General features: G+C 42.7%; 1 protein-coding gene across 1 annotated transcript; it reads left to right on the top strand.

Annotated features, from left to right (window-relative positions):
• The first annotated feature begins 10759 nt into the window (after positions 1–10759).
• On the top strand, positions 10760–119540 carry LOC119855918 (E3 ubiquitin-protein ligase Topors-like). Its single transcript, XM_043515135.1, has 3 exons — positions 10760–11319; positions 116754–116804; positions 118787–119540. The coding sequence occupies exons 1-3, from the start codon at positions 11317–11319 to the stop codon at positions 119528–119530; spliced, it is 798 nt and encodes a 265-aa protein (XP_043371070.1). The 5' UTR covers positions 10760–11316; the 3' UTR covers positions 119531–119540.
• Positions 119541–121896: the final 2356 nt, after the last annotated feature.

The raw sequence follows: 121896 nt of genomic DNA on the forward strand, positions 1-121896 counted from the left end.
TGTGATAGAGTGCAGGGAGTTAACAGGTGAGCCTGCACTCTGACACCCATTAGTTTCCCCAAGAAAGCTGACTGGGATAATTTAAAGGTCTGTATCTAAACAAGCCAGTAGCTGCATGAGCTAATTAGCCCATCAACTCAAGACCAATAAAGAGGCACAGGAAGGAAGTGCCAAAGGGGGGGAAGATGGCTAGCTGAGGTTCAGGTCCTGAGGAGAGGGCTGACTGCATGGGGGGTATTGTAAATAGTATTGTTACACAGGACTGTGGCAGGAACTCTAATAAATAGCACAGTGGATACACAGCCAATGCAGTGTGAGCTGGTTCATGTGGGATTAAAAGGAAGGAGTGGACTGTGATGGGTGAGACCCTTTGGGAAGCCACCTGATGTGCTGAGATACCACTGAGTCTACCTGTTCTGCCAGCATAGGCCCCCTTTAACCTGTCTTGCTGAGCCAGGCTGTTAAAACTTCCTCTAACACACACAGGCAGGGCCACACCTAGCTGCAAATCAGCTCTGGGAAGACTCAGTTTAAGGGACTTGCTCCTGCACTCAGATGTCCACCTCCCTTGGAGTACAGACACAAAGGTATATTTTGAAATTTGCCCCCTCCCCCAATGTGGATAGAGGTGTGCACACTTCCCCCGACCAGTTAGAAATTACAGAAACTGGGTTTAATAATAAACAAAAATTTTATTAACTATAAAAGGCAGATTTTAAGTGGTAAAAGGGGTAAGAAATAGAACATAGCAGATTACTAAGCAAATGAAATCAAACACGCAAACTAAGCTGAAGAAATTGGTTACAAATAGTATTTCTAGATCAGGGATCAGCAACCTTTGGCAGGGAATCCTGGGAAATCCACTGGCGGGCCGGGCCGGTTTGTTTACCTGCAGCGTCCACAGGTTCGGCCGATCGCAGCTCCCCCTGGCTGTGGTTCGCCATTCTAGGCCAAGGGGGGGTGTGGGAAGTGGCATGGGCTGAAGGACGTGCTGGCCGCCGCTTCCCAAAGCCCTTATTGGTCTGGAACGGCAAACTGATCCCTGCCCTAGATATTGTTGCAGGCAGTTTGCAAAGTTTCTGTGGTTCAGAGTTCCAGTTATATTCCTTTTCAGACTGGACCCCCGTCTCAGTCTGGACTCCCCTCTTGCCTTCCCTTTTGCAATCTTTCTTCTTGGACAGGCCATGGAGAGGAGGAGTCCTGTTTGCCCTCCTCCCCACCCTTAAATAGGATTTACATAAAGCGGGAATCCTTTGTCAGCATCCATGAGTCAGTGGCAGTATGGAGTGTCCACAGGAAGGCCAAGCTTTTCACAGTCCATTGTCCTTGCTGATTGGCCATTCGCCCTGTCTGGCTTTTCCATTTGTTGTACCTAAAGTGTTAGCAGTGGGCATCACCCAAAGTAGCATTGTTGAAATACAGATACATAATCAATATTTCTAATTTCAGATACAGAAATAATACAGGCATACACATTGGATAACCACATTAAATAAATCATAACCTTTCCAATGATACCGCACATGAGCCATCTTGCATAAAGCGTATCTCAGTTATGTCACATTCATAACATAAGCATATTTCATGAAGAATAAGGAATGACACGTCACAAGTACCACACCCTGCTTCACATGACCTCAAGGGCAACAGACCTGGGCTTATTTATGATGTAAGTATGGAGTAGGTTCCAAAGCAGAAGGCCTCTTATAGACAATGCTCTGCTGATAGACCCCCTCTATTTTAAATCCACTTCAAGTGCCTGTGCTGATCGCAACTGTGGAAGCGTGGCCCGGGGCAGAGGTGGCTCCTCAAACAGGAAGGTCCTAAGCCACTTGCGGTTTTATAGGTCGATGCGCATTAAATGCCACCTGCACACTAATAGATGGCCAGTGTGGATACCAGAGAAGTGGTGCCTCTGATCATCCTAAGATGCACATCTTAATATTCTGTACAAGCCAAAGTCTTCGGGTTGTCCACTCTGGGGCCCTACTCCACATTGACACCCAAAATAACCCACGTGGATTGCTTTACAAAAGTGGATGTTGTTATTGCACTTTACAGATGAGAAACTGAGGCACAGAAGTGTTGAGTGGCTTGCTAAAGGTCACTGTATCTGCACAGGGGATCTATCAGACTCCCTACTCTGGACCTTGGTCAAGGAGTCCTTTGCTTGTACCTGTGAAGGCTCCAATCCTGTACATCTGGCACACTCAAAACATGAGTTGACTGACAGTATGGGGTACTGCACAATCTGGCCCCACCAGCACTTCTGGGTTTTGAGTCTCATGATTATATTACTTTCTTCCTCAACAATTCATTCTTTCAGCAGACATGAACATAGTAAAAATGGTGAGAGCTTGTTTTGGTTTTTGCTAGCTTATTTTATGATTTTTTTTTAATTACATGTATACCGAGAATTCAAGGGGAAGAAGTCTCGTGGATAGGGAAGGGGGGTAGAAATCAGGAATTTTGAGTTCTATTTTAATCTTTGCTATTGGCATGTTTTGTGAACATGGGTCAATCATTCTAATCTCTGTACCTGAATTTATGCATTGGTACAAGTGGTATAAAATAATACCTACAACAGAGGGATGCTATGAAGCTTAACTAATCTCTGCAAAGTAGTTTTAGATCCTTGGAGCTGTATAATTACAAAAAAAACCAATTTGACATTACAGCCTTGAGAGAGTCTATACACAGGATCTATCCAAACTTATGGAAAATAAGTATGTAAAATATGATGCATTTGGTTTTGTTTACTCAAGACAAATACCAGCACTGGGGACCCATTATAATTAAAGGGTTTAGAAAAAACGGCATCAGCTTTCTTAGGAATACTGAAAGGAGAAAATATTGGAAAAGCAATAATAAAAATGTAAAGAGACGCATGGTTCTGTCACTCTAAACATACCAGGCATTTTGCACTTAGCCACTGACCTTGGAAGAGTAACATTTTCACCTACTCAGATACACCAGAGCCACTCTTAGGTGAGACAGAACAAAACTCAGATACCCAGATGCTTCTTTAGTTTGTTAGAAATATTTATCAATGTAAGATATTGGGTTAGGGGTTATATTCAAGTAGTGTGGTGTATCTAAGCGGCCCTTGGCTCAGCTGAAGTGGGTGAAGGAAAAATGGCTTTAAGAAATCTTTAGGTGGAGCTGATGGTGGGGCTAAAAGCATACTGTAGTATACTGAAAGGATTTCCCATTAAAAGGGTGATTATACTTCATGTACTGTAAGTTTGTTCTCCTTTAAAAAAGCAAAGGTTATGTTAATATGATAAACATCAGGATGGCGATGTAGGATGTTCTGTACAGTGCTTTTCAGACATGGGGAAGATAAATGTTTGTGGACGTACCAATTCCATTTCTCCCAGATCTAATAGTGTTTGAAGACAAACTTTTATGATATGGAAAAATCTTATGGCACCTTAGCATGCTTGCTTCAGTGTGTGTATGTCTACTGAAGTGTCAAAACTACCAGATGGCTGGGAACATACAGTTAAAGTAATCAGAAAACTGACAAGACAAGTGATCTCAATTTAACCAAAACAAGCAAGCCAGACTGGTTAATCAAAACTAAAGGATTCCTACATCCAAAGGAGGGACAAGCTGTCCTGTGAAGTTCTCTGTGTCATATTTTGCTACATTGGCAAAGAAATAACATTTTAAAAGGTGTGAGGCCTAGAACCTCTTGTGTTTATGCCAGTCAGATTTTTCTGCCTAATGTAGCGGGGGCATGGGAATTGATAAGAAACTGAATTTGAGGGTTGGGGGGAGGGAAATCACAGGTTGCTACAGGACTGGTGGCAATCATGATTGCTTTGAGAAAAGGAGTACTTGTGGCACCTTAGAAACTAACAAATTTATTTGAGCATAAGCTTTCGTGAGCTACAGCTCACTTCATCGGATGCATTCCAGTGAAGTGAGTTGTAGCTCACGAAAGCTTATGCTCAAATAAATTTGTTAGTCTCTAAGGTGCCACAAGTACTCCTTTTCTTTTTCCGAATACAGACTAACACGGCTGCTACTCTGAAATCTATGATTGCTTTGGGTATTTTTTTTTTTTTTAGCGGGTGAGCGGAGAATGATGGCTATAATCAGATTTTGCTAGCAGAAATTAATTCTAGGTGGAAAGCAAGAAACTTATAGTAATTCAATTCCATGGCATGGTTATTACTGGTTGAATTATTTTGTTGCTGCCATCTAGTGATTATAGGCTAAAGTAACAGAATGGAGAATGCAGACATATCACTTTAACTGAGGCAACCTTGTTCACAAATTCAATTTTTATCAAGTTTGAAACTGCCTTCTGATTAACAAATAGGTGGAACATATAGGCAATAAGGGTGATAACTGTTATACTTACTCAGATCTATGGATAAAACAAATCTAATAAAAAAACAGGACTAACTATAAATACAGTATAGTCTCAATCCATACTTCACATGATTTGTACAAACAAGTAGCAGTCTGCCCATTTTTCAGCAGCATTGCAACAGCAAAGACAGTGCCACAGTAAAGTCTTGTATCACTAAGACTTCATTACTATTTTAAAATATACCTACAGAAAACATACCACCATGTTATCTCTTAAAATTATCAAAGTGAATCAAAGCACATTTGGGGATGCATTATCCTCACTGCTTTTGTTTTGCTTGTTCACTTGCTTAATTGCAAAAAGTCTCATTGTCAATACAGCTCCCTCAGTGCAAATTACCAAGGTCCCACTTAAACCAACAACTGAAAAATAAGTGGACAGCTCTTGACGAATACAGAAGTGGATAGACTTTGGACTCTGAGGATCACATTTAACCCTATTGGGGTCCAAGAAGGAAGGAAGCAGTGACCTTTTGCCCCTTATGCACTGTACAGATACTCTTATGGAACTGTCCTATCAAATTTAATACAAAATGGTAAGTTTTCCATAGGTTTGGCACCATCCTATAGAATGTAATAGAGAATTTTATCCCTGTGCAGAGCTCCATAGATGTTTCAAATAGCTATAGAAAAGATATAATTTCTTAAACTTGATAGACTTTTTTAGAGTAATTTCACGGAGCTTAGTTTCATCCCTGTTAAGTTTCATAGGACATTTCCAGAAGACACGTTATAGTGTTCTCCTAGTTCAACCATCTTATTAAAGGCTTTGTATTCAGAGGCTCCCCAAATATCTATTTTGTATAAAGTCCATTTTTTGTACCAAGACCTTCATAAGGTCAGACTTTTCCTCTGATCTGAAAGGGGCAGAGTCACGTGGGAAGAGTGAACTTGAAGCCTTCTTACTGGGCAACTGACACAGAAAGAAAAATGAACGTTTTAACAGTAAGTGCTGGCAATGCTGTCTTTTTGCTACTGTGGAGGAGTCAGACCTTCTTGCCCCATCCTTTTGGAATGAGGGGTGTGTGTGTGTGTGTGTGTGTGTGTGTGTGTGTGTGTGTGTGTGTGTGTGTGTGTGTGTGTGTGTGTGTGTGTGTGTGTGTGTGTGTGTTGGATTCCACAGGGCTAAAGAACCCAGTGAGGAGGGGGAACTGAAGCAAGAATGTATCACAATGCTGGAGTGGTAAAGAACCCTCCAGCCGAACTAAAAGCTCCAATCTTTCTAGGCTAACAAATGTCCACAAAAAAAAAAAAAAGGAAGTCCATAAACCTTCAGCCAGGCTTTCCCAGTTGAGTTCTTCCTTGAGGATCTTCTGCCTTCTGCGGGGTACAACAATGTGTGCTAAACTGTAGATGAGATCATGCTATCCCTCTTCTGTGAGCTCCAGCCTTGGGGTCCCAGACCAAGCAGTCCTTTGCTCTGCCAGCAGAATATCCTCCTCCCACGTCTCCATCCTTCCAGGGCCATTTCTCATGCTCTTTCCCTCTTCAGTGTACTCCAAGAAACCCTCCAGATGCCAGCCCCAGCTCTGCCTGCCTGATGGCTCAGTCTACATAAACTTTCCCCTTCTGGGGGTTCCTCAGCTTTCGATCTAGAAACTTCTTCCCAGTCCCTCCCCTGTGCAGCCTTCTTCTAAAACCCCTTTTATATGCATCTTTCATTTTAATTAAATGGAAGATAAGTATCTAAGTGTCCTAAGCAGTTTTTGAAATCTCAGTGATTATGCAATTAGTATTTATTTGACTCATAGCAGTTAAGTAAGAACTAATATAGCAGAAAATATTCTTAGGACAGACAAACTAAAAAGCTAGTATAATTTAATTAAAAATAACATCCAGATGACAACACATTTTACTAGAGTTGGCTGAAAATTTTCCATCAAAATGTTTGAGGAAAAAAGGCTTTTTGACAAAAATGGGAACACTTCCAGTTTAATTGAAATACTTCAGGTTTTTTGGCTAAACAATTTTTGTTCTCCCAGGCTTTGCTTGCCAAAATGTTTGGGGGATTTTTGGTTTTTTGTTGTTTTTTTTTCTGATGACACCCTAGAAAAACACTTTTTTTGGACAAAATATTGTCATTTTCATTGAAATTTTTAATGGGCAAAAAAGGCCCAACCAGTTCTAATTTTTAAATATAGTTCAGTGTAAAAGACTACAATTGTATGTCATATGAAAGCTAGTATGATTTCATTCAAAGTCATTTGTTGTATGTGACAGTTGTTTGTGTAATTCAGTTCAAATAAGTATGCAGTTTTATGTAATAAACAGTGTTGTATTTAAAATAGGTCATGTTTAGGGGGGGCGCAGTTGGTTTGGTTTTGGTTTTTACTGATTAACAAAAAAACAAACCTCAGCTACAAAGGTCTACAAATGTGGTGTTGTTTTGTGAAGTCACTCCAGTTCTTAACGGACAAATGTTTCTATCCCAGAAACTGCCAACTAACTGGAACTAACCAGGTTGTTGATGGGAGGTCAAGGACTGAATAGTTCACGGAGGGTGAACAATTCTCTCCCCTCTGAGAGGTGGACCCTCCGGATTAGAACTGAGGTACACTGGTGGGAAAGGTTTGCCTTGCTACAGCCTGTGCTCTACCTTTTCTAGGGTTTGACAATACCTGAAATGAACATTTTCAGTCTGACCCCTCTCACATCCATTAAAATCTCTTCTTTAGTACCCTAATCAGAAAGGGGAAACTCGTACCTTGCCAGCCAGATTGGCTTTAAGACTGCTTTAAGGCAGCCTTAGAGGGACTGAGGACCTACCCCATTATTTCTGATATATTCAAACAAGAATGTACAAAAAGGCCAGACTTGTCCATTTTGATGATCTTAACACTGCAGCTTTTTCCCTGGTATTCACCAGCAGATGGCAAACGCGCATAACATATTAGTGCAAAAGATGCTATGTGGTCCACTGAAAACCCTCCTTCTCCAAAAACACTTGAAGTGTGGGACTGTAAATCTCTGTTTCATAGTTTCCTTGCTGAAAAGCGGTGCTTTTCTGAACAGTAAATTACAATATATTCCCTCACGTGTTAATACTCCAATTGGTATTGCTTCCTCCAGTGGGCAGATGGATGCTGCAGGCAGGGGAATTAAAGGACTCAAACTCCCTGAGGAGAACCTGAGCTGCGCCCATAGAAACTAGGAGCGGATGTGGGGAGAGTTTCATCACGAAAGCAAGAGTATCCCAGGGAATGTGGGAGATTTAATGACTCTGGGTGTAGCATTAACTGAGGTGAAGCTATGCATTCAAGGAGTGGGTAAACCAGTGCTTAATTTGTGCCAGGGTTTACAAGGCCTAAGTCCCGGCACGTCGGGGCTTACCGTGTCCGCTAGGAAAGTAAAAAAAAAAATTGTTTGAACTCTGGCACCTCTTACATTACAAATTAAGCACTGGGGCAAACCTCACCAGAGGGGTGAGTACGCATGCAGTGGTCCCAGTTCAGGGAGACTATGTGTTTGCAATGCTGCTGCAGTATAACATGTAAAATAGCATTAAATGTATAACTGACCGAGCACGCTCAGGTTTGCTGAGTGGCCTCCACTCCCAGGCTCCATCCTCTTGCATCTGCTCCTCTCCTTTCACACCCCTGCCTGCACTCCTGCTGGGCTCTCAACTGTGCTGGCCCAGCTCTCAGGCAGCCTGTTACCTGACCTTCCTGCTGTAGCCAGCTCCAAGGCTGCTGCTCTGCCTCACACACAGAGCTCTGGCCCTCAACCTGATCCCCTCTCACCCAGGACAGCACTTTCCTTTGCCAATTCTCTAAGCACCAAGGAACCCTCTATTAGGTGAAGGCAAAACAGGCTCCCTGCCTCTCTCCTTCCCAGAACGACCTATGGCTTAGTCCTTCCCCTTCAGCTCAGTCTAGGGGATTGGCTACCTAGTCATGCACCCAGCAGCACCTTCATTACACTGTGAGGCAGGTTCTCTGGCCTACCCCAACCTCTTTGTGCCATTCCTGGGTGCAGAATTTCCCTGTGGGCACAGGGGGTTAGGGAGGTGTGTGCCTGTAGCAGCAAGGAGAGGAGGTGTGCACTTTTACTCTGGCACTCTATTTTCCATATATATTAGGTACTGGTGTGGCCACCATTACCCTCCCCCCACCTCTGTGAAGTAGGGTGCTCTCCCCATTTTACACAGGGGGAACTGAGGTATAGAAAGACCAGGTAACCTGCCCAAGGTTGCACAAAATGTCTGTTGTAGAGAAGGGTCTCCTGAGTCCAGAGCTTCTGCTCCAACCCCTGGATCGTGCATCTTTGCAGGTCATTGACAGCTGGTGCAACTGAGGGTAACAAGCTGCACTAACCTGTGCCAGGGCTAGGACAGCAAATCGGGGACTGCTCTGCTGTGCTCATAAAATTTGGCCCTCTGATAATTTCCTCAGCTTCAGACACCTCAAGCCCTGGAAGTTTTGCAGGTATCTCATAGTACAAAAGTGAGTGCCAGAGTGCACTCAGGTCAGGCAGCTTTAGAAGCTGTGCTCGTGTACCCAGAAGGAAAGAAGAAAAAATTGCGTTCTTTTTCTATGACCTTCTCGGGCTGAAGGGAGAGATGCAGTGATGAGAGGGGATGCCCACGAGATACACACTATTACAATACAATAAAATATTATTGTGTTCTCATCCCTGTATACTATCTGGCCAATATATGCAAAAATTTATGCTCTGCACTGCAGTCCATCATGTAAGAGTCTTCTCTGGACAAAAAAAGTCCAGTGGTTCTAAAGCTCCTATTCTGGAATCCCAGGAGTCTTATCAAACGCTACAACTCCAGCTGAACAAACCAAACAGACAAGACAATATCAAATATAGATTGTGTCGTTTATAGACTAAGGTATGAATATAACTGCAGTACCAATGTACAATAACTGATCCGTGGTGGTGATGGGGAGTTCAAGTAAAATAGCATGATAAAAATAGCAGTATGATCTATCCAATTTTCTTATAAAGGCATTTTTAACTATCTCCACAGTTGGATAGTCCTCCGGCTCTCTATTGCTGGGAATTTTCCAGACAGATGTCCCATAAGAAGAAAAAAGATTACTCAATGAAACAAACCACTAAACCTCATCTCTGAAATAGAACCTTTTGGCCTATCTTGTAAGGCAAGGGACTGCAGGTAAAAGAGCTCTACAGTTCACATTGTTAAGGCACTGGCGTGGGACTCGGGTGATCCGGCATCACTTCCACTCTCTGTCAGAGACTTCCTGATTCACCTTGGCCAAGTCATTTAGGTCCAGATCCTCAAAGGTGTTTAAGATTTCAATGGAAGTTAGGAGACTACACACCTCTGAGGAGCTGGGCCTTCATCACTCAGTTCCCTATTCTGTAAAATCAGGATCATAATATTTCTCTTCCTCACAAGAGGTTTTTGAGGGTAAATTCCTAAGTGTGAGGCCCTTAGATTTCATTTGCTTGTGCAAAAATCTTATGTACTCAAGTGGTTTTGGGTGGATGCTCGGATAAGACCTCCTTATGAAAATTTGGAACCAAAAAAAAAAAATCCAAGAAAAATAAATGTTTTATAACTGCAGCAGTGACCCATTTAGTATGATGTATCACTCATGGAAGGCAGTTTAGCGTAGTGGTTAGAGCACTAGATTAAGATGTAGGAGACCTGGTGTAAGCCACTGGCTCCAGGGTCCTGGAAAGACTACTGTGAGGCTCGGAGTCGTTTCAGGCCCTCCTTCAGAGCACAGCCTTATTCTTCAAACATAAGACTCAAAGTAACACCAAAACAAAGCTATTCTGTGGACCTAAGCAGGCTGCAGAGGCCCAGAGGCTTTGGCTTGCAACAGAAGCCTACCTGCATCCTACTATGCTCGCTTGGGTGAGCTCTTTCTGCCCTTTATAGGAATTATCTGACCCCTTCACAACAGTGTCTGATACTCTCTTCTCTCACGAGCCTACGTCTGTTCTAAAAAAGGCTATGTCTGGCTGACCATTGGTCCTTAAAGGGAAATACTCCCTCAGTACACTTAGCTTATATTCCTGGCTCTGCCATTGGCCTGCTGGGTGACCTTGGGCAAGTCACTTCACTGCTCCATGCCTCAGTTTCCCCATCAGTAAAATGGGGATAATGATAGCGACCTAATTTGTAAAGTGCTTTGAAATCTATTGAAGAAAAAACACAGTATGGGAGCTAGGTATTATTAATAATGATGAACGTTCTAGAATATTAAAGGTTCTTACCTAGCTGTAGAGGGGCAGTTGCCTCACTTTGACAGAGGAGGGGTTAAAGCAGGCTGGAGGGAACCTGTGCAGAACCCAGCCAATCAGAGAAAGGCAAAAAGGCCGCTAGTCAGGGCCAGGCTGGGCCCTATATAAAGGCTGCAAAGCAGAAGAGACAGGAGTCTCTCCCTGACAAGCAAGGGAGGAGAATGGGCTTCCAGGGATAGCATCTTTGATAGAGCAGCGCTGGGCAGGCTCAGGGGAGCGGAGGGAAAGCTCCAGCCTGATACCTGCCAGGCTGAGTCCCCTGAAAGAAAGGGCCGAGAAGGTGCAAGGGCCAAAGGGAAGTGGCCCTGGGAGCACGAGCTGTAGAGGGGAGAGAAGGAGGGCAAGTCATAGCTGCCGCCAGAAGGTCCCTGGGCCAGGACCGAGAGTAGGGTCCCCTCCTCCCACTTACACTTCACCTGGCTGTGGAGGAGCATGGCCTGATACAGACTGTGGCTTGCCCCTGAGGCAAGGGGCTAGACTCCGGGGCTGCAGTTGGCCATGAGGGCAGGTGCAGACTGAGGACTGTGGATACCCCTGGAAGTGGAGCGCAGCCAGAGGGCTGGGTCCAGAAGAGGATGCCACAAGTCAGGAAGCAACACGGGTCCCAGACAGCACAGCAGAGCAGACAACGGGTGAAACACCACCGGCAGAGGGCACTCCACAGCTGGACAGAGCTAATTCCTGGAGCAACCAGCAGGAGGCGCCGCGATGGTGAGTCTGCAACCTGTTATGCTAGCCCTGAGTGTATTAACTCTCCTAGACAATTTACTGATGGATTAAAACTTCCAAACCTGTTGTTGTTGATCCAAAAGGAATTTTAAAGCTTAATTCTATACACAGACAATTGCAGATTGCACCCTTTTTCTTCAAAGGGCTATGTTGCAATTTTCACAGAAGGTAAATTAGGAAATTTTACATATAGTTCATGTATAACCTATGGGTCCCACACTGTGGATGTAGTGTTGCCTACACATGATACAACTAAGGCATACTTAAGGGAATTGCAGAAATGTCCTGTGGTTGTGGAGAAGTCCCAAAGGCCTTTTCTGGAAATTCTGTGACAGTAGGGTGCTGAATGAGGCCTAGGTTTAATCGTATTTGTCAGTGCTGTTTGACTCCACTAAGCTCTCCATGTTCATCCTGGAGTCATTTCTACTCTGATGCCTTATGTTACAATATACACTAACTCTTAAACCATTGACACTTTCCAGAGTTACAGTTGAACGCTTACAAACGTACATGCACATCTATATGTACAGATTAGTGCTTAGTAAATTAATAAGCAAATTATTTTAAAATATAGCAACATTTTTTTTCTCATCTGCATGCAGCTGATGGGCAGTTCAAATTCATTTGTGGAGAATTTGATAACGTTTCTGTTCCATCTATATAACAAAGGGTCCAGCAGAGCCATGAAAACACAGTTGTCTTATTGATTCCTCTATTGGCCATTTGTTGTGCTTATGACTTCAGATTTTACAGCCTCACAGCATTGCTTGCATTGCATTGTAACTCGGTGCCAGTTGTTACATAACTTCAGAGCTGTGAGCAATAGGAGTAATGTTATGCACTGAAACGTATCCGGCTATCTGTATTGCTGATAATACAAGTTGAATAATATAAATCCCAATAGAATGAAGTTAGGAAGTTGACTGTGAAATCTGGCCAAGTAAGAGTAAAGATTTGATATCCTGCCTTATATCCTGTTTTCCCTTTTGGCAAATTCTGATCATTTGAGATATAAAGAGAATGCAAAACAGATTGCATGCTGCATGCAGAATACTCTGCTCCTCTTTGAAGGCTTGCTAAATGTGTATGCTCCGGCTGTCCTGAGTTTGTTGTCTGAATCACTAAATGGAACAAAGAAACCCTATGGTGAGAAGAATCCTTTCCTTGTTCCCTAGTAGATGCTCTTAGAACAAAGCAAGACTAATTGTGAGTAAACTTTGCACCATGGTACCAGCACAAGCAGAGAGTTCACTGTTCTCTTAAGTAGGTGGCATGTTATGAAATTCATTAAATGCTCTGTAGCCCTCAGTGATACCATTCATAAAATACCATTCAAGTCAAATTCTTTTCTTTATCTGTCATCTGAAAGGCTTAAAACCATTCTGGAAAATCTGCTGCAAGAACTGCAGTGGAAAATCTGTTGCTGAATACAATAATTGCTTTTAGGTAAAGGATCCCAGTGAATGAATTTCCAGCATATTATTACTGTGCATTTTGACCTTTTCACTGAATACTCAAAAAGCCTAATATTGTTTCTCTTTGTGCCTTTTCTATAGGTGAAAAGGTAGTTCAGTTTGCATGGCCCATTCAGTCCTGGTCTCTCTGGGGAGACTGCCAAAAAGAGTGCCAATTAATGATAAACTTTGGCAGTTAATTTCACATAGATCAACAGAAAGCCATTAGATGATAACAGCTTTCATTCTCCAGTGGGCTGGGCTGGACTCCAACTGGCACCGCTGAAGTGAAATGGCCTTTTTAAAATGCTACTTTGAATCTGTTCACCAGAATTGTTTTAGCCATATTGGACTTCATTTTCCACAGTTGTACTTAATTATTGCCACATATGTTTGTATCCGAGTTTGCATGTGTAAGTCTGCATTTGCACATACAGAGGCCTACTTAGGTGTGAAGCTGCTGAATCTGCACATCCAAATATGGGGGGATTGTTTTGGTTAACAATCGAGACAATAATGCTATGAATTAATAGTTTGGACATTGTGGGTTTAACAACTTTATCAGAAGGAATGTCAAAAATAACATTGTGGGCTCAATCCTTTGAACCTCTGCATACAGAACTCCCACAGACATCAGTGGGAGATAATCGTGAACCATCTTGGATTATACATTAGGGCTAGAATCGGGGGTCTCAGGAGTTATGAGCTCTTATATCTTGAGCTATGGTGCCAAGGTTTTCTAAGTGGGGCTATCCCAGACTCCTATCTTCTGCAGAATCTGTAACCCACTCACTAACACATAGAGGAACTGACCTTTGATTTAAGTTTTTAATCTGAAGACCAGGCACATCACCATGAAGATATTGTGGAGATCTGCAGAGATGCTTAAGGTGGCTCCTTTTGTGTGTGTGTGTGTGTGTGTGTGTGTGTGTGTGTGTGTGTGTGTGTGTGTGTGTGTGTGTGTGTGTGTGTGTGTAGAGGCATTATCTGTAGGACCCTTCCCTTTGAAACTGTTATACCAATAAAATAAAAACCAGCAGGATCTTATTAAAGGGGAAAAGGCAAAATGCCACATTTATTGTGAATACAGAAAGAATCATATTAAGCAGTTAGTTATAGCTATAACATTCCATTCAATCTCATATTTATACACACACACACACACACAGAGGTTCTGCAAGGTTGTTAACATAGTTACCAGCCTTAGAGTTGCTCATGCCAAGCCACTGGCCAGGTGGCCTGGACATGAGGAGGGACAGGGCCTTGTCAGATGCTCATCTGATGCTCCTGGAAGTTGGTTTGCAGAATCAGACCCCAAAGTTCTCACTTTCTAGAGTCCATTTTTATAGGAATTTCTTCCTATGCCAGTCTATGGGAATTGCTTCATCATGCTATTGCTGAATCAGTCAGCAGATGACACATTCCTGATGGCTCCGTGCTGCCGGATATTATCTTGTTCTTAGGTTCTCCCATCCTTGAGTCTGTTGGGTGGATTCCAGTCTTCCCTCTGGGGGTCCTCTGGTTATTTCCACTTGACGCCTTCTTCAGCCCATGGACACTGGATTCTTAGGCTGGCACCTCCCTGATCATTAAGTTATTATCCACACCAAGCATCCATCCACGTACATCCTCTATCTCTATTTTAATCACAATTGTTAACAAAGCGAGAAGAATACAACAAAAGGGCAGGGAGTCTCTGGGTGCTGTTTCTGTTGGTACAGAGTATTGCTTTGAGTCTCTCTCTGTGTGAATAGTTGTTGTTACAAAGAATTGCTTTGAGAACAGACTGTCTTAGAATGTACTAACACAATTAGTAGCTTGCAAGTTTCACACACAGAGGGAGAGAAACAGTACCAAAAACCAAGAGACCTCTTAATTAGTAATACCCTGGAATTTAAACTATGGGGAATCAAACTCATTTGTGATTTTAATACAGAAGTACTTTAATATGATCCAACAAAATGAGCCACTTTCCTTAGTTCTTGTGGTAGGAAATAGCCTGCATGTGTTGGTCTTCAGGGCATGCTGCAGGGTAGATCCCTATAGGACGGCTGCTGAAGAAGTAAGTATTCACAGGGGGAATGGGAGTTTTAGATTATTTTCCACTGCCTGGCCAGTTAGTTCAAGTTTTCAGAGAGAGCTCAGCTAGTTGGGGGCTGAGCACTTGAAAATCTGGCCTGTAGTGACATTATATGTTCTGGAGTTGCTGTTTGTTTCAACATATTAATTTGCTGTATGTTGAGGTATATGTCAGGGAACTAGAGTGTTCAGATAGGCTTCCTGGTCATTTTACAAATCAAAATAAATAAATAAATATCACTCTTCATTTGTTTGTATGTGCAGCAAACTACTTTTGTAGTTCTCATTCAGTTCACACCTTTAGTGTCATTTGGGTTCCGTTTTTCGGGGGTTGTAGAAACTTCCAAAAACGTTGGTTTTCAATTTTAAAATATAAATGGGTTTCATGACTTTATCCAGCACTTTAAGAAGTGGGCTTGCAGGATATAAATGTACTCAAGTGAAGAGCACTGCATAGTACTTGGCTGAGATATTTCTGATATTGCATATCCCACTGTCTTACCAGTCCACTGCTTTTCTTGTTGGGTTGCATTATGGGCAGAGACAGGATAAATTAATCTGAAGATGGATTTGTCAATCGGACTACACCTTTCCTGTTATGTACATGATGCTTGCAGGAACTGGGGGGTCAGAAAGTGAGCTGGGGCTGCCAGAGGCAGTCAGGGTGAAGCTGCAGTGCAGGAAGGATGAGAGAAGCCAGGCGTTGGGCTCAGAGCCACACAAGCTGTGTGCCAAACTGTTTCCTGCAGAACAGCATTGTCATGCCTGTCGCAGGACCAAACTATTAGTTAGTATGGAAAATAATGTCAGAGCAATATTGCTTCCCCAAAGAGCAAATTGCCCATATTATAGCCTTGATTCAGGAAACATTTACGTGTCGTATGTTGAGTGGAACTGAAGAAAGATGGTCAGGTTTCAAAAAGGACATACTTTCATGTTGCACCAGGGGTTCAGGAAAGCATGCCATGGCTAGGCGGCTACCACTGAAACAGTAGTTTCAACAGCATGTAACACTGGCTTCTCAGGGTGTTTAATAAAAATCTCTCTCCTACAACTCTCCCTGCCTTCCAATGAAATATATGAAATGCTAAACTTTAAACTAGGGTTGCCAACTTTCTACCCCCACAAAACTGAACACCCTTGCCCCACCCCTAACCCCGCCCCTCCTCCAAGGCCCAACCCCTTCTCTGAGGCCCTGCCCCCTGCTCATTCCATCCCCCCTCCCTCTGTCACTCACTCTCCCCACCCTCACTCACTCATTTTCACCGGGCTGGTGCAGGGGGTTAGGTTACAGGAGGGGGCGAGGGCTCTGGCTGGGTGTGTGGGCTCCGGGGTGGGGCCGGGGATGAGTAGTTCAGGGTGTAGGAGGGGGCTCCAGGCTGAGCAGTGGGTTAGGATGAGGGAGTGAGTGAGGGTTCTGGCTAGGGATGTGGGCTTTGGGGTGAGGCTCAGGATGAGGGGTTTGGGGTGCAGGATAGGGCTCCAGGCTGGGGGGTGGAGCCAAGGGGTTCAGAGAATGGGAGGGGGCTTCGGGCTGAGACAGGAGGTTGGGGTGTGGGCTCTGGCTGGGGGTGAAGGCTCTGGTGTGGGGATGGGGCTGAGGGATTTGGGTTGCAGGAGGGGGCTCCAGGCTGGGGTAGGGGTGTGAGGTCTCTGGCTGGGTGTGCAGTCTCTGGGGATAAGGGGTTTGGGGTCCGTGAGGGTCCTCCGGGCTGGGACTGAGGGGTTCGTAGGGTGGGAGGGGGATCAGGGCAGGGCCAAGGGGGTGCAGCATGGCAGGAGGTCAGGGGTGCAGGTTCTGGGCGGTGCTCACCTCGGGCAGCTCCTGGAAGCAGTGACATGTCCCCCCTCTGGCTCCTGCATGGAGGTGTGGCCAGGCAGCTCTGCATGCTGCCCTGTCCGCAGGCACCGCCCCTCAGATCCCATTGACTGCGGTTCCTGGCCAATGGGATCTGCGGAGGTGGCACTTGGGGCGGGGACAGCGCACAGAGCCCCCAACTGCCCCTATGCCTAGTAGCTGGAGGGGGGACGTGCTGCTGCTTCCAGGAGCCGGGCGTAGCCAGGGGAGGCAGGGAGCCTGCCTTAGCCCCGCTGCGCCACTGACCGGACTTATAATGTCCCAATCAGCAGTGCCACCAGGTCCCTTTTTGACCCGGCATTGCGGTCGAAAACTGGACACTTGGCAACCCTACTTTAAACGCACACTACTTAAGGGCTATCCTGAATCAGGGCCTGTACACTTTAGATGGTGTGAAAGCTGGTGCAAAGCTCCTAATAACCTGTAACAAAGAGCCACCATGATTCCATAGCTGGGACCATTCCATAGTTGGGATTATCAAAGCACCAAAACTTCTGGAAATTTGTAGTAGAGAAACCCAAAACCTTATATCATAGACACAAAAATACTAATAACAGACTCAAACAGAGGCTCCAGATTCACTCACTAAATAAATTAAAAAAAAAAAAGTCTTTAAGTTTTTTCCTTAGGGTCAAATAAACCCAACAGTAAATCTCTGAGGGACTGTGATAAAAGGATACGTTATAAGGTTTAATTTTAAGATTTTTGTTTATTTCATCTGGTTTTAAATAACTGTCTAGACAATATAAAATGAAGCCATGCTCAGCAATAATGAGAGACAGAGCTAACTGAATGGCAAGTGTTTATTTCCTTACCACCAAATTTCTGTCCTCCTTTAAGGTGCATGATCAGGCAGGAAAACCTTAAGTAAATGGGAGCTTTGCCATGAGAGCAGAATCAGGGTCCTATGCATCCCAGTGATTACTAATTACATTTCTAAAATTATTAGAAGGTCCCAGAAGGGTCTCTGATGATAACTACAAATCAAGAGGCTGACCTTCTGGGATGAATAAGTAAGGCATTAGAGGAGACCTAGGTGAAATAGTTTCCAAGAAACTTTTTTCTGGAGAAAAATGCAGATTTGGCAACACTGAACCATTTCATGAATTCATGTCGATTTTTGCTAAATACTTTCATCCAGAAACAAAGCTCAGAAAAATTCCCCAAAAAGTATGTTTGCTTCGATGTTTGAGTAGGCAATGACTTTTTGATTAGAAATTGCTTTTAATTTTATTTTTTAAAAATCAAAACCTTTAAAAATGGATGGCATCAAAATGAAACATTTCGTTCTGGGTCACACGCAATGTTTGGTACCACCACTAATGATTTTTTTTTTGGTTCACCAAAAATTTAAAAGAAATTCAATCCAAAACAATTATTTTAATTACCAGTGAACCAAATAGCCCTTATTTTGCCAGCGCTATTCCAGAGTTCAAGTTAGCTAGCAAGTTACCTACTTTCTGTACAATTGTTAATCCTCCATTGTGGTCATCATTAGTGTATTTCAAAATTCAGGTGGAAGATACTTCCCAATGTCATTGAACTTTACAAATGTTTATTATTTACCCCAGGGCACAGCCACCGTTTTCACTTGTTGAAGGCAACTGTTAAAGACATTTACACTCCAATGAGTAGGTGTCAGTTTTCCTAAGCCCCTGTATTAACCAAAGCCTTAAAGAAAATCTTTCAACCTCAAAATGACAAATGTAGAATTTGAAACTTAATGTGGTTTTGTAATAAAAAGAAGGGGAATAGTTTAAGGATCATATTTTCATAAAGTTGAGGCTATACTACACAACTGATAACGGCATTTATACATCCGTGCTGCTGGAGGGTCTTCAGAGACATAACCAGTACTGCAAAAAGAAAAGGAGGACTTTGGCACCTTAGAGACTAACAAATTTATTTGAGCATAAGCTACACTGGATGAAGTGAGCTGTAGACTCGCTCTTTCTTTTTGCCAAGTGACTTCAAAAAATCCTCTGGGGAAAACCACCCACCTTGTCATGAGAACATAGTGATGTTGCCAGTCTGTATTTGTATTTACTTGAGCTGCCAGTTTGGTCAATGACAAGCAGAATTACTAACTTTGAAATGCATCCGATGAAGTGAGCTCTAGCTCACGAAAGCTTATGCTCTAATAAATTTGTTAGTCTCTAAGGTGCCACAAGTACTCCTTTTCTTTTCACTTTGAACCTGATCCAAAGCCTATTCAAGTCAATGGAAAGACTCTGAGTGATTTCAGTGGGCATTGGACTGGCCCCTCGGTCACCAGTACAGAACGACCATGTGACTTGCCATGCATGAAGAGCTATATGATTCCATTCAGTTATTGTCCCCTAGAGCTGTGCTGTTTTAGTTACCTTCAAAGCTGGAACTACTTCTAACAGCATTGTTCTTTTGGTACAAGTATGGTGGCATTGTACTTTTACAAAGATAAAACTTTCACTCATTTCTTAAAGTGGCAAGTCAGTTATATTATTTACATCCAGGTTCTAAAGGGTTCTAAGCCCCTGTTCAGGAAAGTAGTTAATCACACAATTTTAAGCCCATGCTTAAATCCTGTTGAATCTCAATGGGACGTAAGCACATGCTCTCATGCTTTGCTGAATACAAATGGAGTTGAGCACATGTTTAAATACTTTGCTGAACTGGGACCTAAGTGAATACCCCAGCTATTTAGTGTTTGCTGTTAGGATACTTTGATCTGCTAGGATACCTAGGACCTTGACTTTAAAAAAAAACAATCTTGAGCCATACAGTTTATAACAAAGGCACTTGAGACAATTCATATATTCAAATGAAAACAGCAAGCACAACATCTATTCAGATTTTCCAAGTCTGCATTGTGGCTTTGACAAGTTATGCCAAAAGAATGTGTTGTAAACATGAAGACATCTGGTCTTATGTTCCAATGATATTTAATATGATGGAGTTATATAGTCACAAATACTGGTCACATATGAAAAACAGGAAAATATTTACATTATTTTGTAATAATTTAATAAAATGAGTATGTGCGTGTGATGGGGGTATTAGTGGTTTGGAAAAAGGGAGGGGAAGTAAAATGTGATATGATCAAACTGGATAATGGATTTTATGACCTCTTTGCCTGTGGCAATTGAGTTAGTAATACTTTAGGTCTGGATACAAGCCATTGTTCTGTAATACATTTGGGTTATTACAACCTCTTTCTGTGCTTACAGAAATAAATTGGGACATCATACTGGGAAACGCATGAACATATGCCTATTTGAAAATTAGAATAGATCCAAAAAATTTTATTTTATTATCATCAGTGTTTTAACAAATATCCATCATGTAAAACCCTTTATTTGGTTTTCATCTGTCCTAATGGAACACTGGAGTATTGTTTTTGTTTTACAAAACTATGTAAAATTATACAGGATATCTTTAATTTCTATCATTTCAATAATTTCACTAGTGTGATTCCCAGTCATCTTAGAATCATGACAGATCAGCTAATTGAGAAGGGAACTTGAGTCAGGTTAGTGGCTCCTTTCTCTATAAAAGACTGGCTAAAGTTGTGCAACCTATTTTATGTGGTGTTTGTTACAATTAAGGCCTTATTATGATAATTGGCCTGACGTATTTACCCTACTCAGTGAAATGTGAGTGGAAGTCCTTAAAGTGTCACCATAACCTATGTTGATGGGAAAAGGTGCAACAGACAGACAAAAAAATTAGTACAAACAAGAAGGTCCACTGATATAACTTAAGAATGGTGTTAAGATCATGCTTGGTAAACAAGAGGAGTGTGGAACTGGAAATCAATAGATCAAAATTGGTGTGTCAGAAATTAGGCCTAAGTGATGGACAAAATAATGAACGGATTGGATATTCAACCCATCACTCCCTTTTGGGGTCCTTGAAAAGAGACTTTGGATGGACGGATGCAAATTCTGATTGAGTGAAAGAGAAGGGGGAAAAGCGAGCTTCAACATCATGGCCACCACCCCCACTGTCTCCTGGGACCCTGGACCTTCTTCATCCTAATCCTTAGAGATGTCCTGACCAGACAGGGCCGGAGAAAGGGAGACAGATGACTTCACTGCCTCCACCGACTCCAGGTAAATCCTGAATACCATCTGGGATGTGAGGCTGTCTCTCCCCCCTTCCCCATCTTATTTCCTTTCTTTCCTATCCCTCTCCTTTTGCCTTATATTTAATTAGTCTGACTTAGCTGGCCAAGACTGTATATTTTGCAACACTGCCATGAGCCTGGGACTCCAGAAACTGCTCAAAGCAATGCTCTGAACAGCCTGATGCTGGTACAAGGTCGCCAGGTCTCAGAATGACTAATACAATTATGTGCCTTCCTTCCCCCCCCCCCCCCACACCAGCAGTGAGGTTATAAGTGAGAGTCAACATCAGAAGCAGAAGCTGCATTTCCTGTGTTTGTGGTTCTTTCCTTTCTCCTCTTGTGTCTGTTTCTCTTGTTTGGTCTGCTAGGAGACAGGATTAGACTTTACCAACACCAGCAATAACAGCTCCAGCTCATCTCAATTAACTTATCTTTTTGTCCCAAAGGACAGTTATTAATATCTAAGGCTTTGTCTACACTACGCAGCTTTGAATGACAGGGCCATGTCACTAAAAGTCGGCCGTGTAAACACTGTTTGTTTATCAGCACTTTTGCAGACAACATACTTCCACCCCCTATAAGCGGGGTTTGTGTTGGGCGGGGGGCGGGGTTTAAGCACCTGTGAATGACAAAAGTTTTGTTATTCATTTGGCAGTGTGGACGAAGCTTAAGAGACTGTCAAACAAGGGGGTGGAGGTTTCCTTCTGGAGATTCTCTACAGCTAAAAGGATGTTGGTAAATGAAAGCCTTACTGAATTGTCTACATTTCAAATGCTTACCTGTTTTGCCTTTGTCTTTTACTGGATCTTTGCTAAAAGGTTAAAAAAGCAGTTTTAGTGGTGTGTTTGCCATGGTACTAAGTAGGCTGAGGTCTCTGTACATCAAACCCTGATTCATGTTTAAAAGTATTTAGTGTTGGACAGTTTCAGGCTCATGTTAACACCTTTTAATGCTTTGGGCCAATATATTCCATCTGAATTAATACAGCAGCCCCAATCTAGCAAAGCACATGCTTAAACTTAAGTCTATGCTTAAATGCATGCTGGATCGGGGACTTAAAGAGGAACTTCGACTTGGGGACAAGCTTCTAAAAAAAGAGAGCATCTAGACCAAAAGCAATTTCTGCAATATCAGTAATGAGATATGGAGGGTTCTACAACGAAGTGATTGTGGGGTCAAAGTTGGACTAGATCAGTAAGCAACCAAAAGATGATACCATTTTGTTGCGCAATTTATTAGTGCGGTCAACACCACAAAATCCACCAAACTGTCATTCCTGTTGGCCACCTCTGCAGAGATGACAAAGACAGAAGAGGCACAAAGTTGTGAATTAGCCTTTTTTCTATAAAAGTCGTTTGTACTTGAAGCACATTAAGGGAGCTTAGAGTACTGCTGATGTATGCACTATACCTGGTTTTGGCTAAATTGAAAAGCTCAGTCTCCACTCTGATACCTCTTATGTGGGGTCTTTTTCTGCTGCCTCATTTGTACAGATATCCAATCAGAAGCCCTCTGGGTGGTGTCTGCTGGCTCCTTGGACTCCTTTGCAGAGCAACAGGCTCTGGCCACTGTTCTCTGCTCCATGTCCCCATTTGCTTCCCTGGTTTGGAACCTTTGACCTGCACTCCCATTCTTGTTTTATCTTTTTGTCTCAAGTAATCATTTTGTTTTCCAATCTTGGTGCCCCACCCTCACCTGAGGGGGTAGGCATTTAGTTTGGTGGGATCCCCCTGAAATTCATAAAGGCTGTTACCTCTCATATGGGCCCTTTTTCTGGTCTCTCTTGTGTGCAGGTATCCAAACAAAGTTTCTCTGGGTGATGGCCACTGACCTTTTGGACTTCAAAATGGAGCTGTGAGCACTATCCAGGGCTCTCTGCTCAGAGTCCCTATCCAGTGCCCTCATTTTAAACCATTGACCTGCTCTCTTGTTCCTGTTTTCTTTTCTTAATGTTTTGTCGCACGTAACCAGTTAATTTCTGGAATCTGCGGTCCCTCCCTCAATTGAGGGAGTGGGCCTTTTGTCCTGTCTAAGTGTAGGTTCCCCCCTCGCAGAATTCAGATCAACTGCCATCTTTCCTGTGGGGCCTTTTTCCAGCTCCTTCTCCCTACGCACATCCAGGCAAAGTTCCTCTGGCTGGAGTCCACTGACTCCTTGCTTGGACTCTCTCAGAGCAGTGGGACTGTTTGAGAATCTGTGCTTGGTGTCCCTCTGTCAGGGCCAGGTTGTGGGTGGCCCGTGGGACTGGGGTGTGCTGCTCATAACAGGGCCAAAGAGTTGAACATCAGTCCAGGGCCAGGCCAGGTTAAAACCACCGTCAGAGTCCATTGCCAAATTGAGAGCATGAGGCAAGAATTAGGGTCAGGTGAGGCAGGGATATTGCACTAGGGTCAGCAATGGTCCTAAGATGAAGACATTAAACCAAGATTTGGGTTGGGATCTGGACTGAGGCCAAGAGTCTGGGATCCAGGTGAGTCACAGTGAGGAGTGGTGCGGCAGAGTCTAAGGCAGAAGCACACCAGAGGTCTGTGGTGCTCAGACAACTCCCAGAAATGGCTTCCTGGTTTATGTGGTGAGTGGGGCTTGGTGGGGTGCGAGTGGGGGGTGTCAGGGTGCAGCTAGTTGGGGCTCATGGGGTGGGGGTCCAGCTGTGGGGGGCTCCTGATGCAGGGGATGATGTTTGGTGGGGTGGAGGTTTGGTGAACTCGGGGGGCAGGGTTCTGAGTGCAGGGGGCTCTTGATGCAGAGGGGGTTCAGTGGGAGTGTTCCAGGTGTCCATGTGGGGGGAGGGGTCCCAGGGAGCTGCTCCCCCTGTCTGCCCAACCCCCTCTGGCTGAGCCTCACTCTCACCCCCCTGCGGCCAGACCCCCCCCTCCCCAATGGTGAAGAGCTTCCTGTAGCTGGGGGAAGTTTCTGGGGCTTGACCTGACCCAGCCCTGGCTGCTCAGTGCAGGGAAGGGGAACTCTGTCTCCATCCTCCTCTCCCCCCCTACAGCTGGGACTAATGTCCCTGGGCATCCCCAGGCATCTGAACTGCTGAGGAGGGGTGAGTGAGCACTGCTGCAGCTTTTCTTTATTTCCCCACAGAAACCATTTTCTGCAAGGAAGCAAAGGGAATCCGTGGGGGTGTTTTTCTGCTGTGTCGTAGTTGTGCAGAATTTCCCCAGGCGTAGCTGAGCCTTTTGCTAGGGTTCGCCTACCATCCCAGGATTTAAATAGGCTGTCTCTTCTCATCTGCACTGAAAGTTTGACTTAACAAAGCAGGTCACTTGACTTGATGCTTTCTGTGTTTCCTTTACTGTTAGCTCAGGTATTTCTACTTGGTTCACAGCTGTTCCCTGATGGCCATCTTTTCCTGCAGCTGCAGTGTAGTCACCACCTTGTATCTCACATTGTTTTATAGGATCATAGGAGGAGTTTAGGGTGAGACTGCTGTGTGAATATGAATCCCCTTGAAGGGACTGTGGCTCATTGCTGAAAGCTGGATGTGCTGATTGCAGCCTCTCTGTAATCCACGTTAACTGAAAGTTTGTTTATCTGGCTGGCTGGGATTCTATGTGAGCTCAGCTCCTACCTGATCCCCTTACTTCTTGCTGCAGCTGACAATACCACTAGCTACCAACGCATTGTAAGGAATGTAAAAAACAAAACTCTCTTCTCTTCTTTATGGATTCAATGAGGTCATATAAGCACTGCAGAGAAAACACAGAACCCTACAATTGGTTCTTGGCTGAAAAGAGCCTTCCAGATCGCCTGCAAGGAGACACAAGTATACTTCAAAATAAAATGTTACTTGAAGCAGAGGGAAAAAAACCCCTAAGAATTAAAAAGTAATGAGCCACTCAGTGGTGGTGTGATCCTACATTGGGGTCTTCACTATGGCAGCTAGTCCCATTGCATTCAGTCTCCTTTATATCTGGATAGATAATGGTTATCTTGCTGAATAATCTCCAATCCTGCAGAGTAGCAGTTGGTATTTTGCAAGCTAAAAGTTGTATAAGACTGAGGTATGCCGCTCCTGTGTAGGCATTAGAAACGGTGAACTCTCTCTGCCTTCTTACATATGTAAGCTTAATATTCATCACAACAGTAATGTAGCTCTCTTGTGCTATCATTTCCTCATCACCCCTCGCCATGTAATCTGTGACCACGCTTCCATTTTTTTTCCCTTCAGAAGACACCCTTCCACCTACGGTCCATGCCACTTTCAGCTGGGGCCCAAATAATTAATCCCTATTTTAAGAGTCCAGGGGTCTTGGGGAAAGAGCTTTGGGGATGTAACTGATTACTAACAGGGAAATTTTCAAAAATATCAAAGTGATTTAGGCATACTCCCCCCAATTAAAAGTCCATGTGATTTGTGATCCAAAGTCATTTAGGTGCTTTTGAAAATCCACCCTAAGTCATCACTCTCCATACTACCCCTTGGAGAATGACATTGGGGGTGGTTTGAAACATTCTGTGGTAGAGATGTCTGGGAGTAAGAGGAGGCAGGCAAAGAGGCAGTTAGAGTAAAGCTTGGCGAATAATGAATTTTTCAGTTTGCTAGCAATTCTGAAAATCTTTCCCATCCTTCCTGTATTAAAAATAAACCTTTGAAAGAGAGAGATTCTTAGAGCTTGAATACACAGATACTTGGTGTGCATAAAATCTACAGCCCACTAACTTGCTACATATTAACTGACTGTTTGGACCCTGGTGCTACACTGGAGTACATCAAAGTGCACGGTGGGATTTTTAGTGTAGTAGAAGGGTCCACTCAGCCAGTTATTGGGTGGCAGGCTAGTGCACTGTAGATGTAGAAAGAGAATATATACCAGGAGTCAGAGACATAATTTAAAAAGAGAGGAAACTCTCGTAGCCAGGAGGCTAGACAACTCAGTTTTCCTTTGTGTCTGTCACTAGCTGACCATCTCTGAGAGCTTCAAAGTCTTGAACACAAGTGCCTGGCTGGATGGCTGACTATGCAGTCTGCCAAGGAACCAGATGCTGCCACTGATCTCTTGGGATTGCCATCAAACACAGGGCAGTGGAGGGGAAGTTTTATGGTGCACACAATTGCCTACCATTTGTTTACCGTGTCCCCTATAACTGCTTTCTCTCTTTATTCATGCTACACAGTTATAAAAACACTTTACAATTAAACACTGTAACATGATGTAGAAAAACAACCTCAAAATGTGTTCTGAAAACAAATCAAATGGCTTTTAAAATGAGCTCCTACTTTCAGGTACCCTTATGAAATTACTACTGTGTTTTTGGCTATCAGTAGTGTTGCATTTGTTTATAATGGTCATATAGTGTTTATATTTGTATAGGTGTTTTTTTCCAGAATCCTTATGAGTCTTGTCAGGAAAGAGCAGTGCTAGTTTATTTACAAGGAGCCTGGGGTCAGTTACAGGTACTTTAATTGTCTGAAATGGAATAGGCCTATTAAACATAATTTGGATTTTATTTAATACAATTCATGCCCAGTGGTACTGTTGGTGTTATTAGCAAGCTTGAAATTTGCTAATGAAGACCCAACTAGGCAGTGGTGCTGGAACAATTTTAATAGTGGGAGTGCTGAATGCGGAAGCCATGTATTTGGGTTGTTATCACTACTTAAAGCCAGGGGGTGCAGCAGCACCCCTAGTTCCAGCACGTATGCCACTAGGTGCCCCAAGAAGGTCTGCGAAGGTTGTGTCCCTGCGTTTGATAAGCTGTCATGAACTTCAATGACAGCTAAACTAGGCTCAATTATAGATTGGGTTGTTTGTATATGACACATGGTACAGTAACCAAAGAAATCAGTGTGATGTAAGTGGGGTGTTAATCTTTGCAACTCTGACCCAGGTCATGTGACTGGGGCTAGTTAAGTTTTAGTTTCTTGCCAGGACTCCTGGATATCAGATCTTTCCTGCAACACAGTTCTGGAAAATGGTATAAAATATGCTTCTCTCCAAGCAAATATAAAATAAACATTACAAAGCGACGCCAATTAATTAAAATAGGGATTCACCTTAGCCCCTGACATTAATGAATGATTTACTTTTGGGGCATCGCATGCAGCAAAGCCATCAAAATCAACATTGTGAGGGAACCATTTTGGGGGGGTTATTTTAAAAGAAAAGCTCATTTTAGAACTGAGCAGGTAATTTGATGAACATCACTATTCTTATGGATTTAACCCTCTTTTATGTTGACAAATTATGATTTCTTCTGCATTCAAATGTATTTTCTAAATAGTTTGTGCAAACACATTTTAGCCTACAGGCTGTTCAAACTCAGTTAACTTTGACAACGGTTATTTGCGGGATCCTATAAACCACATGGTATTGCTTCTGCTTCCTGACTGGATGACTGAAATCTTTAAACAAGAGACTATGAAAAATGCATAAATACTCCTGTTGGTGCGAGGAATCAGGTAGCCATATGGGCATGTCCCAGCATTTGAGAGGATATTGGTGAACAGAGAGTAAAAAGATGCACAAGCATGGCTGGATGGAACAGCCGTTCAGGCTGTGAATCAATATTCCTGTTCACTGTGTCTGGAGTAGAGCGGGTTGGCATTTTTCAACACTAAATGTTATCTCACTGGAAAATGGCCCTCTTTCAAAAATTTTTGCTCAGATTGTCAACATTATTGACATTTTCCATTTTTAATGAAATTTTCCATGATATTTATTTACCGACATGTTTATCAATTTTTATAGAAATGTTTCATTTAACAACCCCCCTTTCATACTGAACATTTTTAACCATTTTAAGAAAAAAATGCTAACCAATATTGCAGAAAATTTCACAAAACCCAGAAAAATGGGTCTATACGGAACCCTAAGGATGGAAACAACTTCAAAATTTGGGATATTTCCCAACCAGCTCTCATCTGAAGTATTCAGTGAGCCCTAGCTCTTTTATAATTTCAGCTTTCACTCTGTGGCCTTTCACCCCTTCTCATTTACGGGAATCCGTTTTGGAAAATGCTTTGCAGCTCACATTTAATGCTGTTGTTCCTAAACCAAGGGCATGACGAATGAACATCTGACCTTCTCAAGCCACTTGGGAAAACCTAAAATGGACAACTCTTAAACACTTCTGGCAGGGCGGCACGCTTTCATTGTCCACCCTGACATCAAGTCCAAATGCCAAGCATATCTAGGCGAAGGTGGCACCTTGCCCAGCATCCCATATGGCAGAACATTTGCTTCCCAAGCTATTGCCCACCAGCATCTGCAGGAATAGTATAATTTCTTTAAGAAGGAGTGCTGGGAAAGCTGGGAGAAAGGGCTTGGAATCTCAGCCACATGCTTTAAATAATTAGACTTGCTGGCTGTGACAGTGTTGCTTAGACATCTACACTTCCTGTGGAAAGTGCCACCTGCTTTCATCTCAGGCTCTCCACAGCATGGGGGGATAGTGTTATGTCAGGGGCATGATAGATAACTTGCTACTGCTCAGAGTTGTGGGGTGTGGGGGAGGGGAAAGAGCACAAGAAATGGTTCTCAGTGCTACAGTGCAAGTGGTTTAACAGGGCTAAGTGACTAGATGGAATTTTCAGCCTGCCTGCTGCTGAATTACTATAGTATAGATGGTCACTAAAGGCCTGATCCATTGCCCATTGAAGTCAATGAGAGTCTCTGTATTGATTTTTAATGGGCATTGCATCAAGCCCTAATTTTTCAAGCCCAGTTTATGGTAGGCAGGGATCCGTATACATGCACAAATACAAAAATGTGTTCAGTTGCCAGCCTAGATTTATAAATGTATTTACAGCTGACAAATAGGTATTAAGATCCCTATCTTCCCATGCAACGATAGTCATTGTAGAAATGGCAGTGAGCATATTTCAGACTCTTTTTGAATAGAGGGTTAAACCCACTGAAAAATTGGTGCTCACGATGAGCAAGGACCCTTCCATACAGATTCAGTGTTTGTATTCAGAAAGCTGATGACATATTTGATATCCGCTCCAGTTTTGCAGTAGAAAGTGTATGAAACTAATAAGGGAAAAGAATGCCAGTAGCCAAGAGGCACTCTACTGTCAGGCTGACCCCTGGGATGGGGGAATGTCAATTCCTATCGGCTATAGCAAAGCAGAGTTCCACTTTTAGGCTAGTAATGAGAGCAGCATAGCTATTCAAATGATCCTGGTGAAAAGGAGAAAAGTGGGCAGAGATGATCAGTTCAGTAGCACTAGAAGAAGTAGTAGCAAAAGCATAAGTGCAATCAGTTTGTGATAGCAGGTACTATAGAGTGCTCTTGGCTTTCTGTGATGGCTCTTGCATGTGTTGCTGTGGATGAGAAGCTGGACGGGATTTTTTTTTTTCTGAAAATATGTTCATCATTGCTTGTAGTACAAGAACACAGGGGACTTAACAGATACCTAGTGTTTTCCTGTTTTGTAGTGGAAGAGCAACTCATTGCTAACCAGTACTCAGGCTGCTGACAGCAGTTCCGGGCCCCAGGGCAGGACAGTCAATGGGCCCCCTAGAAAGGAATGGTTGAGTTTTACGATACTACTTTTTGTCCTATTGATAACACATCACGACCCACTATATGTAAGTTGTGGCATTGCTTGATATAGTTAACGTTTTTTTTTCTTCCAGTTTAGGCACTAGTATTAAACAAATTGTGAGACTAAATATAAGATGTAGAATTTGTTGTTTCTGAATTATATATTTAAATACATTATGGAATGAAATTGGAGAGAATCCTGCGCAGAGCAACAAAAATGCTGGGGCACATGACTTATGAGGAGAGGCTGAGGGAACTGGGCTTGTTTGGTCTGCAGAAGAGAAGAGTGAGGGGGGATTTGATAGCAGCCTTCAGCTAAGTGAAGGGAGGTTCCAAAGGGGATGAACTTCGGCTGTTCTCAGAGGTAACAGATGACAGAACAAGGAGCAATGGTCTCAAGTTGCAGTGGGGGAGGTCTAGATTGGATATTAGGAAACACTATTTCTACTAAGAGGGTGGTGAAGCACTGGAATGGGTTACCGAGGGGGGAATCTCCATCCTTAGAGGTTTTTAAGGCCCGGCTTGATAAAGCTCTGGCTGGGATAATTTAGTTGGTGTTGGTCCTGCTTTGAGCAAGAGATTGGACTAGATGACCTCCTGAGGTCTCTTCCAATCCTAATCTTCTATGATTCTATGAAATAGGAGGTGAGCTTGGCAAACAAAGACCTGCAGGCAAGTGGTGTCCCGTGAAGTTCTGCCAAGGTACTAGACTGCCCCTTTTACAGTAGCCAGGCCTGCTTTTTAAGGTTTCCACTGACAAAGGCTGATGGCCGAGTAGCACTCATGCAATATTCAGGAAGGCATCTTTGGCTATGAGGTTTTCATGCAGTTCAGTATATCACTATCAATAAGATTAGTCTCTGTCCAAAGATACAAAGCCCCACATTCAGCACATGCATACAAATGACTTTTCCTCCCAAGATCAGATAAAGTCCAATATTTTTCTTAGCAATGAAAATGTGTATTGTATGTTTTATTTCCAATTCCTCTTCCACAGCATATGCACTGTATGAGATCCTTCATATCCCAGAAAGAATTAATTTCATACCAGGTAGTTGAAGGCTGCTATCAAATTCCCCCCTCACTCTTCTCTTCTGCAGACCAAACAAGCCCAGTTCCCTCAGCCTCTCCTCATAAGTCATGTGCCCCAGCCCCCGATCACATCCTTTCTGTAGTGGGGGGCCCAAATCTGGATGCAGTACTCCAGATGTGACCTCACCAGTGCCAAATAGAGGGGAATAATCACTTCCCTGAATCTGCTGGCAATGCTCCTACTAATGCAGCCCATATGCCATTAGCCTTCTTGGCAAAAAGGGCACACGCTGTACAGTGAATGTACTGAGAGATTCTCATTCACTGTAATCCCCAGGTCCTTTTCTGCAGAACTGCTGCTTAGCCAGTTGGTCCCCAGCTTGTAACAGTGCATGGGATTCTTCTGTCTTAAGTGTAGGACTCTGCCCTTGACCTTGTTGAACCTCATCAGATTTCTTTTGGCCCAATCCTCCAATTTGTCTAGGTCACTCTGGACCCTATCCCTACCCTCCAGCATATCTACCTCTCCCCACAGCTTAGTGTCATCCGTGAACTTGCTGAGGATGAAATCTATCCCATCATCCAGATCATTAATAAAGATGTTGAACAAAACCGGCCCCAGGATTGACCCCTTGCGCACTCTGCTTGATACCGGCTGCCAACTAGACATCAAGCTGTTGATCACTACCCATTGAGCCTGACAATCAAGCAAGCTTTCTGTCCACCTTATAGTCCATTAATCCAATCCATACTTTTTTAACTTGCTGGCAAGAATACTGTGGGATACTCTATCAAAAGCTTTGCTAAAGTCAAGATATACCACATCCACTGCTTTTCCCCATATCCACAGAGTCAGTTATCTCATCATAGAAGGCAACCAGGTTGCTCAGGCATGACTTGCCCTTTGTGAATCCATGTTGACTGTTCCTGATCACCGTCCTCTCCTCCAAGTGCTTCAAAATGGTTCCCTTTAGGACCTGCTCCATGATTTTTCCGGGGACTGAGGTGAGGCTGACTGGTCTGTAGTTCCCCAGGTTCTCCTTCTTCCCTTTTTTAAAGATGGGCACTATATTTGCCGTTTTCCAATCGTCTAGGACCTCCTATGATCACAATGAGTTTTCAAAGATAATGGCCAATGGCTCTGCAATCACATCAGCCAATTCCCTCAGCATCCTTGGATGCATTAGATCCGGAACCATGGACTTGTGCATGTCCAACTTTTCTAAATAGTCCTTAACCTGTTCTTTCACCACTGAGGGCTGCTCACCTCCTCCCCATATTGTGTTGCCGAGGACAGCAGTGTGGGAGCTGACCTTGTCTGTGAAGACCAAGGCAAAAAAAGCATTGAGTACTTCAGCGTTTTCCACATCATCTGTCACTAGGTTGCCTCCCCCATTCAGTAAGGGTCCCACACTTTTCCTGACTACCTTTTTGTTGCTAACATACCTGTAGAAACCCTCCTTGTTACCCTTCACATCTCTTGCTAGCTGCAACTCCAGTTGTGCTTTGGCTTCCTGATTACATCCCTGTATGCTCAAGCAATATCTTTATACTCCTCCCTAGCCATCTGTCCAAGTCTTGTAAGCTTCCTTTTTGTGTTTAAGCTCACCGAAGATTTCACTATTAAGCCAAGCTGGCCACCTGCCATATTTGCTATTCTTTCTGCACATCGGGATGGTTTGTTTCTGTGTCTTCAATAAGGCTTCTTTAAAATACAGCCAGCTCTCCTGGACTCCTTTCCCCCTCAGATTAGCCTCCCAGGAGATCCTGCCCATCAGTTCCCTAAGGGAGTCAAAGTCTGCTTTTCTGAAGTCCAGGGTCCGTATTTTGCTACTCTCCTTTCTTCCTTTTGTGAGGATCCTGAACTATTTGTCTATGCAAAGGCAACCCCAATGGCCCACCTCTATGGCATAAGGATACAGCTTCAGCCACAGATCACATAGTCCTAACACTAACAAAACATGCAAATGATTTCAAAGCAGCAGCATATCTACAACGGATAACAAGAGAACACTTTTTATAAAAACTTACGTGCTTCTGTCCTGAAGCCTGTGTGTCTAGCAGGCATATATAGGCATACAATGGGTCATTAACGATTTCATACATGCACATTTTGTGGGCACAGTTTAGAAAGCTTCTTTAAAAGTATGATGCTCTGGGTGAGATTCTCAGAGGTGTATCATGGAACTCACAACCCAGGGACAGTGGGGAATAAGGTGGCTCTGTGACTTTTGCTTTCTCCTGATCCTGGGTTGATCTGCAGACCAAGTTATAATTTATACAGCCCAGGAGGACTGCCTAAGTTACACGAGGCTGTCTTTGGTCTACAATGCTGGCCAGAATCTCAGCAATGCTACATGCTGTGGCTATGCCCCTGACATACCTCTCCCACTCCCTGCATGCCCTCTATACCAGGCTTCCAAAGTAGTCCTACAGTGTCCTGTAGGGAGGAATTCTCTCCCAGCCAGATCCTGGGCTTTTAGTGCCCCTTATTGCTACGTTAGGTCTTTTTATCCAGAATATTGAGGCCAGACCAGGGTGAGAGAGAGAGTGTGTGTGTGTGTATACAGAAATTTATATGTAGGTCTGCCAGTTTTTCTGTTGTACAGAAACTTGACCTTTTAGGGATTTACAACTTGATTCTAAAAATTACCACAAGCCATACATGCTCTCAGTCCATGAATAACCGGGGGTTTTAATCCCAAATTTACTTTTGATTTAAGATGGTCATTTTATCAGAGGTAAAAAGGTTTTGTGATAAAAAGCACTTTTTTGAGTCTCATAAAATTCATCAACTGCGGTTGAGTGCAACATCAAAGTGTGCAGGCTACTGGTTACTAATGTTCTATGCTGTATTGTTTTCTGACTAGATCCACTCTCATTGATACAACTGATAAGTTACTATGGTTTATTGGGTCAGTAATGCACAGGCTATGAGAATGTCTCATAAAATTCCCTTGAGAGCTTTCTCCTTTTCTTTCTTCCTGAGATTTACAAGAACAGGAAATTTAAACCCTAATAATTATATTTTGGAAATATTATCAGTCTGATTTGAGTGATAAAAAGCAGGAAATTCAGACTCCAGTTTCATTCCATTAACTCACCCCCTTGTGCCTAATTAATGCAGCATATACAAGGCCTGAGATGATGCACGGCAAATGGGCAACCCAGAAGCTTCCTTCTCTTGTGTGACTGCAAAGGGACTGCTCACAGCAGTCCCTGCACTTCAAAGAGCAGAGCAGGTGCTTGCTCCTGTTTCCCTCGAGGAGTAGGCATGGACATGGCCCTGTCACCCACCATTCTTCCACTCTGTGGAAAAGGACAATGTGGTGGGGCAGATTATCCCCAAGACCAGTCACGAAGGGGTTAAAAAGCTCTGTGTGGTCACAGTCAACCCCAATCTGTTGCACCTGTGAAGCTTGTCAGGTCTGGGAGCAGGTCTTTAAAACAGAGGACACTCCTGCTTTTACACTGGTACTCTGAACTGTGCATAGCTAGGGTTCCCAGATCAGGGCCTGGGTTACTCATTGAGGCACAGCTTGATAGGACTGCTAGCGTGAGCCCTCTGATCGAAGAAGATGGGCTGGTTTGTTTTTTTTTGTTGAGATCCCTAGACTGAATTCTTGGGCCTTCACCCAGGCTGTGGGAGCGGAGACTTACTGTGGAGTCTGGAACACTTTTCCTCCTTTGTGTAAGGGAAAGACGTGGCCCCTTGTGGGGCTGGCAACTATTTTCCTTTTCTTTAAACTGTTTTATTTATCCCCCCTCCTTGCCCAATCCAAGGAGTGGGTGGATTTGCTAAGAGTACAGCTGGAGGGATATGCCCCATTCTCTGGGACTAGACCATAGTGCTGCTGTTAGGGAATGATGTAGGAAGTAAGTGAAGTGCCTGCCTTCACCCTGAGTGGGTGATCTTGAGACATTATCTTTGGCAGGCTAGTTCACTGGTGGTGCAATCTGCTCCATCCTAATGCTCAGATGGCACAAGGCTAAGTCTCTGGGGCATGTTTTCCTTTGCTGGGTTGTGGCTTGAAAGACAAATGTTGTCCATGTGATTGTGCACTGATCTAAAATAAAACTCCAGAGCCAGTGATGTGTAGGGAGGGTACTTTGAATCTAAATCTCAATTTAGATTCCGGTTCCTATTTGAGTGATGGGCACATGTCAGACCTTGTTGCTGTTTGAAATCCTCCTGCAAATATTTCCATTTCAGGCCTGTCTCTAAAAAACAGGACTGGAAGGAGGGGGAAACAGTTTTGACTCTTTAGACACCCTAAGGATGAAGAAGGCGGATGAGGGAAGAGGGAAAAGGCTATTCTTGTAGTAGCTTAAAAAGCCTAGTTTTGGCACCGCCACTTATGTACAACTTGCATGGATGTCAGAGGGAATCCTGCATATGGAGCAGCTGTGGAATTAAAAAACTTTGAATACTAATTAATAGGTGAGGCTTGTACTACCACCCACTATTAAGGTTGTCTGAAACTTTCCATTTTAAGACCCTGTTTTCAGTTCCATATAACTTTTTGCTAAACTTGAACTGTTTGGACTAAAATTTTCCATGCTGGGTGTCTGTCTCAAGCCAAACCTTTTTGGAAAACTTCAGACAAAACAGTTCAGTTGTTTCTGAGAATGAGAGGGAAATACATGGTCTTGACCATCTTAAAAAATTCTGGTGGCCTTGTTTGGAATAGTTCGAGAACCCCTATACTTTAGAGCATCATCTTGAAATTTGGCAGGCAGGTGACCTTTGTGCCAACAATGTGCCTTTTGCCATCTCCATGAATATCTGCCCAAATTCAGCCGCATTCTAAGTCTTTGAAAAATTGCAGTTCGCAGATGCCCAATAGAAAGCTAATCGAGCTTCACAGTTAACTTGTCTAAAAATTGCATCTGCACAGAGCAGGATTTTTCCTGCAATTGCAGCTGTGGGTTATGCTGGGTCTGGGTACCTGAACTGAGACTATGGAGTTCTGTGCTCTCAATAACCTCTCACTTTGCTGGGCCCAGGCAGCATGGCAGAAGAAGCTGCCTGATTGGAATGCGGTAGAGACAAGAGTTGGACCTCTAGAGCTGAGCGAAGAGACTGCAACAAGGAGACAAGGCCTGGGAGTTGGGCAGAGTGAAGACTATGCTTTGAAGATATAAAGTACTATGTAATGTGAAGCCATCTGAAAAATCAGGTCATAGGTGTCTCAAACTGGACACCTCAAATTAGTGGACACTTTTCACCTTGGTCTCTGTGCCTCAGTTTCCCATGTGTAAAATGGTGCTAATATCACCCCTGACCTCATAGGAGTGCTGTGAACACTTAGTGGCTGTGAAGCACTCAGATGCTATAGTGATGAGCACCACAGAAAAGCCCAGGAGGAAACTAAGCATTCTGCTTTCAGAGCATGGTTTGAAAGCTGTGCAGTAAACAAGGCGCGGCGCTACACACTGAATTATGAGGAGAAACTAAAATATTGAATAACGGCTCATTAAGGAAGCACTGATCATTCTGTGCAGTGAAGAAGGCTGGGTCCTGTGGAAAAAAATGTCATGTAATTAAAGACTGTATTATAAAGTGACCTTAATTCTGGCATTTCCTAACTTCTTGGTACTTGACTTTGCAACCTTATTATTCTTTTAATGTAGTTTTTTTGTGTGTTTGTCATGTAATAATACCTATCTTTCTTCTAGAGAGTGCAAAGTTCTTTTTAAAAAGTCAGTATTATCAAATCCATCTTATAAATGGGGAAACTGAGGCACATTGACTTGTCCAATGTGCTCAGTCAGGACTAGAACTCATGTCTCCACTGTCCCCATCCAGGGCTCCAGCCACATTGCCTTGAGTGGTGTACACTTCCCCCTGGAGAGTGGGATTTAAGTAATATTATATTAGTGTTGAAGGCGTAAAAGAGAAAGATAAGCCTATATATTATAAGCCCATATAATATATATTATCAGACATATATGTTTGCTATACCCTGTTCATAGACAGCGTATCCATGTAAAAATATGACCCCATGCCCCCACACTACTGCTAAGGATGTTGAACTGTAATGTGGTAAGGTGGAGAAATTCAGTTCATCCAAATACAAGCTGAGAGAGCTTTAGGGCTTGGGTATTTTTAGAGATACTGAGCACCACAATAGCTAAAGTCTATGGGAAATTCAAGTGCTCAGCATCTCTGAAAATTAGGCCTTTGGCATTTGAATCATGGGGTAAATGTTGCCCCATTGTTGCCCTTTGTTACACTCATTGGGGTGGCACAGATCTAACAGAGGGTAAGAGTTGCTCTGAAATATTTCCTCACTTCGTAAACATCTGGATGAGAACACTGCACATGTAACGTGTTCTTTTGAAGCAGTTCCATTTTCCCCCCTCACTTTATCCTTCTTCCATGTCTGTTTCAACATGTAAACTTCTCTGAAGTTTTCTGAGACAGCACCAAATTCAGAGAGGGAGGGCATCAACACTGTATAATTTACTTAATGAGAGAGCATGCCTCTTTCTGCTACCTTTTCATTAAGTCATATGAAAAAGCTGGAATTGCAGGGTGTAGGTGGGATCAAAATAGGATGAAAGTAATGACACATGATAGGCTATGGATTATAGTGTGCTACATGTGTGTCTTGGATTTATAGAGCCCTTGGTTTCTCTTATAATACAATGCAGGCAAGGTGTATGTGCCCCATTTCACCTGAACTATTAATGCAATAGGCTTCAGAACTAGGACCGCACATGAGATACTGAGTCTCTGCAACGTGAAACTATAACCCAGAAAATAGAGATAATTTTCCTTGCAGTTTATGCACTGGCACCACACACTTCTTTTGCAATAAGGCCTGGTTCAGCAAAGCTCTCAAGCAGATGAGCAGTTCCATTGACTTCAATGGGACAGCTCACATGCTGGCAATAAACAATGTGCTTAAGTGCTTTGCTGGATCGGGGCCTAAATTGGCTTTGGTTTTGGATGCTTCTGCCCAACCACCTGTGAAGAAAATCTTCACAGAACATGCAGCTGGGGATTGTAAACTGTCTTGTCAAAACTGAGATTGCGAGAGCCCCCCTGTAGATTGTGTTCAGGGTTACCGTCAGACTGCCAGTTCTGCTATCTTTGCACTTGCCAGTTGCCTTTATTTTAACCCTGTCATTCTTCTCTGTGCCATGGCCAGAGGGCAAGTGTTGAATGCTGCCCTGTGAGTCCCTCTTCCCAAGGCAAATTATTTTTGGATCACTTTTGTTGGTCGTCACTTTACTTTCTTTTCTCTTGCCGGTCACAATCGCTGTCTGGGTTGCTTCACAAATATAAAAGACAAGATCCCTGCCCCAGGCATCTTCTAATCCAACTCCAATGCAAATGACACATTGGAGGAGGAATTATGCTGCTGCTAAATCACCTGCTTGGTTTTCTTCCTCTTTACCTGTATCACAAGACTGTGTCCCAGGTCAGGAGGAAGGAATGGGGTGGGGAAGTTAATGACGGGGCAAAGATGCCCCTGGTCTGAAGGGAGGAGGAAGGCAAGTTGTGTTGAGTAGGATATGGTTTTGAGCTCAATGATTATAGCTCCTATTTTAAAATAGAAATAAAAAACATTTAAACATTTAAACACAGGTTTCAGAGTAACAGCCGTGTTAGTCTGTATCTGCAAAAAGAAAAGGAGGACTTGTGGCACCTTGGAGACTAACATTTATTTGAGCATAAGCTTTCGTGAGTTACAGCTGACTTCATTGGATGCATTTAGTCTCTATCAAGCATTCTTACAACTACAATACCCACGTGCTGAAGTGAAGAAACAGATCGACAGAGCCAGAAGAATACCCAGAAGTTATCTACTACAGGACAGGCCCAACAAAGAAAATAACAGAATGCCACTAGCCATCACCTTCAGCCCCCAACTAAAACCTCTCCAACACATCAAGGATCTACAACCTATCCTGAAGGACCACCCGTCATTCTCACAGATCTTGGGAGACAGGCCAGTCCTTGCTTACAGACAGTCCCCCAACCTGAAGCAAATACTCACCAGCAACCAAACACCACACAACAGAAGCACTAACCCAGGAACCTATCCTTGCAACAAAGTCCATTGCCAACTGTGTCCACAGATCTATTCAAGGGACACCATCATAGGGCCTAATCACATCAGCCACACTATCAGAGGCTCGTTCACCTGCGCATCTACCAATGTGATATATGCCATCATGTGCCAGCAATGCCCCTCTGCCATGTACATTGGTCAAACTGGGCAGTCTCTACGTAAAAGAATAAATGGACACAAATCAGAAATCAAGAATTATAACATTCAAAAACCAGTCGGAGAACACTTCAATCTCTCTGGTCACTCGATTACAGACCTAAAAGTGGCAATTTTTCAACAAAAAAACTTCAAAAACAGACTCCAACGAGAGATTGCTGAATTGGAATTTAATTTGCAAACTGGATACAATTAACTTAGGCTTGAATAAAGACTGGGAGTGGATGGGTCATTACACAAAGTAAAACTATTTCCCCATGTTTATTCCCCCCCTTCCTTCCCCCCCCCCGCCCCCGCTGTTCCTCAGATGTTCTTGTCGCCTGCTGGAAATGGCCCACCTTGATTATCACTACAAAAGGTCCCCCCCCCCCCCCGCTCTTCTGCTGGTAATACCTCACCTTACCTGATCACTCTCGTTACAGTGTGTATGGTAACACCCATTGTTTCATGTTCTCTGTATATATAAATCTCCCCACTGTATTTTCCACTGAATGCATCCGATGAAGTGAGCTGTAGCTCATGAAAGCTTATGCTCAAATAAATTTGTGACTCTCTAAGGTGCCACAAGTACTGCTTTTCATTTAAACACAATAACTTTCACTGAACTAACAAGACACATGCCAAACCCACAACCCATTTGGCCCTGATTCAGATAGGTATGTGAGCATGTGCCGAACTTTAAGCCTGTTTGTAGCCCCGTTGACTTCAGTGGGATTACTCATGGTCTGAGCATATGCTGAGCATATGCACAGGTACTTTCTTGAACTGGGGCTTTCATAATTTGGCTTTTATGGTGTACCTCTTCTCCCTGCACTTGGCTCTGGTCCTGCAGTTGGAATCACTGGGCTGATCCTTGAATGACTGCCTTCCAAAAACAGGTGCTGACAGTTTTCCCGCTCCTTTACATTTTTAATGTTTTATTTTGGGAAATAAAAGTAGAAACAATTACAGCTGAGAGGAGGGAATGGTGAGTAAGTGCACGGGGCACTAGTACTGCTGTCACCCGGATTATTCCTGTATAAAATTCTTTTTCTTCACAATGTTCTCCCCTTCAAAGATTTGTGGAAGCGACCCTTTAATAGAATAAATATTCTACTATACACCAGATCAAAATATGCAGATGCTTTTAAAGTTAATATCTCATACATAATTTACCTATTAAAGGATTAAACATCCCATGTCCCCTTGCAGATGTATAGAGTCCTAACCCACTGTAGTTCCTCTGTATGGAGAAGCAAGGCTACAGATAGCTAACACAAGTGACACAATTACCCTGCATACAAATGTAGTAGCATGGAGGGAGCTTGGAGAGGGAACAGATCTGTAGCCAGAAGATCTGCAACTAGCACATCATTTAGGACCTCAGAAATGCTAAGGCAGTGCTGGTTGCTCTGGGTTAGTAAGTACTGAAAATGCTTATTTGGGCAGTAGAGGCTGGAATACTCTGTGTCCTTGAAAAACTTGAATCCAAAGCTCTTGAATAAATAAAAACTCCTGATGAGAAGTTCTCTTTCCTAGCAGGCATAGCAAGTACATTAGAGGGTACTGTTAGGTCAAAGAACCCCTCACAGTGGTCTCTCTGGACCAGGATACTTTAGCATTCTCCTTGAAATTTTTTTCACATGTTGACATGTGAACCAGCAAAAGGGCAGGCTTTCAGGTGTATACCACAAACGTTTAGAACACACCCTACTGAAATTTGCAAAAAGAAAGGTGTAAATTTGTAAGACGCTTCTTTTTTCCTTTCCTGTGCAGTTTACAAGTCCACACATTGATGCTGATGTCAACATACATTACTACACATGGAGGCTACAACCAGCAGAAAGGTAAAGTAAGGAGGTAAATATTCTTTCATCAAAGGCTGCAATTCTTTTAGGATTTTCTATGAACAACCCTCTATTACAGATGTTAGTGTCTATAACGTGCCATATTGACAGCCCTGGATAGCCAAGTCCTTTGCTTAGCCACAAGTACAGTATGAGTAATGGCATGCAAGTTGCCCCTCATTGTCCCAGCAGTGTCTCATCCATGTGTTGGAGGGGTTAGGATATACCAGAGTGTAGTCTCCATGTCCATTCAGTCCTTGGCCTTTCAGACTGCCAACTGCTGCCATGCAGAATGATGCTGCCCATGTTTTCCCCATATGTACTTAAATGTTTTCAAAAGAAAAATAAGCTGCACACATTATTAGCAGTGAAATAGGTAGCAGAACATATAAGCATCCCCAAGAATGAAGGTGAAGAGAATCAAACATTTTCTTCATAGTGTTTGTTGGATATTCATAGTGTGTGTTGTGTATTCAGCTTTCTGCTTTCTGAGTTATCCCAAAGCAACTAGTGTATAGGATAGGTCAGATTTCTAACTGATTAGATACTTTTTATGGCCCCCATATCTGAGTGCTGATCCTGTTAAACTGTATGTAGGTTATACGGATTCCATCTCTACTGCAGACTTCCTAACACATGTAAATAATGTTCTAAAGCTAGGATCCTTAATGCCATACTTAGTCTTTTAAGTAGGTGGACTGATTTCCCCCCCCCCCCCAAAAAAAAACTGCTGAACACCCAGAAATATACTGACTTCAGTGGAGATTCCTCAGTGCTCAGCACTTTTGAAAAGCGGGTTACTTATTTCAGAGTCTGAATAAGTAATTAAAAGCCTGTTCTAAGCAAACATTTTGTTTAAAAAATCTTAGCCACAGAGACAAGCAGATTTCCTGAACTTCAACTCCTTCTGAATTAATGGCTCTGTTGAATCCTTCATTTAAACAGACGTCACTCAGTCATATGTCAAATCATCAAGAATTTTTCTTTTGCCCTCTCCCTCCCTTCCTCCCCTCCCCTCTTTCTCCAGATAGGTCTGCTCTGGTTTTTGGTAACTTGGTTTGCATTTCACAGATTGTTTCCTCATTTGTAGATCTTGTGGATGGTGGTCAGGTATTAGTCACAAGTGAATGAAATCTAAATCCAGATGCCTCTAACTTTATATCATGAAATAATTGCATCTTCTCAGGAATCTAATAAAACTTGTGCTTAAAGTCAGACTGAACAAAACTTTCCCAAAATGCAAATTTTAACTGCTCATCAAAAATAATGGAATTATTTTATAAGGAGTCAGGTTTACTGAGAATATGGTCACTTGTTTCTCTGTAAGTTTCATAAGCAGTGATTCTTCAGTGATCCCTTAGTGACTTCAGTGGAAGTTAGGAGCCTAAATACCTTTGAGGATCTGGGCCTCAGTGCTGAGGGTGTTTACAAGGGCTCTGCATTATTCTGTTTGCAAGCATCAAAAGCACTGAGTGATCATGCAGCATCACAATGGTGAATCACAGAAAGTGCTTGATCCAAACCCATTTGAAGCTAATGGAAAAACTTCAGTTGACTTCAGTAGAACATACAAATTGTCATATTGAACCACCCTAGCAGTTCGTCTCAAAACCTGTCCTCGACTGTGGTCAGTAGCAGATGCTTTCGAGGAAGAAAACCTGTATTGGGCAGTTACGGGCTAATCTGCCCCCATGAAAAGTTTCCTCCTAACCCTATGGTCCGTAATTGGCTTGCGTTCTGAAACTTGAGCTTCCAAAACCCTTGGGGTTTTTTTTAATTTATTTCAAGTTATAACTTTGGATTTTATTTGTTATCCGTATAAATGTTTTGAATCCTGCTAAGCCTTTGGATTCAATGAATAAGTGTTGGATCGGACCCTAAAGTTTGGATGTTTTTTTCTGAACTTTTACCCTAATCTCATCAGATTCATACAGACTAACCCTGGCAACTGAGCAGAGTCCCAGTGAAATCAGTAGGGCTCTGCAAGGGTACAGGAGTCTGCCTGCGCAGATCATGTGGCACAGCCGGGTCCTACCGGAACTTCCAGGCGCACAGAATTGGAACAGAGAGCCTTGTGAAAACCAGAAAGGGAAAGTGGCCAATCATCTTTTACAGTCAAGTTCAAAAGATAAACAAACTGCAAGAGATGGAGAAAAAAAGAAATCAGACTATTCTAAAAGTTTAGCTTTTAATAAGCTCAGGTGGTGTTACCAGTACCACCAAGGATTTCTTTTTTAAATAAGTATTTGTTAACAACATTATTTTGCAAAAAGAAAAGGAGTACTTGTGGCACCTTAGTGACTAACAAATTTATTTGAGCATAAGGTTTCGTGAGCTACAGCTCACTTCATCGGATGCATCACGAAAGCTTATGCTCAAATAAATTTGTTAGTCTCTAAGGTGCCACAAGTACTCCTTTTCTTTTTGCGAATACAGACTAACATGGCTGCTACTCTGAAACCTAACATTATTTTGCTTGTGCTAATGATAAAAATCATTTGTGTCAATAGCAGAACTGATCCAATCATGAAGATATTAACTTATTCCTGGGTAATTTATTTGCAAAATAAATTATTCATTGTATATTATTTATCAGAGGTGTAGCCATGTTAGTCTGTATCCACAAAAACAATGAGGAGTCCGGTGGCACCTTAAAGACTAACAGATTTATTTGGGCATAAGCTTTTCTGGGTAAAAAACTCACTTCTTCAGATGTATGGAGTGAAAATTACAGATACAGGCATAAATATATGTTGGCACATGAAGAGAAGGGAGTTACCTTACAAGTGGAGAACCAGTGTTGAAGGCCAATTTTGTCAGGGTGGATGTGGTCCATTCCCAATAATTGATTTTCCCTCTCTTGGTATTGACACCTCGTCATCAATTATGGAGGAAAAAATAGCAAATTACAGCAATAAATTATGCACAGCCCTAATCAGCAGTAGTGTCTCACTAGAATCTATTACTTTGGGCGTAAATCATTACCTCCTGAAGCCAATGAAAAAGCTCTCATTGGCTTCAATGAGTATTGAATCAGGCCCTATCTAATCTCGATAGTCATGGTGATTACTTGAACCAAGTCACATGAATGTTCTTTTTCTATTTTATCCAAAGCACTTCATATGTTAACAGAACCAATCTTGACTCAGCCAAGTTCAGTGGTATAAAGATGGTGTTATCTAGAAAATCAGACATGCCCGCAAAGGGTTAACTGCTGAATGGCTGACTTAAATAAGATATTATTAGGGGCAAATTTTGAGTGATGGTATCAGGGACAATAGTTCTGGGAAGACTTGTGTCCATTTGACAGCAGCCTTTAACTACCTGAAGGGGGGGTTCCAAAGAGGATGGAGCTCGGCTGTTCTCAGTGGTACTAGATGACAGAACCAGGAGTAATGGTCTCAAGTTGCAGTGGGGGAGGTTTAGGTTGGAAACACTATTAGGAAACACTATTTCACTAGGAGGTGGTGAAGCACTGGAATGGGTTACCTAGGGAGGTTGTGGAATCTCCATCCTTTGGTTTTTAAGGCCTGGCTGGGATGATTTAGTTGGGGATTGGTCCTGCTCTGAGCAGGGGGATGGACTAGATGACCTCCTGAAGTCTCTTCCAACCCTAATCATCTATGATTTCTAAAGCAATTAAACTAAAGGAGGAGAAGGAGGGAAGCAAAACAGGAGAGGGCTACTCCTACTCTCTGAAGGCCCCTGAATCAGCTTTTTGGAATTCTTCAGATCCACTAACTTCATGGCTTTAGCTATTACCAACAATTGTACTTCCAAACAACAAGGGGTGTGTAGTTTTCATGTGCACGCGCTACAGCTAGTAAGACTCAGCAAACTTTTTTGTGCTGAACTTTTCCATGTTATTCAGACAAAGATCCTCTTTGCACAAAAATACATGAAATATCAGAGAACACTGGTCTGCTTGTCTTAGAAACCATGAGCTCTTCTATTTTCAATAAGTCCTGATGTATTTCTTTGGAAGGAAGCAGCAATTGTATTGTTAATAGACAATGAACTTCCTGTTGAGGATTAAATAGTGATAGTGTACCCTTATGATAAAATCCTGGCCCCACTGAAGTCAGTGGCAAAATTCTCATTAACTTCAAAGGGGCCAGGATGCCACCCTTAGAATCAGAGTACATTATGCTGAGTTGGCACACTAATGAGAAATCCTATCCCATAAACCCACTGATGATAAACTGTGGCCTGATCCTCAGGTGGTGTAGAACGGAATCTCTCTCTTGAAATCAACAGAGCTATTCTAGCTGAGCATGTAGCCCCATATTGTGCTGATTTGGACCCAAAACTTGTTATGTTTAAAACGATTTATTTTACTACCATTGTCTAATCTGGTGATGGCTCTGGTTAGCATCTGATAGAGTAGGCCTCATTAAAATGTAAACTGACTGTACTATGGTTTTTGAATGTGTTTCAAGTAATTAGCATGCACATGGCAGCAAGGAATTTGGCCTAGACCACAGTGAATGTTTACTCTATAATGGTGCCTACGGTAAAAAGTTAGTGACGGACCTACGTTGCCTGGCATAGAAAAATAGTTCTTAGTCTTTTGGAACTTTTAAATGTTGGCTCCACAGCAGTGCTTTGTTCACAGGTTGTCAAAATAAAGGGAATTGAGGACTGGGAACTGGCTCCAGTATTCAGTGCTGAAGTGAAGGGGAGGCTTTCCATTGAATTCAATTGGCATTGGATCACACTCTTTCACAGCTACATATAATAAGCAAGAATCAAAGTATGTATGAGCCAGGTTTGTGGTATGATCTAGTCACGTCTGTGGTGGGTTTTTTGGGGAGGGGCCGGGGGGGGGGGGGTGTTTCCTGGCAATATGTCTGAACCATTCACCACAACAAACAGGCAAGATCGTTTACATAACAGTTCCAACCAGGGTGGTGAAATTCTTTCCTAAGGGTTGCTCATAAAGCATCCTGTGGCCAATATGATTAAAGGGCTTCAGGTCTAGACCTGAAAAGATACCACATGCCTGTTTTGAAGGTATATGACTTGTTGGACCTGTTTGGAAGTCTGAGACAGACTTTAAAACATTTTCCTCTACCAAGTAACGGGTTTTAGAAGCTTATATTACCTTTTAAAAATCAACAATAAGCAACTCTATATGTCCTTTTGGGCAGACCCATGCCAAGGAGCATGGGGATCTCTTGCTTACGTTTAGGTCTCTTTGCCCTCCAGAGTCCAAACAACGAAAAGATCCAAGTTTCTCTTTGTCAGGGATTTTTTATCTCTGTCAGCTCAGAATCCAAGCTGATGGGATGAGTTCATGTGCAGGTTCCCCCTTTCTGGAAGGAGTGAAGAAAGTAATCAACAAAGTCTCTGTCCTTTGATGCTACACAGTGCTTCATTTGCCTTCAGTGGACCTTCTTGTGTGCAGGTCGAACACGTTACCTTAATTAATGCTGCTTTTCCTATTTGAGGTACATATTTTCAGAGGTTCACAATGCAAACACTCAGTATAACTTTCTACCATGTGATACAGATATTATAAGTAGAATTAATACATGCATCCTACAAGCATTCCATGAAGTCTGAAGACATTCTCATAACACTAATACCTATTTTAACCATACTAACCCATAGGTGAGCCAGCTTGGTTCCCAGTTATGCATTTGTCAGTGTTCAGTGAGGCCCCAGGCCTTGGCATAAGCTGGCACCTGATCTGCCAGTGTCACAGTGCATACCTTCAGACTCTCCATCCAGTGAAATCTCCTTGATAACGTGTCTGCCAGCTAAATTTGAACCACTCCGCATTACTTTTTACAAGTGAAAGGAAATGCCAAGCTCTGGTAAAAATGGCAAAGGTGTGTATAGTTGGCACGCACACTTGGGAGCTCAGCACAGACCTCTGTTATAGCCTGTTCCTGAATGGCACAATCTTTGAGAGTACAGCACAATTTATGATGATCTTAACTGTTCACTTCAAAGCAAGGACATGATTAGATTTGGTAAATGATGTCATAGGATACACTCTTGTCTGAGCAAATTTAGTTGTTTTTTGGGTTTGGCTAATTACTTTTAGGATTTATCTGGTTCTCTTCATCCACAGCTCTCAAAGCATTTTACATGGTGAGTAAGGTGTATTCTTCACATTTTATAAATAGGGAATTTCTTTTCTGAGCTACCTTGTTTCCTAGTTTTCTCATCCTCCACATTCACCCAGAGATCAGGAATCATTCCAATAGCAATAGAGCAGAGTTTATACCAAAGAAGTAAGTTCCAGTTGCTACACTTGTTTTGGTTTATGGGAGTAGTTATTTCTAGTTCAAATATTTATACAGAGCCCCTGTAATGGAAAGCCCTGTGCTGGCAGGTCATAGCAATCATAATGGCACCCAACAGATACAGGGTTAAAACAAAAATGCTGTTGACAAAAATTAAAATCATAGCCCTGTGGAATGCCACTCACTAATTCTTCATTGTGACGTTACTGAGAGACTCCAGGTTCAATTCAAATTCCTGGCTTATAGTATTGTGCATTATGGAGAAAAACACACTCATATTTCCAGAAAACTTGAAAGGAAAAAGAACAATGGGAATTAATCAGCATTAGAGAAATATGATGGTGACCTGTTCAATGCTTATGGCTTCGGGGGCGGGTGTGTGTGTGTGGCAGGGAGCCCTTCAGGTTGTGTTCATCTTGCTAATGTGCTTCATTCATCTTTCCTTTAATTCCTTAAAAGGACATCATGAAGGGAATGTATAATCTGTACAGGGCAATAAACAATTTTAGTTTATTTTTGCGTCACAGCTCACCTTTCAAACTGGCATAAAACTCTGCAACATCTCCCAGAGTATTAGATGACAGACCTCTCTAGTGGTTAGAAATCTCTGAGTATGGAAATACAAACTCCATTTTTTTCCACCTTGGTCAGGGCCTCTATTCAACAAAGTACACATTTTAAAGAGAAATTTGACTTGGACTGTAATCTCCTCTGGGCAGGGCCTGTGTCTTTGTTTGTACAGCACCTGACACAGCAGGGCTGAAGTCACAAGGTACCACAATAATCTCATTTTCTAAGACTTGCCCAAATTGCCCTCTGCTATGCTGCATAAAAGCTTGTTGATTTGATTCAAGAAATATGTAAATGGCACAGTACTTCTCGGTGACACTTAGGACATTCTGAACCAGGCATGACATGCCCTACCCCAGAGCTTGGTTTGGATGAAATACCCTTTTGTCAGTCTGGGACAGACTTCTCCATTTGATGGGTCCACCAATTAAAGAGATATTACCTTAACAGGAAGAAAAGGAGTACTTGTGGCACCTTAGAGACTAACAAATTTATTTGAGCATAAGCTTTCGTGAGCTACAGCTCACTTCATCGGATGCATTTGGTGGAAAAAACAGAGGAGAGATTTATATACACACACACACAGAGAACATGAAACAATGGGTTTATCATACACACTGTAAGGAGAGTGATCACTTAAGATAAGCCATCACCAGCAGCGGGGGGGGGGTGGGTGGGGGGGAAGGAGGAAAACCTTTCATGGTGACAAGCAAGGTAGGCTAATTCCAGCAGTTAACAAGAATATTAGAGGAACAGTGGGAGGTGGGGTGGGGGGGAGAAATACCATGGGGAAATAGTTTTACTTTGTGTAATCACTCATCCATTCCCAGTCTCTATTCAAGCCTAAGTTAATTGTATCCAGTTTGCAAATTAATTCCAATTCAGCAGTCTCTCGTTGGAGTCTGTTTTTGAAGCTTTTTTGTTGAAGGATAGCCACTCTTAGGTCTGTGATCGAGTGACCAGAGAGATTGAAGTGTTCTCCAACCCATCGCAGTGCCGCTGATTTGAAGGTATACATTGTCACCAAATGTGAAATAGTTATGGGTGAGGACAAAGTCACAAAGTTCAGCCACCAGGTTAGCCGTGACAGTATCGGGGATACTGTTCCTGGCGGCTTGTAGTCCATCTTTGTGTGGAATGTTGGTGTAGAGGGCTTCTACATCCATAGTGGCTAGGATGGTGTTTTTAGGAAGATCACCAATGGACTGTAGTTTCCTCAGGAAGTCACCTGGTGGCTGAACTTTGTGACTTTGTCCTCACCCATAACTATTTCACATTTGGTAACAATGTATACCTTCAAATCAGCGGCACTGCGATGGGTACCCGCATGGCCCCACAGTATGCCAACATTTTTATGGCTGACTTAAAACAATGCTTCCTCAGCTCTCGTCCCCTATTGCCCCTACTCTACTTGCGCTACATTGATGACATCTTCATCATCTGGACCCATGGAAAAGAAGCTCTTGAGGAATTCCACCATGATTTCAACAATTTCCATCCCACCATCAACCTCAGCCTGGACCAGTCCACACAAGAGATCCACTTCCTGGACACTACGGTGCTAATAAGGGATGGTCACATAAACACCACCCTATATCGGAAACCTACTGACCACTATTCCTACCTACATGCCTCTAGCTTTCATCCAGATCATACCACTCGATCCATTGTCTACAGCCAAGCGCTACGATATAACCGCATTTGCTCCAACCCCTCAGACAGAGACAAACACCTACAAGATCTCTATCATGCATTCCTACAACTACAATACCCACCTGCTGAAGTGAAGAAACAGATTGACAGAGCCAGAAGAGTACCCAGAAGTCACCTACTACAGGACAGGCCCAACAAAGAAAACAACAGAACGCCACTAGCCATCACCTTCAGCCCCCAACTAAAACCTCTCCAACGCATCATCAAGGATCTACAACCTATCCTGAAGGACGACCCATCACTCTCACAGATCTTGGGAGACAGACCAGTCCTTGCTTACAGACAGCCCCCCAATCTGAAGCAAATACTCACCAGCAACCACACAACAGAACCACTAACCCAGGAACCTATCCTTGCAACAAAGCCCATTGCCAACTCTGTCCACATATCTATTCAGGGGATACCATCATAGGGCCTAATCACATCAGCCACACTATCAGAGGCTCGTTCACCTGCGCATTTACCAATGTGATATATGCCATCATGTGCCAGCAATGCCCCTCTGCCATGTACATTGGCCAAACTGGACAGTCTCTACGTAAAAGAATGAATGGGCACAAATCAGACGTCAAGAATTATAACATTCAAAAACCAGTTGGAGAACACTTCAATCTCTCTGGTCACTCGATCACAGACCTAAGAGTGGCTATCCTTCAACAAAAAAGCTTCAAAAACAGACTCCAATGAGAGACTGCTGAATTGGAATTAATTTGCAAACTGGATACAATTAACTTAGGCTTGAATAGAGACTGGGAATGGATGAGTGATTACACAAAGTAAAACTATTTCCCCATGGTATTTCTCCCCCCACCCCACCCCACCCCCCACTGTTCCTCTGATATTCTTGTTAACTGCTGGAATTAGCTTACCTTGCTTGTCACCATGAAAGGTTTTCCTCCTTTTCCCCCCCCCTGCTGCTGGTGATGGCTTATCTTAAGTGATCACTCTCCTTACAGTGTGTATGATAAACCCATTGTTTCATGTTCTCTGTGTGTGTGTGTATATAAATCTCTCCTCTGTTTTTTCCACCAAATGCATCCGATGAAGTGAGCTGTAGCTCATGAAAGCTTATGCTCAAATAAATTTGTTAGTCTCTAAGGTGCCACAAGTACTCCTTTTCTTTTTGCGAATACAGACTAACATGGCTGCTACTCTGAAACCTACCTTAACAGGGTACCTGTGTGAATGTGACAGTCAGGATGAATGGAGGAACTAAACCCAATATTTGGTGAAAGGTACAAAAGGCACACACTTTAGCCAGAAAGAAAACTAAAGACAGGAAGACCAAGGCAACTGAAAAATAAACTGGTAAAAGTCTGACACTACTATACTAACAGCTGGGAATTTAAAGGAAGTGAACAGAACACCCACTTTTCTGGACCATGTTTTAAAAAAAGAGATAGGAGCCTTTCCCTCTGCATTGCCTTCCTGATACTTCATAAGAGGTAAGGAAAGGAGGACTTGTGGCACCTTAGAGACTAACAAATTTATTTGAGCATAAGCTTTCGTGAGCTACAGCTCACTTCATTGGATGCATTCAGTGGAAAATACAGTGGGGAGATTTATATACACAGAGAACATGAAACAATGGGTGTTACCATACACACTGTAACCAGAGTGATCACTTAAGGTGAACTATTATCAGCAGGAGAGCGAGGGAGAAAAAACCGTTTGTAGTGATAAGCAAGGCGGGCCATTTCCAGCAGCTGACAAGAACGTCTGAGGAACAGTGGGGGTGCGGGGGAATAAACATGGGGAAATAGTTTTACTTTGTGTAATGACCCATCCACTACCAGTCTCTATTCAAGCCTAAATTAATTGTATCCAGTTTGCAAATTAATTCCAATTCAGCAGTCTCTCATTGGAGTCTGTTTTTGAAGTTTTTTTGTTGAAGAATTGCCACTTTTAGGTCTGTAATCGAGTGACCAAAGAGACTGGTTTTTGAACGTTATAATTCTTGATGTCTGATTTGTGTCCATTTATTCTTTTACGTAGAGACTGTCCAGTTTGGCCAATGTACATGGCAGAAGGGCATTGCTGGCATATGATGGCATATATCACATTGGTAGATGTGCAGGTGAACGAGCCTCTGATAGTGTGGCTGATGTGATTAGGCCCTATGATGGTGTCCCTTGAATAGATCTGTGGACACAGTTGGCAATGGACTTTGTTGCAAGGATAGGTTCCTGGGTTAGTGCTTCTGTTGTGTGGTCTGTGGTTGCTGGTGAGTATTTGCTTCAGGTTGGGGGACTGTCTGTAAGCAAGGACTGGCCTGTCTCCCAAGATCTGTGAGAATGACGGGGGGTCCTTCAGGATAGGTTGTAGATCCTTGATGTGTTGGAGAGGTTTTAGTTGGGGGCTGAAGGTGATGGCTAGTGGCGTTCTGTTGTTTTCTTTGTTAGGCCTGTCTACAACCAAACTCTACGATACAACCGCATTTGCTCCAACCCCTCAGACAGAGACAAACACCTACAAGATCTCTATCAAGCATTCTTACAACTACAATACCCATCTGCTGAAGTGAAAAAACAGATTGACAGAGCCAGAAGAGTACCCAGAAGTTACCTACTACAGGACAGGCCTAACAAAGAAAATAACAGAACGTCACTAGCCATCACCTTCAGCCCCCAACTAAAACTTCTCCAATGCATCATCAAGGATATACAACTTATTCTGAAGGATGACCCATCACTCTCACAGATCTCTAACAGGGACACACACAGGGCATGGATGACATCTTAATTCTTATTTCCTTGTGCGCCCACATTCACCTTGGCTCTTAATTGCCCTGTGCCTTACTTTCCCTATCTGTGAAATGGGGCTAACAAGTTACCTGTCTGCCAGAGATGTCATTTGTGAAGTGCTTTGATATCCTCGGATAAAATGCACCACAGATTAAAGGACAAAGTAGTTTTTGATCAGTTTTACTGTGGCATGCAAAAATGCTGCAAGTTATTTCCACGATGCCTTGTGTAACTTAACTGACCCTTGAGAGAAATGAAAACCAGGGTTCTTTTTTTTTTTTTTTTTTTTTTTTTAAAAAAAAGGCCAGTAAGCAAGTCAATCGTCCTGCTAGGTTTGTAGCTTTTTTAAAAAACTTTTCAGACAAAATATGACAACAAGAGCTGTTTGCATGGCATTTCTGAGTCTGGAGCACCTGGTTTTCATTTGGAAATAACATGAGAAGCTCTGATTCTGTATTTAGTTTCAAATGAAATCCATGTGGCAGTAACTCAGAGCTGTGCTTGGCTGGGCCCCGGGTACTGTGAGCATCTCTAATTAAATTTAGGAAACCATTGCCTTCCCCCCATGAAAGTTCAAAGTATTAACACGAATAAAAAGTTGGCTTGAAATGAGGACAAGGGTCCCCTCATCTAGCCTGTCTTGGGGCATCCAGATAAAATGATATACCTTTGGCTGCTACTAAACGACAGATCAAGCTGGAATCAGATACATGAAACGGGAAGTAAAGACTCAAGAGGAATATGAGAGAGGGCTGCTGAGTAGGGGAGGGAAGAGAGGAACTGCTGGGGATGCAAAAGAAAACACATCTGAAATTTACAAGAAGAAAGTTTATTTTGTTGCTGATACGCAATCAATAGCATTAGATCAAGTTGTTCAAGAATGTGCACCATCATTTATATGCTTCGGAGTAGGAATAAGGGGGCCTAAAGATACAGATCGGCACCACTAGGATTTATAAAGCTTTTAAGTAGTTTAGGTGCCTCACTCCCATTGAAAGCTAATGGCAGTTAGGTGGCTAACTCATTAAGGCATTTTAGGCCCCTAAATATCTTTTTTAATGTGGCCTTTAGTCTTAGCCTCCCCCACAACACACCATTTCCTAACTGACACTTTTATTATCGGAGAATAAATCCAGAAGTTCAGATATTCAGAAAGGCTGAACTCAGATTTGTTTTCTGTTGATGACTTCTCATATTGTTATATTTATAGAACTGTAACTCTTCATTTTTTAAAGAATGTGCTGGGGAATAGGAGGATAACTGGTTTTAAGTGAAGGTGAAAAAAACCCAAATTTTAAAATTATCTTGGCTATCCCTGACTTGTACCTCTGATTCCATTGTTTTATCATCCAAAGAGCTCATCACTCAAAGTATTTTAGTTGCTTGGACCAAAAAGATGACACTGTAGTGAGTATTCAGACAACTCGGGTGTGGGAGTGGTGTTACACTGGAGAAGGATTAGAGAGAACGTGAGATCTAGAAATATGAGCATGGTTCTAGCCATAAATCTACTTCTGACTCTGTGGCTAGGCTGACCTGAATGCTCAGACACAGTACCGATCACCCAAATTAACTCTGCAGTGAAGACACACATGGTGTGTGAGACCTTTGCCAACTCATTTTATCTCTCCTTATCACAATAATCCCACCCCCAAAAGTTCAAAAATCATGACTCAGACTCCAAAATATTGTGAGACTGGCCCCAAAATCATGAGATCTTTTTAAACAAATATTGCCTTCTGGGTTTTGGTTTCTCTGTTCAACACCTTCTGCTCATCCTCAGTGTATGCTGGTGGTGACAGATGGTGACAAATAAGTGTGCCCATCCCTCCCAAATGTATTAAGTAGGGTGATTTATTTTTACCCCTGCTGCAGAAGCTACCAGCTTCTATCCAAAACCCAACAATTCTAAATAATTGGATGTCCCAGCCCAGCCCCACATCTGTCCAGCTTCCATATCTGTACTCGGTTCTTCCCCACTGCCCGTGTTACCTCTGCTCTTCCTGCAGCTCCAGGGGTACTTCACCCCCCTTTCCCAGGCCTGCTGTTTCAGGAATGGAGAAGGGAAGAGTGGAAGACAGGCTGAACCATTGTTCGCAGAAGGGGAGCAGGGCAGCAGAGCTGCATCTTTCTGCTCTCATCCCTCCTCACCCCCCAAAGCCTTCTCTCAGCTCCTGACAAAAGGTAGGAGAGCTCTTCTGCTTTTCCTCCTGCAGCAGCTCTGGTTGACTACCATTCCCTAGGAGGCAGGGAAGTGGGGAAGGCAGCCAATTGGATGGAGTTCTCTCCTCCCTGTTCCTCCATTGGCCGGGCTGACATTCACAAGCAGACTCAAGATTTTGAATCCAGCCCGGCCCAAATCCCATCACTGGCATTGGGGCTGGACTGTCACCCTGTGATATGCCCTGAGTGAGGAATGGCCCATAGCTGCACGGCCTCAACACCAAATTTAAAAAATTGCGACTCAGTCATGATTCCTCCCCTGCTCTACACTTGCTCTGCCCTTCCTTGTCTCATGGAACAACTCACTCCCACTTGGGTGCACAGCTGGCTACTCTGGCTGGTGAATGGGGGTGCACCCAGGGCTCCTCTTACTGGCCACCTCTTTCTGCTCCCTCCCTGCATGCCTAGTAACAAGCCCATCAGGGGAGCAGCCTGTGCTTTTCCCTCTGCTACTGGCATTTTAAGATGAGTGGGGTTGAGTAGAGCTATAAAGCAGATCTTACTCTCCTTTGCTTCCCTGCATACCAGTGCAAGAGCTTTGACAATCCAGCTTTTCACAATTAAACGCAAGCAACTGTGATGGGGAAAACCCTTGTTACGGAACAATCCCAGAGCAGACTATGGAGTGTAGGTTGTAAGCTGTTTGGGGAAGAAAGAATGTCTTGCTGTATGTTTTAGAAAGTGCCTTCTAAACTGTGGGTGTTCTGGTACTACAGCTGATGATGATGGTAGTGGCCGATGTCCTTGTGATTCCCTGTTACAGTGTCCATGTCTTGCTTGGAGGGCTCACTGAGAAAGCAGCACATACGCTGTCATAAATATAAAGGGAAGGCTAACCACGTTTAAATGCCTCCTGGCCAGAGGAAAAAACCCTTTCAAGGGTTAAGAAGCTAGGATAACCTCGCTGGCACCTGACCAAAATGACCAATGAGGAGACAAGATACTTTCCCCGCCCCCCTCCAGCTTTGACAAAGGGTTCTCTCAGTCTGTGTGTTGCTTTTGCTGGGACCAGAGCAAGAATGCAGGTCAGAACTCCTGTAAAGGGCTAATAAGCAATTTAGTTAGATATAAAGAAAAGGAGTACCCGTGGCACCTTAGAGACTAACAAATTTATTAGAGCATAAGCTTTCGTGAGCTACAGCTCACTTCATCGGATGCATTTGGTGGAAAAAGCAGAGGAGAGATTTATATACACACACACACAGAGAACATGAAACAATGGGTTTATCATACACACTGTAAGGAGAGTGATCACTTAAGATAAGCCATCACCAGCAGCAGGGGCGGGGGAAAGGAGGAAAACCTTTCATGGTCACAAGCAAGGTAGGCTAATTCCAGCAGTTAACAAAAATATCAGAGGAACAGTGGGGGGTGGGGTGGGAGGGAGAAATACCATGGGGGAAAGCCCGTTGCCAACTCTGTCCACATATCTATTCAGGAGATACCATCATAGGGCCTAATCACATCAGCCACACTATCAGAGGCTCGTTCATCTGCGCATCTACCAATGTGATATATGCCATCATGTGCCAGCAATGCCCCTCTGCCATGTACATTGGCCAAACTGGACAGTCTCTACGTAAAAGAATGAATGGACACAAATCAGACGTCAAGAATTATAACATTCAAAAACCAGTTGGAGAACACTTCAATCTCTGGTCACTCGATCACAGACCTAAGAGTGGCTATACTTCAACAAAAAAGCTTCAAAAACAGACTCCAACGAGAGACTGCTGAATTGGAATTAATTTGCAAACTGGATACAATTAACTTAGGCTTGAATAGAGACTGGGAATGGATGAGTCATTACACAAAGTAAAACTATTTCCCCATGGTATTTCTCCCCCCCACCCCTACCCCCCACTGTTCCTCTGATATTCTTGTTAACTGCTGGAATTAGCCTACCTTGCTTGTCACCATGAAAGGTTTTCCTCCTTTCCCCCCCCCTGCTGCTGGTGATGGCTTATCTTAAGTGATCACTCTCCTTACAGTGTGTATGATAAACCCATTGTTTCATGTTCTGTGTGTGTGTGTATATAAATCTCTCCTCTGTTTTTTCCACCAAATGCATCTGATGAAGTGAGCTGTATCTCACGAAAGCTTATGCTCTAATAAATTTGTTAGTCTCTAAGGTGCCACGGGTACTCCTTTTCTTTTTGCGAATACAGACTAACATGGCTGCTACTCTGAAACCTGTCATTAGTTAGATATGCATTAGATTCTGTTTTGTTTAAATGTCTGATAAAATAATTTGTGCTGAATGGAATGTGTATTCCTGCTTTTGTGTCTTTTTGTAACTTAAGGTTTAGCCTAGAGGGATTCTCTATGTTTTGAATCTGATTACCCTGTAAGGTATTTACCATCCTGATTTTACAGAGGTGATTCTTTTTCTTCAATTAAAATTCTTCTTTTAAGAATCTGATTACTTTTTCATTGTTCTTAAGATCCAAGGGTTTGGGTCTGTGTTCACCTATGCAAATTGGTGAGAATTTTTATCAAGTCTTCCCCAGGAAAGGGGGTGTAGGGTTTGGGAGGATTTTGGGGAGAAAGACGTTTCCAAGTGGGCTCTTTCCCGGTTATATATTTGTTAGGCACTTGGTGGTGGCAGCAATAAAGTCCAGGGGCAAAGGGCAAAATAGTTTGTACCTTGGGGAAGTTTTAACCTAAGCTGGTAAAAATAAGCTTAGGGGGCTTTTCATACAGGTCCCCACATCTGTACCCTAGAGTTCACAGTGGGAAAGGAACCTTGACATATGCTCTACCAGGTTCAAAACTCAGCAGTAAGTCTTACTCATTTCAGACATGCTGACCCTATACAGTGAATGTTGGAAACTTTAGAGGGCCTCCCGGCTAAACAGCAAATCAGTTCTTACAAGATTTGTACATCATGGGCCTAAAGCAAAGCCCATTGAAGTCAGTGGAAGCCTTGCCACTGAAGTCAATGGGCTTTGGGTCAATCCTCTTATGTAAAATATTTTCCATGGTTTTGGTCTTTTACACTTTGAGTTCTTTTTGATCTTCATTGCTCAGCAAACCCTTTAATCCACAAAATAATCCTTCCATAAAGCCATCCATCCTCCATAAGAATAATGACTTTGGGCTCGAAAGCTTATTGTTTACTCTCCCTCCTTATACAAGCAAACACTCACCCAGAAAACCCATCAAGTGCTCTCCCTTGAGGGGAGCACTCTAATAAATGACAAAGAAAAGGCCACTATACTAAAGAATAAGCCTATTTGAAGACCATACAAATAATTAACATCAATGAGAAGTTTTACTAGGATCTGAAAAGACACCCGAAAGAGAGAGCATGCTTCAACTGTTTTTAACCTGTATTCACTAACATTGTGGATTGATGCATTTTAAAAGCAAATATTCATAGTTTGTTTTGTTTGTTTAACATGGGAACCATAAAGTAGAACAGGATTTGATTTTCCTGCATGGTGTCAGTCTTGACAAATTACACGGATGGTTTGAAACCTGCTTGCAGTCAAATGTAGAAATTTCCATTCTGCTATAGCTGTCAGAGTAAAAGTGGTGTTGACAGGTTAGAGGTGAAAGTCTTCTGTGGAATGATTCTGTTGTGTAAAGTTTCATTATCTCACTATACATTAGATTGGCATACTGAGAGTTTGAATGATCTGTACAGTATCTTTCTCAGCAGAAGGCTCTAAAATTCAAACTTAAACTATAACTGCTTCTATTTAAGAGCTGCACACAGAGACCCTTTTTTGTTGTTGTTTGTTTCAGCCAGTGAAATCCTTGGGACAACCATAAAGCTTTCTGTGTGTATATATAGGTGCCCATATTCAAGTGCTGGGACTCACTGTCAGAGGCCCTTTGAGGAAAAACATTTTGAAAGGAAAAAAGAGAGTGACATTTCAACAAAGCTGTAGTTTTAGAGACATTCCCAAGCGCTCACATTGCAAAGTGGTTTGTTTTTGTGGAAGTAACTTAGTTATTTTCCTTTCATGCAAAGACATTCCAGATCTCTGCAATGGGGAGCATTTTGCTTTCCTTAACTCCCACCTCTGATACCGTGAAATGCTCTTTATGGCCCTCTTCTGAACTGAAAAGGTTTGCTCCTTATATTTTAGTTCCTTTACTCCTCTTCCTTCAGTACCAGCTTATCCAGATCTGCGTCCCAGCCTGAAGCCCCAATTCAGCAATGAGCTCTGCCTGGGTGGAGCCCCATAGAATTCACTAGGACCCTGTGCAGATGCATGAGACCACCCACCTAGAGCTTGTTGCATGACTGGGCTAAGATTGCAAGAGGCAGCTTTGGGAACTCCCCAGCTGAGCTGAGCAATAATGGTTTTTTTTCATTCACTGGCAAATCTGAAAAACCAACAGTTTTTGTTTGGTGTCCAACTGCAGGGCCAGGGGAGGATTCAAAAATTTTTCAGTCAGTCAAAAAGTTGAAAATCTTTTAGTTTCAACTGCATATTTTTTCTTTTTAATTGCATGCATTTTTACAAAAGCAAAATTTCACAAAATGCCAGTGGGACAAGGAGGCGCTCCCTTATAAACTTTAGCCCAGTGGTTAGGATAGTCTCCTGGTATGTAGGAGACCCAGTTTCAGTTCTCTTTTCTCCATGCCCTCCCACCCTCAATCTGATGTGGAGAAGGGATTTGAACTTGGGAACTAGTGCAGAAGAATGTCCCAGCCACTAGGCTATGGGGTATTTTGGGATGGGTCTTTCTCAGTCTCTTGAAGCTGTCCCACTATGTATGAATAATTAGTCACTGAAGCAGGGACTTGAACTTTGGTCTCCCACATGAGTACCCTAACCACCAGGCTACAGGGTCATTCTCATTCTCCTTGCCTGGCCCCATGACTATTCATTGTCCTCATGAATGACTATGAATTGCCACTGTGAATGAAAGGGGTGACATGATCCAAGTGACGGGCTAGGAAAATGATCTTCACAGCAGCATTCTGAATGGATGTGAGCAGGCAAGATTGCATTTGTCAAGGCCAGGGAGAAGGATGTTGCAGTAATTGAGAGCTTGGATAAGAGCTTTAGTTGTGTGGATAGGAAAGGCCGAATCTTAGGTAAATTATGCAGAAGGAATCAGCTAGATTTAGATGCAGCCTGGATGCAAGGACCTACAGAGAAGGTTCAGTCAAAAATGACATCCAGGTTATGGGCCTGAGTGACAGGCAGGATGGTGGTGTTGTCTACAGTGATTGAAAAAGGAGTAGTGGGAAGGGTTTGGTGGGAATGGAGGGTTTGGAGATTAAGAACTCCTGGTATTTTTAGACATGTTTAGCTTGAGCTGACAGCAAGACATTGACAAGCAGATGTCAGAGGGACAGTCTGATGCTACCTTGTAAACTGGAGTAATAGTAATAGGATGAAATTTAATAGTGAGAAGTGTAAGGTTATGCATTTAGGGATTAATAACAAGAATTTTAGCTATAAGTTGGGGACGCATCAATTAGAAGTAACGGAAGAGGAGAAGGACCTTGGAGTATTGGTTGATCATAGGATGACTATGAGCTGCCAATGTGATATGGCTGTGAAAAAAGCTAATGCGGTTTTGGGATGATTCAGGAGAGGCATTTCCAGTAGGGATAAGGAGGTTTTAGTACCATTATACAAGGCACTGGTGAGACCTCACCTAGAATACTGTGTGCAGTTCTGGTCTCCCATGTTTAAAAAGGATGAATTCAAACTGGAGCAGGTACAGAGAAGGGCTACTAGGATGATCCGAGGAATGGAAAACTTGTCTTATGAAAGGAGACTTAAGGAGCTTGGCTTGTTTAGCCTAACTAAAAGAAGGTTGAGGGGAGATATGATTGCTCTCTATAAATATATCAGAGGGATAAATACAAGAGAGGGAGAGGAATTATTTCAGCTCAGCACTAATGTGGACACAAGAACAAATGGGTATAAACTGGCCACCAGGAAGTTTAGACTTGAAATCAGACGAAGGTTTTTAACCATCAGAGGAGTGAAGTTTTGGAATAGCCTTCCAAGGGAAGCAGTGGGGGCAAAAGATCTATCTGGCTTTAAGATTCTACTCGATACGTTTATGGAGGAGATGGTATGATGGGATAATGGGATTTTGGTAATTAATTGATCTTTAAATATTCAGGGTAAATAGGCCAAATCCCCTGAGATGGGATATTAGATGGATGGGATCTGAGTTACTATAGAAAATTCTTTCCTGGGTATCTGGCTGGTGAATCTTGCCCATATGCTCAGGGTTTAGCTGATTGCCATATTTGGGGTCGGGAAGGAATTTTCCTCCAGGGCAGATTGGAGAGGCCCTGGAGGTTTTTCGCCTTCCTCTGTAGCATGGGGCATGGTTGACTTGAGGGAGGCTTCTCTGCTCCTTGAAGTCTTTGAACCATGATTTAAGGACTTCAATAGCTCAGACATGGGTGAGGTTGTTCATAGGAGTGGGTGGGTGAGATTCTGTGGCCTGCGCTGTGCAGGAGGTCGGACTAGATGATCAGAATGGTCCCTTCTGACCTTAGTATCTATGAATCTATGCTTTAGTTTGGACAGAAGGAGATTGCTCTCGAGCATAGAGGCTGAGCTGAGAGTCGTCAGCACAGAAACATTAATTGAATTTGTGTCTGTGGATGGGATTGCCCAGAGATGAGGTGCAGAAGGAGCAGAGAAGGAGATGAAGGACAGAGCCCTGTGGAACCCCCATAGAGTGCTGGAGGCTGGATGAGGAGGGTCCTTCAAAGGATCCTCTGAAAGAATGATGAAAGATGTATGAGAAGAACCAGGAGAAGACAGAATCACGGAATAACCAAACAACGTTTATGCTCCTCCAATCCTGGGCCAGGTCCCTGGCAGAAGTGAGCAGCCTGAAGGTTGCTACAACTTCCTGTCGCTGCCAATAGCCAAGAGATCTCCAGCCACACACCCTTTGTCCCAGTCACATCCCATATGCTGGCAACAAGGAAGGACATTGCTAAAGGAGCCTCTATACAAGCCACCAAAGTATCACCCCAATAGGGCTATGCTGGCTGGCTGTAGGGCCAATTTGCATCACGGGAGTGGCACAGAGTGTCCCCTACATATCCAAGGATAAGGGCCAAATGCTCCATGTCCACTCCACTTAAAATGTAGGGGTCTGGGCTGATATGCCTAGAAGTTACCGATCTTCTATCCTGATCTTCTGTTATGGGATCATTATTTATGTCCATTGACTCCACATTAATCTGTGATGCTGGGGGTAGGTGAAAGTTACACCTAATTATAAAACACACGGGAATGTTGGTGACCTGAAATCTCTGCGGGAACAATCTGCACTTACCAGCTGTAGTGCCCTTGGCATGTGAACAAGAGAGAGGCCTGTAGCACTGTACCATGCTGATACATTCCCCCCCACTCACCGAGTTATATACCAGAGGCAAAACAAAGAAGGTACCGCAGGTATTCTTGTATCTAAATGCAACTTCTTGGAAAGCTGAGTGGCTGGACAAATCTGGCTGTGTTCCAGAAGGGGCCTCACAATGCAGCCAATGTGTTCTCTTCCAGGAAAGCTGGAAACTGGCCCTGAATGCGCTGCTGTTCCCTCCGTCTCTGTGACATCAGGCTGACATTTATAGCATTCTGCTGCAATGAACTTGGCGCTCAGTTGTGTGCTTTTGATGGGATGTGGGGAAAAATAAAATGAGGGGAAATCGTAGCAGCTAGTCCAATTTACCCTTTTCATCTTGAGGGTGGGAAATGGCTGGCTGGATGCAGTGACCTGCAGCCTCATTCTTTCATAAGGTGCATTGTTAACTCTGGGGATTATCGTAAAATAATTATTTTACAAAGGGCTAGATTGTATATATAGGCATAGCTCTGAGCAAAAGCAGGAGGGGCCTCTCAGAGTCACAACTCCCTCCTTGCTCTGAGGAGTAATTTGCTGATGGTCTATACCAAGTGACCTTACAATGCTTCCTACATTGGTTCAGATGTGCAGGTCAACAAGTTGAGGGTGGAACCAAGGAACCAATCCCTTCCGCTCTCCACCCACATGTACAGTGCCTGCTTACTCAGGCCCAGGTAATCAACACAGGAGTGTAAAGTGGGTTATCATTACTCCCCATCCCTACTCTGTGCAGGTAAGTCACAGTCTAACCCTAACTATAGTCAAGGCCCAACCTCATTCATGGTGAGTAGTAGCTTATTCCAATGGTAGACTGAATGAAATAAATTCAGATTTCATTGGTTTCAGTAAGTTTACTCGTGGTGTAAGATATTACTCATTATGAGTAAGGTTGGCAGACTTACGGGTAAATTAATATATATATTTTTTTCCCACTGGGATGGAGTCAGGACTCCTAAATTTTATTCCTGTCTCATTGAGTAACCCTGGGCATGTTACTTGATCTTTCTCACAGCCTTACTTTTTCCACCTGTAAAATGTAGAGCTGATCTTTGAAAATTTTGAAATTTTCTAAAACTTGACAGAAAATGCAGAGGCATCTGCAACAATTTTCTGGAAATGTCCACTTCCAACTAGTTTAAACAAGAACAAATACTGATCTTTGTGCTGTGGGAGTTAGTTACATTACATATTAATGTGCTTTGAGATTTTTGCATGAAAAGTACTACAAAAGTATACACTATTATTTTATTAACAGTGACAGTGCACCGATCGAGGAACATTATTCTCCTTATTTTATTATACATACTTATAAGCTGTCCATCATTGCAGTATCCAAAAATAGAAAATAATACTGTACCATGGAGAAAGGGCCTGACAGACTCTGGGCATGGCAATGAGTCCTTCATGGGCCGTGGGGACAGGACAGCAGCCTTGACATCCCCTCCAAGAGGGGAGACTCTGGTGCCTCATGGAAGATGTAATCTGACCGGGAGCCCAGCCTTTAAAGGAGAATGGGAGCTTGAGGTCACTGAACTACAAGTCAGTCCTCTGAGGCAAAACAGCAGCGTCTGCAATTTGAAATATTTTGGGTTTTGAATTGGTGTCAAAAATTGCAAGTTTCCATAGAAGATTTAGAAAACAATGGTTTGTTTTTTCTTAGTTTTAATTACTTTTCCACACAACCCTCCCGCTTGCCATTTTTGACCTATTCTGAAATCTGCATGTGAGTAATCCCCTGGATTTTGGAGGGACTATACACATACTTTGTTAAGCACGTGCTAAATGCTTTGCTGGTTCGGACACTTAGAGCCTGATCCAAAAGCCATCAGACCCAGTTGGAGTCTTTCCTCTGATTTCATTGAGTTTGGACTGGGCCCTTACCACTAACCATGTCATATAAGGACTAGGCAATGTGTAGCCAATAATAGACTACACTAGCTGGATCAAGTTTAGAATGAAAATTAGCAATGAACCTCGCTGAAGCCTAGTATTATAGCTTACCAACCATAAATCAGCATATGTCCTTATATAATAAACAACTCATACCTATTTAATAGGTGTAAAATTCAGTTAGGCAAATAGTGATAGTCATTCAACAGAACACTGGACACCCAGCAATGGCATAACTGGTGCAATGTCTGTGTCAGTAATTCACAATAGGTGTCCATGCCTCAGTTTAGCATTTTGTCCCTTTTGGTTTTCCACAATTTCAATTTCATGAGAACAGTAAGATTTGCTAGGCTGAACTCCAATATCTGAAATCCTCACTCATTGGACTTGTGCCTCAGATCGCCACCCAAGCAAAACATATAGTAATCTCCCTGAAATGCAATGCTGATTGTGTCTTTTTCCTTAAGACGTTCATGCTAGAGTAAACTTCAAAGAGTGGTTCCACCTAGCAGTCAGAAAGGTTCAAAAGTTTAAGAATTGCTTCTAAACAATGTAGGCCAAAGTCATCCCTGGCCTAACGCCATTGAAGACAAACTCTCTTCAGTCTGCAACATCTTGCTCCTGTAACTGAAGTCCAGGGATTAATTTGACACAAGGGTGCTGAAACATATTTGAATTTAAGTTTTTAATGACAATGGTTGGCATTTCTTGAGCTTTACAAAAGCCATGTTGATTCTTCACTGTGTGTTCTATGGGCCTGATAATTCTGTTCTTTACTATAGTTTTGACTAATTTGCCTGGTACTGAACTTTGGCTTATTGATCTGTAAGTGCCAGGATCACCTCTGGGGCTGTTTTAAAAAATTGGTGTTACATAAGTAATCTGCTAGTCATCTGCTACAGAGACTAATTTAAATAATACATTACATGCCACAGTCAGTAGTTCTGCAATTTCATATTTGAGTTCCTTCAGAACTCTTGAGTAAATACCATCTGGTCCTGGTGTCTTATTACCGTTTAATTTATCAATTTGTTGCAAAACCGCTTCTATTGACACCTCAATCTGGGACAGTTTCTCAGGTGTGGGAATATCCCTCACATCCTCTGTAGTGAAGATGAATACAAAGAATTAATTTAGGTTCTCCGCAATGGCCTTTGTCTTCCTTGGGCGATCCTCTAGCACCTCGATTATCCAATGCCCCAGTTATTGTTTGGCAGGTGTCTGGCTTCTGATGCACTTACAAAAACTAACTGCAAACTTTTTTTTTCCTGTCTTTTGCTAGTTGCTCTTCAAATTCTTGGTTGGCCTGCCTAATTATACTTTTACACTTGACTTGCCAGATTTTTTATATTCCTTTCTATTTTTATCAGTAAGATTTGACTTCCAAGTCTTAAAGGATGATTTTTTATCTCTTACCACTTTTTACTCTGTTTAGCCATGCTGAGGTTTTTGTTTCTCTGATTGTTTTTTTGTTTGTTTGTCTGTTTGGGGGTATATATTTAGTTTGAGCCTCTATTAATGATGTTTTAAAATAGTTTCCATAGAGTTTGCAGGCATTTCAGTCCTGTGACTGTTCCTTTTAATTTCTGTTTAGATAGCCTCCTCAGTTTTGTGCAGTCTCCCTTTCTTAAAATTAAAGACTATTATGGTGGATTTCTTCTGGTATTTTCTTCCCTACCCAGATGTTAAATTTAATTATATTATGGTCACTATTATTGAGCTTTATTCACCTCTTGGACCAGATCCTATGTGCAACCTAGGACTAAATGAAGACTTGCCTCTCCCCTTGTGGGTTCCAGGGCTAGCTGCTCCATGAAGCAGTTGTTAATGGTGTATAGACATTTTATCTTTGCATCCTGTCCTGAGGTGACATGTTCCCAGTCAACATGGAGATAATTGAAATCTGCCATTATTATTGGGTATTCTGGTTTTGTAGCCTCACTAGTCTCCCTGAACATTCACCATCCTGGTCAGGTGGTCAGTAATATATTTGTAATACTATACTCTTATTATTCAAGCATGAAATTTCTATCCATGGAGATTCTATGGTACTGTTTGATTCATTTAAAATTTTTACTATAATTAACTATGCTTTCTGTCACTTATTGTGCCACTCCCTCTCCAGGGTGATCTACTCTGTCATTCCTATATATTTTGTACCAGGGTATTACTGTGTTCCATTGATTATCATCACTCAACCAAGTTTCTGTGATGCCTATGATATCAATATCCTAATTTAATACGAGGCACTCAAGTTCACCCATCTTATGATTTAGTTTTCTTGAATTTGTATACAAGCACATATAAAATTTGTCAATATTTAGTTGTCTTTCTTCATGTGATGTAACTGAATGGGACTCTCTCTTTCATTTGAGGGGTTTTTTTCCCCCTTCATTTCATTGTCTTTGACAATGTGGCTGTTAAAACATCAGTACTCTTTGAGGTCCTTTAGATTAAGGAAGCTTAGATCAGTTGGTGTCAATGAATCTTTGGAAATTTATTTAAAGACCTGGTTATTTGACCAAAAGAGAAACTTCTAGGCTAAAATTCTTCCTGTATTACCTGAAAGCTTTCCTGCAAGGTCCTAAATCAGTACCTGGGGCCTGCATCTCCTCTAAATTGCAATAGTTTAAATCAGAAATAACTCCCTTGAAGTCCTAGGACTCTAAGTACTCTTACAGAGAGAAAAAATTAAGGGGATTCCTTGAATTTATTATAGATAAGTCAGCTCTCCATTTTCACAAAGCCTTATGATAATAATCCTTGCTTCTAAAATCTTTAGAAAAGCTTTGCTCCCTCTAAAACACACCAGAGTCTATAGACTTTGGTCAGGTTAGTCCTACTATAACATCCTTTCTGAGGAATTTTGGATTCTTTTTGCTCCCTGATTTTTGGAGCCTTTCTTCAGTGTAGGATAAGTAAAATATGTGCATTTACTTACCTACATATATACTGTTCTTTACATCCTACTGCACTTGGTAAATAAGAGATTTTTTTCAAATAGCTCTTGTTAAATAGATACTGAAATAAACAAACAAAAATTAAAGAGTATAATACCCATTCCAAGGAATGGAAAGTAATCTAGGTATAGAATCATAGAACATAAGAACGGCCATACTGGGTCAAACCCAAGGTTCATCTAGCCCAATATCCTGTCTTCCGACAGTGGTCAATGCCAGGTGCAACAGAGGGCATGAACAGAACAGGCAATCATCAAGTGATCCGTCCCCTTTTGCTCATTACCAGCCTCTGGCAAACACCAGGGACACCATCCCTGCCCATCTTGGCCAATAGCCATTGATGGACCAATTCTCCATGAATTTATCTAGTTCTTTTTTGAACCCAGTTATAGTCTTGGCCTTCACAACCTCCTCTGGCAAAGAGTTCCACAGGTTGACTGTGTGTTATGTGAAGAAATACTTCCTTTTTTTTGTTTTAAACCTGCTGCCTATTAAAGATGGAGTAGATCTATTAGGTCGTCTAATCTACCCACTTACCAATGTAGAGCTGTACTCTGTAGTACATTTTCTACAGCTTGTTTCTGTCTAATTTTAGATCTGCCAAGGAATGGGACTTCTGTTACTTCTTTTGAAAGATTAATCCACTAGCCAGTAGATCTCTCTTTTTTTTTCTTCCCCACCCCACCCATTCTTTGACTATTTAACCAGTCCACTGGACTTTTCAAAGATAGTTGTCAGTGGTTGTTGTTTGTTTAAACTCATTCGCTGATACATTCAATATCATATTATGTCTGTTATAAAGGCTCATTACAATTCCAGAACCACAAGAAAAGACTACCATATCTCCAAAATGAGAATACTCTCCTTATGGCCAAAGTCTATGTCAAATAAATAAAAGATTTAGAATTAAGAAGAGCAGAAGCCTAAATATTTTGAAGAACTAGAAATAATTATATGCAGTTTTTAAAAGCAAGCAAGATGGCTGAGTTTCCCCAAGGTCTGTCTAGCTCTGTCAATTTCCACCCTTGATTTCTAAAAAGAGCTCAGGAAGAACCATGGCTATAACGGAGAGCAGGGAGACAGGATTTAGACCAAGATTGTCAAAGCTCAGTAAGAGCTGCTGAGTTCCCAAGACTTTTGAAAATCAAACCAGTTTTTAAGGAGTCTAAATGTGGATTTAAAAGACTTAAAGGAATAGAATGGTTCCATTTTAATCTTGCTCATAATATTTAATCCCCTAGTGAGGTGGTAAAAAAAGAAAAGAGTTTGATGCCGTTGGCATAGGGGGCATGGCTGGAGAAGAAGGCTTCTGTGTGCCATTGGCTGGTGGTGTATTTTAAAGCAGCCTCAGGCTTAGGGAAACACCAAGGTAATGTTCAGCCACTTTTTCACTCCTCTTCCAGGTTGCCCTGGTCAATTCTTGGCTGTAGTTGGGGATCAGGTGCATAGTCCAAGTGACCCCCGACAAAGCAGGTGAAAAGGGTTTTTTTTCTTCTGTTTTCCAGTTTTTCAACCATTCCAATACATAGTCCTAGCTGAACTTCAAGGAGTATGAGGAAAGAGGCAGGAAACCAGGTCACTGCTGGTGGGTCTCTTCAGCCAAGCTGAAAGAGAGTGAAATCCTTTGCCTTAGCACCTTCTGATCTAGACTCCTCACTGGCAGATGATTTGACATACAAAACAAATCTGCCAATACCAACAGGTAGCTGTGAATAAACATGACTCAGACTTCACCCAGAGCCTGAATTCTGAATACACAGCTGTGCAGCTGCAGGTCTGCAATTGCATTACTGACTTTTAAAGCCATGAAATACCTTTAAGTCTAAGAAATGAAAGAGCCTTCTGATGTCTCTGCAAGGAAGCTGTAGACTTTGGAAAAATGCCATGTGGTGAGTGCCCGGGAGTTGTTTCTCCAACTTCAGGCCAGCATGAGTTTTGAATCTATTTCACATTTGGATTCTCACAAACCTCTTTTTGCAGTTCAGTATCTATTCTCTTCTTACCGGTTCACCAAAGTAGTCATCTACATGACTCATTTACATTCATCTACAGTCCATCATTTAAATGCGTACCTCAGTGTTACCTTCTTGGGAACAATAAGCTGACGAGCTGTGGAAGTGGCAGGAGAAAAGGGGAAGGTTGTGTTGGATGGGCCGTTTTGACAGTGTCATACTCTGAAAAGAATTGCATATGTTTACTCAGTGGAGAGGAGGGGAGAACAGGATAACAGCAGCAAAGAGAAACCACAAAGCTAAGGAACGTTTTCAGCCAGGTGGTTTGTGAGGCGAATAAATATATAAATAAGTCATGAGTTGGTTCTTAACGGCTGTTGGCACCTTCAGACTCTCAGCCCTCCTCTCTTCTGCTCTAGGGTTGGAGTCCTGGAAAGAAGAGAATGAAATTCACAAAGGTTCAAGTTCTAGTCAACAAGTTTGCCAGACAGCTGGTTTGCTTGGATTCAGATTGCTGTTCAGGCTGGCTAACAGCCCTAATTATGGCATCCCATATTTCCCTGATTTTTTACCTTTACCAGTTAATTGGGCTTCATAATTGCCCAATAAAATAATTATTCATCTTACTAGCTGTGAAACTCCATTAAGACTATAATTGAGGTCTTGTAGTTAGTACTGAGTCCAAAAGAGAGAGTGAGAGAGAGAGAGAGAAAAGGAGTTTCTTTGAAATAGGGGAAGCTCATTAAATCTCTGCTTGCACTAGCTGAAAGGTTTGTTATTGCATATCACGGGGGCTCCCAGCAAGGTCCAGTGTAAAGTCGCTGCAATCCATCAGGTTTATGTCTCCTTCTGTGCAAATATAGCTGGTCAATGGTGTGCTCCATGTGACCTTCAGATACCCTTCCTGTATGGCAGTGTGGTGGTGAGAGCCAGCACAAGTGAACTATTGTCCTCTCTCACTGGATGAACCCTCCCTATTAGTATATGGAGCCATGCATCACTGAGTGCCAGAACTCTTTCCCCCTCCATTTAAAAATAAAAAGCCCTGTATTCAGTATTTTAATAACTTACAAGCCTTTTTGCCTGGGGGAGAAGGAACACAGAGCAGTTATGACAAGCAGGTTCAAGTCAATGAGTTAGCCCCTTAGAGAGTATTTTATTAGATATATGCCATGAGCTAGCACTGAAATTATTTACTGATACGAAAGGTATCTCTTTGGCTGTATATGAAAACACGAAAGAAATCAGGGATTTACTGCAGTCCTGCCATGGTCACAGACAGGCTGGGAAAGGAGGAGAGGTAGCAGGGAGGATCTTTCCTTTCTTTGCACTTTCACATGCTAAAGAATCTGAAATGGCTTCTGAGAGACAAAATCCAGAGGCTTTTGAGTGACCTGGACCTTTGACCATGGTAGAACATTGGGGTAGATTTACCCCTCAAGGCAGGCAGGAGCATGGAGCTGTTTGGGAATTTTCCAACAAATAATTTTTGATGGAAAATTCTGTTTCTTCAAAAAAAACCCCAAACTGTTCATGGGAAAAGGGTGCGTTTTGATCAAAATGACTCAAATTGTTTTGGAGGTAAAAAGTTTAGAAATTATTAAAATATGTTTCATTTTGACATTTTCTAAATAAAATTTTCTGGTTCAAAATAGTTTTTCGTTTTGAAATTTAAGCTAATTATAGTTTTTAAAAAAAGGTTAAAATTAACACAAGAACCTTTTTGAAAATATCAAAACAAAACATTTCAATGTATCCAAACTGAGCCTTTTTTTTTTCCCTTCGGCATTTTAGTTCACCAAAATTTGAGATTTTAACTTTTCATCTCCGTTTGGGAGAGAAAAATGTTTGCTATATCAAAAGTTTCCGCAGGATGGAAAACGCATTTCCTACCCAGCTCTTCTGTAGTGAAATTGGGTGAAATCCTAGTCTTATTGCAATCGATGGCAAAACTCTCATTGACTTCAGTGGGGTCAGGATTTTATCCATTAAGGGGCAGAGTGGAGGGAAGGACACAGCTCGAATTCTGAACGTAATGCTATTTCAGGAAGACAGTTTGGTAAAGAAACAAACCAAAGTTCATAGAAATGTAAATGTATCATTAGAGCCAGCTTCAGAGGTTCTGCTGCCCTAGGCAAACAAGCAGATGTCCAGATCCCTACTACCAGCCCACAATTGCCTTTTTTCTTTTAAATGGTGGATCCGATTCTGTGTGTTATAAGCTCCATGCCTCATTGAGAGTGCACCGTCTGTATCCTATGAAATGATTACTCCATACAGACCCTCCCAGGTCATACTGCACACACACTGTCACATTAGAAATATATTCCACTCATTTTCCCATGAACACATGTACAGAGCCAAAACAGTATTTATTTATAAAAACTAATCTCAGACAAAATCCAGGGCAGTTGTGTAAAGGACATTTTGTAAACCCTTGTGACTCAGCCAAACTTTAACAGATTTTCATCAATCCACCAAAAAGCACCATTATGACCTAGAGACTTTCTCTGCTAAATTTCAACATCCTGTTGCCTCTGTCTGACATGCTGCACGTGCATGCACGTGCACCCATATATACAATATTTCCACAATCCTTATATTGAAAGGGCTGAAGAAAGTTTGGAAAGCTCTTTGGGGGTCTTTTTGTTCTGAGTTTATATGGCACCTACCACAATGAGGTCCAGGTCCCTGCCTGGAGCACCAGGCTGCTACTGCAATACAAATAAATAATAAAGTTATATGCCGCTGAAAGCCCTATTTGAATGGAACTTTTTGTGCTGCCTTAAGCTACATGAGTCAGGATCTACTTTGCCTATTATACTGGAGGTAGAATGAGCCATGTCCTATCTTCCACGGAATCTTTTGCTTTACGTAAAGGTCTATTACTTTGTCTCCTGCCTTTAAAGAAAAGTCAGGTTGAGTTTGAAGCAATGCCACAAAACGGAGTTTATGCCAGTGTAAGTGGAGAGCAGGGTTTGGGTCATTAGTTTTTTAATCCTCTTTTTATTCCATTGTGATGACATTATGTGCAAGAATAATGAAATATTTAGGGACTCTTAGAATTACCCGTCATGTAACTAACTCATTTTGGTACCACTGTAAAAAAAAAAAATAAATACCATGTATTTTATTTATTTATTTTTATTGATGATGTGGTTAATTTCCTTTTAGCTTTTTTGGAATTTGTACTTATAAATCAGGTCCCGCTATGGAAGGACAAGTCTGATGATCTAGTCAGTGCTACAACTACATTTAACTTGCCTCTTTTAGGGAGAGTTTAATCTAACTCAACTGAAATATTAGCCCCCTCGTGCCCTGAGCATTAGAGTGTCAGAAAATTTGCAATCAGCGTGTGGAGTTGAAGAAAATTGGTGCCAGAATTCTAAGAGTCTGACAAATGCATATAAAAGAATCAGTATGTAACCAGCACATCTCTGATAAATCAGTTTTAGGTGGAGACAAAATAATGGACCCTTACCTAAAGCACTTCTGATACAATCAGTATTTTATAAGTCATGGTCTGTCCTTTCAACCCCCTTATGGTTTTTTTTTCCTGGCTTCTGTGCCAGACAGTGATCACAATTTAATGTGATCCCAGGAAAACGAAACAGCTTTTTATTGAGAAGATCTCTCCCTTGAAAAATGTAGAATGTGAATGCAGAATTGAGGTATAAATAGCAAAGTACTGAGAGCTAGGAATATGGTGCTTCTCTCTGAATGAATATAACTAACTGTTTTGTTTAGCACATGAGAACAAGTGAGCAGTGTTTAGCTAGCTGTAGAAATAATGGGCATATTTATTCCGACTGTGGCAGTCTGTGTTACTTCAGGTTTTTGCAAGGAAAAAATGTCTTCCTTCTTTAAAAAGGCAACAGTGCAAATAAAAAGGCAAGGGTTGGTAAAGTATTTTACTGTTCATGTGTGCGCTCAGCAGCCAGAATTTCAGTCTGGAAACTGAAGGTTCTGGACCCCATTCTGTACTCATTCTCAGTGTAAATCCAAAGTAACTGCTTCTTATCAGTGGAGTTACTATGGATTTACACTGAGGTAAATGGCTTTGAGCCAGCAAGGTACTTAAGCGCACGCTTAATTTCTAGCTTGCAAGTAATCCTGTTGACTTTGCTGAGGGGATGCCTTGCAACAGAGTGTCTCTGTATCTGTCCATGTTTTCTATCACCAGTGCTTGCATTATCTTCCTTTCGACTTGTGCCAAGGGTCATCAGAGAACTATGAAGATCTGTGGCAGTGATGGAAAGAAAGCTGGTGTTTCAGTACCAGATTGTCCCTGCCTGCAGTTAATGAATGATCACTAGGCTTTCTGTTCTGTGGGCTTTGGGAGAGGGAGTTACCTCCAAGAATGCTTTGGATTTTGAGTGGGTGCAAAAACTCCTCAGGAAGGCCATTATAGCTACTTCTCTGGAGACTGGAAGTGTTCTGATAACTTACAGGAGGAATGATCAGTCCAGGATAGGTAAAGGGGGTAGGTCTCATGTTTCCTATATACATGTCCATGCTGAAAATCACATCCAGAGTATGACCAGAATGTATATGCAAAGATTATCTGTGAATAACCACGTGTGGAAAGCAAGGACAGGAGGTTCAGGGCCTTTGTATCATCAGTGTTGTTGCAAACAGGGGTATTGAAATTTCCCAGGTCAGTAAGTTTTGAGAACTCCATTGCTATGTCACACAGCATTGCGGTCAGCTCCCTTAGGAAACTTCTGCAGTTTGCAGGGGCTATAATATAGCAGGATGCATATGTTGTACTTGTTCCATGATTAACAGAGTAGCGGGATGCTCTTGAAGGATTTTGTCTCAGGGTGGGATCTCTTGCATCAGAGTCAGTGCTAGAAGAGGAAGGCTATTCCCCTTCCATCCTTATCATGCCTGGTTCTGGATGCATGATGTAATGAGTACTTTAACATACTGTAAGTCTGTCACACTTGGACAGGAAATCCTTTTCTAAGTTCTGTTTTCATGTATCTTAGTGTTTAAAGTCAGGGATTTGCTCTTTGACTGCAATGGCAAAAGCATAGGACTATGAAGAGGAGGTGAAATGTGAAAGAAGAAATATCTTATTAAAAATAGAAATACCAGGGACTGGGGCAGCAAGAACTGGATAGAAAATAGGTCTGAAGGTATTATAATTCCATTCTATGCTTTGACCTAATGCAGTATGTACTCAGTTCTGGCCTCCCCAAGTTTAAAAACAAAAAAAAAGATATAGCAGAAATCAAAGGGGTTCAGTATTGGGTGACAACAATGATACGAGCTATGGAAAGTTTGCCCTATGAAGAGAGATGAAAATAATGGGATTGCTTAGGTTAGAGAGGAGGCAAATAAAAGGTGATGTGATAAAAGCATGCAAAATAATAATGGGATGGAGAAGATACATTTAGTGCTCCTATTTACCTTTACTCACAACACCAGAACAAGGGAATAGCCAATGAAGATAAAGGGTAACACATTAAAAACCAAGAAAAGGAAATGCGTTTTAAAAAAAATCATAATTAGCCTGGGAAACTCAGTGCCACATTGTATGAATGAGCCCAAAAGCTTAGCAGGATTCAGAAAGGATTAGACATTTATACAAATAATGAGCAAATCTACAGTTACATTAGATGGGATAAAACTTCTCTAAATGTTACACACCTTCATGCTTCAAGGCACAAATTAACAAGGGTTAGGAGGAAACTTCCCGATGGGCACATTAGTCCATAATTTTTATGAATTCTACACTTTCCTCTGAAGCATCAGGTAGTGGCCAATGCCTGAGGCAGGATACCAGATTAGATGGACAATTGGTCTGAACCTATATGGCTCCTTGGCTAATGTTCCTATCCAAAAAGGAGCCCTTTCTTCCTACATCTCAGGACGGGTCTGGCCTTGGTGGTTTGTCCAAAGTTAGTAACACACCAGCTCCCAACAAGTCTCTCATATGGAGCTACATGATCCAGTAAGTGATTGCAGCTGAGATTGACCATGTTTTCTGAGTTCTTTAAAGGCCCAGGAAGCAAGCGTGAACTCCCCCTGCCACATATCTTTTCTTATTCCATCCCTACCAGCCACTGTTAGGGCCTCACAGTATGACAAGCTTTATCTTCCACCCGGTAGCATGCGGCTCATGCAAAGTTAATTAATTAGCATGTCTGATTCATTGTGGGTGTGGCATGGTGTTTGTTTGGTGAACACTTCCTTACTCACTTCAGGACTGATGTGTATCCCACTGAAGTCAGTGGGAGTCTTTGGATCCAGCCCTTTGTGCTCTTTCCACCCTTCCTGTTTAAGGCTCTTGCATGCTTAGTGATTGTTTTAAAAAGAAAATCACTTGCCTGCATCTAATGGGACTCAATCCATCGCATCTCAGGGTATTAGGATGTGGAAAAAAATCACTGAAGAGCATCATTTCCAGTGCTTTGGTGCTCTGCATTCCCCATCTCCCTCCTTATCCTACTCTGCCACCCCCCTCCCCCCACTGACTCGCATCTGTCTGCCCTCTGTCTCACCTCACCCACTAGATTCCCTCTTTTCCTCCTTTCAGGACAAGTCACTGTGGTGATCTCGTTTTGGAACACGGCATCTTGCTGCATACACTCTGTTCCAGTGCTCTGGTGCTCAGAGTTTACATTTTTCCAAGGCCTGGTGGGCTACTTTTCTTTTTAAATTTTTATTGCAAGTAGTAAAAACAAAGGTAACAACTAACCACTGTCTGGTGGGCCAAAGGCAGTAATGCCCCATACGTAACTGCATAGACTTTACAGAGCAGCTTCCCCACCATGGGAGATCATAGAAGACTTAATCATAGTGGATGGGTACTCCCTTTCAGGCCTTGTCTTGTAGGGGTCTTGATCTCTGGTGTAATAAACAGATATAAACATATTGTAAATGTTTTGTTCCTTCCATTTGTTTTAATGTACCTTTCTCCTAGTGTATAAGCTAGTGATGGGCAACCAGTGGTGGGCAGGGTAATCGGCTGGGGGGCCGTGAGACATTTTGTTTATGTTGACCGTCTGCAGGCATGGCCGCCTGCAGTGCCCAGTGGCCACGGTTTGCCATTCTCGGCCAATGGGAGCTGCAGGAAGCAGCTCAGGCCACAGGGACATGCTGGCCACTGCTTTCTGTAGCTCCCATTGGCAGGGAATGGCAAACTGCAGCCACTGGGAGCTGCGGGCAGCCATGCCTGCGCACAGTCGACGTAAACAAAATGTCTTGCGGCCCGCTAGCAGACTACCCTGACAGGCCGCAGGTTACCCACCACTGATATAAGCCCATACATTTCTCCGTCATTTATTCGTTCATAGATTCTAAGGCCAGAAAGGCCCATTATAACCACCTAGCCTGACCCCTTGTATTTCACCAGTCCATCCTCTTCCCATCTGCTCCTCCTCCTCCTCCTATCTGTGTGTGCAAATGAAGCTATAATGCTGAATTTATTTTACTGGGACTTTTCCACCATAGCTGATGCTAATGTCAACACACAGGACATTACGACTTGCCTACCCAATCAAGCAGAAGAAGCTGCTAGACTGGGAAGGCAGAAAGCTCTTGCCAAAGAGAGGTATAACAGGGCATCCATTTGAGTTTGTTCCTGAGTGTCCTATAAGTGCAGCATGGGTTTTATGCTGGCTGTCTACACAGGGGTGAATTTTATCTTCACTATTTTTTTCTAGGTAGGGACAAAGATTCACATAGGCAACATTCAATGAGATTCTATGCTTTTGTTACACAGGAGGCCACGGTAAGCAGTTGTCATGGTCCCTTTTTAGCTTAAAATCTATGAAATGTGGAAGCAGAGCCCTGGGTCTTTACAGGAACAAAAGCTACATGTTTGTTTCTAGATGTGGTCCAGATAATAAAATTCCAAAGGGAAAAGATTGCTGTTACGGAACACAGAGCTTCCTGGTTTGAGAATTGTTGCAGCTGTGTTGTCCTGGCTACATGGCACACAGTGGCCAATGAATAGAAATGTGTTTTAATTTGATTGTGACAAAGACAGACATTTTTGGGTGACTTACACAAGACAGTGAATTAACATTAATATGGGAGCCAGAGACAGCATTAGATGACTTATGAAGGATCAACTCATTAGTCATTTCTAATTTGAACTTTTGAATTTGTCTTTTTAGCTTTTTGTTCTTCCTTTGGGCACCACTACTGCTGTCAGTTCTGTAGAAGTGTTTCCAGACACACCATACTTGTGGTTGTGCTGTAGGATCTTTGGGCCACATCCTTGGCCATTGTGTGGTGGAGTGATGGAGCCAGCTGGAGATATGCAGGGTTTAAGTGGTCCTTAGGGAAAATCCCCCCAAGAGGGGCAACCATATATGCAGGCCAGATTTTCAAAAGTGCTGAGCACTTGGATCTCTCATTGACTTCAGTACATTTGGGAGTGCTCAACATCTCTGAAAATCAGACCAATGGGTCCTGTGTAGCTGTCTGGACTCCTAGTGGATGTATCTGTGATAGGAGCCCCATTATGATAGACACTGTACATACCCATAGTCAGAGGCAGTCCTGGCCCTGAAGAGTTTACAATCTAAATATGAGACAAACAAAAGGAGTGTTGTTATCCCCGCCTTAGAGCTTGGGAGCTGGATCACAATGGTATTGAAGCCTGGATCCGGCAATTGACTCCATATGCATATGCACGGTTTACCCATGTGGAATCAATTGCGAGATAATTTGTCCCAGGTCACACAGGAAGTCTGTGGCACCACCACAAATTGTACCCAGATCTTCTGAGTCACAGTCCAGTGCCTTAATCACAAGATCATCATACCTCTCCACCTGAGTCTGCCTATATGACTCAAGCACAGGGTTTTTAATAGCAAATCTGACAGGGATGAAATCAGCAAGGTGCTATAGAAATTAATCCATTTATTGCGTGGTAGAACTTAAAATATCTACCGAAAGGATATCCACTCTGAAGCCAGTTTAAAGGTTTCCCTGAAATAGCTTTCTACAGGTTAACTGAAAAGTGCTATAGAAAAGCTATCATCATATCATTCCATGGGACTTTTAGGTAAGGGGTTGCAGTTGTCTTTGGTTTTAATTGCTTCTGTGGTAAAATCTGAAGTCCCATAATGCCTTTTCCATTCTGGTGTTGCTCTCCCCTAGAGTATTTCATAGGAAATTAAACTTCAGCTATGGAATTCTTAAGATTTTTTTAAACCCTATACAAAGAATGTAATTGCCTATAAAAGCCTATAATTTCTATAGAACCCTATTACATTTCTTTAGACCCTTAGTCGGTTCTCTTGGACTTTTCCATACGTTTCTCACTATTCTGAGTACAAAAAGTGCCAAACGGTGCTACTTGTACTCCAATAATGGGAGCTGGTTGGAAAGCAGGGTATTTTTTTCCACAGAAAATTTTGGTTTTTATTTTAAAAATCAACAACTTTTTGGCCAAGTTCTTGGTTTTTCAATAGAAACTCAAAATCTTCAGAAACCAGATCCTTTCGTTTTTTGCAGAAAAATTTTAGTCGAAAACCCAATATCCCATCGAAAACATGTTAGTGGAAAATTTTGGATGAACCCTAATAATAGTGTATAGTCTTCCTCCATTGCCATCTCATTTAAGCCTTGCTTGGGCTTTTGAATGAATTACATTTTGCTGCTTCCATACTAGCAGGGTGAGGTTTGCTGTTCCTCACTTATCAGTGGATTCATGTCCATGGTGTCCTTTGGAAGCCATGGGAGTTTTTCCATTCTGAACAGGATCAGATCCTTGTTTGCACCAGCCTTTTCTCACTTCTTTTCTCCATATCATATGCCAACTCTGAAGCACTATTTGGTGTTTCATTTCTAACTTGCTCAAGTGGCCTTTTTCTGTGCCTTGCGTGTGTCATAGTGCCCACAGTCAGCTGCCTTTGACAGCAAGGATTCAATAGCATCCCTTCCACACAAGAAGGTCAGGGGATGCTAATGTGACATTTTAGCAGCAAGTATTGCTGATGACTGACATTTTGTGGAAAGGTCTCATGGAGAGAGCAGTTTTAATGAGCACCAAGAAGGGAAAATGCAACTGAGAGTCCAAAAATGTGTGCTCTTTCATTTATTTTCAAAGAATCATTTCCTTTGTTAGTTAGGTTTTTCATACCAGGTACTGAATATTATCAGTGAATAATAATTAAAAAAATCTCAGGATTTACTTGTTAGAAGATCATATTTTGTATTCCTAACAATCACAAGCAGTTTCACTAGGCAAGTTGATTATTTTATCGTTTTGGACTCATTACTTTTTGTACTAGTTCATATGGGAAAAATGTCCCAACAGCGCTGCTACTTTAACTGCTGGAGGCCTGAGACCACCAAACTTGGCTGATCACTTTTAGGATTAAACTCCTCCAGCAGCCTTTGCAATAGGAAAGGTATTAATCCTGCTTGACCTGCTCAAATTCTAATTTGGGTGATTGTGTTCAGTTTAGCCTAAATTCCCCTCAAGCTGGGCCTACTATTTTTCTCCCTCACAATAGGTGGTATAAATGAAGGACAGATACTACTGTGAATAAATTGTTGTCCATATTTCAATTTCCCCCCAAAATTAACAAATCAAGCTCAAACATTGAAGGGAAGGGAACTGTTCCTGGAAAAGGCCTGAGGTCACAGACTGACACAGTAGCATTTACTATTAAGCGTTCCACTGCATAGGGTTTGGCTGGTGAAATATATCTGAAGCATGTTGGGCCCTCTTGTGCATCAAACACATGCCCCATACCAGCAGGCAGGACAATTTCACTCCAAGTTAACATGGCATTTGGGCATGGGAAAAAAAAGAAAGTAGGGATCACTGCCAGTAGGCTGTACCTGGGCGGGAAAAATACTGCATATAAAAGGCAATCCAAGGGGGGAAAAGCAGGATGATGCCAGTTAAAAAATACTGGATCCAATTTATTTAACAGGAAAATGTTTTCAGGAAGGATTAGTAGGCAAAGTACAGGGAGGAAATGAGAAACACCCTTGTCAAGGGCAGATGAAAAGCAGACAGGCTCTGCCTGCTTCATATCTTAGCACTAAGGAGGATAGGCAGTCCTTAAAAAAAATGCTATCGCTTTCTAACCATTAGACACTTTCACATTCCTGGCACCCCAAATTACAGCCCATGAACAGGGAGGAAAAGTAATCATCAGACAAATAAAAGCCAGCATGTCATTTTAAGACGTCCACACATGGTAGATCGTTGCTGGTTGTTGTGTTTTTGTTTTTTGTTTTTTTAAATTGGGCAGCTGTGGGCATCTTTCAGCAGCTTACAGGAAATGTAGCCTGTCTGTTAATCAAACACACTGTTTTCATTCGGCTCACAGTGCTGCTGCCCACAGTGCTGTTTAATCATGTGCAATCCAGCCCCAAAATGAAGTGTGATGGAAATTGCATTGCACCTTGTATGTTTCCGTTAGCACTATATCACCATTTGCCAAGGTGTTCTGTAGACACCTAAAGAGCACAGCCCCACTTCCACTTCCTTATTAATGTTTAATTAGGTGCCAAGAGCACCTTCAGGAAAATTGAGGTCTGCACAAACTCAGGAAAATCTGCCAGGAAAGAAAGCTGGAGGGGCTAGAGAGAGGTGTAAAGAACACCAGCCCCAAAACAAACAATCTAGCTTTTCCAGGGATGCAAGTATAGGGAGATCTATATATTATGAAATCCGCCTCTTTCCTCAGTGTGGAGGAAGGTATGCACATCTTCTGTCCTTCCACCCCCACCATTAGAAATTACAGAAACTGTAATAAACAAAACAAATTTTATTACTATAAATGCAGATTTTAAGTGGTAAAAGGGGTAGCAAACAGAACAAAGCAGATTACTAAGCAAATAAAGCCAAACACGCAAACAAAGCTTGTTTCACTAAAGAAATTGATTATAAATAGTAATTTCTTATCCTAGATATTGCTGCAGGCAGATTACAGAAAGTCTTGAAAGGCAGCTGCACTGGTCTCCAGCTTGAAACCTCAGTTAGTATTACTCACACGCTGGATGCCCTTCCAGGTTGGACTCAATCCTTCTCTCCCCCCCACCCGCTGAGTTGTTCTTGTTTCCAGGTGTTTTTCAGTGTCTTTGGGTGGGGAGGCAGAGGAGAACCTTGATGATGTCACTCTCCTGCCTTATATAGCTCTTATGTAAGGCAGGAACCCTTTGTTTTCTAGTGGAAAACCACTGGCATTTCAAAAGGAGAGGAGTGGTATCCAGTGCCAGGTGACTTGGACCAGTGTCTCTGCAGGGCTGTGGCAGCGATTGCTCATAGGCTGTCTGGAGCGTCTACAGGCAGACGAAGCTCTTTCACAGTCCATTTTCTCTGCTAATGGCCCATTAGCCCTGTCTGGCTTTTCCATTGTTACCTGAAGGGCTGGTTGGGGGTGACACCCAAAGTAGCACATTTGAAATACATATACAATGTTAATATTCCTAACTTCAGATACAGAAATGATACATGCATACAGATTGGATAATCCCATTCAGTAAATCATAACCTTTCCAATGTAGTAGCCGGCTCACTACAAAAGCATATAGACACCTCCTCATCAATTATTGGGAGTGGACCACATCCAGCCTGACTGAATTGGCCTTGTCAACACAGGTTCTCCACTTGTATGGTAACTCCTTTCTCTTCATGTGCCAATATATTTATGCCTGCATCTGTAATTTTCACTCCATGCATCTGAAGAGGTGGGGTTTTTTATCCACAAAAGCTTATGTCCAAATAAATTTGTTAGTCTTTAAGGTGCCACTGGACTCCTCGTATCCTTTCCAGTGATATCTCACATGAACTATCTTGCATAAAGTAGATATTTGCCCCCCCCAACCCAATGTCCTAGATGAGGGACTTTGCTGCCCCATCTTGCACTTGATGGGTTTTATGGTTAGACCAGCTTCTTTGAGCTTTGATAGCACAACCTCCAAGTGCTCCTTCTGGTCATCCCAGGTGTTGCTGAATACAGCAGTGTCATCTATGTATGCCCTGGCATAGTTCTGTAAACCCCTTAACACCCTGTTGACCAGTCTCTGCAAGGTTGAGTCAGCATTGACCAAACCAAAAGGTAACACTGTGAATCATGGAGCCCTATGTCAGTGACAAAAGCAGATTCTTGTTGCGCCTTCTCTTCCAGAGGGATCTGCCAGTAACCTCCAGTTAAATCAAAAATACTGAGGTATTTGGCTTGGCTCAGCACATCCACCAGGTCATCAATTTTTGGCATGGAGTACGCGTCTGTTACTGTAACAGCAGTAAACTTTCTATAGTCCACACAAAATCTTACAGCGCCATCCCTTTTGGGGACCAAGACCATCGCGAATGCCCATGAGCTGTCAGATTGCTTCATTGCTCCCAGTCCAGCATGTTCTGTATCTCTGTACGAATTTGCTCTTTCACCTTGCCAGTGGTCCTGTAAGGCCTGGAAGGAGGTGGGAGGGGGGAGGGGCTGTGTCCATTTTGTGAGGATTTTATGGGACAGCAAGTGTGTTCTCCCTGGCTTGTTGGATAATACCTCGTTCCAAAAGACATCATCTTTTGACCACTTTCCAGTCCTTGCAGCACTGATAACACCTCCCCCTTTTCAACTGGTGTCAATTCGTTACAGATTTCCATGCTTTCCAGAGTTGACCCATCTTGGCATTCAGCCATCAAATCAGACAGTGGGTAGGCCTCAGTTTTCCCTTTCACACAACAGATCATATTTACTCCAGCCTCTCTACTATGATAGGCTTTGAGCCGTGTCTCACATGTACCAGTCTCACATGTACAAGTCTCACATGTACCAGTTGGGGAACAGTATCATCGTGGGGCTTTTTAACTTGATACGTGTCCTCATTTGCCACTTCTACCACCTCAAAGAGCCCCTCCCAGGAGTTTTGCGTTTTGAACCTTTTCACAGAGTTGAGTACCATCACCACATCTTCTTTGTCAAAAGTGCGTTTACAAGTATTTTTATTATACCACGCCTTTTGTTTGGCCTGACTGTCTTGAAGGTTGCTTTGGACCACTTCCATCATGTCCTTTAATTCTCTCCTGAAACTTTGAAGATACTCAGTTACTGGTTCTTCCCTCCCCTCATTGCATCCTTCCCATGTGTCTTTAATGAGATCGAGGGGTCCCCTCGCTTTTCTTCTATATAGGTCAAATGGAGAAAATCCTATGGACTCTTGGGGTACCTTCCTGTAAGCATATATCAGGAATGGAAATAACTCATCCCAACTTTGGCCTCTTTTCTTGGCATACATTCCCAGCATGAATTTTAGGGTCTCATTGAACCTTTTCACCAACCCATTGGCCTGAGGATGATAGGGAGGATATTTCTGTGAACAAATTAGCTTAACTGTACATAGCTATGGGCGTTCATGTCAGAATTGCTGGATATGGCTACCTCTGTATGTAATGGGCAGCTTTGTGTGTTTGGAAACCTGAGTGATAGGATGGAGGGAGAGACAAGGAGGGTGAGAAAGGCAATGATTTCAGCACAATCTAAACTGAGCCCAGTAAAGTCTAATGGCCATACTATGATACACAGATAGGCCCGGTGACTTCACTGGGACTTCTTGTGGAGCAGGGTACAACTCAGCGTGAGTAATGGTATCACAATCTGCCCCTTAAACTCAGCCACAGTGTGCAGCTGAAGTTTGGGCTCAACCAGACCTTTGCCAATGATATGTTCTCTGAGCATTTGTTGGTGGTGATGGGAAGTGTTAGCTTGTAAGTTCAATGAATCTAGTCTTTACCAACACTACTATTCTGTCATGCTGACGAGCACAAATACACAACATTCAGCTCAGGATTTCTGGGCTGGGTTAGAGGGATATTTTTCTTTTAAAAACACATAAAAATGAAAACTCTATTTTAAGGCTTCAGCCTTAAGGGTCTGATCCAAAGTCCATTAATAACACTGATAATCTTTGAATGCAAAGATTCCCACTGATTTCAGTGGGTTTTGGATTAGGCCAGGAGAACGATCAGCTTCTGCTTTTCCTGGACTCCCTCATCACAGGAAATAATGCACTGAGTTGTAAATACTGTCACTTTAATTTCCTGCCTGAGGATCCCTCCACAAAAGACATCATCTTTTGACCACTTTCCAGGCTAGTAGATCATGGAAATTATGTGACACTACAGGAATTTCCAAGAGGTCAGATTTGTCAGAAAGGAAATTTTCAAATGAACACACTGTTCTCCAAGTGACCCCCACAAAAAAAAGTGTAGGGATATGTGGGGGAGTTGGGGGGACGCTCAATATGCAGACTTTGTAATTTGTTAAGAAGGTACAGTTAAAACTCCTCATCTCTCTGTGGGAAGTGCACATTTATAAGTCACTCTCTTTCTATGTATTTATAGGGCATTTATCACCCCCAGTATCTAGGAGCTCTTTGTGGGTTAAATTCACTCCTGTGAAGAAGGCCAGGAAAGGACCTATACACTACTTTCTGATAACCTGTTTTGAGGGCTCAAACTAAACTTAAATAGTACTTATGCTTTGTAGTGGCTTTCTGCATGGGGTGAATTTCTTCTTGAATGTAAAATGATGTGTCACACTGAAAAATAAAATCTGTACAGTGCATAGCCACGCTCCTATAAGCTGAATTAATGATCGAGCTTTAAGATTAATGAAAGCTACTACAGGAATGGTTTTCCTACTGTGGAAAAACTGATTGGGGCTATATTAGGTTTCCTAACACATGCTTTTCGTGAGGGGAGGAAAGAGGGAAATAAAACTTTGACAAAAAAAAATTGGTATGGTCTTGAAAGGCTCAATTTCTTGCCTCTGCATTTCCCCTCCGCCAGATTAAAAAAAACCACTGCAATTAACTGAGAAGAAAGAGGATTTTAACAAAGGTCAAGGTCTGACATCACACCACAGAGGTAAATGAAAACAGTTTTTCTCTTTTCAAAGACAAGTACTGCACAACTGCAGCCCTCAATTCCAGATGTTTCATACTTTTCCCCATAGGATTCATGTGATCAATAAAATGTGACATGTAAACAATGCAGTATGCCCTTTACTCCAACAAAATAGATGAGGTACCTCTGAACGTGTGGCTGGAGAATTCTGTATGAGAGAAACTCCATGAACTGAAACAGCCTAGCAAAAGGGTCAGTGTTTCTTTTCCCTCCTCTCAGCAAATTTTCATTTCATAACATGATGAGTTACAGAAGGCCGTGAACCAGCTCAGTGTGGCCTTACCTCATACCCTTGTGGGAAGACTGAATGCAAAGATTATGTGTCTAATTCCCCAAGTACAGCATGGGTCATAACCTGTTATTGTTGTTTGGTTGCAATAGTCCCAGAGCAGACGTTTTTCTTGTCCAGATTCCAATAATATATCTCACAGCCTACTTTCTTTTTCGTTACTCAGCCAGCGCGTCTTCTCAGATTAAATTTCCCCGGCACCATCTGTCGTTCCATTGGCTACCAATCTCTTGAAATCTGCTGCAGTCATTCCCCTGTGATAATGTGAGAGAATAAAACTGTGTGGTGGGGGAATTACAGTATGTGCGTTGCAGGGGGAAAGAATGACACACTCTTTGTTGGAAGCTGGTCGTTGGCTCTTGAGTTATTACTATTTCTCCAAGGCTGAAAAAAGACAGAGTTTTCCAGGATTTTTTCTGGGTGAAATCGCCATGGCTATAAACCAGGTGGAAAGCATCCCCATTTGTGGATTGGTAAAATGGGAGTGCCCTTCCTTCCCTATTGCCAAAGTGGGTCTGCCACATACACAATAGCTACTGTACTGTGGTAGAATCTCCTTCCTTAGAGGTTTTTAAGGTCAGGCTTGACAAAGCCCTGGCTAGGATGATTTAACTGGGACTTGGTCCTGCTTTGAGCAGGGGGTTGGACTAGATGACCTTCTGGGGTCCCTTCCAACCCTGATATTCTATGATTCTATGATTCTATGATTCTACCTTTTCTAGTCTGGCAAATGGTAGAGCATGCAATGACCCTTTTTGAAGCAAAAGTAAAAATGTGTGATTTATGTGGAACGTATCCATAAACGCATCCTGCAGGAAAGTGAATACATGTTGCTTGGAAGATCCATGGTATGATGACATGGGACCCTGCAAGAAAACAGACATCTTGCTGATAAGTCACATTTTCTCATTTGGTTACTTGTTAACATGCTAGATGTAGGGATGAGTGGGTTTTATTTCTACTGCATGTCACGTTGTATGTTAATGTGGAATACAGGGGGGAAATAAGAAAAAAAAACAACCTTGAATGATCCGTGCAGATGGCATCTTTTAAAGAAGCTGCCACAGAATGATGCCATTGTCAATCTATGAGGGTGAAATTCACGCCTGTGCAGAGTTCACAAGATCTGTGCATTGCTTAAGTCCCACTGGCTGTATAGGCCTTGTTTTGGCCCTCTGAGCATAGATGAACTTCACCCTAAACAGCATGTACAGTGTAGATAGCAGATGCAGGATAGCAGTGTTACCACAAGTCTTGTGATATTTGGGGGTTTTCTTAAAGCCCCAACCTCCGATACCAAGGGATTGCAAAAGAATCTCAGTTTTCAATTTTTAAAAAGTGTGTTTCTAGCCCTTCTGGTTGCAAAGAAAACCTTGAAAAGCTGAAGCAAGTGGACCCTAAAGGCTCAGAAATCAGAAGGCAAAAGAAAAGAACCCCATATTTGGCTTAAAAATCACAAGACATTTTATAATAATCTCATGATGAATTGGGACCTGACTCATGATTTTCGAACGCCTGAAGTTGGCAATGCTACAGATGCATTGGTGACACCATGCTGAGCCTTGGCAGGCAGTGTGATGGAAGGAAATTGGATGAGAGGAAGCCATTCCCTCTGACCAATGCTGTAGTGACAGAGAGGCGCTGAGGAGAGCTGGTTCTGGTCGTCTTTATCAGGAGTGAAGGTTGTACCTCAGGCTTTCAGGAGCAATGGGTTGGGGAGGGAATAAAAATGGGGTGGGATGCGGGGGGAAAATCCAAAAAGAAACCATTTTTTTTTTTGCAATAGGCTAGTTCAGCATTCGGACTACTGGGGAAATTTTTCTCCTAAGAACAAAATCTAATTTGATTGAAACCTAAAAAAAAATGCCTCAAATTTCAATATTCAATTGCAAAATTAGGGGGAAAAAGTAGGAAAAATATGTAATGTGCCATCTTTCCTACTGTTAACTATGGCTATTGGAGCATCTATCTCTCTGGGGGTTGGCTACCAGTGTGCCTTGTGCTGCTGTCCTGACTGGAAGACAGAAATGTCATTTTAGAAAGGACAATGTAAGAGACTTTTTCCAGGGCCTGAGAGAATCATTGATCACGAAAGAGGACCACATCTGTTGAATACGTTAGGTATCCAAGTTTGAAAATGTTGGCCTAGGCCCTCATTTCTGGGGATTCTTGCATAACTGGGCCATTGGAGGTGTTGGGGTTAGCTCCAATTTTTATTGTTTGTATTATAGTAGTGTCTAGAGGCCTGAACTGAGAGCATTGAGCTAGCTACTGCACAAACATAAAACTCCTGTTTTGAAGAGCTTAAAGTCTAAATAGACAAGACACAGAAAAGGTGGAAGGGGAAAGAGAGGTGAAGTGTTTTGCCCAATGTCTCTCAGCATGTCAGTGGAGGAACTGGGAAGAGAACCCAAGTCCTTTGACTTTCTGTCCACCAGACCACACTGCCTCCCTAGCTCTAAGGTCATAACACAATATATCCTGCCTGTCTCATTGGTCAAAAGTTAGGGAATAACTGTACTCAAACCCCTGAAATGTAGTGATTTTTGTTTATTGTGTTTTTAAAGCTCTTTGAGATCCTTAGATGACAGGTACCCTAGAAACAGTGTTTTAATGATCATAATTCATTCATTTTACTACAGCCGTGCAGCCATTGAGTCAGATTCCTCCATTCTGCTTTTAGCCAAGAAGGGGGGAACTGCTCTTGGAAGATGGGAGCTGCATTCAGAAGGCATTATCTTCCCCCACCCCAGATTCTGGGGGAGGCCCTTCGTGTGGGTTCTGTGCACTAATGTATCATTGCCGTCACGTATGCAGGGATTTTCCTGCGTAAAACTAAACTGAAGGTGTCAGCAGACTCTTATATGGATTCCCACGGCAGATTTGGAGTCCCCAGCCTAGACACAGTCCTGGGACATGTAAAGACCCACGGAATAATATATAAGTGCTAGGCTTCTACTCAAATGTCCTGATTCTGTGTGGATGCCCAACAATCTGAGAGTTTCACTTCAGATATCAGGATTTTTGCAAGACTAGATGGCCATACACCCTTCCCAGTTGGTAAAGAGGCAACCCTGTCTCCGAGTCCTCTTCCACTCAGTAGGATGGCTTAAGCCTTAGAACATGTCTATACTGCATACTTAGTTTGGGTAATTGACACCCCGGTCTACACACATGGGTTAGCCTAACCCAAGTTTGTGCATTCATACAGCAAAGACCTACCTGCATGACTGTATCCTCACTGTTTCAGCACTCGCCCATGTGTTGCCTGAGGGCATGTCTTGCCTGTCCCTCAAGGTAGTGGTGGGGAAACTGTGGAAAGGGCATTTTGGAGGACTATCAGCCACTCAAGTGGTCTGCCAGAATCTCCAATGAACAGTGTGTGGGGCTGTACTCCAACCCAAGCTAAAACATAGCTTTATCACACCCCAGCCATGCAAGCAAGCATAGATGCAAAGAAGCATATGCTTGAAGATATTGTGTGTGGATGGTAGGGAGGTTTGGGGCAAAAATGTGTATGCACACAGGCCAAAACTGCTGTGTAGACATACCTTTAGCAGTCAAAGTATTCCTTCTATCTTCTGGCCTTTGCTCAGTTTTTTTCATAGAAGAGCATGGTTTAAATCTCTTAAACTACGTTTGATCACTACAGAATGCATAATGAGCTAAGGTAATGCCTCACTTCTGGTATATTGTGGGGCTGTCAGCAAATGTTTTCCAGAAGTTAAGCTCCTGCCAGGTTGGTAACCAATCAGGTCATTCAATTTGTCCAGCCCATCTTTACATGATTTCATTAAACTTTTTACAGCCAATTTTTTTGATCCAGACCATTCACTCCCATTTGTGTTCATGGACTTTGTGCCTGCACGGAAGGAAAGAAATGAGGCAAATCTGCTGTCTATTACACACATGCACACCCCCCCCCCCCAAAATCAAGGGGGTTGCACACAGGCTAAGTGAGAGTAGAACTGGGACCACAACACATGTGCCAGAGAATGAATGATTGAAGGAGGCTAGATAAAATTGCAGCTGGGAAAGAAAAGCAAACATACTGTGGGTGAAAATGTAGTGATGAGTGGAAGGCCCTAGCCAGCTGCCCCCTTCTTCCTGACTCAGGAAAGAAAATAATGTTGAAACTCTCAGGTCACACACACAGAGAGGAGAAAATAGGGCAAGAACCAGGCTTGGGAATCTGTAATTGAAGGGCTTCCAAGTTTCAAAGGGTGCCATAGTAAAATAATAAAATAGGGCTGCAACTGATTGTGAGGGAAATGAATCTCTGAAAGGGAAATGAATGAATCAAAGCAGGCAAATTGCTCTCTGAGTGTATTATTTTACAAGCCTCGTTCCAAATAGGGTGGGAGGAAGCCTTTTGGCTTATGCATCTGAAGCTACATCCCTATATTTGATACAACACCTTGTTGTCCATGTCCATTTGTATCACAAATGGAAATGCAGTTAACTATTTGTTCTCTACAAAGGAATTTTTTCAATTACACATCAAGGTGAAATTCTCTGCCTTGTGTTAGGTAGTGAGTCAAACTTGACATTACTGGTCCCTTCTGGCCTTAAAATCCATAGATTAGGTCTCCTGCTGATGTAAATCGATGTAACTCTTTGGACGTCAATAGAACAAGGCTGACTTACACCAACTAAGGATCTGGCCTGAAGAGTCTATAAATTTATGTTCATGTGTATGTTTAAGGGTTGCTGAAACAATAATATTCGTTTTACAGTAAACCTGGTAGATGCCATTACATCTTCTTTTCTTGCTGGCTTGCCTGTGGTTGTGCCTAATGCCACTCCCATATATGGTGCATGCTTTGAACACATGACTGATGTTCACTCTCATTTGGTAACAGTATGCACACTAACACTCTTTCACCATTTCTCTTCATGTCCTTCCCTGTCATCTCCTTGCAGCTCAGTTTCATTTCCTTGCTGAAAAATCATTGATTAGACCAGCTCAAAGAAACAAAACTGTGTGGTGGGTGGATGATGATAAAGCTCCAGGCAACAAAGAGGAAGTTCTTGTTGCACATTTGGGTCAAACTCTGATCTCAGTTACACTAGTGCGAAGCTAGGTAAAGAGTTTCAAGCTTATGTGACAAAAGTTAGACACTGGACCCACATTTGAGCTCCTGAATAAATGACCTGATTTTCAGAAAGGTGGAGCACCCATGGCTCCAACTGAAGACAATGTGAGTTATGGATACTCATTGCCTATGGAAATCAGGCCTTTTATTTAGAACATTTTTGCCCTATTGAAGTCCATGAGACTACACTGATATCACTGATAGCAGAATTTTACCCATTTGGCCCATTGTCTTTCAAAAACAGACTCTGCAGGCTTACAGGGCTATTCCAGGGGATCAGTGTCGATCTGCATCTAGATAGTTGTGGTTCTGCTGCTTCAGAGCAGGTTATTCTCCTCCAAGAAACACACACAGCAAAGTTGAAGGCTTCCAAGAATATTTCAGAGCTGGGTCTCCATCAGGCATTGTACATTACTTCTGATAGTTTACTAACTAAGCACAGGGATTCACATAGGGCTCCATCCTGCAAGTTGCTGAGCACTCTAATCCTGATCCAGCAAAACACTTAAGCATATGCTTAACTTCAAGCACATAAGTAATCCCAAAGATCTGAATAGGATTATTCACATGCTTAGAGTTAAGCACATATTTAAGTTAAGGGTCAGAGTACTCAGTATCTTGTAGGACTGGGTTTATAATTCATATCAGCCATCACAAAATTTAGCAAGAGTTCAGAAGTTAGTAGCTAATGATTTATTGTTCCAGCAAATAGATATAATCATTTATGTTAAAGAGAAAGAAGAGCATTTGCCCACTGATTGCTGGAACGCCTTCTTTAACAGAGTCCTCTTTGTAGGGCCTTTTCTTGGCTTCTGGTTGTGGTAGAAATATCTGCTGTCATCCCCTGTCTAAAAATGATAAGAGTTGTAGCTATTCTGATAGTGCCATTGAATAACTCTTTGAATGGAGAGCAGACAGGACAACTTTTACTATCAGTTGTGTAAATTCCCTTGTCTTTCATTTTGTTTTGGCCTTGTCCTGGAACAGTTTGGAACTCGGTATCCAGATGGTCTTCCTAAGCATGTAAAAATTATTAATGAAAAGTTAGAAAGGAACGACAGTGGAACCTTGCTAATGCTCAGCTGGCTAATCTAGTCACTCATACATACCGAAAGAAAATGTAGCTCTCAGCAGATATTATAAACGACCATGCTGACTGTGGTCCCATATTACTAAGATGCTTTTACAATTAATACTAGTGAACATTCAAAAACAATATTTTCAAATTTCGGTGCTTTGATGTTGGCCCCTAAATCCGCATGTAGGCAGTAAGTGACTTCATTTCAAAGTCAATAGGTGTTGAGCATGGTCAGCACCTCTTGAATTTAGGCCACTTTTATTTAGGTGTCTTAAAAAATGGATTTAAGTGACTAACTTTAGGCTACCAAGTTTGAACAATTTGGCCTCAGGGCCTATGCTGCTCATTAGCCTGCTGCTATAATTTTGTTTGTTTTGATCCCTGACCAGATGCATGTGCCTGGAATAACTTATTTGATCTAGCAACTTATCTAGTTAAATTTTAGGACAAGGGTAGTGTTAGTGTTGTTTAGCAATGGACCTGAACCCTGCTTCTAGATGGAACCTGAATCCGAATTTTGCGGTTCAGGCCCATCTCTAGTTTTGTTGATTTGGATTTTACCAGGCGTTTTCTTTGATTGGAGTATTTCTTCCTCCAAACTATACACATTTACTGTTCTGACTGCATGTTGACCAATATATTTCATTGTCTTATTGTGTCAGACTCTCCCACTCCATACTCAGATGTTCTGGGGTCATAGCCAGAAATCTACATCCAGGTCAGAAAAAAGAAAGGCAGGATAGCAATGGCAAATGGATCTGCTATAACTAGCTTTTCTTTTGATTTGAGAACGGAGGAAGGTCAAATCTCCTTCATGCCAAACCTTCTTCTGTAAATCATTCCAACCTTATGCACAAACCTTGTATTGTCCTGTTTTTTCTCCTGTAGTCAAATAGATATTGATCAAGTTGCTCAGCCGAAAATGTAACCTTTCTTTAAAAAACATATTTTTGTTGCCCACGTCCAATCTCACTACTAAATGTGACAATAAAGACTTTTTTTTTTTACCAGCTCCACTGTGTAACTCTACAATTAAAAATTCTTTGGGCAGTGACCACAGGACTAAGTATAGGTGAAAGGTATGTGATGGAAGCTGCCTATCTAGCCTTACCACTCTTGTGTGCAGTTATTAAAGAATGAAGGAAACAGAAAAAGAACAGTTGCATTATATTCATAGACTTGTCTGCACCATGATTTCTTGTCAATGGAGGAGACACAACAGGAAAGGCCACCAGCTGGACCTGCCAGTCTTTAGAGAATCCTTTAAAATACTATAATGAAAATGGAAGCTGAGAGTTTTGGAAGGGCTAAAAAAACACACATGCTCCAGGGCACAAGGCAGCTTCCAACAGAGATCAGGAAGGAATTTTCCCTATGAGGAGGTGCAGCACATCTCCCAAGTGCCTTTTGCAGGGTTCCTTGCACTTTTCCCTGAAGCAGCTGCTACTGGTCACTTTGGAGACAGGCTGCTGGATGGGATGGACTACAGCTGTGGTCCAGTTATGACAATTCCTATGTTCCTGATAAATAACTCTCCCCAAAAAGATATTTCTACTTGCTGCACTGAGAATTGCTTACACCAGTGCTACACTGGTTGCCTCACGCTGGGCTTTTGTTATTTATTTATTAAAGGCCAGGGAGATCCAGGGGATGAAGGTGGGTCTAATTCTGCCTCCATGTGCATCATTTGGGCACAGCTCTAGAACCTGCTATCCTTCGAGCACAGGCACTGTTCTATGTATAGCTCTCCCAATGCGCCAGCCGGAAGAAGGGTGAGATATGTTTGGAGCATGCTACCTTCTGATACGCTGTAGCAACAGGACAGCTAAACCTGCATGATGGGGAATTCTAGGGAGGAATTCCGTTGGGGCTCTGAAGTTTCACACCATCCACAATGTGGAGTTGTGCCTAAATAAGAAGGCTGAGTTCTAAGTTACTTCCCTGGCTTAAGATTGCAGAAAAGATGCACTGAGTTTTCAAACTACAGTCACTTCTACTTAATGGCTGAATTACTGTGCAACACAATCCTCTGTTTAATTGGAGCAAAATCTCAGCAACCAAATTATTTGTATTCAAAGACACTTGCATGCTTATTTAAAAAGTGTAGGGCTAGTCCCAAGCATTCAAAAAGCATGTGTCAGACACCAATACATCATAAGATTGCTTTAAAATCATGAGACTTTTATCCACAAAACAAATCCCAGTGGGTTTAGCTGCCTTCAGATTTTTGAGCTTTCTCAGTGAACCTGCCCTTCGCTCATTTGTATGTGATCAGTTCAACTCTAAAATTAAATGGCAAACAAATAAATTAACACAGTTAAGGATGCTGGCTGGCAGGGCAGGCCCTTTCAGAACGCTGAGTTGAGCAAAGCTTCTGAAAAGCAGGAAATACACAGTTAAGGTTGCCCAGGCAACCTTAACTTTGTCCTCTTTCAACAAAAAATAAACAGGTCTAGTCTAGATGAAGGAATGTGGGTTTACATTTTAGCAGTAAACAAAGCCATCGAGCTAAACTAACAGAGGGTATCTTGATCCTGAATTCAATAGACAGAATTAACATGGTCCGGCACCCCAGAGAAACACAGAGACTGAATCCCCAGGAGGCCTTCCTGACTGATAAGACAAAAACTTGCCTTTGGGGATAGAAGGAAGAAAGAGAGACTCCGTCTTTATTCTTCCCATTAGGGAGACAAAGAAACCAAGCGATTTGACCTCTGGGGTGGGTCATGGGCCAGGCCTGCCAGTAAAAAGTGGGAAGAAGAAACCATCTTGAACAAAGATTGTATCTTGCTAGGTTACGTTTTAGTCTTTTAGATGAATGTTTCCACTTTTAGTTGCTTGTAACCATCTCTATCTTTATCCCTTTTGCTTGGTCTGACTTAATCCACGTTCTTCTGTTAATCAACTTGTTTTACTTTCACTATAAACCAGTTCAGTGCCATGCTTGAAGGGAAGGATGTATTTAATGCAGTTAAATTAATAAACTGTACTGTACTAGCTCTTCAACAGAGCATAAACTTAAAATCTTCTATCAATGTACAGTGATAGCTGCTGCGCATTGCAGAGAAATATCTCTGAGGAACTCGGGGGCTGGAGTTCACTGATTGTTACCTGCTAAGCCAGGCTTGGGCTGGAGGAGCCGTGAGGAGTTTGCTGGTGAGGAAGACAGGCTCGTGTGGCAGGGAGCTGATGCACAGGGCTGGTCTATACTAGAAAACTAGATTGATGCAGCTACGTCACTAGGGGATGTGAAAAATCCACACCCTTGAGCAATGTCATTAAGCTGACCTAACCCCTGTTGTAGACAGCACTAGGTTCATGGAAAAATTCTTCAGTCGATCTAGATACCAGCTGTGCTGTAGCATTTTAAGTGAAGACATAGCCACAGTCTAGTCTCTTGCAAAGCTCACACTTGCTGAGGCAGAGAAGTAACACAGGGGTGCACAGCTTTGGGTATCCCCAGCAGCGTGTTACAAGCTCCACTCCTCCTCCTTTGAAAAATGCATCAGTCTGCTCCTTCCCACTCCATCCCCACCATACCAGAGCTGGGGAGGGCGAAGGGGATGAAGAACTTCTGGAGATACAGGGTTCAGACTGGGAGGAGAGGACAAGGAGCAGAGGTAGTGTTGGGGGTTGTCATAAATATAAAGGGAATCCCTTTAAATCCCTCCTGGCCAGAGGAAAAACCCTTTCACTTGTAAAGGGTTAAGAAGCTAGGATAACCTCGCTGGCACCTGACCAAAATGACCAATGAGGAGACAAGATACTTTCAAAACTGGGGGGGGGGGAACAAAGGCTCTCTCTGTCTGTGTGTTGTTTTTGCCAGGACCAGAGCAGGAATGCAGGTCAGAACTCCTGTAAAGGGCTAATAAGCAATCTAGTTAGATATGCGTTAGATTCTGTTTTGTTTAAATGTCTGATAAAATAATTTGTGCTGAATGGAATGTGTATTCCTGTTTTTGTGTTTTTTTGTAACTTAAGGTTTTGCCTAGAGGGATTCTCTATGTTTCTGAATCTGATTACCCTGTAAGGTATTTACCATCCTGATTTTACAGAGGTGATTCTTTTACTTTTTTTCTTCAATTAAAATTCTTCTTTTAAGAACCTGATTGCTTTTTCAATGTTCTTAAGATCCAAGGGTTTGGGTCTGTGTTCACTTATGCAAATTGGTGAGGATTTTTATGAAGCCTTCCCCAGGAAAGGGGGTGTAGGCTTTGGGAGGATTTTGGGGAGAAAGATGTTTCCAAGTGGGCTCTTTCCCGGTTATATATTTGTTAGACGCTTGGTGGCAGCAATAAAGTCCAGGGGCCAAAGGTAAAATAGTTTGTACCTTGGGGAAGTTTTAACCTAAGCTGGTAAAAATAAGCTTAGGGGTTTTTTCATGCAGGTCCCCACATCCGTACCCTAGAGTTCAGAGTGGGGAAGGAACCTTGACATGGTGGCAGAGTGGTGGGATTAACTTGAAATCATTTTGAGATCAATTTGAGATTTTTTGAACTAGAAGCACAGATTTTTTAAAAGGAAATATTTTTTTTTTCCTTTGGGCTGCTGGAAAGCAGGTTTTAAGCTGAAAGCAGTTAGTTTTTTTTTTCTCTGCTTGGGAGCCAGAGCAGAGATAAAAGGGAATTGTCTTTTGTGAGATAGAGTTTTCTCTACTTAAAGGCAGGGTAGTTAACCTCCTGCAGGGAAATTCATCAGTCTTCACAGACCTGAAGTTATTTTTTACCTAAGAGTAACTAGAGGGGTTTTCTGTCTATTTGCCTGGAGACAAAGGTGTTAGGGTTTTTTTTTTTTAAAGGATTTTTCTGTAGGCTGACAATCACTATCAGAGAACATAGGTATCCGGTTACAGCACAACCTATTTTTGTTTTGACAAGCCAAGTTGTTTGTTTGTTTGTTTTAGTTCTAACTCTCGGGTGTAAAGTTAGTTAAAAACAGAGAGGCAGACAGGTTTCAGAGTAGCAGCCGTGTTAGTCTGTATTCGCAAAAAGAAAAGGAGTACTTGTGGCACGTTAGAGACTAACAAATTTATTTGAGCATAAGCTTTCCTGAGCTACAGCTCACTTCATCGGATGCATTTGGTGGATGTTTTTCCACCAAATGCATCCGATGAAGTGAGCTGTAGCTCACGACAGCTTATGCTCAAATAAATTTGTTAGTCTCTAAGGTGCCACAAGTACTCCTTTTCTTTTTGCAAACATGACAGAAACTAAGGAAACCGCCAAAGAGGCTGCCCACAGGAGAGCTATGGAGACAAAGGAAAAAGAATGGAAGCATGCTGAGGAGGAAAGGGAGGCTGCCCACAGGAGAGCTATGGAGGCAAGGGAAAAAGAAATGGAGGAAAAGGAAAAAGAGAGGCAGCATGCTGAGGCGGAGAAGGAAAAAGAAAGGAAGCATGCACTGGAGATGGAGAAGGCAAAGGCTGAGTGGAATCTACTGGATAACCCTAACCAACCTTCCCCAACAATCCACAAATGGGAGCGACTATGTCCACAGTATGATGAATCCAGTGATATTGCTGAATATTTTCTCACCTTTGAGAGACTGTGCACTCTCCATAAAATTCCTGAAGCTCACAAGATGACCACATTGGTCATAAAATTAACTGGAATAGCTCTGGACATGTTCAATAAGATGCCTATTGATGAGGCTTCTGACTATAACAAGTTCAAGGATTTGGTTTTAAAGCAATTTCAAATTACATCTGAAACATACAGAGTAAAATTTCAAACCCTTAAGAGAGGGTCTGGACTAAGTAATGTGTCTTATCTAAACCAGATGAAGGATCTGTTATATAAATGGGTCCAAGGAAGGGGTGTCACTAGCTTTGACGGAATGTGTGATTCGATAGCTCAGGAGCAATTCCTGAATATGTCCAAGGAGGAAATAAAACAGTGTTTATGGGATAAGGAAATGGACTCAGCAGAAAGTCTTGCTTTTTATGCTGATCGATACGAGCAGTCTCAGACCGCCAGAGAGGCGGGGCAAGCCGGATCAAAACGGGTGGAGGGAGGAGAGAGGAACAACCCTGGTTGCAGTTGGAGCGGATACCAGAAGGGACACCCTCAGACCACAACCTACTACTGGGGGCAGCCCAAGGCTCCAACTACACACAGTCCTGCCACACCGTTCTCCAGCAACCCACCTCGCCCCAGTGACCCATCAGCTGGACAATGTTTTAAATGTAACGAGCCGGGGCATGTGAAGGCCAACTGCCCCAAGAACCCCAACAGATTACAGTTCATTTCACCGGAATCACACCAGAGGTCCTCAGGCCCAGATACCCTCAGAGTGGAGGGAAACTGTGAGTATGGGCGGGAAGAAGGTCACCACGTGAAGGGACACCAGAGCACAAGTGTCAGCTATCCATGCTTCCTCAGTGGACCCCAATTTAATCGACCCAGAGATTCAAGTGACAATTCAACCCTTCAAGTCCAACTCTTTCAATTTGCCTACATCCAAGTTGCCGGTCCAGTACAAGGGCTGGTCAGGAACGTAGACTTTTGCAGTATATGATGATTATCCCATCCCCATGCTGTTGGGGGAAGACTTAGCCAATCATGTAAAGCTAGCCAAGAGGGTGGGAATGGTCACCAGTGGCCAGGCTAAGCAAGCCGTCCCGCCTAGCTCTGTTCCAGAAACTTCTACCAGGACCTGGTCAGAGGTGATGGACCCAGATCCCATGCCAATGTCTGCAACAGCAGTAGTGGATCCAGTCCCAGAGACCCAGACAGAGTCAATCCCAGATCCGGAACCGGCAGCAGCCGATAACTCTACACAAGAGGCTCATCCGGAGCCTGAACCCCAACATAGTGCACCAGCACAGAGCGGTTCACAGTCAACGGAAATAGCCCCATCCCATACATCACTTCCAGAAGGACCAAGCCTAGGTCCACAATCCAATGAGGTACTGATGTCTCCAGCATCAAGGGAACAGTTCCAGACTGAACAGGAAGCAGATGAAAGCCTCCAGAGAGCTTGGACCGTGGCACGGAGCAACCCACCGCCTCTCAGCTCTTCTAATCGATCCAGGTTTGTTGTAGAAAGAGGACTTTTATACAGGAAAACTTTCTGGTGGACACCAGGAAGACTGGCATCCTCAGAGACAGTTGGTAGTTCCAACTAAGTACAGGTAAAGCTCTTGAGCTTGACCCACGATCATCCTAATGGCCATGCTGGGGTGAACAGGACCAAAGACCATTTGGGGAGGTCATTCCACTGGGAGGGAATGGGCAAGGATGTTTCTACCTATGTCCGGTCTTGTGAGGTATGCCAAAAAGTAGGAAAACCCCAAGACCAGGTCAAAGCCCCTCTCCAGCCACTCCCCATCATTGAAGTTCCATTTCAGTGAGTAGCTGTGGATACTCTGGGTCCTTTTCCGAAAGTACATACTGACTTTCATGGATTTTGCCACCCGATGGCTGGAAGCAGTAGTTCTAAGCAATACCAGGGCTAAAAGTGTGTGCCAGGCACTAGCAGACATTTTTGCCAGGGTAGGTTGGCCCTCCGACATCCTCACAGATGCAGGAACTAATTTCCTGGCAGGAACTATGGAAAGCCTTTGGGAAGCACATGGGGTGAATCACTTGGTTGCCATCCCTTACCATCATCAAACAAATGGCCTGGTGGAGAAATGTAATGGGACTTTGGGGACCATGACATGTAAATTCGTAAATGAGCACTCCAATGATTGGGACCTAGGGTTGCAGCAGTTGCTCTTTGCCTACAGAGCTGTACCACATCCCAGTTTAGGGTTTTCACCATTTGAACTTGTATATGGCCGTGAGGTTAAGGGGCCATTACAGTTGGTGAAGCAGCAATGGGAGGGGTTTACACCTTCTCCAGGAACTAACATTCTGGACTTTGTAACCAACCTACAAAACACCCTCCGAACCTCTCTAGCCTTGATAAAGAAAACCTACAGGATGCTCAAAAAGAGCAAAAAGCCTGGTATGATAAACATGCCAGAGAGCGTTCCTTCTAAGTAGGGGACCAGATTATGGTCTTAAAGGTGCTCCAGGCCCATAAAATGGAAGCTTTGTGGGAAGGGCCATTCACGGTCCAGGAGAGCCTGGGAGCTGTTAATTACCTCATGGCATTCCCCACCTCCAACCGAAAGCCTAAGATATACCATATTAATTCTCTAAAGCCCTTTTATTTCAGAGAGTTAAAGGTTTGTCAGTTTACAGCCCAGGGAGGAGATGACGCTGAGTGGCCTGAAGGTGTCTACTACGAAGGGAAAAGTGCTGGTGGCGTGGAAGAGGTGAACTTCTCCATGACCCTTGGGCTATGCAGCGACAGTAGATCAAGGAGCTGTGCACTAGTTGTGCGCCGACATTCTCAGCCACCCCAGGACTGACTGAACAGGCATACCACTCCATTGACACAGGTAATGCTCACCCAATTAAAGTCCAACCTTATTGGGTGTCTCCTCAAGCTAAAACTGCTATAGAACGGGAGATCCAGGATATGCTACAGATGGGTGTAATTCGCCCCTCTGGCAGTGCATGGGCATCTCCAGTGGTTCTAGTTCCCAAACTAGATGGGGAGATATGTTTTTTCATGGACTACCGTAAGCTAAATGCTATAACTTGCCCAGACAACTATCCAATGCCACACACAGATAACTATGAGAGAAACTGGGACGGGCCCAGTTCATCTCTACCTTGGACTTAACCAAGGGGTACTGGCAGGTACCGCTAGATGAATCCACCAAGGAAAGGTCAGCCTGCACCACACATGTCGGGCTGTATGAATTTAATGTGCTCCCTTTCGGGCTGCGGAATGCACCTGCCACCTTCCAAAGATTTGTAGATGGTCTCCTAGCAGGATTAGGAGAATATGCAGTTGCCTACCTTGATGATGTGACCATATTTTCAGATTCCTGGGCAGAACACCTGGAACATCTACAAAAAGTCTTCAAGCGCATAAGGGAGGCAGGACTAACTGTTAAGGCTAAGAAGTGTCAAATAGGCCTAAACAGAGTGACTTACCTTGGACACCAGTTGGGTCAAGGAACTATCAACCCCCTACAGGACAAAGTGGATGCTATACAAAAGTGGCCTGTCTCAAAGTCAAAGAAACAGATCCAATCCTTCTTAGGCTTGGCCGGATATTACAGATGATTTGTACCGCAATACAGCCAAATCACCGCCCCACTGACAGACCAAAAAACCAAAAAAGAACCAAAAAAGAAACAGCTAAATGCCATTCAGTGGACCGAAGAGCGTCAGAAGACCTTTAACCAGCTTAAAGCGACCCTCATGTCTGACCCTGTGTTAAGGGCCCCAGACTTTGACAAACCATTCCTAGTAACCACAGATGAGTCCAAGCCTGGTGTGGGAGCAGTTTTAATGCAGGAAGGATTGGATCAAGAATTCCACCCTGTAGTGTTTCTCAGCAAGAAGCTGTCTGAGAGGGAAAGCAACTGGTCAGTCAGTGAAAAAGAATGTTACGCCATTGTCTACGCTCTGGAAAAGCTACACCCATATGTTTGGGGACGGTGTTTCCGCCTGCAAACCAACCATGCTGCGCTATAGTGGCTTCATACCACCATGGGAAATAACAAAAAACGTATTCGGTGGAGTTTAGCTCTCCAAGATTTTGATTTCGACATTCAACACATCTCAGGAGCTTCTAACTAAGTGGCTGATGCACTCTCCCATGAAAGTTTCCCAGAATCAACTGGTTAAAATTGTCCTTGAGATGTGGAAAATACTGTTAGTCTTTATATACTTGGTAGTATATTTAGAGGTGCATGTGTCTTATTAACTCTGTTTTCTCCTAGAGCTCCAGAAAGAAATCACAGTCAGCGTTTCACCCTATCTGTGATTTGGGGGGCATGTCATAAATATAAAGGGAAGGGTAAACACCTTTAAATCCCTGCTGGCCAGAGGAAAAACCCTTTCACCTGTAAAGGGTTAAGAAACTAGGATAACCTCTCTGGCACCTGACCAAAATGACCAATAAGGAGACAAGATACTTTCAAAGCTGAAGTGGGGGCGGGGGAACAAAGGCTCTCTCTGTCTGTGTGTTGCTTTTGCCAGGACCAGAGCAGGAATGCAGGTCAGAACTCCTGTAAAGGGCTATTAAGCAATGTAGCTAGAAATGCGTTAGATTCTGTTTTGTTTAAATGGCTGATAAAATAAGTTGTGCTGAATGAAATGTATATTCCTGTTTTTGTGTCTTTTTGTAACTTAAGGTTTTGCCTAGAGGGATTCTCTATGTTTTGAATCTGATTACCCTGTAAGGTATTTACCACCCTGATTTTACAGAGGTGATTCTTTTACTTTTTCTTCAATTAAAATTCTTCTTTTAAGAACCTGATTGCTTTTTCATTGTTCTTAAGATCCAAGGGTTTGGGTCTGTGTTCACCTATGCAAACTGGTGAGGATTTTTATGAAGCCTTCCCCAGGAAAGGGGGTGTAGGCTTTGGGAAGATTTTGGGGAGAAAGATGTTTCCAAGTGGGCTCTTTCCCGGTTATATATTTGTTAGACACTTGGTGGTGACAGCAATAAAGTCCAGGGGCCAAAGCTAAAATAGTTTGTACCTTGGGGAAGTTTTAACCTAAGCTGGTAAAAATAAACTTAGGGGGTTTTTCGTGCAGGTCCCCACATCTGTACCCTAGAGTTCAGAGTGGGGAAGGAACCTTGACAGGAGTGCATAATTGCTGGGCTGGGGTTGAGCAGATGTGGAGCTGTGGGGCACAAAATTAATGAATCAGAATATTTGGCACCATCGAGCAGCATTTATATAAATCTGTGTGATTTGGTTGTAGTTGAATGGTCCAGCGAGAAGTCCTGTAGTGTGGGCCAAAATCACCTTACTCTAGTACTTTAGGAGAGATAGCTACACTGATGCCAAGACAAATCCATATGAATATAATAGGGAAAAATTATTATGTATGGTTGTGTGGTGTTACGGCCAAAAGAGCTAATGTGATCCTTGGGTGCATAAACAAGGGAATCTTGAGTAGGAGTAGAGAGGTTATTTTGCCTATGTATTTGGCAATGAGACTGCGGCTGGAATACTGTGTCCAGGTGTGGTGCCCACAATTCAAGAAGGATGTTGATAACTTGGAGAGAGTTCAGAGAAGAGTCATGAGAATGATTAAGGGATTAGAAAATATGCCATACAGTGATAGACTGAGGGAGCTCAAACTATTTAGCATAACAAAGAGAAGGTTATGAGGTGGCTTGATTAGTCTACAAGTACCTACAGAGGGACAAATATTTAATAATGGGCTCTTCAATCTAGCAAAGAAAGATCTAACATGATCCAATAGCTGGAAGTTAAAGCAAGACAAATTTAGACTGGAAATAAGGCAATGAAAGTAATTAGCCCTTAGAACAATTTACCAAGGATTGGGGTGGATTCCCCATCACTGACAATTGTTAAATGAAGATTGCTGGGTTTTTTTCCCCTAAAAGATCTGCTCTTGGAATTATTTTGGGGAAGTTCTCTGGCCTGCGTGATACAGGAGGTCAGACTATGTGATCACAGTGGTCCCTTCTGGCCATAGACTCAATGAATCTATGTATATTCATAATTTTAAAAATATATGATTATGTTGGAAGGTGTTGATAGCTGCCATCAAGTGAGTCTTTGATCCAAACACAATCTCAGACGTCATTACAGCCAATGGGCGTGCCAAGAACTCTCAGTCTCTGTGGAAGGACCAATTCAACCCTTTTATGTAATGAAGACAGCTGGAAACAATGAGGGTTGGGTCGCCCACTGCAGTGGCCCACATGGCAGATCAAAGCTAAGCCGTGTTGGTTGAGGGATTTGTCAGAAGCAAATGCAGGAGCTAGGAGTTTTGGTTTTCAGTCTGTGAGTGTTGGAAGCAGACAGCCAGGGAAGCAGAAGAAGTAGTGAATGGGACCCTGAGGGGAAGTAGAGAGTCTCACCGACAAAGGTCACCGGAGTGATGGCAGACCTGGGGATTTCTGAGCAAGGAAACTGCTTGCTGTTGTTTGGTCTCACTATGCTCAGGAGAAGAGGACTTTTTGTGCACTCTTTGTAAATAAACAAGAATACACCAAAGAAGAACTGTAACCTGACTTGAATCATCAGTGTCTCCTTCTAATGGGAACAATCGTGTGAGGCCCTGAAGGAGTAACAATATAAAAAATTCAAAAAACAAATTAGAAATATGTGCAAAAAGTCAAATAAAGGTGTGACACTCCCTATATAACTGTGCAAAATCATTCCATGACTCTTTCAGGTTTGACCAATGATTTGCAATTTTTCCAAGAATTACAAGCTACAGGTCCAGTTCTGCATGCTCACTATGTGTGGAAGTCCCATAACTGAGTGCTAAAACACTGAAGAAAGTATGATACAGATGTTTCCATTTAGCTAATCCCCACCTAGCAAAACCCCACCCCAAAGCATTTAATAAGATAGACAAAAATCCTCCCTCCACTGGAAAAAATCATGAACCTAATATGATGTCAGCAAACTATTACTGTTCACTCTGCTTATGTGTTGAATCCCTTTTCCTTTCTTCACTCTGTCTTGTCCATTCAAATTGTAAGCTCTTTGAAGCAGGGACTATCTATTACTTTGTTTGTGTAGCCTATAGCACAATGGGACCCTGATCTCAGTTGGGGCTTCTTAGTGAAACAAATAATAAACAATAATAATTTCATGTGTAATATTAGTGTTACACATTAGGGATGGGTGAATGGAACAATTCATTTCCCAGATTGCTTGAATGTTGCCCATATTTGATGAGCTTAATATTTCCAAATAGTTTTGTCTGGTAGTGGTGCTATTAGAGTATTTGGTCATCCAACCCTTATTCTGATATTGTCATCAGTAGACAGGCAGCACCCACACAGAAGGACCAAAACCAAAAAGCCCTGTTTATTAACTAATGGATCATAGCTGTAGCTGATGTAAATTGGATTTCAACACTGACCTAGCTGAGAATTTTCAGTAGCATCCCGGTTTTGAACAGTATCTATAGAAATGGTTACTGGCCAAATAAGAACAGCTTTGCATGCAAACTATTTTGTACACTGACTACTGATCACTTTTTCACATACCAAAGGAACTGCCACACAGAAGACTTGCTTCCATTATATATAAACATCACTGTATTGAGTGAGTGTAATGGTACAGCTCCAGGTAAACTCCAGATCAATAACACATAGAAATACATTACTACAGTGGAGAAAACCCATCCTTATATATGTAGGGTATGTTTAAAAAAATAAGCTTGCATGGTTTTAGTGCTGTGCCTGTGTATTTTGTCTCACTTCTGAAGACGCTTGCATTATGCTCATACTCTTTCTTCCTCTTTAGATGTTGTTATTAATGGGATTCAGTATTTACTGCACATACGTCTCTTTTCTTTTTCAAAGAGCATGTGCAAGCAGCTATTAAGGGTAGTCGTAGAACCCAGCCAATGCAGAGCTAATAAAGCGATCCCTTGCACTATGATTCAGTAGGGCCCAATAGGGGCTCTGGAGACAGAATATGCAAGTTGCAGAGCAGCAGTTCTCAGGGTTCCTGAGAGACTGCACAGGGGGTCCACAAAATATTACCATTAAAAAAAAATCTCAATGCACATCTTCAGTGCTAACCATCACACCGAGGATAGACAGATTCTGCAGTAAGAAGCAGGCACACCCATCTCACTGATATCTGTAAGTACTCTTATGCTCTTTTTCTTAAAGCATTACTAACAGTGTGTGTCTATATGAAGTACACACATACTTTTGTCAATCAGTTTCTCAGTTGGGCGTATGTGATTAACATTGCATTTGAATAGAGGTCCGTCTACAACAAAACATTGAAAACCTCTGCTCTAAAGTACATCCAGTCATTCCAGCTGCTGCATAGGCAGGTTCTGTGGGGAATTTAATAGATTTTAAAGTCAGAAGGAACTATTAGATCATCGTCTGACCTCATGTATACACAGGCCGTAGAATTTCACCCAGTGACTCCTGTACTGAGCCCAATAACTTGCGTTTGACTGAAGCATCTCTTTCAGAAAGATGGAAAATCCACCATTTCTCTTGGGCGTTTGCTCCAGTGGCTACTCACACCTCTTGTGTGCTTTAGTTCTAATTTGTGTCAGCCTGATTTTCACTTCTATCACTGGTTCTTGCTATGCTTTTCTCCTCTCGATTAAATAGCTCCTTAGTACTTGGTATTTTCTCTCCATGGAGGATCTTATACATAGTGTGCAATTATAGTATGCCTTCTCTTTTGTCTAACTCTGGTTAACTTCCCCGGAGCTGAGGAAGAGCTCTGTGTAGCTCGAAGGCTTGTCCCTTCCACCAACAGAAGCTGGTCCAATAAAAGATATCCCCTCCCCCACCTCGTCTCTCTTTTTAAAAGCAGCAGCCTATGCAGTTCTTCAATTTAACTTAAAATGCTGCAGCAGAGAGGGCATTTCAAATAACAATAGAAAGTGTCATGGAGCATAATTACAGACAGTTCTTATCCTCTGTGCACACAGGGTCATACACAACCTTAGTTTCCTCTCACTGACACTTTATCCCAGGCTGTATGTGGAGTCTTTCAATTTCAACAGCGTGGAGGCTCCTAGGGAGTCTTTAGTCGAGCACAGAGTGATTGTACATCCCGTGCTGGCCGGGATAGTCCCCTTTTCAAACCCTGCCCCGGACTTTTTTTTTTTGCAAAACTGGGCATTTGTCCTGTTTGCTCTTGCCAGCTATCACCTGGCACGAGCGAATGGGATGAATGCCCAGTTTTGCAACAACAACAAAAGTCAGGCATAACCCCCCAGGAGGGGCATGGAGGGACATTTAGGGGGTAGGGTGAGTGGCACTATGGCGGGGAGGGGTGACCCTTTGGCCTGCCCCGCACTGGAGCGGGGGCCCTCAGGCCAGTCCCAGGTAGTGTCCTGTTTTCACTTTGGGAATTATGGCCACCCTGCCCTAGCAGAGGGAGGGGTGGGGTGATGTCACGCTTCGGCATCCATCCTGAGGAGCAGGTTCTAGTTTGGGAGTTGCAGAGAGTTGGCTGAAGGGAACTGCAGAGAGAAGTTGCATGGTGCCAGCTCTAGCATGGCCAGGCCTCCCCTTGACTGTTTGCCAGTGCTCCCCTGCTGCAGCATGTAAAGCAATGCCACCTCCGACTGCCCCAGCCAGCCACTGGACGACAGAACCTCTAGCAGCGCCTGAAACACTGGTAACCAGAGGGGAGCGTCTGCTGTGAGGCTGGCCTGAGGGAGAAGCCCCATTTGTAACTGAGAGCTGGAGGTTTGCCCTGCTCTCACATTTGTTTGGGTATAACTCACCTTACATTAGAGGAGCTGTCGGGGTGGGAGGAAGAGAAGAAAGGGGCTCTAAGTCCCCACTTGGGACCCAAAGTGGCAATTCCCAAAGGGCCCACTCTGCTAACCAAGATCAGCTGGAGCAAGGGGTTCACCAGCCTCACCCCAAAGCATGTCCAATATATCCTCTCAACCAGACACAGTCGCAAAGTAAAACTATTTCCCCATGTTATTTCTCCCCCCCCACCCCACCCCCCACTGTTCCTCAGATATTCTTGTTAACTGCTGGAAATAGCCTACCTTGCTTGTCACCATAAAAGGTTTTCCTCCTTTCCTCCCCTCCCCCCCGCTGCTGGTGATGGCTTATCTTAAGTGATCACTCTCCTTACAGTGTGTATGATAAGCCCAGTGTTTCATGTTCTCTGTGTGTGTATATCAATCTCCCCTCTGTTTTTTCCACCAAATGCATCCGATGAAGTGAGCTGTAGCTCACGAAAGCTTATGCTCTAATAAATTTGTTAGTCTCTAAGGTGCCACAAGTACTCCTTTTCTTTATGCAGGATAACGTGATCTACTTGAATCCCAGCTGCTCCTTAAGGAAACTTTCTAGCTGCTTTCCACTGCCCTAAGCAATGCAGAGAAGCCAAGGATCTTGCCCTGGTCTGTGACTGGTAATCACTACCTGTAGGGGGGCTCAGAAACACACAGATGGACTCAAGCTGTCTGTGAAGAACATTGGCCTTTAGACCTTCCATCCCGCAGGACATTCTGGTTTTAGCTTTCAGCTTAAAACTGATGCCAGACATTTGGAAATCCCAGTTCGTTAGATGAAGTTTATCCTCTAAAGCATCCCTTCCTCCTGTTTAAATTTTTATTTTCAAACAAGCTCCATCATCAAAGACAGTGAATAGTCTGGGTAAAATGCGAACAGCTGAGCTAATAGTACATTTTTTATTTCCGAAAGAAACATCACAATGTTTTAAAGATGTTTCTCATGTGTGGGGTAATTACAATGGCCGGCTAATACGGCCTTTCGGAAATTCTTCCTGCTTTTGAACTTGAGAGAGAGAGAGAACTATCAGTATTTTCAAAACCTGGCCCAATTCACGTAAAAGGGAGGAGCCTTTTCAGACTCATACCTGCTACCTGAGAGATAATGTCACCATTCTTGTATTCAAATTGTATCTAGTCAGTGGAACCAAGTCATACAATCAAACCGTCTGATATTCAGGGTAATATATATATATATACACATACACACATGCTCACAGACATGCAACCCTAAAACAAAACTACGGCAGAGTGTAAACGCTACACAGTCCTGAATGACACATTTCACTACTTCTGAGTTAATTAGCAAGGCAACCGACACAATTATCAGAGTGAAAATGCTGGTTCCAGACACGTACTCAGTGGAAATATAGTGGTTTTAATGAGCTGGTAATTTACAGAACTGGGTGGGAGAGTAGCTGGATCTTTGCCATGAGTAGAGCCGTCTCCTTGCAATCCTAGAGTTTAATTAAGGAGATGGAGGGTGGATTCATTCAGCAAAGTCTTGTGTAATTCCATCTGTTTAGCACTTGGAACAGGACAGGAAACTATTGACAGGGCACTTGGGGCCTACATCTGGCAAAAACATGTTTCAAAGAGTTTATAAATCCCGCACTCAACAGAAAAAAAAAAGGAAAAGAAGGGGGAGGGAGCGACTGCAAGAGTTGGTGGAACACACCAGACAAGGGGCACTTTCTTTGTGGGATGCCATACAGGCACTCATTCTTGCTACAAGAAGAAAGCTTTATGATTCTGGGGCACATAATTGATAGCAATTGACAAAGCATGTTTGTTCAGGGTGCTATGGAAATAGAAAGAGCTGCAGAGTCTCACCTCTGCATTTCCCTTTCCTTTCTGGTTGGTGCTCAGAGGAAACAGGGCCTCTGGGGCTGGCTAGGCCAGGTTTGATGGCAGGCCAACTCTTTGTTCTTGACTACTGGATCTGCAGGCAGGCATATAGACTCTTTCGTGGTGAGCAGTTGACTCACTGCACGGGGATTTTTACTGGGATTTTACTGAGCTGAGGTATATACAGGACTGTAAATCACTACAGAAACATTTCCTTTCATTAGAGATGGCTTATTCCCAAGCCTTCAGTTCTGAACTCCCTGGAAATTTGAGGATGAGTTTTGCTGCTTGGAACCATCCAATTTGGGGGTAAACTGGCATAGCTCTATTGAAGTCAGTAGAACATCGCAATTTATACCTACTTAGGATCTGGCCTTCTATGTTGTTGTTGTTTTTCTCAAAAATACTCTTCCCATACCTTCCCAGACAAGGGCTAAAATCTCACAGCTGGGAGATACAAGTCATGGAGATACGCATTATAATCATTGCAGGCAACAAGTTGCAAATATGCAGTTTCATTGGAAAACCATCTGGCATCTCTCATTTCCCCTCCCTCCCCTTCACTCTCCTTTGACCCTCAAAGGCCCTTCACTGAAGTGACCCTACCTCATATTGAGGAGGCCAAGCTGTGGCTCTGTCCAGAGTCGCTGGAGTGAGCAATGAACTGAAGTGCTCCGTCCTCACAAAGAGGTGGAAGCTGTGCCTCTGAAACACACCTCTCCCCCAGGAATGTTTTCAGTTTGTTACAGTGGCAGACCCAGTCTTGTTTCTTAGAACTCAGTTGATGCAAGTATTGCTCTGTTTCCTGAATAAGAGAAATTCCCAGTGACAGTGAGGATCTATCCATAGCAAAGGAAAATTAAACTATGTTTATATTTGATCCATTTAAAGATAACTCCCGGTGGAAAAATATGGTTGTACCCTTTTTTGCTTCTTTGTGATCTATAAAGGCCTGCTTTTTAACTTTAGAAATTCAGGTTCCATCTCACCTAGAAGGCTTTTATGCTGACTGGAGAACTAGTGAATTGATAAGATCTCAAGACCCAGGAGAATGAAAGTTGAACAGTTAGAAGAGGAAAGAATTTTTAGTCAGTCTGTTTAAAAATCATAATTTGGTTAACACCTAATTGATGCCTAACAAACATTTTGGAGAAAGGACATCTTTGTTAATGACTCAATTCCCATTCCCCATTTTAGGTCTGAGAACTACAAATATACATCCCTTGAGACCTCCCTCCATCAGCACTTCTGGCAAAAAATATCAGGGTTGACATTCCTGATATTTCCAATGTAAAAACAAGTAGGGAAAAAAACCCTGAAAAAGCCAACAATTTTGAGGCCTTCCTTCTACAGTACAAAGATGTAGTAATGGTGACCAGCCCAATTTAAAAAAATCTGTTGCAGACACTACTCTGATGTAGCTTGAGGATTTGAGCTGGGAACAGAAGGATGGATAAAAGAATAATGCTTGCAGAAAATTTGCAAAGAAAATAAATCCACATCACTGTGCACTAAATACTTTTTTTCTCATATTACACAATGGGCCAAATTCAGCTATGGTGCAACTGTTTTGATCGCAGGGCTTGCACTGATATGAAGTTGGCCCAGTGTTTTATTTTCATTCTACTTTATATAGCAGATGTTTAATTCCTTGTACACTCCTCATTACTAATAAGAGGCTTTGTCCCCGTCTAGTGGCTGAGTCAGCTGAAGTTGGGGGTGTTAGTTCTTTAGCTATAGATCAGGGTAGCTAAACTTACTGACCCTCCAAGCTGCATATGACAATCTTCAGAAGTTCAAGAGCTGGAGCGCACTGCTGGGGATCTGGGATTAAGCCCTGTGGGGAGGAGGGTCTCAGGGAGGTGCTTGCCAGGGCTCAGGGCTTCAGCCCTGCAGGGAGGGAGGGTCTCTGGGCTTCAGCCCCATGGAAGGCACCTGTCTGGGCTCAGGGCTTCAGCACTGCCCCTGCTGAAGCCCTGAGCCCTGGCAGGCAAACCCCATTGGGTCGAAGCCCCAAGACATCCCCTCCCTGCTGGGCAGAAGCCAGAGGAGACGTGCAGGGGGACACGTGGGGTCACACGCCCCCCCAGATTTTTGCCAGGATTTGCTGGCCCCGCTCAGTCGCATGGCACCACTGGGACCCCTCCCTGCATGGCAGCTGCTGGAGCTGGCAAGCTGGGAGCTGCGGCTGTGGAGAGAAACAGCGGCAAACAGCTGGGAGCTGCTGGGAGAACCGCTGAGGTTAAGAGGGGGCCAGCCTTGGGTGGGCGAACCTATTGGGGGAAGTGAATCTTTAAATTGCGCCCCCCATCTCAGCAGGCACCAGTCGTCTCTGTCCCCACCACCCCATCGCAGGGCAGAAGTCCCGAAACTTTCCCCCTCCCCCCGAGTCTGGTACATGGAGAATGGGGTGGGGGTCTCTGTGAGCTGCACTGTAACTTCAAAAGACCCGTCAAACCACAGTTCGGCCACCTCTGCTATAGCTGCTCATGCCTCAAGTACAAGAGGTTCCGGCTACTTCCTGCTGATGACCCATGGCCGGTAGTCATTACGCATGCAAAAAGACCATGAATGCTCAGGTGTACTGAGAGAGGAGGTGGTATTAGGGGGGAAGCCTGCACAACCAACTACTCTTTCTCTTCTGAATACGAACATCTTCAATATGCCGTAATCAGCCAAGCACCTTTCAATAGCTCTCAGTGCACAAATCAGAATGGGAAATCCGGTAAATTATTTTGTTTCCTTTATTAACAGAAGTATTCGGGGTCTGTTTCTGATTAACATATATATGTTGTGGAAGTGAGCTCCAATATGTATTTGTTTCCCTGGCAATCTTTTATTACATTGTGTCTAGGTTCCTAGGTTCCTTCTTTAACAATATGTTTTCAATGAAATATTATGCTAGAATTTCTGTACTTGTGGTGTATTGTTGGAGATCTACCAGTCATTAATTATTCTCTTAACTACAAAAGCAGCAGGTTTCCAACATCTCAAACAGCCACTTAAGTTTTACAGACACTTAAAAGAGAGGGACATAACTAACTGCATGTTCAGTTTTTGTGTGATGGAAGAATCCATTATTACTAAGTGACTGAACATTAGATATCATTTATAGCCAGATGCAGCTGCCTCACAGTGTCTGTAAATTCAAACTCAAGAAGTTCCTGTAATTGAGAATAATGGGCCAGTTTCTGAGGTGGTTTACACAAGTGCAAATTGGGAGTAAGCTCACTGATTTACTTCTGAGTAATTCAGGTCAAAATCTAGCATAATACCATCAGTCCTAGCCTTTAGAGAGGCTCACAAAGTTGTATTGTTATATTTTATGAGCCTCGTTTGAAAAATTATTAATGAAAACAAGCCATCCTTCTAAAAATAATCAATCAGCTAGGTCAGAACTTTATTCCATAAACTATGGGGAAAGTTGGGATCCATGTTCAAATCTGAAATCCATGACTCAGGCTCATCTCCAATTAAGGACCTAAATCTGCGTCCTCTGAAATAATGTGTGAAATTCCCTTTGACTTCAACGGAAGCATGATTAAGCCAAATAAACCCAAAACCCTTCACACGAGAAGAGGACTCCATTTTTGTGTGTGGATATGGGCCCTGATTCTCATTTACATTAAGAAAATTTTAACTTCTCCTCCCCCTGGCAGTGTAATGGGGCCTTGAAGTGGATGTGTGTTACATTTATGCTCACATTAGGTACCTCTACACTTCCAGAGAAGTGTAAAGAGGCCTTTATGTAAGTGAGAATCAAGGCCTTTACATTGTGAGTTTTGAGCCTGAAATGATAACATGCAAAGAGAAGGTGGGTGCTTCCCATAAAGGCACAAAATTCAAAAAATAGACCAACCTCCCCAGTTTTCTAGTTCTTTTAAATCTTCTGATTCTTTAAGCCAATGGTGTGATTTTGGGGTCTGACTCATGATTGTTGAACACTTGGGCCTGGCAATAGTGAGATCTGATTGTTGAGGATTATTTCACTTGGTTATTTCAAGCAGACTATTATTATTCTCTCAGAAATTATCCAACACAGTATTTATAGGTCTCCCATCTGAGACATTCCTTAGACCCAGCCCAAGTTTTATATAGAACTGCTGTGGACCTGAAGTAAAGAACCTCGAGAGGTTATAGCTCCAGTGTTTCCAACTCTTGTAATTTTATTGAGAGTCTCACAATATTTGGTGTTTTGTTCAACATCTCAGATCCTGGAGTTATGGGAATCTTGGCTTTCATTTAAAGTAAAAAGTAATTTTATAGCCCACATGCCTGCAGAGAGAAGCTGGAAAAATATGATCCAGGGGTAATCTGAAAACTCAAAATCCAGAAGACAAAGAAACAGAATCTCAAATAATTTAAAAAAAAAAATCTCATGATTTTAAGCAAATTTCATTATTATTTTGGGGTCCTGACTCATGATTTTCCAATGCCTAGAGGCTGACAATCCTGTAGCTCAGTTTGTCAGTTTCAGATGAGACCTTTAAAAATGAGAACATAAGCGTAGGAGGTTGGTGTCATTGACCAAAATGTCCTCTCTGACTTGTGCAGCACGCTATGTGGGCTGCACCCTGTCACTCCAACAGTGGATGCGTGAACATTTTGTGCCCAGTTTGTAAAGTGTCTAGGACTCCTCTGGGATGGAAAGTGATGTATAAATGTAAGATTCATAGATTCCAAAGCCAGGAGGGATCACTGTGATCATCTGACCTCCTGTATAACATAGGCCATAGAAATTCCCCAAAATAATTCCTCAAGCAGGAAAACATCCAATCTTGATTTAACAATTGCCAGTGATGATGCATCCCCTGCAACGTTTAGTAAGATATTCATACTGCTTCCCACCTCACCCCGCAGAATGCCCACCATGAGAAGATATTAGAGAGAGACTTTCAGCTCTGCATGTACCAAGCAGTTTAATTAAGGAATCCACAGTATTAATAACATTCACACTGAAAACAGTGTTTCATCACAGAGTACTGTATTAGCATTACAAAGGGCCTATAAAATCACCTCTGAATCCCACTACAGTACATTTCTAATGATATTTTATCCAGTCTGGACGTTATTGACTGACACAAGGGGACATGTTTTCCTTTGCTCCATCCTAAATGTTCTTTTGCTCAATTCCATCCCATTACTCTTAGTTCTGTCTCCACCAACCACCCTCAAAAATCCCCCACCCTCTTTAATGCTAGTTATTGCAAAGAGGAGGCAGACACTGTACAGGCTGGAATCTAAATAGTAACAACTTTACTGATTCTCTTAATTCCGCACAATTTATTGAAATCACAGCCATACATTTTGTGCAAATTAGACTAGTAATGTACATTTCCAAAACACATTCTATTTGTGCATTAACCTTGAGCTTCATGTGGACTTTTTGTTATAACACCCTTGCTCTGTGTTTATCAAATCGAGCTTAAGCAAAGTATCAAATAACAAAGCACAGCCATTAAGAAATTCAGGCTGGGATTTCAAAGCAACATAAGGAGCACACACAGGTTTAAAATTCTTCAGTTTATTTTGCAATATTGAACGTCTGGAAACCTTCTTGTCTGGATCTCCAGAACCCTATGGTCTGTTTTTGAAACCTCCTCCATCCATATCCTATTTTCTCAGGCATTTGTCATTTTTCATGTAATTAAAACCAATTTCATGAAACTTCAGATATGTCTAATAAATAAAGATGAAGGCCCAGATTTTAAAAGGTATTTAGGTGTTGCTGCACTCAGCTTTTTGAGGTTTTGGGGGCGGGGTTGTTTTTGGTCGGTTGACTTGAGGGGGGAGGAACAGAGGATTGTTTTGTTTTCTTGTGTGTACAGTTGCTATATTTCTATTAGGTCTTTGGAAATTAACTGGTTTTGACTCTGTTGAAAATATCAGCCAGCAAGCCACTACCATTGTCTATGCTTTGGTACTATATTGTTAAGTACCATTAAGAAACATTAAGAAAGGCTTATTTTTGTCAGTAATCCCTTGTTTACACACAGGTCCCTGAAGGAGCTCTCTGAATGGATATCTAGTATGAGCAAGATAGGTCAGTGAATTTTCTCTTCATGTGGGTCAAAAAAATGTCATTGGAAAATCCTAATTCATGAAAAGAGAAACACTTTGCATAAATGTGTCTATTTTGCCAAAATTACATTTCAAAATAAAATGTGGGAGGAAAAAAGCATCTTAATAAGGTTGAAACACTCCATTTTTTCCTTTTTGGAATTTAACGATTTGATTTCCATTTAAAAACAACTTTTCATTACATTTTTAAAAAAACATTACCTAATGCAATATATAATATTTTTTTAAATATTACATATTACATAAAATGTTGTCATTGGAACAAATGTTTTGATTTTATCAAAGCGAAACTCTGATCAATTTGAAACAAACAAAAATCCAAATTTTGTTTTGTGTGAAACTTTGAACGTTTTGGTTTTGTTCCATTCAGAGTGGAATTTTTTTTTCAACTGACATTATTCCCCATGAAACAAAAAATCTGGTTCCCGCCCAGGGCTAGAACACCTGTACCTTGTCTCCAATCATGTTGATAATGTGTTTCGCGGGTCTGATTATTCCCCTTATGCTGGTTTCACATCACCAAGGGATTCCCCAGGACAGGGTGATGCCCAGTTACATCTTTAAGGCACTGGGCTCATGTTTCTTCCCATTGAAACCCCTATTATCTAGGAGTGTTGAAATCTTCCAGTCTAGCTAATCCAGCTTGTTGTGTTTGTGCAGCTTAATTTTTCTGGGGCTACTACTGGCAATGCTGTCGCCATTAGGATATTTCCCTCTTTCTCTGAGTCCTTTTTAAAGCATTTGCAGTATCCCAGTTCATTTCCTGGGAAGCTCATGCCTTTCCTGGCTGCTCTGGAGATGCTGTCTCAGTTAGTATAGGCCTGGCTCTGCAGCGGCAGTTTGTCTCCTGCTTTCCATTGCTATTTCCCCCCCTTTTGCTGCCTTTCTGATGTCTCTTCAATCAGTAGGGGGTTGGACTAGATGATCTCCTGAGGTCCCTTCCAACCCTGATATTCTATGATATTCTATGATTCTATACCCAGTCATTCGTGTGTGTCTGCAGTACCTGTCTATGTTTTTTTATTCTTTCATTTGTTTGCCCAGAGAAGCAGTTTTTGCTCTCTGCTTTTCTGTGCTTTTTTTGGTTTTCCTTTCCCAAGCTGACTCTCTGCCGCACTTTCCCTTATGCTCCGCCACTCTCTGCATTCTCTTTCCCACTCCCCATGCACTTTCTTACCCGGTTCTCCCTTTGTATGACTCTTAAGTGTTCTGCAAGAGACAGACCCTGAAGAAGGTGGGCCTCACCCCTCTACGTCCAGCTGCCGTTCCCTTATCACCATGCACCAGCCAAGCCAGACATGTGCTTGGATTTCAGGGGAGTTTCAGCCCCCCCATTCTCCCTGACACTCTTCCTCATTTGCCCGCAGTTGTTGGGGGAGCCCCAAGTGAGCACTGGCAGGTCACCTCTCCCTCTGCGCCCACACACACTCCCAGGGGAAGGAAATGAAGTGCCCCTTGCCATTTCCTCTCCTAGCTCCACTACCTGTGGGAGGAGAGTGATGACCCGCTTGCCTGGCTCCCACAGCTCCCTGCCCCACTACTTGGGGCAGGACAAAGAAGACTTCGCCCACCCATTCCCTCCTTTGCCTCCCACTATCTGGTACAGGGGAGGGGTAAGGCCCTGTCCTGTCTTCCCTCAGCTCCCCATGGGGAAGGAACAGTGTGGTTACTCGCCCTCGTACACACAAGAGCTCCTCCCAGCAGCTCGCCCCGGTGTCTGTGGGAGGGAAAAACAATGTCTTCCCTCCCCAGGTTCCCCTCCCCACTGCCTGGGGGAAGGGAGGGATGTTTCTCCTGCTCCATCCTGGCTCTTGACACCCCCTCCCCATTAACCCACAGCCTGGAGGACTGGTATAATTATCCCTGTGTTACCATATGCTGTGCCACTGCCTGGGGGAGGCAAGTAAACATGTGCCTCTGGCTGCCAACTGAGGAGTTGTCCTCCCTGCTGCCTGGGAGAGGGAAGCAAAAATTCCCACTAGTTCCCCTGCTCCCCTCATATTTTAACAGAAAAGGGGAAGAGATCACCTCCCAAGCCATACTCTCCCCTCTCCCAGCCCCTCACTGTGTCCCCATACTTGGGGGAGCAGAGATGTGATTCCTGCTCCAGAGATCCCCTATTTCATGGGGGAGTGGCATGAGGCTGTCTAGCACCAACCTCTGGAAATGTTGTCTACACTGTCACCTCAGCTCCTCCAAAGGTCCCTACTTTCCCCTCCAAAATGTGGAGGAAGTGAGTGATATCCCTCAACATATCGACCACTTCCTTTTCCCCCAGCACCCCTCCATTAAATCGCTACACTGGAAATAGAGAAGTGAAGATAAACTGTCTCTGGTAGTTCTGGCTGCAGGTCATATGCATACAGTAAGTTCAGTACCTCTGCAAGGGACATAGAAGAGGCAATTCCTATTAATAAAAAAGAAAGGGAGTACTTGTGGCACCTTAGAGACTAACAAATTTATTTGAGCATAAGCTTTCGTGAGCTACAGCTCACTTCATCGGATCATCATGCATCCAATGAAGTGAGCTGTAGCTCACGAAAGCTTATGCTCAAATAAATTTGTTAGTCTCTAAGGTGCCACAAGTACTCCTTTTCTTTTTTGCCAATACAGACTAACACGGCTGCTACTCTGATTCCTATTAATGTAGCAATCGTGTTTTGATATTGAGGCCCAACATTTTGATGTATGTGGGTTTTGTTTTCAGTTAAATCAAGGTTAGGAACTTCCAGGAAGTTCAACAACCATGGAGATGAAGTCTCACGGATGGACTGTATCAGGAGGGCAGAGACAGAAGGTGGTGTTGATGCATCTCATATATAACTCCATTTTACTCGTCCTACTTGGAATCTACACAATGACATTATGGGGAATAATGGTGTAATCGCATCCTAGGATTGAAATTGAATTGTTGGGTTGAAATGCCTCATTGGTTTGGAGTATCCTGCTTCATTCCTTCTTTTCCCAGTTCTCTCCTGCTCTTGGACTGGGCCCCAACTTTCTCCTTATTACATGGTTTATTTTGGGGTTGGGAATATCCTGTTTCATTCTTAATTACTCCTACTTTATCCATTCCTTTTTCAGAGGAAACCCAGTCCCTCAGATCTGGAATATGAACCTTATTTGACCACATTGGTAAGTACCCTGACAGTAAACTCATGATAGAGGTGCAATAGCTTCACAGATCTAACACATTAGGCAGGATGAGAGTGTGTGTGCATTTGTGTTTTAAGTTTAAATGGGGCTGGGAAATTGCAGTACTAATTAGCCCAGTTTTCTCCATTTGTTTTAAGAGGCAACCCAGGCCCTAATATTTTGAATCAGAACCTTTGCCAACCTCCATAAGAATCCTCACTATAGCCTAAGACTGGAGATCAGAGAAACAAGGAGGGTGAGGTAATATCTTTTATTGGACCATCTTCTGTTGGTAAGAGAGACAAACTTTCGAGCTACACAGGGCTCTCCTTTTTTAGATACAAGAAAAGAGCATAAACATGGAGGTGACAGTCTGATGAATCTGACAAATTGGGGGGAGGTTAGAGTGGATTTGGGCGTATATTACATACTCACATACTCACCTTTCACTCACCTTTTCATACTCTCTCGCCTTCACATACTCATCTTTCCAGGAGATCTACACAATGATACTATGGGAATTAAATGAGTAATCTTAGTCTCGAATATGGTCTCACCATTCTGGTGTTTTTGTGTCTTATTTTGAGGTGTATTGGGGCTGAGGACATCCTGTCTCATTCCTTATTATCCCTCTTTGATCCAGTTATTTTAATATAAAACCCATTTTCCAAAATTTGGAATTTTAACCCAAGTTTGATCTGCTAAGTAAGGATCCTGGAAATAAACTCAGCATGGAGGTGAACTTTTGGGACTAGAATAAACCAGGAGGGCACAGCCAGGTGGTGGTGTTGGTTCTGCACCACATATATAGCTTTGTCAATTCACCCAGCTAAGAGGTCTAGGCACTGACATTATGGGGAGTAATGGCTTGATCACATTCTAGAACTGAAATGGAATTGTTGGGTTGAACTGCCTCTGGGGTTGGAATATCTTGCTTCTTTCCCACCTGCTCTAGTTCTCCGCCTGTTTGTGACTGAGCCCCAACAGTGAGCTGATGGTGTCGTTTTAGTTTGTAAATAGCTCTATAGCTCTGTCTGCTCATTCTACCAGGGGATTGACACCCTGACATTTTGGAGCCTAATGACATAATCGTGTTCTGTATCTTGGCAATTGTTATTGTTTGTGTTAGGTTGCCATGTCTCTGTTCTGGGAATGTCTTTTCTTATATCTCATTTTACTAATATTTTTAATTGTGTTGTGCCTGAAGTTTTAGTGGGTTATTTTTTCCAGTTGATAGTGCATTCCCGAGTGGGTGTGTATGGAAATATCTCACCCCCTTTTTCATTCCTGTCCAGGCTCCCCTAATGCAGGTGGCTGTTTGTAGGCTGGGGTAGCAGGACTGGCTAGAGCCTTGGCTTTCCCTGCCCAATGTGCCAGTCAGAGTCGGTAAGCCAGCAAGCAAGAAATCCTTCTTTGGGGTCTAATCCCCAAACTAATGAAATAAACAGGAGTCTTTCCACGGAGTTCAGTGGGTTTGGATCAAGCCCTGGCTGCTGATATAAGCAAGGAGTGAATTGCATCTTTTCCCCAGAGCAGGTGAACAATTGTGTCTGTGCTGCATGTTTCCTCCCAGGGGTATTCCTGGGGTAGTGCAGTTTAGGCACCACTCTTGCTCAGGGTTGTACCTGAAGGCTCTGTCTAGCCCCTTTGCCATTATTCTGAAGTTTGCAGAAAGCCTATCTGGTAACTGGCCCAACCTGATTGGTGCATCTTTGTTTTTGCATGCATTTCTCTCTCTCTCTCTCTCTCTCTCTCTCTGTGTAGGACTCTTTAACAATCTCTCTTTTTCTTCCCATTCTATAGAGGAAATAACTTAATTCACTACAGGGAGATATTTTGTTTTGTTTTGGTGGCATTGTCTCCCTCTGTGGCATGTGAGTACTCACTGCTGCAGGACAATGTCATTTTACATCTCTCTGTCCCAGCTTTATTACATCTTGCCAAGTATGTCAATCGGTCTCTCTCTCTCTTCTCTTTTATAGATCATGGCTTCCCCAGATGTGGAGTGCACAGTGGATAAAAGTTCTTTGCCCAAAGTTGGTGCAGATGATTTGCACCAGACCGTGCCAGCAGATTTATCTCCGGACATTAAATGCCCTGTGTGCTTGGAAAGATTTGACAATATGTTTTGCTTAAACCCTTGCTTATATAAGTCCTGCTTTTCTTCTGTCCAGGAGTGGTCAGAAGCCAAAGCAGAGTGCCCACTCTGCAAGCAGCCTTGCCAGTCTGCGTTTCACAGTGCAGGGTCTGAAGAAGATTCAAAGGAATATGTCTCTATGCCTTCAGAAAATTGCGCTTTGTCTAAACTTGATCTGTGCGGACTTCCCTATCCCACCTCAAGAGAAACTGATACCGCAGTTTCTCTTTGCAGGAGTTCCTCATCTCAACTGACTGAAGATATGACATCAAATATTCAGTTTTCTGATCAACGAATACATCGAGGAGATCACGAAATTCATGAAGTGATAGGATTGTTTGCAATAAGGAGACAGATTAGTGCAGATAGATCATACCTGGGACCAAGTCAGAAAGAGTCTGCATTTCATTTCATCCCAGTTTTGCAGCGCTTTGGAGTACAGGTTCAAGATCCTCATCCTCACAGAGACTTTTCAGCCAGGTCACAGATGCCAAGCCTAATGAACATGATAGTGGTGCTGGTTTCTTCTGGTGTTTTACTATTTGTCTGTTTTTATTTGTATTTAAGTGTTATTCTGTTACATAAATAAAACCCAGTTGGGTTTCTTGGTAGTCTGGGAATTTGTGTGCGTGGGAGGAGGGGAAAGTAAAGCTCCGGTCCTTTGCGAACAAAATCACAATGATGGTTATTCTGAAGCCAACAGACTCAGAAGTGTCCCTAGTTCCAAATCTACCACAGGCTTAAACCTTTATGCAGCCAAAGGCTTCTCCTTCCCAGAAGAGAACAATAAGATAATCAGTCCAAGGATAAAAGCTTCTACTTCTCACAAGGATTGAACAATGGGGACCATTTGCTCAAAGAGTAAAAACAAAGCAGCTGGCCCAGAAAAGCATCAGTGATTATTTATTTTTTCCCTTTATTAAAAAAGCAAACAAGACTTTTCCTCAGAAATGGTCCAAAATGTTACATCTTGCATTAGGATCACTACAGTGTTTGGATCTAGTACTCTTTTTATAAGGGATGAAAAGGTTCTGCAGAAAGTTAGAATTAAAATAACTATTGCCAAGTCTTGCTATACCTGAGATATTAGGTATCACGCTGTTTATTACAATTGAATATTTATAGCAGTGAAAGAAAAACCACGGTCAACTGTAGAACTAACTTAAAATATTGACTGCCTCTGAGGCACAGAAAAAGTGAAAAAGATTAGGGCTTCTATATCATTTAAGGTAAATTTTCAAAAGCACCTAAGTCTCACTGAAAAATCAATGGGCCTTAGGTTCCTAAATCATTTAGGTGCTTTTGAAATTTGTATCCATAATCATTAACTGGATGAAATTGGCTATCAGCACTACCCCTCAATTTTCCTGAAGATGGACTCAGCACTGCAGACTGAAAGTTTGCTTAGAACAAAGTGCAGTTTTGGATTGGATAAAAGTTGTTTTTCATAACATCTTTGAAAGACTGAGATGAAGATATTTTTTCAGTTGTTTTTTTGCTGCCTTATTTTATTGAGAACCCCAAGACCTGTCTCATTATAACTTGTTTGCTTTGAAAAACATTGTTTTAGAGAACCTCCACTTGCCCCCTAAATTGCTCCAACTAAAGTATAGGATACGAGTCATGGCAAGAGAGATAGAGATTGGGAGGAGGGATAGCTCAGTGGTTTGAGAATTGGCCTGCTAAATGCAGGGTTGTGAGCTCAATCCTTGAGGGGGCCATTTAGGGAGCTGGGGCAAAAATTGGGGATTGGTCCTGCTTTGAGTAGGGGGTTGAACTAGATGACCTCCTGAGGTCCCTTCTAACCCTGATATTCTAAGAGCAATGGTGCAGTTCACAACCACACATGCACACTAGAGAAATCTGGACATACACGTGTATATTCACGTGGTCATGAAGGTGCTTCTATGGAGAAAGCATTGCAGTGTAATCTCAGGCAGCCATTGTTATGCTGGGTACAGCTAAAGAGTTGGAGAGGTGCAGGCATTTTAATCCCCTTTCCGCCAAAAAAATAATTCTACCATTTAGAAAGAGAGAACTACTCCCAAAGCTCACATCAGTGGGGCCTTATCATATATGATTATCCCCAAACTTCTGCTCTTGATGCCTTGTCAGGGTATTTCCACTCCTATTTGCTAACGGGAAGTAAGACAAGGTTCCCAAAAACCCCTTTGATCTAAAAAAGGGAACACACCTGCTGGAGTCACAAATGGCTTGTTGGCTGGCAGAGAGCAGCAGCTGGCCAGTCTGCAGCTGCTCATCTCCATTCTCTACAGCAGGTGTTAATTGCAGGTGGCAAGAATTCCAAGAAGGTATCGGGTAGCTTGGCTCACACACTCAAATAATCAGTCGGCCTCTCTCTTTTACACTCGATCATTGACCAAGAGTTCCCTAGATTTTACACTGTTGCTCATGATCACTGGAGTGATCATCTCTAGAGCTGTAACAACTCCCGGGCCCAGCTGCACGTGAGACCTGGTTTACAGAAACACCTATGCTGCAAATGGCTTTTTTTACAGACTCACCACTGAATTGTGTAACGTAGCTGAACCTCTGTGCCAAGAATGCTCTGCCCACCACTAGATAAAGAATAGCTACAAGATATGAGGGATTTTTAAAAAAATAAAGTATTTATTAAAATACCACAAGGGTAAATGACTAACACTGCATGCCAACAATCCCCCAAAGTGAACAGTATCAACTATAATATGCATCTTCAAATTAAGGGGAGAACTTTGTACCCACCCCATAAATTGGAGCCTTTACTTGAAAGATGACCTCTTCAGGGCTTCTATCCCACTCCCACCTCCCCCCACCCCCCATTTTAATTCTTCTCTCCAGAGTTTCTAATTGCCTTCCCTTTCCTCTCTACTGTTTTCCCTGTTCTCCATCTCAGGAGTGAGGTATTTAAGGGCTCCAGACGCCTCCTCTTTTCTCAGATTTCTCATCATTTTG

The sequence above is a fragment of the Dermochelys coriacea genome, chromosome 5 (genome assembly GCF_009764565.3).
Source record: "Dermochelys coriacea isolate rDerCor1 chromosome 5, rDerCor1.pri.v4, whole genome shotgun sequence".
NCBI classification, from domain to species: domain Eukaryota; kingdom Metazoa; phylum Chordata; order Testudines; family Dermochelyidae; genus Dermochelys; species Dermochelys coriacea.

Bases quoted from the DNA above. Each gene is read 5' to 3' on its own strand.
- LOC119855918 (XM_043515135.1), top strand. The intron at 116,805-118,786 runs GTAAGTACCCTG...TCTCTTTTATAG, and splicing joins AACCTTATTTGACCACATTG to ATCATGGCTTCCCCAGATGT.